At 37.7% G+C, this 144179-nt stretch overlaps 3 protein-coding genes, 2 long non-coding RNA genes and 1 other non-coding gene across 26 annotated transcripts; all 6 read right to left on the reverse strand.

The window, feature by feature from the left end:
• Window positions 1-15761: 15761 nt before the first annotated feature.
• LOC107826393 (uncharacterized) lies at window positions 15762-31776 on the reverse strand. Of its 5 annotated transcripts, none has more exons than XR_012696532.1 (13): window positions 31560-31776; window positions 31317-31448; window positions 30913-30985; window positions 28991-29109; window positions 28774-28886; window positions 28396-28453; window positions 27408-27585; window positions 27081-27330; window positions 26863-26946; window positions 26385-26734; window positions 26179-26305; window positions 16323-16509; window positions 15762-16221 (listed from the first exon to the last, which is right to left on the reverse strand). It is a non-coding gene; the product is annotated as an uncharacterized LOC107826393 (long non-coding RNA). The 5 variants fall into 5 exon arrangements; XR_012696534.1 differs by lacking the exon at window positions 27408-27585 and adding an exon at window positions 29333-29479; XR_012696536.1 differs by lacking the exon at window positions 27408-27585 and adding an exon at window positions 29333-29479 and having other exon boundaries at window positions 31317-31445; window positions 31560-31718.
• Window positions 31777-47839: 16063 nt separating this feature from the next.
• LOC142166641 (small nucleolar RNA R71) lies at window positions 47840-47946 on the reverse strand. The gene has a single exon (XR_012697044.1). It is a non-coding gene; the product is annotated as a small nucleolar RNA R71 (small nucleolar RNA).
• Window positions 47947-64407: 16461 nt separating this feature from the next.
• On the reverse strand, window positions 64408-68137 carry LOC107796136 (uncharacterized). 11 transcript variants are annotated; one of them, XM_075225039.1, is made up of 6 exons: window positions 67953-68137; window positions 67590-67640; window positions 66148-66288; window positions 65429-65662; window positions 64678-65106; window positions 64408-64594 (listed from the first exon to the last, which is right to left on the reverse strand). In XM_075225039.1, exons 5-6 carry the CDS (start codon window positions 64912-64914, stop codon window positions 64511-64513), a joined length of 321 nt encoding a protein of 106 aa, XP_075081140.1. In that variant the 5' UTR covers window positions 64915-65106; window positions 65429-65662; window positions 66148-66288; window positions 67590-67640; window positions 67953-68137; the 3' UTR covers window positions 64408-64510. The 11 variants fall into 11 exon arrangements, with proteins under 11 accessions (XP_075081140.1, XP_075081134.1, XP_075081133.1 ...); XM_075225033.1 differs by having other exon boundaries at window positions 66148-66514; XM_075225032.1 differs by having other exon boundaries at window positions 66148-66514; window positions 67866-68137.
• Window positions 68138-75724: 7587 nt separating this feature from the next.
• On the reverse strand, window positions 75725-77340 carry LOC142166514 (uncharacterized). The gene is made up of 2 exons (XR_012696918.1): window positions 76585-77340; window positions 75725-76013 (listed from the first exon to the last, which is right to left on the reverse strand). It is a non-coding gene; the product is annotated as an uncharacterized LOC142166514 (long non-coding RNA).
• A 3936-nt stretch (window positions 77341-81276) lies between these two features.
• LOC107780476 (protein MIZU-KUSSEI 1-like) lies at window positions 81277-82406 on the reverse strand. The gene has a single exon (XM_016601026.2). The coding sequence runs from the start codon at window positions 82241-82243 to the stop codon at window positions 81518-81520; it is 726 nt and encodes a 241-aa protein (XP_016456512.1). The 5' UTR covers window positions 82244-82406; the 3' UTR covers window positions 81277-81517.
• Window positions 82407-84395: 1989 nt separating this feature from the next.
• On the reverse strand, window positions 84396-108596 carry LOC107830339 (uncharacterized). 7 transcript variants are annotated; one of them, XR_012696537.1, is made up of 3 exons: window positions 96452-108539; window positions 94979-95115; window positions 84396-89670 (listed from the first exon to the last, which is right to left on the reverse strand). XR_012696537.1 is itself a non-coding variant. In XM_075225047.1 (3 exons), the coding sequence occupies exon 3, from the start codon at window positions 89768-89770 to the stop codon at window positions 88760-88762; it is 1011 nt and encodes a 336-aa protein (XP_075081148.1). In that variant the 5' UTR covers window positions 89771-95115; window positions 96452-98877; window positions 107780-108596; the 3' UTR covers window positions 84396-88759. The 7 variants fall into 7 exon arrangements, 6 of the variants coding, with proteins under 6 accessions (XP_075081148.1, XP_075081147.1, XP_075081144.1 ...); XM_075225047.1 differs by having other exon boundaries at window positions 84396-95115; window positions 96452-98877; window positions 107780-108596; XM_075225046.1 differs by having other exon boundaries at window positions 84396-95115; window positions 96452-104375; window positions 107780-108596.
• Between the last annotated feature and the right edge of the window lie 35583 nt (window positions 108597-144179).

The raw sequence follows: 144179 nt of genomic DNA on the forward strand, positions 1-144179 counted from the left end.
ATCCACATGGGTCTCCAGACCCCCAATAGTCACCACACACGACCAGTACACACGGTCTACAACAACAGTATCGCCCATCGAGGTAGATACATGAACATGTGAAGCAAGAAACTCACGGGGAATACCCAAATAACGAGCAAAGTATGATGACACATAAGAAAAGGTGGATCAAAAAATACAAAGGCATCTCTGTAGCAGACTGAAACAATACCTGTAATAATAGCATCTGAAGCAATAACATTGGGTCTTCCTGGAAGTGCGTAGAAACGGGCCTGACCGCCACCTGATCGACCTCCCCCTCTGGGGCGACCCCTAGCTGGCTGGGCGGGTAGTGGTAAAGTAACTAGTGCTAAAGCCGATGACTGACCCCTTTGCTGAGATGAACTTGCAAGATAATGAGTGCACTGCCTCCACATATGACCCATCTCACCATACTCATAATAACTCCCAGGTACTGGAGAAGGGGATTGAAGGGAACCCCTCGCACCGGAGTGATTAGTAGATGCACCTAGCATAGAAGAGCCCTGAACTGATGGAGCACAAGAAGAACTCTAAGCTGGAAGGGCACTAAGTGATGACTGGCCCTGATGAGAACTATGAGAACCATGACCTGATGACACCCCACGATAACTTGGGCGAGCTGGCTGAGCATGCCTGAATGGACGGCCTCTGCCATGCTGAAACTGACCTCTCGAAGGAATACCACTGTAACTACCAGATCCTCGAGGCCTCTTGGCCTCCCTCTCCTCATGCTCCTGGCAATGAACAAACTCAATCTCCCGGGCAATGTCTACAACCTCCTTAAAGGTAGCACCAATCACCCTCTCCCTAGTCATGAGAATATGAAGCTGATAAGTGAGGCCACTAACAAACCTCATAATCCTCTCTCTATCTGTCGGAACCAACCAAATAGCATGACGATCTAACTCGGAGAACCTCATCTCATACTGCGTCACAATCATCTCTCCTTGACGTAACCGCTCAAACTCTCTACACAGCTCCTCTCTACAGGACTATGGCACATACTTCTCTAGAAAGAGAATGGAGAACTGCTGCCAGGTAAGGGGTGCTGCACCAACAGGACTACGCCTCTCAAAAGCCTCCTACTAAGTGAAGGAATCTCCAGAAAACTGATAAGTAGTGAAAGCGACCCCGCTAGTCTCCAGAATACCCACTGTACGATGCATCCTCTGACACTTATCCAAGAAGTCTTGGGCATCCTCGCCCTCTTCACCACTGAAGGTCGGAGGCTGAAGTCTACCAAACCTCTCCAACCTACGATGCTCGTCCTCTAGCATGGAAGGAACTACATAGTCCTAAGCAGCTACAACCGGCTGGGCTGGATGTGCTCCCAGCATCTGAAGTCCCTGCACGACCTACTCAGGTGTGCGAGCGGCGGGAGTCTGATTGCCTCCCCCGGCCTGAGAAGTAGCTGCGACTATAGTGGCTAAAACCGCTTGATCTAGGCCAGTGCAAACTGATAGGATATGAGCCAAGGCCTCCTGAAGACCCGGAATCACAATGGGCATAGCTGGTGCCTGAGCTGGTGCTGCTGGAGCATCCACAACTGGGACCCAATCCTTACTAGGGCGGTTGGTAGATCTGCAGGTGCTGCCCTAGCTACTGTGTGCGCCACACCTCTACCCCTACCGCGACCATGAATGCGTCCTCGGCCTCTAGTGGCCACAGCTGGTGGTACTGGTGGTCGTCCATCCTAATCGGTAGCGCGTGTCCTCACCATCTGTGAGAGAATAGAATAATAGAAGTTTAGTACTCAGATCCACAAATTCGCACGACAAGAATTTCCAGAATATAAAGTTTTTCCTAAAGGTTCTACAGCCTATCGAGGATAAATACAGACGTCTCCGTACTGATCTGTGAGACTCTACTAAACCTGCTCATAACTCGTGAAACCTATGTAACCTAGGCTCTAATACCAACTTGTCACAACCCCAAACCTGGACCCGGTCGTGATGGTGCCTTTCGTGAAGACAAGGCCAGCCAACACATTTCTGATTCAGTTTTAAGCAATTAAACAATAAGCATTTAGTCTTAAACATGATATAAATCCAAAAGTAAGCAGTGACAATACAAAATAATTTGCGGAATACAACCCAACACAGCCCGATACCGGGGTGTCACTAGTCATGAGCAACTACCAAATCCAGATAAATACAAGAAAGGTCTATAAAGCTACTACAGAGTCACTAATCAGAGAAAGGAAATGAGATAAAGGGGGAGAAACACGGGACTGCGGATGCCAAGCAGCTACCTCGTGGACTCCAAAGTCTGCTGGGAGCTCTCAACTCACGCTAGCAGGATCAGCAATGCCTGAATCTGCACACGGGGTGCACGGAGTAAAGTGAGTACTCCAACTCAGTGAGTAATAACCATAAATAAACGACGGAGAGATATGAAAATACGTAAGGCAATTACAGGCTATAATGAAGCAGTAAAACTAGTAAAAACAGTGAATCGGTAAAGATATGTAAAATCATTTAAGTTCAGTCTAAACTTCATGAAATGCTTATTCAACAATTAAACAGGTAAATGATAGAAAAATAAGAAAGATAAACACATAAAGGTTCGCCCCTTAGGCACAATATCAACAAATCTACCCCTCGGGTAACATCTCAGAACAAAACCAGCCCCTCGGGCTATATCTCACATCATAATGGATATCCGTGCTCACTAGGGGTGTGCAGACTCCTAGAGAGGCCCCTTACGGCCCAAGCACAATATCAAGCCATCTCGTGGCATCATCACTAGGCTCTCGGCCTCATATCAATCAAGCCACCTCATGGCGTACATACCTCAAGCTCTCGGCCTCATAATCAATATCAAATGTTTCCTCACAACATAGGCCCTCGACCTGTTATACCCTATGTTTTTGTACGTAAGAGTACATCATAAGTCAATTAATGTAAGCTCGGAAATGGAATCATCTTTGAAAAGTTTACAAAGTTAGTTCATTATGATAACGTGGAGGTTACAAATATTTAAGATCATTGATACCAAGTAGCAAGAGGGTTTGAAGGCTTAGAATCTAAACGAATTGAAGAAAATAAGTTTCATCGAAAGTTGACAAGTTGGAATGTTTTACCATGTACTTTTGGGGTGAAACTAGGGTTATTAACATTATAAGGAGATTATAATATGAGTTATTTTAGTCGTATGATAGTTGGTGTTATGTTTTGAAGTCAAGCGAGTTATGGAACAAAAGTTGGAAAAGGTCATCACAAGTTCCATTCATAATTGTGCTGAAAATTAGGCCAAATGTAACTGAGCTTTTCTTCCAATATACTTAGAATTAGGGGATGATCTACCTACAAAATTAAAGATCTATGAGTCTAGTTTCTAAACCATTAAATCATTTTTCAATAGGATATCGTAGTATAGAGATATTCTCAGTTTTGCGAGACTATGCAGATTGGTAGTGACAAGTAGGTGCATCACCTACTTGCCGAAATGAGAGGACAAAATTAAAAGCCCCAAAGTCGGCCAAGAGGAGACCTTTAAGGGACTATCAACTAAGTTATTTCACCTATCTTTCAGACCAAGAAAACCTAATTGAACCCCTGCAACTACTCCCCAAAAATCCCACACAAACCCTAGGGTATTTCGGGTGTTACGACGCGATTCTAGTGCTGAAAAGTCCGGACAGCTTGCTAGTTTCTCTTTCTCCTTCTTGTAACCATGTTGAGGAACTTATTTTTGATGAAAAAGGACCAGGTTTTGTGGGTTATACTCAGTACAAGGTAAGTTTATGCTTCTCCTTCCATTATCTATGCGTTTGCGAGTTGTAACTCGATCGTAAAGAATAGACCTAGCTAATTTCGAAAGAATGGTATGTTGTTTGTTCTTGTGTAATGGTTGGATGGTTGTGAACTTATTTCTAAGTTGAATTCATGGCTGGTTTATTGGATAAGAGTTATAATGATGTACTTTTGTTTGTATTTCTCAATTTGAAAGAAAAGATAAGTCGAAACGTGTTTAAGTAAACTGAAAAATTATTTTAGGTTGATGAACTTGTGGGATATTTTTGGGATGTTTTGTGTTGGTATTGGGTTGTCTCTTTTACTAATGTTTTAATGGAGTTGAGAGGAGGAAGGTTGTGTAGAAACACCACATAATGGCAAGGTTGTTTGTTGGTCGTTCGTCGTAATATTTTCGGATTGTTTGACACTATTATGGCTGTCGTGTTGTGTATGAAGTGACAGGGGTATGTTGGGCTGTTTATAATTGTTTTGACTAGTGTGAAGTCGTATATATAGGGGAGGTACTGTCCGTTTCATTATAAAATAGGTTGTGGTCGATACATAATAGTTACGACGCTTAAACAATAACGAGAGTGTCATTTCTTTTATTGTAAACTAAGGAGCCGTGAAATTGCATAGCTTGAGGTTGGGAAGAATATACAAGGTATGTTAAGGCACTTATTTCTTTCTTTTGGCATGATCTAAAGTGACATGAACATAAACGGTACGCTAATTCATAACAGATCTACTCCTAGAAACTAAGGTTGTCCATGTTGTTCTTTCCTTATAAAGTTATTCTAAACAAGTGTGTATGATCCTTAAATCCTACTAAGGTTTATATTGATGGTAGGGATGTCCATAATGTTCTTAAGTCACTCCAAAAGGTTTAGAACGTGATTCCATGAGTCGAGCATGCATTATATATATGTATCTATTTTAGTCTATCGAGCCGCGCTATACTCGGCCGGGTACGGCACCTATTGTGCAACCACTGATCAGTTGGGTTTACCGAGCTCCACGTGGCCGGGTACGATTCTACCGAGCCTTATAATGGTCGGGTACGTTTTTACCGAGTCCTCTTTGAGGCTAGGTACGATATGATGATGATGATGCCCACAGAGGCATATGCTTTTTAAAAGTTTATATATATATATGTATTATGCATTTCATGTCAGTAGCTCCTAGAGGCACTCAGATGTTACAAGTTGTATCTTCTCTATCTTTCTTTACATTACTGTTCTTGTTTATACTTTCCTACCTTACATACTCGATACTTCATTCATACTGACGTCCCTTTTGCTAGGGGACGCTGTGTTTCATGCCTGCATGTGCTGATAGACAGGTTGACATTCCTCAAAGTAGGCTATCAGCTCACCGGAAGATGCTGGTGCACTCCACTTGCTCCGAAGTTGCCTATTTGGTCAGTATGCTTTGGATATGTATTGATTGGTATGGCGGGGACCTGTCCCGACCTTTATGATATTATGTACTCTTATAGGCTTGTAGACATATGTCAGGTGTATGGATACTTGTATGGCCTTGTCGGCTTATGTTTTGAGTTTACAAATGGTCATGTCGGCCTTATAGGCCCATATGTCACATGTATAAGTTTGCATATCATGTTGGGTCGTCATATGTTAAGTATTCCCTTATGTTTCATTCTTGTTATCTCATGACGAGTTTTCTGGATCATTTACCCATGATAGTATGATAAGAAAGATATGTTACATTGGTACTCGATCGAGTAAGGCACCTGGTCCGTCGCGGCCCTTCGGTTTGCGCCGTGACACGACCTTACTTAGTCAAAATCCTCACAAGCCACTCGAGCAATAGTAAAATATGATTCTCAGCCCAAAATATCATTTAAAAGATTATTTAAGTGTTAAAACAGAGTAAACATGGCTGAGTACGAAACAGTGAAATATAACATGATTGAATTCAAGTATAAAGTCAAAACAGTGAGGAAATATCAATAAAAGTCCCCTAAGGGTTCAAATAGTTGGCACAAAGCCCAAATATGACATTCAACCCAAATAATGATGATAAAAAATAGATTTTAGTCACATACGCGGTAAAATAGTCATTCAGGACGGACTAAGTCACAATCCCCAACAGTGCACGACCCCACGCTCATCATCTAGCGTGTGCGTCACTTCAATATAGCTCAACGATGTGCAATCCGGGGTTTCATACCCTCAGAACATCATTTACAATTATTACTTACCTCAATCGGTCAAATCTCTAGCTCGCGACACCTTTTCCCCTCGAATCGGCCTCCACTCGCGTCGAATCTATCCAAAATTAGAACGAGAACGTCAAAATATGCTAAGGGAATGAAGCCCGAGCGAAAATAATCAATTTACAACATAAATTCCGAAATTACCAAAACCTGACCCCCGGGCCCACATCTCGGATTCCAATAAAATTCACATCAATGGATTCCTTATCACTCCCCGAGTTCATTCATACCAAAAGCATCAAAATCCAACCACAAATGACCCCTCAAATCCCAAATTCTAGGTCTCCAATTTCAAGCCCTAGTTCTTCAATTTTAGGCTTAAATTCCATGATTAATTAGCTAGATTTCACATTAGAATCAAGTTTTAAGTCCATGAATCTTACCTCCAAGTGATTCCCCTTGAATCCCTCTTCAATCCTCTTCAAAAAGCTCCAAAAATGCTCAACTATGGTGAAAATAAACCCCAAAATCGCAGACAAGACAACTATTTAAACATTCTGCCCAGGTCTGAAATTCTTCTTCGCGAACGCAGTCAACGCCTCCTGTTCGCGAAGCACAAAATAACATTGACCAAAAATTCCTCTTCGTGATCGCGACCTGCCCATCGCGAACGCGATGTTCCTCAGACAACTCTTCGCGAACGCATCCCTTTACGAACGCGATGAACAACTTGACCTCGAACCCAGCTGACCACTTTCCTCTACGCGATCGCGAAGCTTCACTCGCGAACGCGATGCTCAATCCCTCAGCCCTTCGCGAATGTGTAGCCTTCCTCGCGAACACGAAGGCTAAAATTCCATCCTTCACCAGCTAACCCTTCGCGAACGCAAGGGCCTACTCGCAAACACGAAGGCCATTTTCTCTTCAACACTGACCAGCAATTTCTGCAATTCCAAACATCATGGAATGGTCCGATTGACTACCCAAAACTCACCCGAGGCCCCCGGGGACCTCAACCAAACATGGCAACATATCCCATAACCTCATTCAAACTTGTTCCAACCTTCGGAATGCTCAAAACAACATCAAAACACCAAATTCGCATCGGATTCAAGCCTAAGAATTCCAAAATCTTCTAAATTACGCTTTTGATCAAAAACCCAACCAAACCACGTCCGAATGACCTGTAATTTTGCACACAAATCCCAAATGACATACTAGGACTACTGTAACTCTCGGAATTCCATTCCGACCCCTATATCAAAATCTCACCTATCAACCGGAAATCGCTAAAAAATTCAATTTCGCCAATTCAAGCCTAAATCTACTCCGGACCTCCAAAATTCATTCTGATCACGCTCCTAAGTCCCAAATCACCTCCCGAAGCTAAACAAACCATCGGAACTCACATCCGATCCCTTTAACACATAAGTCAGTATCCAGTTGACTTTCCAACTTAAGCTTCCTCAAAAGAGACTAAGTGTCTCAAACCTTAGCAAATCCTATTCGAACCCCAGCCAACCAACCCGATCGCATATAGAACCGATAGACAAAGCAATAAGAAGTAAAAATGGGGAAAATAGAGCGGTAACTCATGAGACGACTGGTCGGGTCGTCACAAATAATGAGTATGTAAGGCATGAAAATTAGTACGTAAAAGACATAGATGAAACATGGAATATAGAAACACGTCTTTAAATCTGAATAACTTTATAAATTCTAAAACATTTATAATGTCATGCACGTGCGTATAAATGTCATGCCATGCATAGGTATGGGTGTATATTATATCATCAAGCCACTGAGGGCATCCTATCATATCATCTCGGTCACTGTGGGCAACATCATCAACATATACCAGCTGATCAGGTGGTGGTGCGTATATAACGCCGTAACCTTTTCTCATATCCCATATACATATATTTACATATAAATATGTGTATATAACATCATCTGGTCATGAGTCAATGTACATGTATAAATGAATGGCATGCATGAAAATATGTAAAAATCTCAATATTCTTTCCAGATAACCTTTTTCAACTGTGTATTATTCTGAAACCCATGAACAGGAGATATAATAATATATTACATGGGGAATCAAGAACAAAGAGACTCCTAGTATTTCTATGAATAGAGTCGTTTATGAAAACCGTGCGTTTGCTCGTTTCTTTTGTATAACTTGGACCATGCCAAAAAGAAAGAAGGACTATGCCAAAAAGAAAGAAGGGATGGCCTTAACATACCTGGAGTAAGGAAAACTCCATATAATATTTTTGAAGATTGCACCGTACTCTTTTGAAACCGCAAAATTTTGATGGAATTATGCTTGTTCCTTAAATTATTTGAACGAAATGAAGTTTTGCTTCTGTGAAATATGTTGAACATAAAGAATGAAGCTTCTACTTCTTTGAATGTTGAACGAAATTTTGCTTGGATTTTTTTGAAATTTGAAACGAATTTTAAAAGATGCTAACGTTTCCCTTGAACTAGAATGGATGTATCCAGAATGAGTTATCAATCTCTTATCATAATTACAAGTCTTATTTGGTTATATATTCAATGAGCTCTTACATAGCCACATGGCATAATGACTAATGAGTCATTTTTTGTCATGGTGGCTTTTTGCCATATTTTATATGGGTATATTTTATAAATTTTTATCCACTTATTAATTAACTGGGTAATGTCTTGTTACCCGGTAATTAATTAATTACCCGCATAATTTAAAAATTATCTCGAATTACTTAAAATTCTATTTATTTTTAATATACTTTATAAATCGTACTACCGCGGTCATATATTACCTTGCATGGTGTTAGTCCATAATTATCGGGTATTATCGATCGACTCGTATTTTACCCCAAATTGGCCACTTTCAACGAAACTCATTTTCTTTAATTTGTGTACCTTTTATCCTTCGTGACACTTATTTATTGCTTGTTATAAATACCTTAGATACGTTAATCTCAATATAATCTCATCCCCGATTCTATGTCAATTAACTGAAGACAAAACTTTTAACGTACAAAAACGTGAGGTGTAACATATACGTCGGGTTCCGTAGCATCAGGAGTATAGCAAGTCGAGAGTTCCAGGTTTTATTCGTGGGAATTGGTACCTCCCGCCTCCTGCTTCTCTGTCTCCTATATTAATTACTTTGTTGCCGTAGTTTTTCGTACTAGTCTAGTCAGGCTAGTGGGCTTGTAGCTACTATTTGCTCCATTTGTTGTTCTGTGTGGTATTGTTTTCTCCTTTTCATTTTTAGACCTTCGTAGGTATAGAGATTGTGGTTTGTAATGGCAGAGTAGGGTCATGTCCTCGGGGAGGGGTGGTGGGGGGTAGGGCAAGGGTCAGGGGGTGGGACGGGGCCCAAAGGGGGTAAAGGGAACAAGGTAGCATGTAGGTTGAGAATTGGATCGTGGAATCATTGACGGGTAAGTCTATAGAGCTGGCGAAGATTCTCTAGAAGAGGAGGGTCAATATAGCGTGTGTGCAGGAGACTAGGTGGGTAGGATCGAAGGCGAGACATGTATAAATTGTGGTTCTCCGGAGTCGTGAAGGTTAACGGAGTGGGCATTTTGGTGGATAGAGAGCTTAGAGAGTCGGTGGTAGAGGTTAGATGGGTGAATGACAGGTTGATGATGATTAAGGTAGTAGTTGGAAGGAGCACTTTGAATGTCATTAGCGCTTACGCGGCGCAAACGGTCTTGGACGAGGAGGTTAAAAGGCATTTCTGGGAGGCACTGGATGAGGTGGTGCGGGGTATTCTGCCAGAGAAGCTATTCATAGGAGGGGATTTCAATGGTCATATTGGGTCATCTGCTGGTGACTATGGTGAGGTGCACGGTGGCTTCGGCTTTGGTGATAGTAACAGGGGTGATTCCTCACTGTTGGATTTTACTAGAGCTTTTGAGTTGGTGATCGTTAACTCGATGTTTCCGAAGAGGGAGGAACATTTGGTTACTTTTCGGAGTATGGTGGCGAAGACTCAGATTGACTATCTCTACCTCAGGAGGTGTGATAGGGGATTGTGCAAGAATTGCAAGGTGGCCCCGAGTGAGAACCTCGCAACTCAACATAGGCTCCTAATGATGGATGCCGGTATCTTGATGAAGAGGAAGAAGAGGTTTGTACTGGGTCAGTCGAGGATCGGGTAGGGAGCTTTGTCTAAGGATGATGCGCAGGAGTTGGTGGGGTGGCTGACAAATATAGGTGCCTGAATGAGTGGTGGGGACGCTAGCGCTATGTAGACGGCGACGACGGACTGTATAAGGGAGGCAGCAAGAGATGTGTTGGGAGTTTTGAAAGGTTACTCTGGAAGGCACCAAGGCGAATGGTGGTGGAATGATGTTGTCCAAGGTAAAGTGGAAGCCAATAAAGCGGCTTACATTAAGTTAGTAGAGAGCACCAACGAGGATCAGAGGAGAGCGATAGAGAAAGATATAAGGAGGCTAGGAAGGAGGCGAAATTAGCGGTCACAAAGGCTAAGACTACTACTTTTGGTCGGCTTTATGAGGAACTTAGGGGCAAAGCTGGGGACAAGAAGTTATTTTGGTTGGCCAAAGCGAGAGAGAAGAAGGATCGCGACCTGGATCAAGTGAGGTGCATCAAAGATGAGGATGGTCGAGATTGATGGAAGAGGACCAGATTAGGCAAAGATAACAGTCGTACTTTCATAAACTTCTGAATGAAGATGGGGATGGAAACATCATGTTTGGGCAATTGGATCACTCTGAGAGTCACCGAGACTTTAGGTATTGTAGGCGCATTAAGGTTGAGGAGGTCATGGGTGGGATGGGTAAGATGAGTCGGGGCAAAGTTATCGGACCAGACGAGATTCCAGTAGAGTTTTGGAGATATGCAGGTAGGGCAGGCTTGGAGTGGTTGACTGGGTTGTTTAATGTTATCTTTAGGACAAAGAGGATGCCTGATGAGTGGCGGTGGAGTACAATGGTTCCGGTGTACAAGAACAAAGGTGATATCCAGAATTATAATAACTATAGGGGTATCAAATTACTAAGTCATACCATGAAAGTTTGGGAGAGGGTGGTGGAAGTGAAGATAAAGAGGACGATGTCTATATCAAAAAACCAATTCGAGTTCATGTAGGGTCGTTCTACTACGGAAGCTATCCACCTTATCAGGAGGTTGGTGGAACTATACAGGGATAGGAAGAGGGATTTGCATATGGTGTTTATTGACCTAGAGAAGGCGTATGACAAGGTCCCTAGGGACATCCTTTGAAGGTGTCTGGAAGTGAAAGGTGTGTCGGTGGCTTACATTAGGGCAATAAAGGATATGTATGATGGAGCTATGACTCGGGTTAGGACTGTGGGAGGTGACTCAGAGCCTTTTTCGGTAGTTATGGGGTTACACCAAGGATCTGTGCTCAGCCCGTTCTTATTTGCTCTGGCGATGGTCGCACTGACGTACCATATCCAAGGAGAGGTGCCATGGTGTATGTTGTTTGCTGATGATATAGTTTTGATCGATGAGTCGCGAGGCAGCGTTAATGGGAGACTGGAGGTATGGAGGCAGGCCTTAGAGTCTAAAGGTTTCAAGTTGAGTAGGACTAAGACGGAATATGTGGAATGTAAGTTCAGCGACGTGACGGGGGAAGCGGATGTGGAAGTCAGGCTTGACTCACAGGTCATCCTCAAGAGAGAAAGTTTTAAGTACTTAGGGTCAATTATCCAAGAAGATGTGGAGATCGACGGGGATGTTACGCACCGTATTGGGGTGAGGTGGATGAAATGGAGGTTAGCGTCTGGAGTCCTGTGTGACAAGAATGTGCCACCGAAACTCAAAGGTAAGTTCTATAGAGCGGTGGTTAGACCGACCATGTTATATGGAGCTGAGTGTCGGCCAGTCAAGAATTCACATACCCAGAAGATGAAAGTAACAGAAATGAGGATATTGAGATGGATGTGTGGGAACACTAGGCTGGATAAGATTAGAAATGAACATATACGGGAGAGGGTGGGCGTGGCTCCCATGGATGATAAGATGTGGGAAGTGCGGATTAGATAGCTCGGTCACGTACGAAGGAGAATCCTAGAGGCACCGGTTAGGAGGTGTGAGCAGTTGACTTTGGCAGGTACAAGAAGAGGCAGAGGGTGGCCTAAGAAGTATTGAGGCAAAGTGATCATGCAGGACATGGCGCAGCTTCAGTTTCGGAGGACATGGCTCTTGATAGGAACAAGTGGAGGTCGAGAATTAGGATGGTATGCTAGGGGATAGTCGAGAGTTCTTTCCCTCTTTGTACCGGATAGTCTGATAGAGTTTTGGTTAGGTTTGCTAGCGGTCTATGTTGTGTTCACATTGTTATTTTACATAGTTTTGTGTTATTGTCCTTTCACTTATTCGTTATTGTTATTTTCTTTCTGGCATCTTTTGTTGTTATATGCCTTTTCTGTTGTTTCTTTTATGATATTATTATCTCTACTGTTGAGCCGAGAGTCTGCCGAAAATAGCCTCCCTACCTTTTTCGGGGTAGGGGTAAGGTCTGCGTACACTCTACTCTCCCCAGATCCCATTAGTAGAATTTTACTGGGTATGTTGTTGTAAACGGAGCTGCATAAAATCTAAATAAAATAGATTAAATCGGTATTCTACTACATCTGATGAACAAAATTAGTCTGGAGAAGAAAAGCTCTGTCACTGTGATACAATTTTGAAGTTTGACATCGAGTCTAATTCAAAGCCTGATAGAGATTCAAATGGTGACTATGTCAATCATGCTTCAACACTCAGGCTGATGGGATATTACTGGCTGATATGTATATTTCAATGTTAATGGAGTTGTAATCAACATAGGGTCAAGCTATGATGAGTTAATTTCAATCATTGCTCGGCAATTATCTATAGATACCTCTGTTAAAATAATAGAGATCAAATATATAGTCAGTGACAGGTACCCTCCCATGAAAATTCACAATGACATGGGGCTATGAGTGTATATAGAGATGAAAAGGAACTGCAAGGAGTTCGGAATATATCCATTATGTATAACATTGAAGGAATTCGCGTTGGACTGGAATACGACAGACAATAATATCATTGCAGAGTCCTTCGAAAATGCACAAAATAGCCTGATACAATTACCATACAATGGTGATACGTTCAGCAGTGTTTCTGACAAAGTAAATTTTCTTGAGGTGGATCCATGCGATGACAATGGTGGTTGTGAGTGTTAAATAATAGTAGACACACTACCTAAAAGTATTGAGGTTGGTCAGATTTACCTAGACAAATATACGATTGTCAGTGCGATGAAGCATTATGCAGTTGTGAACAAATTCCAACTCAGGGTAAAAAGGTCATGTGAAAACAGGTAATTACTTTTGACAAATATACAAATATAATATTAACATTCAAAGAAATGTATGTATTCCTGGTTATTGTATTTAATTTTTGTATTGTTAGTGGATTAATTTCGCTTGATGCTTAAGTAAGTGGGTTTGTGTCAATTATTCAGTGCGACAAAAGGCTTTACTTTTGTATTACAATTGTATAACTTTTGTATGGTCATATTTCATCGTTTTTGACTTCCCAGCTACTGCCTCGAGTGCCTTAGCAAGCATTGTGCATGAAAATTTAGGTCTACAAGCCTTAACAAATCAACCATATTTAAGGTAAGGGAATTCAACAGTGTACACACATACTCATTGATGGATAATACTTATACACGTCGGCAAGCAACTGCCAAGGTCATTGGGAGTATTATCAAACCAAATATGCAAATCCTAAAACTATATACACACTGAAGGACATACAATTCGACATGCTGAAGGAATATGGTGTGAACTTAACATACATGCAGGTCTGGAGAGCACAACAAAATACTTTTCAAATATTGAGAGGTGATCCAAGTGAATCCTACAACCGACTACCTAGCTATTTATATATTTTGGAGAAGACTTACCTCGGATCAGTTATGAGGCTAGAAAAAACAGATGAGGGGTGCTTTTTGTATGCATTTGTAGCTTTATACACATCAATAAGGGGTTGGAAGTATTGTAGGCCAATTATAGTTGTGGATGGTAGCTTTCTCAAATCCGCATACAGGGGGACCATACTAACTGCAAGTACATTGGATGCAGCAGGTAACTTTTGTACATTTAGTTGATTTTTTAAAGAGTATTTTAACTATATGAACATATTGTGATATCATAATTCCATTTAGTTTTATTTATTGTGATATGTATTGTATTGTATGTTTTATGTAAATTATGTGTGAGTAGAAACAAAACATATAATTATATATCATAAAAATATGTTGTTAGTAGGTACATTGTATAAACATACGAAGAATGTTTAAGTTATTAGTTGTAGCTATCTATATTATTAGTATTTTCTGTGTATATAATAGATATTTTATTCAAATATTGGGTGGTCAATTTATATATTTCATATAGTGAAATGAATTTTGTCTATGGACAGGAAGTATATTACCACTTGCATACGCAATTGTTGATGGGAAAAATGACGCCTCGTGGAGGTGGTTCTTCGAGAGGTTCAGAGAGGCTTTTAGTGAAAAGACCACAAATGTGTTTCGTGTCGGACAGGCATAAGGGTATCATTAAGGCTACGTCCATAGTGTATGACAACGTCCCGCATTTTGCGTGAATATGGCATATATGGAACAACGTAAAGACAAAATTCAAAAAGGCTCACGAACAACTGAGTTCGTTGTACTTTGCGTTGGCAAGAGCGTACACTATAGACGAGTTTAATGAACTAATGTCAAAGGTTGACGAGATAGACCCACGAGTAAAAAGTTACTTGTATCAAATTGGCTACGAAAAGTGGTCTTGTGTGTATGCAACGGTGAATAGAACTTGGACGATGACATTAAATATTGCAGAATTGGTGAATGCAGCTAATAAAGACGCAAGAGAACTGCTAGTAATTGCTTTGTTAGAATTCATGAGGGCACTTATTGAAAGGTGGAATAGCACCAACATGGAAAATGCTACGGGGTCCCTCACATTCCTCGGGAAAAAATACCACAAGATGCTGGAGGATAACAAAGTTTTATCATAGTGCACGCGAGTAAGTATCGTCTTAACTATATGTATTTATATTGTATGGGTAATATATTGTACTCTGTATTTTTTCCTTATTGTTTTGATAATTAGGTAAATTGTTATTTCAATCTAGCTACAATAAATATTGAAAGTAGGCAGTATTAATTTTATTTTTTGTTTTGTCATGCATTTTTGTATGATAAATGTATGTTTATTGTATAACTAGGTGTACTGATTACATCTTATTCATTAAACGTGTGCTTTTGTTAATCTTTATATGTGCGGAGTTCCACAGAGTATGTGCATACAGTCACAGATGGTTGTAAGAATTCATAGTTTGCCTACGGAAAAGGAATTGCACCTGTGGACGTTTTCAATTGGATCAACTGCCATGTGGACATGCATTGGCTGTTTTGCGATAAAAAAAAACCTAAGTGACGAGTATTGCTCCGTCTACTACACAAGGGCAAACCTTCTTAAGACATATGTAATTCCGGTGGACCCTCTACCAAATGAAAGCAAATGGGATATTCCTTTGACATTGCGGAGGAGGAGGTATTACCTCCTACTGTGAAAAGGGCTCCGGGAAAGCCTCATAAAACAAGATACAAAACTTTTAACGAAGTGAAAGCTAAAAAGTATAATGTCGTGCAACAATTGTGGAGGGTTAGGACAGAATAAGAAGACATGTCGCAATGTTCCTAAGAGAAAATAGAATAGTTAATTCTTCCAATAAAGTACTTTTTATGTGATGCAGAATTTTATAGAATAATAACAACCCAGTCAAAATGATTCATGTGCATTCTGCATTCATCATTGAAATCCAGTATTAACTGGATAGCTCTACTATACCAAGTGTATATTAAATGTATTAAACCACTACCATGAGTAATTAAAATTAAAACGCTTAAATTGTAACGTAAGAATCATTATAAAAACATCAAGTACGTAGCATCCAAAATATGGCGCACAATCCAAATTCCCAAAAGACATCTTCTCCAAATTTCTTATAACCTATTTGTTGCGAACTCTTAATCTTTGTTTCTTTGGTGGACCACCTCTCCTCCTTGCAGTCCTGCATGTGACCTTACTATCACTAATAGCCCCCAATTCTTGTTTTCTTCCTGCGTAATCCCAAAGGAGAGCTCCAAAGCGTCTACGGTGCTCTTCTACATTAAAGTTGACATTTGGAATTGAAAACTCCCCGATACTGACATACTCTGCAAATATTGCAACATAAAACCCACAGTCCCTGCAAGCATTAAAGTAACAGATAAACACATGCTAAAATGTACACAATTGTATGGCAGAGAATACCATTAGTATTGAAACTAATGGTTTAAATATACATACAATGAGCCAAACTTCTGCTGTGGAACCTCGGTAACTAACCACTGAACTTTCAAAGGTTCTGAAATACTTTTTCCAATATAGGAGTTTATGCCATTCTGCTTCCCGTAGAAGTCTAAGCATTGGAGGAAAAGAGGTATAACAACTGAAAACTTGTTAATAAGCTGATGAACTGCATTATTATTCCCAGCTGCAATAAATGAGTCATACACTATTAGGATCCTTTTGCATATGTCGAATACACCCAACACCCAATGGAATTTATCCTTGACATTAATGGGTATTATCACATAATCAACTTCTGACCAAGCAATATTGACAAGTAACCAATAGACTAGAATGTAATAAGCTACAGTGTCGTTCACCTTTACCACCCTACTGTGACGATCCGGCCAGTCGTCTCATGAGTTACCACTCTGTTTTCTCTATTTCTGCTTTTTTATGCCTTGTTTATCCACGTTTTGTGGTATTGGGTTGGTCAGATCGAGTTCGGAAATGATTTGGTATGGTTTGAGACACTTAGTCTCTTTAGAGTGAGCTTAAGTTGGAAGAGTCAACTGGATGTTGACTTATGTGTTAGAAGGCTCGGATATGAGTTCTGATGGTTCGGTTAGCTTCGGGAGGTGGTTTGTAACTTAGGAGTGTGATCAGAATGAGTCTTGGAGGTTCGGAGTAGATTTAGGCTTGAATTGGTGAAGTTGATATTTTGGCAATTTCGGGTTGGTAGGCGAGATTTTGATATAAGGGTCGGAATGGAATTCCGAGAGATGCAGTAGTTTCGTTGTGTCATTTGGGATGTGCGTGCAAAATTTTAGGTCATTCGGACGTGGTTTGGTTGGATTTTTGATCAAAAGTGAAATTTAGAAGATTTTAGAAAATTTGGCTTGAATCCGATGTGTTTTGATTGATTTGATGTTGTTTGAGGTGTTTTGAAGATTGGTACAAGTTTGAATAAGGTATTAGGATATGTTTGTGCTTTTGGTTGAGGTCCCGGGGGCCTCGGGTGATTTCGGATGGTTAACGGAGAAGTTTGGACTTTATTGCAGCTGCTGAAGTTGTTGCTTCTGGTATTTCCGCACCTGCGGATTGGGGACCGCAGGTGCGGCGCCGCATAAGCGCAGGAACTGATCGCAGAAGCGAAAATGGCCTGATGAGCAGCGACCGCAGAAGCGGATAGGGCGACCGCAGATGTTGCAGATGCAAAAGTGTGATCGCAGATGCGATATTTGACCGGATAAGTGATTTCCGCAGAAGCGGATGATGAACCACAAATGCGGTACCGCAGAAGCGGTTAAAGGGCCGGAAATGCGAAAATGACTGGGCAGAAGGTATAAATTGTGGCCTTCGCGAATTTTGAGCTATTTCACCATTTTTATCTTGGCTTCTGAGCTTTTTAGACGATTTGAAAGAGGGATTTCAAGGGAACTTTATTGAGGTAAGGAATTTGGACTTAAAACTCGTTCCTATGCTATTATTTCACGTATTAGAGCTAGAAATTATGGAAATTTAGGGTGAAAATTGGGAAAACTAGGGCTTGGAAACTTAGACCTTTGCTTGAGGATTTGAAGGACCATTTGAGGTCGGAATTCAGAACTTTTGATATGTATGAACTCGTGGGGAGATAAGGAACCTATTGATGTAAAAATTATTGAATTCCGAGACGTGGGCCCCGGGTTCGGGTTGTGGTAAATTCGGGATTTGTGTCGTATTTTGATTGTTTTCGGTTGGGCTTCGTTCCCTTAGCATATTTTGACTTCCTCATTCTGATTTTGGATAGATTTGACACGAGTGGAGGCCGATTCAAGGGGCAAAGGCATCACGAGCTAGAGATTTGACCGGTTCGAGGTGAGTAATGATTGTAAATGATGTTCTGAGGGTTCGAAACCCCAGATTGCACATCGTAGTGCTATATTGAGGTGAGGCACACACTTGATGACGAGCGTGGGGTCGTGCACTATTGGGGATTGTGACTTAGTCCGTCCCGGATGACTATTTTACCGCGTATTTGACTGAAATCTATTTGCTATCATCATGATCTGGGCTGAACGTTATATTTGGGCCTTGTGCCAACTATTTGGACCCTTCGGGGATTTTTACTAGTATTTCCTCATTATTTTTGACTTTATACTTGAACTCAGTCATGTTATATTTCACTGTTTTTCGTACTTAGCCATATTTACTCTGTTTTAATACTTATGTGATCTTTTAAATGATTTCTTGGGCTGAGAGACATGTTTTACTACTGCCCGAGTGGCTTGTGAGGATTTTGACTGAGTAAGGCCGAGGGCTTATGTTGTGAGGAAACATTTGATACTGATTATGAGGCCGAGAGCCTGAGATATGTACGCCACGAGGTGGCTTGATTGATATGAGGCCGAGGGCCTAGTGATGATGCCACGAGGTGGCTTGATATTGCGCTTTGGCCGTAAGGGGCCCCTCCAGGAGTTTGTACACCCTCAGTGAGCGCGGGTACCCATTGTGATGTGAGATTGAGCCCAAAGGGCTGGTATTGTTCTATGTGATTGCCCGAGGGGCTGGTACTGTTCTGAGATATTGCCCGAGGGGCGGATTTATTGATACTATGCCCGAGGGGCGAACCTTTATGTGTTTACTTTTCATAATTGACTGTCAATTACCTACTTAATTATTGAAAAAGGCTTTTCATGAAACTACATTTGAGATAAAGGATTTTACTTATCTTTCACCGATTTATTGATTTTAAATGGTTTTATTGCTTCATTATAGAATGATTTGTGCCTTACGTGATTTCTTGCTTTCAGTTTTTATTTACATTTGTTACTCACTAAGGTGGAGCACTCACTTTACTCCCTGCACCCCTGTGTGCAGATTCAAGCATTGCGGATCCTGCCAGTGCGAGTTGAGAGCTCCCGGCAGATATCGGAGTCCACGAGGTAGCTGTTTGTCGTCCACATTCCTGTGTTTCTCCCTCTTTGTCATTTCTATCTCTTTTCAGATATTTGTAATAGTTATAGACTTATCGGACTTGTAATAGGATTTATAGATGCTCATGACTAGTGACACCCCGGCTTCGAGCTGTGTTGGGTTGTCCTTCCGCATATTTATGATATTATCTGCTACTTAGTATTATTAAATCATGTTTTAGACTGTTTTCTTGTTGTTTAACTATTTAACATCGAATTGGGAATAGTTGGCTGGCCTTGTCTTCACGAGAGGCGTCATCACGACTGGGCTTGGGTTTAGGGTCGTGACAAGTTGGTATCAGAGCCTAGGTTACATAGGTCTCACGAGTCATGAGCACGTTTAGTAGAGCCCCGCGGATCGGTACGGAGACGTCTGTATTTATCCTCGATAGGCTGCAGAACCTTTACGAAAAACTTCATATTCTTGAAATTTTTGTCGTGCGAACTTGTTGATCCGAATACTAAACTTCTGTTATTTCACTCTCACTGATGGTGAGGACACGTGCTACCGGGCAGGGTGGACGACCACCAGTTCCACCAGCTGTGGCCACCAGAGGTCGAGGACGCAGCCGTGGTTGTGGTAGGGGCAGAGCAGCTAGGGCAGCACCTGCAGATCCATCAGCTGCCCCAGTTCAGGATCAGGTCCCAGTTATGGACGCTCCTACAGCACCAGCTCAGGCACCAGCTGTGCCCATTGTGATTCCGGGTCTTCAGGAAGCCTTGGCTCAGATCTTATCAGTTTGTACTGGCCTAGCTCAGGTAGTTTCAGCCACTACAGCCGCAGATACTTCTCAGGCTGGAGGAGGCAATCAGAAGTCCCAGTATTGATTCGGTTCCAGTTGTGAGGGATTTTCCCGATGTGTTTCTTGCAGACCTGCCGGGCATGCCACCGGACATGGATATTGATTTTGGTATTGACCTGGTGTCGGGCACTCAGCCCATTTCTATTCCGCCGTATTGTATGGCACCAGCGGAGTTGAAGGAATTAAAGGAGCAGCTTCAGGAACTCCTTGATAAGGGGTTCATTCTGCCTAGTGTGTCACCTTGGGGTGCGCCGGTTCTATTTCTGAAGAAGAAGGATGGCATTATGAGGATGTGCATTGATTATAGGCAATTGAACAAGGAGACAATTAAGAACAAGTATCCTTTGCCTCGCATTGATGATTTATTCGATCAACTTCAGGGAGCGAGAGTGTTCTCCAAGATTGATCTCCGTTCAGGTTATCACCAGTTGAAGATCAAGGACTCGGATATTCTTAAGACAGCTTTCAGGACCCGATATGGTCATTATGAGTTCTTGGTGATGTCTTTGGGGCTGACCAATGCCCCAGTAGCGTTCATGCATTTGATGAACAGTGTGTTTCGGCCTTATCACTCGTTTGTTATAGTCTTCATTGATGATATTATGGTATATTCGTGTAGTCAGGAGGAGCACGCAGAGCATTTGAGAGTTGTGTTGCAGAGATTGAGGGAGGAGAAGCTTTATGCAAAATTCTCCAAGTGTGAGTTTTGGCTCAGTTCAGTGGCTTTCTTGGGGCACGTGGTGTCCAACAAGGGTATTCAGGTTGATCCGAAGAAGATAGAGGCGGTTCAGAGTTGGCCCAGACTGTCCTCAGCCACAGAGATTCACAACTCTTTTGGTTTGGCAAGCTATTATCGCCGGTTTGTTCAGGGATTCTCATCTATCGCATCACCCTTGACCAAGTTGACTCAGAAGGGTGCTTTATTTGTATGGTCGGACGAGTGCGAGGAGAGCTTCTAGAAGCTCAAGACAGCTTTGACCACAGCTCCAGTGTTAGTTTTGCCATCAGCTTCAGGTTCATATACCGTGTATTGTGATGCTTCGAGAGTTGGTATTGATTGTGTTTTGATGCAGGAGGGTAGAGTTATTGCTTATGCTTCTCATCAGTTGAAGCCTCATGAGAAGAACTACCCCGTTCATGATTTGGAGTTGGCTGCCATAGTTCACGCGTTAAAGATTTGGAGACATTACTTATATGGTGTCTTGTGAGGTGTTTACTGATCATCGTAGCCTCCAGCACTTGTTCAAACAAAAGGATCTTAATTTGAGGCAGCGGAGATGATTGGAGTTGCTTAAGGATTATGATATCACTATATTGTACCATCGGGGAAAGGCCAATGTGGTGGCCGATGCCTTGAGCCGAAAGGCGGTGAGTATGGGCAGTTTGGTATATATTCCAGTTGGGGAGAGACCTCTTGCAGTTAATGTTCAGGCCTTGGCCAATCGATTCGTGAGGTTGGATATTTCGGAGCCCAGTCGGGTATTGGCTTGTGTGGTTTCTCGGTCTTCCTTATACGATCACATTAGAGAGCGCCAGTATGATGATCCGCATTTGCTTGTCCTTAAGGACAGAGTTCAGCACGATGATGCCAGAGATGTGACCATTGGTGATGATGGGGTGTTGATGATGCAGGGCCGGATTTGTGTGCCCAATGTAGATGGGCTTCGGGAGTTGATTCTGGATGAGGCCCATAGCTCGCGGTATTTCATTCATCCGGGTGCCGTGAAGATGTATCAGGATTTGAGGTACCATTATTGGTGGAGAAGAATGAAGAATGATATTGTGGGATTTGTAGCTCGGTGTCTCAATTGTCAGCAGGTAAAATATGAGCATCAAACCGGGCGGCTTGCTTCAGCGGATAGATATTCCCGAGTGAAAGTGGGAGAGGATCACTATGGACTTTGTTGTTGGACTTCCATTGACTTTGAGAAAGTTCAATGCTATTTGGGTGATTGTGGATCGGCTGACCAAGTCCGCGCACTTCATTCCTGTGTGTACTACCTATTCTTCAAGCGGTTGGCAGAGATCTATATCCGGGAGATTGTTCGTTTGCATGGTGTCCCAGTTTCCATCATTTCAGATAGGGGCACTCAGTTTACTTCGCAGTTTTGGAGATTTGTGCAGCGAGAGTTGGGTACTCAGGTTGAGTTGAGCATAACTTTTCACCCTCAGACGGACGGGCAGTCCGAGCGCACTATTCAGATATTGGAGGACATGTTGCGTGTTTGTGTCATTGATTTTGGAGGGTCATGGGATCAGCTTCTATCGCTTGCGGAGTTTGCTTATAACAACAACTACCATTCGAGCATTCAGATGGCTCTATATGAGGCTTTGTATGAGAGGCGGTGTAGATCTCCAGTTAGTTGGTTTGAGCCCGGTGAGGCTAGGCTATTGGGGACAGACTTGGTGCAGGATGCCTTAGAAAAGGTGAAGGTGATTCAGGAGAGGCTTTGTACAGCGTAGTCAAGGCAAAAGAGCTATGCTGATAGGAAGGTTCGAGATGTGTCCTACATGGTTGGTGAAAAGGTTCTGTTAAAGGTTTCGCCCATGAAGGGTGTTATGAGATTTGGAAAGAAAGGGAAATTGAGTCTGCGGTTCATTGGGTCTTTTGTGAGGTGCTTCGGAGGATTGGGGAGGTGGCGTATGAGCTTGCTTTGCCACCCAGCTTGTCAAGTGTGCATCCGGTATTCCATGTTTCTATGCTCCGAAAGTATATTGGGGATCCGTCTCATGTTTTGGATTATTCCATGTTTCTATGCTCCGAAAGTATATTGGGGATCCGTCTCATGTTTTGGATTTTAGCACGGTTCAGTTGGATGATGATTTGACTTATGATGTGGAGCTAGTAGCTATTTTGGGTCGTCAGGTTCGGAAGTTGAGGTCAAAGGATATAGCTTCAGTGAAAGTGCAGTGGGGAGGTCAGCCCATGGAGGAGGCTACCTAGGAGACCGAGCAGGGGTTGCAGAGTAGATATCCTCACCTGTTTGAGGCTTCAGGTATGCTTCTTGACTCGTTCACGGACGAACGTTTGTTTAAGTTGGGGAGGATGTGACGACCCGGCCAGTCGTCTCATGAGTTACTGCTCAATTTTCCCTATTTTTGCTTCTTTATGCCTTGTTTATCCGTGTTATGTGGTATCAGGTTGGTCAAATCGAATTCGGAAAGGATTTGGTAAGGTTTGAGACACTTAGTCTCTTTAGAGTGAGTTTAAGTTGGAAGAGTCAACCGGATGTTGACTTATGTGTTAGAGGGCTCGGATGTGAGTTCCGATTGTTCGGTTAGCTTCGGGAGGTGGTTTTTGACTTAGGAGTGTGATCAGAATAAGTTTTGGAGAATCGGAGTAGATTTAGGCTTGAATTGACGAAGTTGATATTTTGGTTATTTCCGATTGGTAGGCGAGATTTTGATATAAGGGTCGGAATGGAATTCCGAGAGATGCAGTAGTTTTGTTGTGTCATTTGGGATGTGCGTGCAAAATTTCAGGTCACTCGGACGTGGTTTGGTTGGGTTTTGATCAAAAGCGAAATTTGGAAGATTTTAGAAAATTTGGTTTGAATCCGATGTGTTTTGGCTGATTTGAAGTTGTTTGAGGTGTTTTTGAAGATTGGTACAAGTTTGAATAAGGTATTAGGATATGTTTGTGCTTTTGGTTGATGTCCCGGGGGCCTCGGGGTGATTTCGGATGGTTAACGGAGAAGTTTGGACTTTGTTGCAGCTGCTGAAGTTGCTGCTTCTGGTATTTCCGCAGTTGCGGTGCCGCATAAGCGGAGGAATGAAGCAAAAATGGCCTGATGAGCAGCGACCGCAGAAGCGGCTTGGGTGACCGCATCTGCGATGTCGCAGATGCGAAAGTGTGATCGCAGATGCGGTATTTGACCGGATAAGTGATTTTCGCAGAAGCGGATGATGAACCGCAGAAGCGGTTAAAGGGCCGCAGATGCGAAAATGACTGGGCAGAAGGTATAAATTGTCGCCTTCACGAATTTTGCGCCATTTCGCCATTTTTATCTCGGCTTTGGAGCTTTTTGGACGATTTGAAAGAGGAATTTCAAGGGAACTTCATTGAGGTAAGGAATTTGGACCTAAAACTTGTTCCTATGCTATTACTTCACGGATTAAATTTAGGGTGAAAATTGGGGAAAACTAGGGCTTGGAAACTTAGACCTTTGCTTGAGGATTTGAAGGACCATTTGAGGTCGAATTTCAGAACATTTGATATGTATGAACTCGTGGGGAGATAAGGAACCTATTGATATAAAAGTTATTGAATTCCGAGACGTGGGCCCGGAGTTCGGGTTTTGGTAAATTCGGGATTTGTGTCGTATTTTGATTGTTTTCGCTCGGGCTTCGTTCCCTTAGCATATTTTGACGTCCTCGTTCTGATTTTGGATAGATTCGACGTGAGTGGAGGGCGATTCGAGGGGCAAAGGCATCGCGAGCTAAAGATTTGACCGATTCGAGGTGAGTAATAATTGTAAATGATGTTCTAAGGGTTTGAAACCCCGGATTGTACATCGTAGTGCTATATTGAGGTGAGGCACATGCTTGATGACGAGCGTGGGGTCGTGCACTGTTGGAGATTGTGACTTAGTCCATTCCGAATGATTATTTTACCGCGTATTTGACTGAAATCTATTTGTTATCATCATGATCTAGGCTGAACACCATATTTGGGTCTTGTGCCAACTATTTGAACCCTTTGGGAATTTTTAATAGTATTTTCTCACTATTTTTGACTTTATACTTGAACTCAGTCATGTTATATTTCACTGTTTTTCGTACTCAGCCATGTTTACTCTGTTTTAATACTTATGTGATCTTTTAAATGATTTTTTGGGCTGAGAAACATGTTTTACTACTACCCGAGTGGCTTGTGAGGATTTTGACTGAGTAAGGCCGAGGACCTATGTTGTGAGGAAACATTTGATACTGATTATGAGGCCGAAGGCCTGAGATATGTACGCCACGAGGTAGCTTGATTGATATGAGGCCAAGGGCCTAGTGATGATTCCATGAGGTGGTTTGATATTGCGCTTGGGCCGTAAGGGGCCCCTTCAGGAGTTTGTACACCCCTAGTGATCGCGGGTACCCATTGTGATGTGAGATTGAGCCCGAGGGGCTAGTATTGTTCTATGTGATTGCCCAAGGGGCTGGTACTGTTCTGGATGTTGCCCGAGGGACAAATTTATTGATACTGTGCCCGAGGGGCGAACCTTTATGTGTTTACTTTTCATAATTGACCGTCAATTACCTGCTTAATTATTGAAAAAGGCTTTTCATGAAACTACATTTGAGATAAAGGATTTTACCTATCTTTCACCGATTTACTGATTTTAAATGGTTTTACTGCTTCATTATAGAATGTTTTGTGTCTTACGTGAGCTTTCAGTCTTTATTTACATTTGTTACTCACTGAGTTGGAGTACTCACTTTACTCCCTATACCCCTGTGTGCAAATTCGGGCGTTGCGAATCCTGCCAGTGCGAGTTGAGAGCTCCCAGCAGATATCGGAGTCCACGAGGTAGCTGCTTGCCGTCCGCAGTCCCGTGTTTCTCCCTCTTTGCCATTTCTATCTCTTTTCAGACATCTGTAATAGTTATAGACTTATCGGACTTGTAGTAGGATTTATATCTGCTCATGACTACTGACACCCCGGTTTCGGGCTATGTTGGCTTGTCTTTTCGCATATTTATGATATTATCTACTGCTTAGTATTATTAAATTATGTTTTAGACTGTTTTTTTGTTGTTTAACTGTTTAACATCGAATTGGGAATAGTTGGCTGGCCTTGTCTTCACGAGAGGCATCATCACGACCGGGTTCGGGTTTAGGATCGTGGCACCTACTATCCTGTTGAGTAGTCACATACAAATCATATACTTGTTCGACCCTTGTCTTGAAACAACAATCAATAGTTGTGAACCTGACGTTATTGGATGGGCCATACTTATATCTCTTCCTTAGATAGTAAAGAATAACATCGATAGGCTGAACATAAGATAAAATTTTAAAAAACAAGAATGGTTTAGTTATTTACTAAGCAAATAAACTGAAATTATAGTTGCATACATTTATTATATAAAAGCTAAGAGTGATCGATAAATATCAACGCACCGTGTCATTCAATACTTGCCCTGCGTGTGCCAAATTGTAAAACCATTCTTTCTTGTCTACCCTTGCAACACCCAAATCAAATGGCCTCTCAAGCTTGTTAACTTCCACCGGATAAGGAGATTTTCGCCTATACAAGTTATAAAAAAAAGCTTGTGAAACTTGTAATATAGTTGGGTATGAATAAGCAATCATATATGAATTGGAACCTGGATGATCTCTTATGTGTCCCATTGTATAACCATTCTCTAAATTCTTCTATCAAATTGGGGTCAACAACTATTCCAATAACATGTGCGAATGGATGTTTGATTGGAAAAATAGGAGGACCTACGGAGCTGCTACAACCGGAGTCGAAATCTTGTGTATGTGGGGACTTTGCATTCTTTCTAGGAATCTTCAATCTTCCCTTTTTCTCAGGGGTTAAATGCTCTTCAAATTGTAAGAATAATTTGAGAAGGGGTCGCAGGCAACTCAAAATCATCAAGAATAACAACTATTTTTTCAATTTGGGCATCAAAGCCCGAAGTATCCACATCCACGACAGAGTCACCAGCATCTGGATATTGGAAAAACAGATAGAGTAAAAGCTAAAACAAAGACACTTGTATGAATATTGTATGACATTTGTATTTATAATATATTAAAAATATAAATTAGTGTAATGAATAATCATTCTACGATTACCTGTATTTTCTACATTTCCAACCTCTGGGGGTGGAGCAATGTCTCCGCTTGGCTTATTTACTTGTGCAACATTGACATCAACATCTTTATATACGCAAATAAAAGTTATAAAACTAAAAAGTGTATTATAGTTGATAAGGAATTATATGGTACTTGTATGATGCTTTATGTTTATTGTACTGAAAGAGGGTGCTTAGTTAATGAAATAGTATAATAACCTTATTATTTTATAATGTCATTGACTGTTACGTACTCAACCTACTCTTCATTGTGGTCTGGAAAACAAGCATTGTTGTATCGGTTGTGGTGGCGGCGATCATTACTCGATGGTCTAATAACTGTATACATTGGTGAAATAGAAACATCAACTTTTTTGGATTGACGGGATTCAAATGTCCTAATTTCATCCAAGACTTTGTTGATTGATTGTGTGAAAAATTCCTTAATCGATACAAAGTCGCCTGCAACCTGAGAAACAAGCACAATACTACAAAATATTAAACATCAATAAAAGTTACTGTAATACATTTCTAGAGAATTACTACCTTTGTCTTGAATGCATCTAAATCACTTTAAACATTTGCAATTGCAGTTCTCAACCGTTGTACTTCCCACAATATAGCTTGGTCCGGCTTATTCTTCACTACTCCAGAATTTTCAGGTATAAACGGGAGATTACGACGATGCAATGCACTGTCTCCTCGTTCTTCCATTTCATAATCCCTTTTTTCCGGTAATTTTATGAGTTCCAACTCTTCAGATGTTGCAGCAATATTTTTGAAAACTCCAACAAAAGGTACAATAACATAATCCACTTTGTATAATAACGGTATGACAATCGTATAAGTTTTATATGTCATACTAGAGGGATGATGCCCGTGCAAGTTGCACGGGCCTGACACCGACGCGACCAACATTAACATTTAAGTATCTATTGTTGATAATAAACACAACGCTTTGTATTATAATCAAAATAAATATTTATAATCAAAATACTTTTTTATGCAGCATGGGCATAATGTTGTTGTTTTCTTTACAATATATGTGCCAACAAGGCAAATAAGGAATTAAGGACGGTGCCTCTCGAACAACCAGAGACTCAAGTTACTTCATCTTTTTTACAATACTTCTGGTTATTACAAGCTTGTCCCACTATCTACATTATGTTATTAAGTAGGCATGATTAACCTACTGTCCATTAAAACAATAAATGATTTGATATGGACACCGAGAAGATGTAAATGGATCGATCTACAAGGGCCATTAACCCCTGTTCAAATTTCTCTTCAGGATTTAGGATGATTAGAAGAAAAGACGGAAGCTCAACCCTCTGCCTTTGAGATGGTTCCACCATATTGAATCAACATCAAACCAGAGACAGCTAGAGTATTCCTAGAAACACAGAATTCCCATTGATCTTTTTATTTATTGAAAACCAACCATGCATACAATATCCTGGAGACCTAGGTACTAATAGTTCTTTCCATAATATAACATGAACAAAGGAACAAGATAAGCAAGAGGCATTCTTACACTGAATGAACACCTGATTATCCTCCGCCGTCTTCGATGAAAATCGCTTTCCATCAAGCTGTAAAACCATTGATATAAAGAATGCAATTAAAAGCAAGCATACTTCAAAGCTCACTACATAGAAGACATACTATTCTTCTGAGGTTCATACTAAAGCCTAGAATCATGTAAGGAACAACTTCAGTAATATGGCACTATAAATTTATATTTATGGGGTAAATGTAGTTCCCAGGTCAATTTAAAAAGGAAAATTGTCAAATACTTGGATAAGGAATGTTGTTACTGCAACCAAGAAATTAAAGACATCATGTTTTACCAAAACATAATAGATTCCAGAATACAACCAATAGCAAATAATTACTCAAAGGAGATGCTTACCGTAACTCCAAGAATTATAAATGGTCATGTCATTGTCAACAGAATCCTTGAGCGAAGAGTAAACTCCATGCGAAGAGAACGTGTAGCTCTCATAAACTGTGCAGACAAAAGTTCTGCCAGTAAACAAAAACAGTTACAAATCTGTAATGGAACTTGGTTGAAAGGAACAAAGATAGAAAAATTTAATACCAAGAGGCAGGCACAAAGAGATTCTTACAGATTCAACCAGAATCATCTCTAGGAAACATCACTTAGCAGATTTGCAGCTTTTACAAAAGATTACTAAATTTAGTATCAGAACCATATGGTGTAGGATGAAAGTGTAGTTCTTGCATCCTACAAAGCATATGAAAATGTTAATATAACATCTTGAAAGATGTTTAACAAACTACAGATATCAATATTGCATTGTGAAATACATTGAACATGCCTTTATTCCTGGCATATGTAAATCACAGTAGCTAAGAAATTCCCATTCTGCTTGCATTAAATTTGGAACTGAGAATTTTGCTTTTCATAAAGTCAATATGAAGCTAAGTCTGATTTAGCTTTATTTTACCTTTCAGGATGATCAAAAGTAAGAATTTAAAATGATGTGAGTGCGCCAAAAATCACAGACTTGAATTTATATCGGCAGATGCACCACTTCAATCACTATCATCCAAGAATAAGATGTCACGGATGGAACAGATAAATGTTCCGGACGCTGTAAGTATTAGAAATCATTCCATTAAAGTAATCTTGTGGGAAATATCTTTAATGTATTGCAATCTCATTGTTCCAAAACATTGAAAGACGTGCACATACTCAACGTGGTTAGATGTCCACAAAAGACGTGGATATAATTTTTTCTTGATTTTCAATAACAAATGAACTTCAGCCACAAAAGTAAAATATTGGAAGCAGATGGAAAGGTGCATGCAAGGGAGCAGGTGGATACTCCACTTAGAATAGATAATTGTCAGTAGAATAGAATAGTATTTACTCGGCTCCTAACGATTTAAGAAATTAGCATGCCCCTCAAAATCACAAATTGCAAATAGTGAAGAACATCTATGGCTCCCAATGGAGATAAGAATTCTCTTGGCTAAAGCATTTTTGAAGAAAATTACTTATAAGATATGAACTGTTAAAAAGTTCCAATATATCGCATTATCAGACTAATCAAAGAGTAGAAGGATGACAATTCACCTAATCTTTGTACTGATGGTTTCCTCTTTCTTTCTTTCTTTCTTTCAAAACCCAAAGAATGGAATAACTAGTCTGACCACAAAAACCTTCCTCAGAAGTTATTTTAGCAATTTCGGAGTATGAAGTGAAGAACATAGCACTCAGAGTAAATGTGCTCTCTTATATAGCAATTGTCTTTTTCTTTTATTTCTAAGTAATATAAGCTAATATATCCCTCAAGTGTTGCATAATTTTCTCCAAACATATTCTAATATTCATAGACTTAAATCATATAGGAGGTGAAATATATCCCAGCCTATGTAGCAGAGTGCATTGTGCAGAATTTGATACACTTTTTAACACTTTTTGGTATAGAAGACAATACTGGGCATCGATTACAGGTAACATTTGAGGGATGATTCGGAGCTTATGCACATTCAAATAGCATGTGTGAAAACTTAAAATGGAGTTCATATCATTGAACTATCTAACTTTTGTCCATTTGTCCCTTTACAAGATTATGAGATGGGCATGCTCTAAAGGAATACATGATGACGTAGGCGATAAGTTCTTCCTCAACATAAAGCACCAGTTCTACTAAGTTGATGGCGTGATACAAATATATGTAGAATATATGTTACTTGTACTTGTACTAAAGGAAGAAAATAATATTTTGATCAGAAAAGAAAGATGATTTTTCTTTATCTACTTTATGAACATAACTTATTTTTCACTACAACAATGAAAACTATTTTTAAAACATAGAAAGAGAACTAACAACTGCGACGACTTGTTAAATGACAAACTCATTGTCATACTCCTGAATTAGCAAAGTGAGAATCCAAAGAAACCTTAAATACATCTTTGATATAATCAAGAGATAAATTTATGATCAAGATCACACACATGAGTGTGAAGAAAAGGCAATTAAGAGAACTTACCAAGCGAATGGGCTCTAAAAGGTCATACCTTATATAGTCGCGAGCAAGGTCATCAGAGCTTCTTTCTATGCTAGTATCACCTTGTCCAGAAGTCCTTTCCCCTTACATGAATACAAACCAAGTGTCAAATGTGATAGCATGGAAGAAGCAAAACCAGAGCAACCAAACCGTATGACTTGTAGATGGAAGGACCTTTAGACACAGAAATGTTTTTTTTTATAAAAAAAAAAGTAACATCGCTAGCAATAGACCACTTTAGATAAATAGAAGCAGAAATATTTTTCTCAAACAAAGTATAATGCTAATGTCTATTCAAAGAAAAAGCAGAAGAGCAAGATAAACACTCAAAGCAAAAACGAGATAGCAATAAACAATACCCAAGGTTACATTGTTGACCAAAATAAAGCAAAAGAAAGTAATTCATAATCATACCTTGCATCCTTAGTGTGTGGATGACAATAATACCCAACATAATTATCCAAGTCTTGAACAGTGGCCTCAAAATCACCAAAGTAAAGACTTTCTTCTCGAAAAGCCTTTGCTCAGCCGATACAAATTTTTCTGCTGCAGCCCAAAAAGGTAAATGGCAACATAAAACTTCAAATAAGTTGAGTGAGGAAATTCAACAAACAATTTGGGTGCACAATCCACTTTAAGTTTCAGTCATTTCGATACCTTAAATTTTCCATAAAAGGGTTTAATTCTGCACTAATTAGCCATGATACATGTGCAAATCTGAGGAGTATATTGATACTGAAGATAGGAATGTAAGTGAGAGGAAGGCAGAGAAACTGAAAGAACCATAGACTAAGAACGGTGAAGGAGAATGGAATTAGAAGTGAAGTAAAAGCCAGATGTCTTACATAATTAAAAAGGCAGACAGGTGTCACTATAAAAAAGAAAATTCCTGATGCTGCAATTGAAGTAAATACACGTGTAGGTAATAGATCCAATAACTAAAGTCCATTGTCCGTTACAATTGAAGTAACTTTTTGTACAATGGTTTAGTGTTGTGTTCGTCCACTCTCTTCTCGCTTATATATAGTAGAAATTAATGTGCTATCAAAAATTCTATTTTACATATATGCATATAGTGTACTCAATATGAATTAGTATAATTGTATCATAATTGTGTTATTTTTGCATGCTATAATATTGTATTATACAATTTTGACTTGACAGATATATATATATTGTATATATTAAAAATTTAACTATTGCATTAAAAAAACAAACAGTTTTTTACCTTGATCCAAGTTGGAGTGAATATAAGATTCTCTATGATTTTTTGCCAAAGTTGGGATTTGACCTTTGTCCATCTCAGAATACGAGGTATTTTATTGCTGGGGAGACGGACGACAATTTGTTTATCAATCATAGAATAACACTCGTATATCCAAACTTGAAGCGCAAGAGGCAGTCCACCAAGTCTATAGTAATGCACATTTGTACTAAGCACATGCCGTACCAAAAGAAGCAATGCCTTGTAAACATCTATTCCCCAATTGGTAATAGTTGAACTGTCCACTGTCTACTATATGAAACCTGTAGATGTCAACTGCAATATTGTCTCTCAGTGGAAAACAAGAACTCTATAAAGTACAAGATCGCAAGCTTGAATGCATGTTCATCACATTTTCAGGACTTGGTCAAGAAGCAATTTCGAAGAAGCTTCTTCTCTATTTTGTCCTTGTTTGGGAAGTAACTGTCCATTAAGTTTGGTCTTACCTGTGGATCAAACCCAAGATCTCCCTCCAATGCAACACATTTTAGAACAGTAACTATACCAAATTCACACAAACCAAAATTCAATCTCTGACTGTTGATCTCTACAGAGAAAATGTCAGCATAGTAGTCATTCAACTCCCTTCTCTTCAATACATTAATCACTTTATGTTGTGTACATATATTAGGGGGCAAATCGAGGAAGTATCCAAAAAATGACTCCCTAAAGAAATTTAATTGTTCACTTGACAAATTTTCCTTTGTGTGTTCTAGTACTTCAAGATCTGTATATGATTGCCAATGAGTCACACCAAATTTCGCACCCTCCTTGACAAAGAACTTTTATCTCTGAATTAGCAAACAAAAAAGTTTTTTTTAATCGATAGTATTATTTTCTAAAATTGCGTAAACATATGAAATTTATGAAACTAATTCATTTGTAATACATCAAACATACAAAAAACATACAATACTGATAATAAAAAAATTGTGAAGTTAATTTTTTCGGAGGACTCATACAATCAGTATACAAACAATATACGAGAATAAACAAATTATCTCATATAAACATATAAAATACAATACAAAACATATAATCTAATGTACAAATAATATATAAATAAATAATTATCAAACGAACAATAGCACTATGCTACAAAGGCGGATATATTCAAAAAATAGCGTACATACAAAAAATATACAGAAAAATACAAAAAAGAAATATAATTTTTGGAAAACTCAAACAATCAGTACACAAAAAACATACAAAAAAGAAACAAATTACCTAAAAAACCCACATAAAACATAAAGGAAATACTTTTAAAGTTGTACAGTACCTTGTGATCAGATTCATCTTTACGAGAGCCGTAATCCGGATCAACCTTATTGTTCTTTTTTGTTTTAGTATCGTGATTAACTTTACTCCTCTTTCTTGCTTTTAATACTACTTCTTCCTCTTCAAAATCATCATCTCTAATTGCCTTACCATTCCTCTTAGAAACCGAACCTTCATCAATCACTACAGGTATTGCATGCCTAGAATTTGATTTTTTCTTCTTGTGAAAATACACCTAAGTCAAAACTAGGTGTTTCACCCACAACTTTTTCCCAATGTTTCCGGGATGATCTTCGAACTGTTGTGTTAGCTGTTAGTGTATCAATAGCAGATTTTCCAGAATATTTTCTCACAGATTCATGCAAAATTGTCTTACCCATTGTTAGTTTTGAAATGGTGGAATAAAAAAGAATATTAAAGAGACATTTTTAAAATGGATAAAAAATTAATAAGAACAAAATACAGAGAAATTAGAAAATAGACATTGTTAATGTAGAGTGAAGCTTGCCCACAACTTGATTGAAGAGCAAATCTTCGAATTTCTTCTGTATTGTATAAATAAGAAAGAGATTTTGGACGATTAAACAGAGAAATCGTATATCAACAGCTTAGGAAGAGGAAAGATAATCTGCAATTTTGGGGGGATAACAGTGCAAGAAGAGCGAGTAAGCGAGATTTTTGGGTTAGAAAGATTATGGGTATCAATGGGTTTCTTACTGTGGGTAAGTACAAAGAGAGGTGATGATTTTGGGCTTCAGTGGGTTTCTTACGGTGATGATTTTGGGTAAGTACAAAGAGAGGTGATGATTTTGGGTAGTACAAAGACATATATGTTTTACTTGGAAAAAGGAAGAGTATCTTAAATGTAGGTGATTATGTGTAATTGATACCCAATATTTAAGGTATGTTTTATTTTCTCCTTTTTATGGTTTTGTATAAAACTAGTAAATATAGGTATGTAGAGTAATTAATAAGGAACCTAAATAAAGATAGTAAATAGATTTTTATTATAGTATAACTAGGTAAAAATCCCTTAAAATTCCTTACAGGGGAAAAGCCCAGAACTGCCAAGACCCTTTTTTTCGGAAGACTATGCAACTCTTGTGATGGGGAGATTTATTTCTTCGTGGCGGTCAAGTCATGTAAATTCATCTGTTTGTGTTATGATGTCATGAAAAAAAAAGTTGGAGATATTTTGTAATTCAAGGGCTTTCAAAAAAGAGTTTGATCAACGGGATTTACTATTATGGTGAAAGCCTCTTCCCAGGGGGAAAACATTTGCAATAGTTAAACTGCACGACTTGCAATACTTGTTATTACATTTTGGCAATTGTGCTCTTTACACTTTTCTCAGTTAAGGAACATTCTTCTTTTTTTAATTTTGTCGCCCCATCACAAGAATTATATGCTGGTTTGTTTCTGTATGATGTTTCCATATATCTGAAATATTTGGCATGCAGTCTGTCAATCTCGTTTTCTGTTAGTAGTAGGTTCTTTTATGATTAACTATTGTTTTCTTTCATGGTTGATTACCTTACTTGTTATTTGTGACTTGAATTATTTCCTTGTATTTTTAGGAAACCCATAGTCCGTATAGGTTTAGGAAAACCCATTGTCCTAATAGATTTGGGAAAGGAAAACCTATAGTTCTTGTCAAATTGGGAAACCTTTCTCATATATGTTTGGGATCTTTTGGGATCTATATATAGGGGTTGTATTTGGGGATTCTATAGATTGTATTGTGTTTTTCTTCTCATTCATAGTGGAAAACTCTCTCTTCTTTTGCCACGAGGATTAGGCTTAGCCGAACCTCGTTAAATCCTTGTGTTGATTTTTCTTCTCTATTTGCTTTGTGTGAGATTGTGTGCTAGTTAACCCACGATATTCCGCAACAATTGGTATCAGAGCAAGGTTCGGGTTTCTACACATAATTTAGGGTTAAGATGTCTTCATCATCTTCAAGAAAGTACGAAGTAGAGAAATTTGACGGAGGTTCTAGTTTCAGTCTATGGAAGATTAGGATGAAATCGTCCCTGATGTTACAAGGTTTATGGAAAGCAATTGATGAGGATTTTCCTGAAAATATGAAAGAGACAAAAAAGGAAGACCTGAAGGAGAGGGTTTTGAGTGCGATCTTGATGAGCTTACAGATAGCGTTCTTCGGGAAATTGCTGAAGAAACTTCTGCAGCAACGGCATGGAAGAAGTTGGAAGATCTGTATTCTAAGAAATCGTTGACAAACCGCCTCTACCTGAAAAAGAGATTATACAATCTCCGTATGAATGAAGGTACACTTGTTAAAACTCACCTTGATGAGTTTAACTCAATTATAATGGACCTGAAGAATGTGGATATCAAAATTGAGAGTGAGGATCAGGCCTTCATTGTGTTATGTTCTTTACCACAATTTTATGATACTTTTGCTGATACATTGCTATATGGGAAAGATAGCATTTCACTAGAAGATGTTAGTAGTGCACTAAAATCTAAAGAGTTGAAAAAGAGCTTTCCAGACTACAGAATTGAGGGCGAGGGTCTTGTGATTAGAGGAAGAACACAACAAAAGGACTTTAATAGGAAAAAGTCAACCGCAAGATCAAAGTCTAGAGCAAGGAAGCAAAACTGTTATGAGTGCGGGGAGCAAGGTCACTACAAGAGAGATTGTCCTAAGCTGAAGGAGAAAAGAGGGAAGCAGAAAATAGATAATTCGGCAAATATTGTTGACACTGGCAATAATTCTGATGATAGTGATTATGTAGGGGAAGCTTGTGCTGTGAGTTTTAGTCATGGGCAAAATTCTTGGGTTCTTGATTCTGGTGCTACTTTCCACATGTGTCCACACAAGAATTGGTTTGCAACTTACAAACAAATGAGTGGGACTGTCTATATGGGAGATGATAATCCATTACCAGTAGAGGGGGTTGGTAATATTAAATTGAGAATGTTCGACGGAACTATCAGAAACATTAAGTGTTGGCATGTTCCTCGGATAAAGAGAAATTTGACTTCTCTTTCGACTTTGGATGATCAAGGGTATAAATTTCACTTCGAGAATGGAATACTTAAAGTGTGTAAAGGCTCCATGGTACTTATGAAGGGTAAACTACATTCTAAATTGTATCATCTTTAGGCCAGTGTAGTTGAAGGGGAAGCTACTGTAGCTTCTGGGAAAAGTGATCTAAATCAGTCTCAGTTGTGGCACTTGCGACTTGGCCATATGAGTGATAATGGATTGTCTTTGTTGAGTAAGCAGAATTTGCTGAATGGTTACAAAAATCAAGTTTTGAATTTTTGTGAGCATTGTGTGTTTGGTAACAGACAAGGGTAAAGTTCATCAAGAAGTCCGAGCACAAGACCAACGACAAGTTAGATTATATACACTCTGACTTGTGAGGTCCAAATAGAATTCCCTCCAAGAGTGGTGCCAGGTATTTTATGACTTTGATTGATGATTACTCATGGATGGTGTGGGTGTATTTTCTGAAAACAAAAGATGAGGCATTTTCGACATTTGTTAAATGGAAGACGATGGTTGAGAGGCAGATGGAAAGAAAAGTTAAGCGTCTTCGAACTGACAATGGGTTGGAATTTTGCAATTCTGAGTTCGATAATTTCTGCAGCAAGGAGGGCATAGTGAGTGAGACACCGCACTTGTGTCGGAACACCACAACAAAAATGGTGTTGCAGAACGTATGAATAGAACGCTTTGTGATAGGGCACGAAGCATGCTTTCACACTCATGTGTTAGCAAAGATTTTTGGGCTGAAGCAATCAATACAGCTTGTTATTTGGTCAATAGATCTTCATCCATAGCTATTGAGTTCAAAACTCTTTTTGAGGTATGGTCCGATTCGCCTGCTGATTATTCAAATTTAAGGATATTTGGTTGTCCTGCTTATGCTCATGTGAGGGATGGAAAACTTGAGCCGAGGGCAAAGAAGTGAATATTTCTAGGGTATGCAACTGGAGTGAAAGGTTATAAGTGTGGTGCACAGATCAAAAGACTCCAGGGCTAATTATCAGTAGGGATGTAACATTTAATGAATTTGTCTCACTGGACAGTCAGGGAGAAGGCAATAGCAGAAACAAATCGTGGTGTCAGTGACCACATAGAGCTAGAAATTGAATCTCCACTAACTCAGCCCAATAGTTCTAAAGTAGAGGAAGTAGAGGAGGTGCAAAATATTGATCAAGACGATAATGTTGATGCACCTGCGCAACAACAACCATATAGCATTGCAACAGGCAGAGAAAAGAGAGTGATCAACCGACCGCAAAGGTTTGCAAACGTAGTTGATGGGAATCTTCTTGGATATACGAATCCAGTGGAATTTGCTTTGGCAGTTGCAGAGACCGTTGATGCGTTTGAGTGTTATAGCTATCTAGAAGCTATTCCAAGTATAGAACCAAATCAACAGATTAGTGCTATGAGTAAAGAGATTGAGTCTCTTAACAAGTTTAGGTGTTTCCTAGACTTGGTTGATGCGTGCGAAAATGGATAGAGCCCTTGCAAGGGCTGATGGCAAGGTAGAGAGACGTTGTTCCTATTGATGAAGAGAATTCAAGCCAAGGGGAAGGTTTGTTATTTGTGGCTTGAATTATTTCCTTGTATTTTTAGGAAACCCATAGTCCCTATAGGTTTAGGAAAACTCATTGTCCTAATAGATTTGGGAAAGGAAAACCTATAGTCCTTGTCAAATTGGGAAACCTTTCTCATATATGTTTGGGACCTTTTGGGATCTATATATAGGGGTTGTAGTTGGAGATTCTATAGATTGTATTGTGCTTTTCTTCTCATTCATAGTGGAAAACTCTCTCTTCTTTTGCCCCGAGGAATAGGCTTAGCCGAACCTCGTTAAATCCTTGTATTGATTTTTCTTCTCTATTTGCTTTATGTGAGATTGTGTGCTAGTTAACCCATGATATTCCGCAATATTACTGTCTTGGTGTTTCTATTCTACTTTTATATGGCTTTTTGGTATTGTCCCTTCTTGTCTATATTTTCATTAATGCGGTGCTTATGCTTTCCTGAGTCGATGGTCTATTGGAAACAACCACTCTATCCTCACAAGGTAGGGGTAAGGTCTGCGTACGCACTACTCTCCCCAGACCCCACGGTGTGGGATAATACTGGGCATGTTGTTGTTGTTATATGATTCTCTCATGAAATTAATGTATTGTGTATATTACTCGAAGTCTCCTTTAGTCATGCCGTAATTAGCTAGAGATATCTACTTCTCTTATTTGTAAATAGCATTGGGTTGTGCTACCTGAACACTGAACAAAGCTGAACCGTTGATTGTTAATTAAATTCATGGGTCTTCCTTCACGCAGCAAGTAAAATTTGTGTAGAATCAAGATATAGAGCTGAACCGTGAAAGAGAGAGATAATTGCATTCATAGAATTAAGTGTATTGAAAATAAAGAACAAAATAAACATACATACACACACATATTTCAGGTATTCATTCATATTCTGACGCCAAAGATGTAGTGAACAGGAATCATTATATATTCATGTTCAGTACTAAATCTTATAGGCAGCTATCTCCAAACTAATCCCTCAAACTCTAGTAGCTTCAATTGGATTTGGAGACAAAATGTTCCAAACAAGATCAAATTTATAATAGGAGGAGTTATCAGAAATTACAGTGGATGCATGCTCGGTTTTTATGGCACAGACAAACCACATCCAATCCATACTGAGCTCATTGCACTTTATCATGGACTCAAAGCTGCCACGCTACAAGATTATATCCTCTCAAGATTGAAACATACGCGACAAAGATATTACGCCATCGTTTGGCCATAGATTCCTAAATTTGTTTTGAAAAATCAGATTTGGGTGAAGTTGGTTTGAAGATGAAAATGTGTTTGGACATAAGTTTTCGAAACATGTTTCACTTTTTTTTTTAAAAAAACATGAAATATGACTTATACGCACAAGTTCTAAAAATTATCACAATTACTCAACAGTACATTCATCAATAACATTCATTATCATTATCACAAACCATAGTCCTGAACATAATTAAATTTGGTACAAAATTATCATTTTTATAATGAACTACATAATACATTATCAGATGACCGAGAAGACGAAGCAGCATTGTTACAAAATAATAAATGGTGAGCTCTTTTATAAAGTACAAAAGTTTGGGGCAATTTTTAAAATTTTTAAAAAATGTAATAGTAAAATTTTGGGCCACTGGTTTTGGGATTTGGGAATTTGCCAAAATATGGATAAAATTTATGAACAAATATGTATTTGTCAAAAAGAATTTGGTAAAATTTATGACCAAACGGGTCCTACAAGTCGTATTATCACTACTACTTGTAATGACTTTATTTAGTTTTTAATATTAGGCTTTATTGAAACCAAAAAAAAAAACTTATTTAACCATAGGTGTTTAATCGGAAATCATTAAAAAATAAACTCGTATATTCAAAGTATTTCCTTCTTTTTTTAACTCAAACAAAGACTTTTATTTAGGGGCGTGCATACTTTGGGCAAATCCGAAATCCAAACCGAAATCCGTTTTTTTTTGGATTTTTGGTTTGGATTTTCGAATTACGGATTTAATTATTAAAATTTTTGGATTTTGGATTGAAAATTGGATTTGGTGCTTCGGATTTTTTAGATATCCGTAAATCCGAAATTTTTATACTTTATATTTAGTTCATTATCCATATGCTAATAGTTATGGGATCCATTAGATATTATCTCATATATTCAATATTAATTAATAAGTTACTGTCAGAATATTTTCTATTTGGACATGATTTTACTATTGCTACTTCTTATCGGCCGTATTAATGTCTCTGTTGTATTTTTTTAAAAATAATAATTTCATTACTTGAATACTTTATTTGGATAATTGCGGCAAGAATGAGGAATTTTTAGGCAATTTAACTTGAATACTTCATTTGGATATTCATTTTTTGTAAAAGTAGAAACATCTCAACTAGGGGTGGGTAGATTTGGCCATGGTTTGGGCAAACCCGAAATACGAATTTTTTGGATTTTTGGTTTGGATTTTCGGATTATGAATTGGATTTAAGATTTAATTTTTAAAATTTTTGGGTTTATTTGGATTGGATTTGGATTGTCATTTCTTCGATCCAAAAACCTAAAATTCAGAATATCTAAACCAATTAATCTGAAACTGAACTTAAAAGATCCAATTCAATCCAAACTTATTTGGATTGGATTTGAATTGTCATTTCTTCGGTCTGAAAACCGAAATTCTCAAATTCAATATCCAATTCAAATTGCCTGAACGTCCACCCCTACTTTTATTTGACTGTATCAGCAACTAACAAGTTTACAATAAAACTAGGAGAAGTTTTCAAAGCAAATTAATTACTTATTGATTCCGAAAGTTCAATAGGAAAATTAGACATGACTAATTTAGTTTTCCCCGAAAGTTCAATAGGAAAATTAATTTTATCCTTTTCTGATTTTTCCTTTTCAGATAGTTTCACGTCAAGTCGTAATAGCTCTAGTCCACCTTTCATAGGAAAGCGAACAAAACAGGAAAAAAGCAGTTTTAGAAGAAAACGAAAATTTAATAGGCAAAAAACAAAATAGGCAAAAGAGTTGCGCTACTCTTTTATATTTTCATCAGTAGAGTTTGCCCTACTTGCTTTACCGTATTTTTTTCAATTTCCAGCACGGAGGAGAAGATGAAGCCTGGCACAAGAAAATCATCAATTCCCCAAGATATAATATTTCAAGTATTTTGGTGGCTTCCTGTCAAGTCTCTAATGCGTTTCAGGTGCGTTTCCAGATTTTGTAATTTCCTTGTATCAGAATCAGTTTTCGTGGATATACATCACTGTCGCTCTATGATTCGTACTGGTGGAACCAAATTCGATGTGTGCCGAAATTACCGATATGCACATTTATACACTATAGAGCAAAAGGAAGAAGGAAAAGCCTCCCATCTTCATATTGAATATAGTGGTATCGAATATCGATCTCTTCCGCGACCGTATAATGTGCGTTAATGGTTTGTTTTGCTGCTTCACGAGATTTACGGAGCCTGTTGCAATTTGTAATCCTAGTACAAGAGTAGCAAGATCTCTTCCGTCTGTTGAAATAAATTACCGTGCTAAGTATTTCTATTCATTAGGTTTTGATCCAGAAGATAAGACGTATAAAGTATTGATGATACTTAATAATGATGAATTAAGAAGAATGTCCACAAGAACCTGGGTTTTTACATTACGCATAGACAAATCATGCATGGAGAGAGATTAAAAGTGTCGCTAGTTATCTTTGGATTGATAATGGAATACACATTAATGGAGTATCTATATGTTGAATGCCGTCAGAACAGAGATATTCATAGTAGCATTTGATGTTAAAACCGAAAATTTAAGAATTATCACGTTGTGGGATAACTTATATCATTCACAGGTTGAATATTATTATAAACTAACAGAAATAAAAGGCAAATTAGCAATCCTTGATTGCGAGAAGAAATTGTATTATGGAGAAAAAGTGAATCTGTGGATTTTAGGGAAGACCGGAAAAGAAGAATGGGAGAAGCATATCATTAAAATACGTTTACAATGGAAAGGTCTAGAATCTGAACTGTCAAAATCATTTATTTTCGAAAAAATTCGCAGTTGTTGTGATGGGGAGATCTTCTCTTATGATGGGAAGAATATTTTATTTCCCATGGCGATCAAGTCAGGTAAAGTCATCTGTTTGTGTTATGATGTAACGAAAAAGAAGTGGCGACATTTTGAAATCCAAGGGCTTCCAACAAATAGTTTGATCCGTGGCATTATTAGTTGGGATGAAAGCCTCTTCCCAGTGGAAAAAAATTGCACTACTACTTGTCACCAAGAATAAACTGTGCGGATTTTTTTTTTTTTTTTTTTTTATACTTTTCTCAGTTGAAAACATACCATTTATCTTGTAAAGTTTCATGAACTTATGGAGTAATTTATATTCTTCTCTCATGTAATGTGTTGTATTATTATATAAATATTCGAATCCTTTTCCATCCCTTAGCTAGATATCTACTTGAGACTCTGATCTTCTTTTGTGATAATATTAGGCTATATATTTCCTGAACAAAGTAATTGATGATTCAATTCATGGATCTTCCAACTACAAGTTACTGTACAGAAAATTGAAGAACACAATTGTTGGGTTTTGTTCAGCTTGAAAAAAATTGTTGAAGAAGATAAAATGTGTATGTTAGTTTTTGAAGGACTTGCGGTTGAATCTGATAATTGTAAATTATTGGGAGTAATATTTAAACGTTGGATATCAAATTCAAAGTTATTTGGAGTTGATTTGCACCTGTTGAAGCAAAACCTGTTGGTAAAATTTTTGCACAGTACATTATGGTGATCTATCAGGATATGTGACAAAATTCTGGTGTTCTGTCAGGATTTAGCCACAAATCCTTTGTCACAAGGCAAGTTTTGCCGATTAACTTGAAACCCGACAAGATTTGTGGACAAATTCTGGCGATCCATCCTGTGATTCTTCGGACAAGCCATGTTTTGCCCTTTGATTTAAAATCCTGGTGATTCATTGAGATTTCACTACCTAATGCTGGCCGTGGATTTATTTTGCAACTTTCCTTAACGTGGTCAAAGATTAAACGGTGGTCCTCAAAATCCTAATAGTGCAAATTACCCATAAAATATATAGACGATAGAGAACTGTACCAAAAAGAACATATACACATTTTAATTTAACTGAAACTTGAAGACCCATTTAATTTGCATTATTGAGGTATTGATATTCTGAAGCCAAAAAATGTAACAGAACTCATTATTAAGAAATTTCTTTTCTTTCTCTAAATTATGAGAAGTCAATATCAACAAATCTTTAGATAAGCTATTCCGACATCTCGTACACAATTCTGAATATTCGAAGAAAATTAGTTCAAGGTTCCTACAAGAAGAAGAATTGTATCTCAGCTATATGGAGTTTATGATTGAAGGAACTAGAATATTTATCAAAAAGAAAAAAATACTTTTGACCAAACAAATTCTTTTGGTTAAAAAGAAGCTTGGCCAAACAAGCTATAAGCGTGAGCGCTATTGTTAATTAAAAGGGCATGATGTACTTATTTTACGTTTGTTTTAGCTTTTCTCATGGTATTTATATAAGAAATATTGACGGATTTTTGCTTGTTTTTTTCTTTTTTTGCTAAGAAGGCTTTATATTAAAAAACATAACTAGTGCAGTACAAGGCTGGAACTGAACTAGAGTTACAGTACCTATTACATCATTAGCTAAGAGCGGTAAAGCAAAAGAAAGTGGATTGTCAAAAAGGAGAACATCAGTAGTTTGAAAATTCTTGATTTTCTTCCCATGCTTGGCTAGTGCATCTGCCACAGTATTGCCTTCCGTAAATGTGTGTTGTAGCTGAATCACTTGGAGATTCTGGAGCATCGACCTGCATTCAAAAATGGTATGTGAGTGTTTTAGTGGAGTGGTAGATAGGATGTGAATGAGTACCTGAGAGCCCGTTTCCACTTGTAAGGGTCGTAAATTGAGATCATGTGCTAGTTGTAGTCCATGGTATAAGACAAGTAGTTCAGCTTGAATAATATCTGTGTGGCTCAGTGGTTTAGTGAAACCATACACCCAAGCACCAGAGGCATTACGAAAAACTCCAGCCCCCCCCCCCCCCCATGTGGTTATGTTTATTAAAAGCCCTATCAATATTTAACTTATAGAAGCCTTGGGGTGGGGGTTGCCATTTTATTGGACTAATAGTATTTACCTTTTGTTTTGGATTCACTAAAGTAGTTAGGTAATAATATTGGGCTGCCTGGTTGTATACATTAAGGGGATTAACGTTTGTAGTTGAGTGATTGAAGATATTATTATTACGATTGGTCCAAATATGCCAAAAAGTAATGGGAACTAGAATATAGGATGGAATTGTATTGGTAGGAGTGGTGGTTTGAAGGCACATTTGTTTGATCCAATTGAGAGTGATTTGTGGAGCCAGATGGAGATTTAGATAATGTCATATGTCGTATACTGTGGTGCAGTTGAAAAATATATGAAGAATATCTTCAGGCACTTGTCGGCATACTAGACAGGTGGGATCATTAGTAAAATTTCGATTAAAAAGAAATGTAAGGTTTGGTAATTTGTGTTGTAGCATGAGCCATAGAAAATGTTTAATTTTGTTGGTAGTATGTATTTTTCATATCCAAGTTAGGGTTTTGAGGATGTTCCTTAGGTGGAGTAAGAGTTATGAAAGCATAAGCAGTGGAAGTGGAGAAATCCCCGGTGGATGTTGGGTTCAAGTTATAGGGTTTTGAGGGGTGCCAAAAGTATTGGTCATGGCTGTTGGGTTCAGTGAAATATGATGAATGAGTGAGAGTAGATGGTGTGGCAGTTCAAAGGATAATGTTTGGGGATTCCACAAGCCATTTTGAATAATTGAGCTTAGTGAAAGGTTTTCCTCATTGTGATTAAGTGGACCATGTATGAGATGGCGTTAAGTTTGGTGCGTAGGTAACCAATAGTCAAGACCATATTTCAATTTGGTTACCAGCGACGATATTCCATCTTAGTCCTTGTTTGAAGTAAGGGCAAGTTTTGACTATGCTTTTCCAAATGTAGGAAACAGAGTTTATTTTAGGGTGAGGGAAATGAGGGTGAGGTTGATTGAGATAAGATTGCTATTTATAATGTAGAGTAGTTGTCGAAGGAGTGTTAGCATTTTGGTAATAACGCAAAAGGAGGGCCATTATTAAAGAGAGGTTTTTGGGATACAGTTTTTGGATTCCTAACACCCCCATAAGATTTTGGTGTAGTAATTTTGTCCCAATTAAGAAGGTGAATCTATCATTTAGCAGGAGAAGAGCCCCTGAGAAAGTTTCTTTGAATGCGATCTAAATCTTTTATTGTCTTAATGGGGAGAATATTTATTTGCATAGCATACGTAGGGATAATATTTAGAACTGATTTGATGAGGGTGGTTCTGCCAACAAATGTGAGGAAATTTTGTTTCCATCCTGTTAGTTTCCTAGTTAACCGATCTATTAAATATTGATAATCAGTGGAAGTTGGTGTTGTGTTGGTTATAGGCAGGCCTAGATATTTTCCAAAGTTAGTGGTGAGTTGGATATTTAGTAGTGTTGAAATTTTATTTTGAGTGTAGGTAGGAACATTATTAGAAAAAAGAATTTTTGATTTTGCGAAGTCAATACGTTGTCCTGAATGAAGGTGTAATTGGTTGAAAATGTTGTTGATTGTGTGTACATTTTTCAGTAGCTTTGGCAAATAATACAAGGTCGCCTGCAAAGAGTAGATGTGAAAGGGGTGCTGATTTTTGTGATAGTTTAACAGGTGACCATTGTAATAAATCAACAACGTGGTCAATCAGACGGGAGAGTGATTCCATGCAAATGATAAAAAGATAGAGGCTTAATGGATCTTGATATTAGGCTATATAGATGATATTTACACCTTAATATTATCATGCTTTATTGTTGTTTTATAGGCAAATTGCCAACAAAATACTCTAAATGGTGTTCTTTTGTTTCGCAGGGAATATTCTAAGTGAGGAAGCACCACGGAGTATTTTGGAGGCAATAATGTGAAGAAAACGCTCACTCAAGAAGTACCCGAGCACAAAGAAGCAAGAAAATGGACTGAGCAAATTCCACCGTGACCGTGGTGGAACCGCGACGGATCAAGCGTTAAGGCAGAATGCTCAGCGTTCACCGCGGTCTTTCCGCGACCGCAGTGCACTGTTCACTCGCCAGGAATTTGGGGACCAAAGTGTAAATTTGGGAAAACTTGTTCCAAACACTTATAAGCTATAGAAACTCGGCCAAGATTGTGTTAAGCTTGTTTTTAGACTACTTTGGAGGCAAGAACAAGTGTGACAAGAGTAACAAAACATTAGAATTCTTCTGTCTTCTTTTGATTATTTCAATTACCCATTATGAATAATTTCATAGTTTTATCGTGTTTTGTCATGAGTAGTTAATTTCCTAGTCTAGGGTTTTGATGGAACCTATTGAAGGATGAACTTCTTGTTATGTTAATATAGTTTGCCCAGTTTAATCTCTATTTGTTCTACTATGTGCTTGTTGTAGTTAATTGACAGGATCCTCAATTAGCTGTGCCTATTTAGTGTATATAACTCGGGAGAGTGCATATTTAGGTAATTGTTTAACAACACCACTCCCAAAGTATATGAAAGATCAATAACTGAGGATTTAAAGGCGAGATTAGGGATAACGAAGCCTTGGGTGCAATCTAAAGTGAGCTGTAATAAACAAAGCTAGCTAGCGTAGCTCGGGAGAGTGCGTCTAGTAAATTATCATGATTAATCGGGAGAGATTTACGGTAATAATAGTGCTCATGATTGATAGAGACAATTATTGGATGAATCTATGTGAAACATAACCGGAAGGGATTCCATCAATAGGGGAAATCATAACCTTAGATCCTTCTCTTAATTGTTTATAACTTAATTATAGTTAGTTTTCAGATGCTTATTTACATTTGTTCTTAGTTAGTAGAAATACCTCCAATTGTTATTTACAACGTTTGGGAAGTTGATTCCGTGGAATTTAGTAAGTCTAACGAAAGTAATTGATAGGCTAATTCCTTGTGGGTTCGACTCTGGGCTAAATACTCAGATTATATTTGCAACGTCCGCGTGTCCTTTTAATAAGGCATAGTTGGGCGTGATCAAATTATGGTGTCATTGCCGGGTAATTAACGGTGTTATCAATTATAATTGAAAGAAGTACAAAAATTCTTAGTGTAGTCAGTTTCTCTATATCCAATCTTTACATTGAAATTTTAACGTTTGTTGACTTGGTTGTACAGGTGCATGCCTAGAAACTCATTGAGAACTGGTGAAGTATTTGAAGCATTATCAGATCCCGAGAGAGTTTTCAAGGCCTTGAATCGGGCCAACGAGAAAAACAAACAACTGAACAATTCGAAATAGACATGGGAGATCACGAAGAAGACCTAGTTGTACCAATAGCGCCAGTGGCACCTCTTGTGCCAGAGGCTGCTCTCTATTACTGGGCATAACCCACAACTAAAAATTTGGCCACAACGATTGTAGTCCCGCAGATACAGGCTGAATCATTCCAAATCACGAATAACATGTTGCACTTGTTGCAAAACAAGGGACTATTTTTGGGGTCACAAGTCGAAGATCCTCAACGACACTTCAAGAATTTCCTATCAATCTATAAAACCCAAAGGCAGCCCAACGTAACTCCGGAAGCAATCAAACTGTTATTGTTTCCATTCTCAGTGACAGGAGCTGCCCAGACCTGGCTAAACTCACTCCCCATAAATTCCATAACAACTTGGGAGGAGTTAGTCAAGCAATTCCATAACAAGTTCCACCCACCCAACAAGACTGCTTAACAAATTGATGAAATTTTGAGTTTTAAACAGAGACCAATGGAGACACTGCATGAAACATGGGAACGTTTCAAAGGGATACTGGTTATATGTCCGCACCATGGTATTCCAAATCTGATATTGGGGCAGCGCTTTTACATGGGATTGTTAGATATCATGAAGAACATTGTTGATGCTTCAACTGGTGGAGCATTTTTTAGCAAAACATGGAGAGAAGGCCAGAGTTTGCTTGACAAGATGGCGCAGAATTCAGGATGGACAACCGGGAATGCACTTATCACTCTAGTGGTTCACTCAGTGCCCTTAGATCCATCCAACTCTATGGCTGAAAATATGACCACCTTATTGACACAGATGAGTATACTCACCAAAAAGGTGGAAGAGTCAGGGCAGAAGCAGCAGGTACACATCGTAGATACTACCAATGGGGGCTTGTGCACATCTTGCATTAGTCAGCCAATTGGTAACCAGTGGAATGCAGAACATGATCATCATCACTACCCTGAAGACATGAACTATGTGTCTAATTATGGAGGCCAGAGACAGGGTGGTCAGAATTGGGGCCAGCAAAATCAGCCGTACAGGCCAGTCCAGCCATAGTTCAACAATGGGAACATGGGAGGTATGAGACCTCCTAACAATATGGCACTTTACCCAAAGCCACAGGGATATAACAATCAGAATCAGCAGCAGGGGTATCACCCTCCTCAGTAGCAGCATGGTGGACGGCAGGAAGATGGGCTTGCTAGACTTGAGGCAATGATGCAGCATGTTGTTGGGTCTAATGCAAAAATTAGTGAGAGAGTAGATGCACATGATTAAGCTATCAAGAATATTGAAGTGCAGATGGGCCAAATTTTGATGGCTCTAAACAATCGTCCTCATGGGACATTACTTGCAGACACTCAAATAAACCCCAAAGATCAAGGTCCGAAGCAGCTAATGGCAGTGAGTCTATGGAATGGCAGATATTTAGACGTAGAGCAAGAAAGGGCTCGATAGAGTAGACAAGTTGAGACTCTCATACCAGTGCCTATTGTGCTAGATGAGTCAACGAAACTGACAGAGGGGACAGTCCAGCCTGCTCAGGAAGAACACAACATTCAAATTGAGACTGAGAAAGAAGCTGAGACAACCCAGGGACAAGTAGTTGAGGTGGTAGCTGATAAAGAGCAATCCCAAATCATTGGGAAGAAAAGACCTCCTGCACCATTCCCTCATAGGCTGGCTAAGCACTAAAAAGAGGAGCAGTACAAGAAATTCTTGGAGATGCTGAAACAAATCCAGGTAAATATTCCATTGATAGATGCTTTGAAAGAGATGATGGGGTATGCAAAAATAATGAAGGACTTAATGTCCCGAAAATTCGATTTCCAAGACTTGGCTACGGTGACTCTTACTCAGTGTAGTGGTGACTAGACCAATTGCGGAGAAGCTATCTGACCCAGGGAGCTTTACAATTCCCTGCACTATTGGTAATTTTGCTTTTGCTAAGGCACTTTGTGATTTAGGGGCCAGCATTAATCTTATGCCCCTGGCGATTTATAAGAGGCTGGGGATTAGAAGAGCTAGACCAACCTCTATGTTGTTGTAGCTGGATGACAGGACTGTAAAAAGACCCTCTGGTATCCTGGATGATGTGTTGATTCGGGTGGGGAAATTTGTGTTCCCTGCAGATTTTGTGATCTTAGACTGCAAGGTGGATGAGGAAATTCCTATAATTTTGGGAAGGTTATTCTTGGTCACTGGGAGAGCTCTCATTGATTGTGAGACTAGGGAGCTTAAGATGAGATTGAACGACGAAGAGATAACATTCAATGTGCAGAAATCTATGAGGCGACCAAGTGAATTCGCCAATTGCTCTCTTATTGATGCCATGTATGTAATCATAGAAACTGATGATAAGATGCTGACTATTGAGGACCCTCTTGCTGCATGTTTGATGAATTTAGATGAGGTGAATGGAGAAGAACTGGCAGAATGGGTGTTGGCGTTAGAGGGCAGAGGGTTCTGGAATAGAACTCTTGAATTTGAGCCCTTGCACTTAGAAAATAGAGAGACCCCTCCAGCCAAGCCATCCATCGAAGAACCACCAAAGCTAGAGTTGAAGCCACTGCCCGCCCATCTCGGGTATGAGTTCCTTGGACCTGACTCCACATTACCTGTTATTATCTCATCTAGTTTGTTAGATGTGCAGGCACAATAACTCTTGCAGGTACTCAAGGAGTGTAAGACTGCCATTGGGTGGACCATGACAAACATTAACGGGATCAGCCCCACCTATTGTATGCATAAAATTCTGCTGGAAGAGGGACACAAACCTTCTAGGGAACACCAAAGAAGGCTGAACCCAAACATGAAGAAAGTGGTGAAGAAAGAAGTGATAAAGTGGTTAGATGCGGGAATCATTTTCCCAATCTCTGACAGCAGCTGGGTTAGCCTAGTGCAATGTGTGCCTAAGAAGGGTGGCATGATGGTGATCAAAAACGATAACAATGAACTGATTTCAACAAGAACCGTCACGGGCTGGAGAATTTGCATGGACTATAGAAAGTTAAATCTAGCAACCCGAAAGACCACTTCCCACTTCCCTTCATTGATCAGACACTAGATAGATTTGCAGGGAGGTCACACTTCTATTTTCTGGATGGGTACTCAGGGTACAATCAGATCTCCATTGCACCGGAGGACAGAGAAAAACCTCATTCACTTGCCCATATGGCATTTATGCCTTTCGAAGGATGCCCTTTGGCCTATGCAATGCACCCGCCACATTCTAAAGGTGCATGATGGCCATATTCACTGACATGCTAGAGGACATAATGGAGGTATTCATGGATGATTTCTCAGTGGTGGGGAACTCATTTGATGAGTGCCTTAGAAATCTGACTCGTGTGCTGAAATGGTGCCTGGTTCTTAATTGGGAGAAGTGCCATTTCATGGTACAAAAAGGCATAGTCTTGGGGCACCAGGTGTCAAGTAAAGGAATTGAGGGGGATCGTGCTAAAGTTGACGTGATAGCAAAGCTGCCACCTCCCACTTCAGTCAAGGAAATCAGAAGCTTACTTGGGCATGCCGGTTTCTACCGGAGATTCATAAGAGATTTTTCAAAAATTGCCAACCCTATGTGTAAGTTGTTAGAAAAAGATCACCCTTTCTTGTTTTCTGATGATTGCAGGGTAGCATTCAAGGAGCTTAAAAAGAGGCTGGTCACAACACCTATCATTGTTGCCCCCGACTGGGAGCAACCATTCGAACTCATGTGTGATGCCAGTGACTACGCAGTAGGGGCAGTGTTGGGACAACGGAAAGACAAGCTAATGCATCCAATCTACTATGCCAGTAGAACGCTGAGTGGAGCCCAGTTGAACTACACTGTGACTGAGAAGAATATGTTGGCTATGGTGTTTGCTTTCGACAAATTCAGATCATACCTGATTGGCTCTAAGGTAATTGTATACACTGATCATGCAGCTCTCAGGTATTTGATTGAGAAGAATGAGTCTAAGCCGCGCCTGATTCGTTGGATGTTGCTACTGCAAGAATTCGACCTCGAAATTCGTGACTATAAGGGCACAGAAAACCAAGTCGCTGATCATCTATCACGACTTGAGGGAGATGAAAACTCAGTTGAGGTTGAGGACATTCTGGAAACCTTTCTAGACGAGCAGCTGCTCGCTACTAGTCTTGAGGAAGTTTCATGGTATGCAGACTTTGCAAATTACCTGGCTAGCAGTATAGTTCCCTATGACCTTTCCTCTGTACAAAAGAAAAAGTTTTATCGTGACTGCCGCATGTATTATTGGGATGAACCTTACCTATTTCGAATATGTGTTGATAATATGATTCGGAGGTGCATCCCCGAGATAGACCAATCTTCTGTGTTGCAGGCATGTCATGCATCAGCGTATGGAGGGCATTTTGGAGGAGTCAGGACAGATGCGAAAGTGCTAGAGGACGGTTTTTTTTGGCCAACAGTGTTTAAAGATGCGCACCAATGGGTGAAGGGCTGCAACAAATGTCAGCTAACAGGGAACATTTCCCGTCGCCATAAGATGCCCATGAACCTGATTCAAGAAGTGGAAGTGTTTAATGTCCGGGGGATTGACTTCATGGGACCCTTCGTCAGCTCCTTTGGCAATAAGTACATACTTGTTGTTTTGGATTACGTGTCCAAATGTGTAGAAGCTGCAGCGTTGCCCACTAATGATGCAAGAGTGGTGGTGGCTTTTTTGAAGAAGAACATATTCACCCGTTTTGGGACCCCGAGAGCGATTATCAGTGATGGAGGCACCCACTTCTGTAATAGAGCCTTCGAGAAGTTGCTAGAAAAGTGTGATGTATGCCACAAAGTGGCAATCCCTTATCACCCGTAGACTAGTGGACAAGTGGAAGTGTCTAATAGAGAGATAAAAAGTGTATTTACTAAGACTGTAAACGCCACTAGAACTGATTGGGCGAAAAAGCTAGATGATGCACTCTGGGCTTATAGAACTGCTTTTAAAACACCAATTGGTATGTCACCATATAAGTTGGTGTTCGGGAAGGCCTGCCACTTGCTAGTGGAACTTGAACATAAAGCTTGGTGGGCACTGAAACAGCTGAACCTAGACATTGAGGCTACGGTCAACACTAGAATCACTGAATTGCATGAGCTTGACGAGTTTCGATATCTGGATTTTTAGAGCACAAGGTTGTACAAGGAAAGAATGAAGAGGTTGCACGACCAGAACATTGTTGAGCGATATTTCAAACCTGGGGACATGGTATTACTCTATAACTCAAGGTTATAGCTGTTCCCTAGTAAGCTTAAGTTAAGATGGTCTGGTCCATTTCGAGTGGTCGAAGTATTCCCTTCAGGGGCTGTAAAGATTGCCTCAGAGAAAGACTCTCTCATATTTAGAGCCAATGAGCAGAGAATGAAGCTATACATAGGCATGAAAGAACCAAAGGAAGTGTCAGAGATCCACCTGACGGAACCTAAGAGATCGAGCGAGCCTTAAATGCGCTTGTCTGTGTCGTGCTGTGACGTTAAATTAGGCACTGCGTGGGAGGCAACCCACGAACGTTGTTGTTAGTGTTTTTCTTATGTACCTTCCTATAAAAAAAAGAAGAAAATTTCTGGGTAGTACCGCGACCGCGGTAAGACCGCAGTGAGAGGCGAGTATTCTGTCTACCTCCGACTTTTAAACCCATCGCGGTGGGCACCATGTACGTTTTTGTTATTTTTTTTGTCTTTTTCCTTCTTTTCTTCCTCTTTTATTTTATACTTATTAAAACTCCCCCCTTAATAAAACTACCAAAAACATCCGAACCCCCCTTCTTTATCTCTTAATCTCTCTCTCTCTAAACCCTAACTCCCAAAAATCCCCCTTTCTTCTTCTTCTTCTTCTTCTTCACTCATACTACTCCCCCATCTCCATTCCTCTCACTCCTTCTTCCATTAAGGTATGCTACTCACCTCCCCCCCTCTCTTTTCTTTTTGTATTGTATGTAGTTATATGCTAGCCTAGTATTTGTAATTGTGTAGTAATTTTTATTTGATTTTTGTTAGTTTTCTTCTTGTTTTTCTTTTGAATTTCGTTTTTGGGACTGATTGGTGAAGGGACTGTGTGTATAATGTGGTGGAAGGGGGTTTATGTTTGTGGGTGTTGAATGAAGTGTTGTGGGGTGTGATGGTGTAGTAGAATCTTTGATTTGGAGCGAGCTTTGATGTATCCATATGGGCTGAAGAAATTGTCTTGCCCATAAGGTGTTTGGGAAATTGCTCCAATGGAGTTATAAGGGGCTAATGTGACAGGGTTGTGGTGAAGCCTGAGTAACCACCCATAGTCACACATTTCACACACTCACTGATAGGCGTTTCTCTATTTGACAGGTAAAATGAGTTCAAGTTCATCTAGGAAGAGACGCAACACTGGGTCCTCCGCTAGTGGACCGGGGAGCTCCTCGAGAGCTAGGAGTCAGGCCAGTGCACCACAGTTTGACAGCACTAGGTTTGTCTCCAAACCGGCGGAGGACAGGTACAATGTAAAAGCAGCTAAGAAATTGCTACATGAGGTGCATATTGACCGACAAGCCTTAAAGGTGGAATGCCCGAATATCTTCAATGAGTTGAGAAGGTGTCAGCTGGACATCTTCTTCGAGGTACCGGAGGTGGCCAATGTTTAGATGGTTAGGGAGTTCTATGCGAACTACCCGGAGCATGAGAATGGGGTTGTTACTGTGCGCAATACTCCGGTAAATGCATCCATCGAGGCAATCCGTAGGGTATATCGGCTGCCAGTGTTCAGGGGAGAAGCTGATGATTATCGTACTTTTAGCTGGATAAGTGCCTTGTGGGGAACTCTTCTTGAAACTATCTGTGTGCCAGACAGAGAATACATATAGACAAAGCCCAGGATCACACTTAACTCCCAGTCTCTCAATTGGGAAGCTAAGTGTTGGCTAACTATTATCAACAGTCGACTGTTGCCTTCCAGCAACACGACTGATGCCAATATACCACGGGCGTCAGCAATCTATTGTTTCATGGCTCACAGGGATTTTGATGTGGCCCGGCTCCTCCATGACGAGATGCTCGTTAGATCTCCTGAGTTGCTCAAAGGTTTCTACTTCCCTTCTCTAGTCACCAGGTTGTGCCTTCTTGCTAGAGTTCCTGAAGACCTTAGAGTTGATTGGAAACTACCACTGAAAGCCTTATTCTTGGCAAGAAAAATTAGAATTGGGATGGAGCCGGCGGTGAATGTTGATGAATCAGATGATGAATCTGATGATGATGTTGATGTTGAGGTAGCTGATGTCCCACCACCTCCGAGAGTTGAAGAGGCAGGCCCATCACAGCCCCACCGGAGTACCTGCATGACAGCTTTGGAGTAGGAGATGGTTGGGTTATGTACCTTAGTCACTGATTTGGGTGCTCGCATAGACGCGGTGGCTGACCGACAGTGAAGTCGGAGAAGAAATTCTTAGGCTGGCTGAGAGCTCTGGGTCGTGCTTGCAATTGAACCCAGACACTGTCTCCGATCAGGAGTGATCTTACAGGGAAGTTCCCTTACCTCACTGCTCTTTAAATTTTTATGCCATGAGGACATGTCTACATTTTAAGTGTGGGGTGGGGGATACTTCAATGTATGTATGTATTTGTAACAATTTGGTTGTTTGATTTCTTTTTGTTGTTTTGCTTTGATTGTTTTTGGTGTTTGGAGTAATAGTCTCATTAGGTTAGCTAAAGTAGGTAAGTGACTTGTCCCGACGACCGATCTCTTTCGACTGGGTTCTTGAGGGACTAAGTCGAGAGAAAAAAAAATGAAGAATATAAGGACTCTTCCTGATGACAGATATTTGAAACAGTTCTTGAGGGAAGTTAGTCTAGAGAAAATACCAAAAAGATTTTATTTATTTATTTATTTATTTATTTATTTATTTTTAGGTAGTGTAGTAACTCCCCCTTGGTTTTTCTTTGGGCCACGGTTCTTTTCCAAGGGTTTAGCTTGAACCAGGTGTAGGTAGTTTTGTTTATTTTGTTGTTTTGTTTTAGTTAGTATCGATGGGCTAAGAGCTGAAATAGAAAGAGAATCCCTTGGTGTTAGTACACCTGAACACAATCGACACTAGAGTGTAACACCTAGTCTCAATGGTTGGATCTTGCTAAAGTGCCTTAAAATTGTATGTTTGTATCTAACTTGAACACTCAAAAGAGAGTGTCTTGATAAATCAATCCGGAGTGAGTCATGTGCCATGTGTGTGTGAGTTTTACTGTATTCCATGATTCACATTTGATGCCTAGAACTTGCCCCGTGTGTTTGCAAAGCGAAATAGTAGTTTCATTCAATCTTAGAAGTGATATAGGCCTTTCTTTGTTGAGCCAGACATATAAAGTAAACCCACCTAAATGTAATACATCTTAGTTAACCCCGTTGAGCCTATAAGCCTGTTTCTTTGGCAACCACATTGCGAACCTTACCTAATTGCTTGAATAGCCTTCTGTTTGAACCCTTTTACCTCCCATAAGCACTTGAATGGTATTGAAATTATGCAAAAGCAAAAGTGTGAGGTGGTGGTTTGGTTTTTGAGTGAAACCATTGAAATAGAGAAAAGGTGCAGAGTTTTGAAGAGTAAAAAAATAAGAACCACAGAAAAAAATGAATGAGTAAATGTAGTAATTGATAAGTGGTGGTTGTTACAATGGCACATAATGGATGGGGATGTTGTAAATAAAAAAGTGGTGGAGTGTTTGGTTGACAAGTATGGTTTTAAAGGTTTATGTAATTGTATTAAAAGTGCTTAGGGAGGTTAGTCACTATTCCGAAATATATCCTACCCGTCTTTTAGCCTACATTACAGCCATGTAAAGTCCTATTGATCTTAGACTGAGTGGGATCGATTAGTAGAGTAGTACACTACGGGCAAGCTTATGGTGCATCTCTGTGGCATGTGAATGTTCTTTTTGAGAGTGAGCGAATTTTGTCTATCTAAGTTCTTAATTGTTCTAAATATCATTATATGTGGAACTACTCTCTTGTGTGATGTGAGGGCATATGATTCACCAAGGAAAGGTAAGTCTTGACTCTTGTATAGAGTAGTTTGAGTAAGTGCGAATGTTGCATGGTACGAGAGATTCGACTTTTGAGGTAAAGATTGTTCACTACTAGGTGCAACTTTGGTAAATTATTCAATGTATGAGTCGTTAAGGGAAGAGCTTAGGGAAGGAACTTTGATAGAGTGTAGAGGATTGCTAGAGGACTAGCAATGATTTAAGTGTGGGGTGTTGATATTAGACTATATAGATGATATTTACACCTTAATATTACCATACTTTATTGTTGTTTTATAGGAAAATTTCCAACAAAATGCTCTAAATGGTGTTCTTTTGTTTTGCGGGGAATATTCTAAGTGAGGAAGCACCACGGAGTGTTTTGGAGGCAATAATGTGAAGAAAACGCCCACTTAAGAAGTACCTGAGCACAAAGAAGCAAGAAAATGGACTGAGCAAATTCCACTGTGACCGCGGTGGAACCGCGGAAGATCAAGCGTCAAGGCAGAATGCTCAGCGTTCACTGCGGTCGAGCCACGGTCTTTCCGCGACCGCAGTGCACTGTTCACTCGCCAGGAATTTGGGGACCAAAGTGTAAATTCGGGAAAACTTGTTCCAAACCCTTATAAGCTGTAGAAACTCGCCCAAGATTGTGTTAAGATTGTTTTTAGACTACTTTGGAGGCAAGAATAAGTGTGACAAGAGTAACAAAACATTAGAATTCTTCTGTCTTTTTTTGATTATTTCAATTACCCATTATGAATAATTTCGTAGTTTTATCGTGTTTTGTCATGAGTAGCTAATTTCCTAGTCTAGGGTTTTGATAGAACCTATTGAAGGATGAACTTCTTGTTATGTTAATATAGTTTGCCCAGTTTAATCTCTATTTGTTCTACTATGTGCTTGTTGTAGCTAATTGACATGATCCTCAATTAGCTGTGCCTATTTAGTGTGCATAACTCGGGAGAGAGTGCATATTTAGGTAATTTTGAACAACACCACTCCCAAAGTATATGAGGGATCAATAACTGAGGGTTTAAAGGTGGGATTAGGGATAACGAAGCCTTGGGTGCAATCTAAAGTGAGCTATAATAAACAAAGTCATCTAGCATAGCTCGGGAGAGTGCGTCTAGTAAATTATCGTGATTACTTGGGAGAGATTTACGGTAATAAGAGTGCTCATGATTGATAGAGACAATTATTGGGTGAATCTATGTGAAACATAACTAGAAAGGATTCCATCAATAGGGAAAATCATAACTTTAGATCCTTCTCTTAATTGTTTACAACTTAATTATAGTTAGTTTTTAGCTGCTTATTTACATTTGTTCTTAGTTAGTAGAAATACCTCAAACTGTTATTTACAACATTTGAGAAGTTGATTATGTGGAATTTAGTAAGTCTAACGAAAGTAATTGATAGGCTAATTCCTTGTGAATTCGACTCTGGATTAAATACTCAGATTATATTTGCAACGTCCGCGTGTCCTTTTAATAAGGCATAGTTGGGCGTGATCAGGTCTCCCTGTCTGATGCCCCGTATTGGTTGGAAGAAATTAGTAGGTTTTCCATTAACTAGTATGGATATAGTAGAGGTTGAGACACATAACATGATTAGTTTGATTAAAAGCGATGGAAAATTTAGTTGATGTAGTGAATAGTGAATAAATGACCATTCTAATCGATCAAAAGCTTTTTCAAGGTCAATTTTTATTATCATGTTACAAATTTTTCCTTTTTGTTTTTTGAAGGAGTGTACTGCTTCCTGAACTATGGTAGCATTATCGATGACACGTCTCCTTGGTACAAAACTACTATGTGCAAGACTAATAATAGTAGGTAGATATGGTCTAATATGATTAAAAATAATTTTAGTAATTGTCTTGTAAATTGTATTGCATAGTCCTATGGGACGATATTGAGCAATAGTTTCAGGATGATGAACCTTAGGAATCAAGGTTAGAAAAGTTTGGTTAAGGTCATCTGATATAGTAGCTGAAGAGAAAACATCAGTACAAATATTGGTTACAGCTATTTTTGTATCTTCCCAGAATTTTTGGAAGAAATAAGAATGTAGGCCATCTGGCCCAGGTGCCTTGAATGGTTGGAAAGAAGATATTGCTTTATAAATTTAATTAGGGCTAAGAGGTTTAATTAGTTGTTGGTGTATATCATTGGGTAATACATTATAATGATAATGAGGATAGGAATATGGAGTTAATATGAGTTGAGTAGTGTATAATAGTTGAAAGTGATCGATAATTGTATTATGAATGATATTAAGATCAAAAGTCCAATTCCTACCCTATCAAGTAGTCCAAGGATACGGTTGCATCTACGTCTTTGGATAGTTGTAAGGTGAAAAAATTTGGTATTTGCATCTCCTTCATTTAGTCATTGAACCCTAGATTTTAGTTTCCAAAAATCCTCTTCAGCTTTTAGAATGATATTTAATTCTGTGATTAAACGATTTTCTAAGTTGTAGTGGAATGAGTTTGTTTGGTTGGGGTTTATTCGTTGGATGCCTCCGATTATGGAGAGCAGTATTTTATTTTTGTAGAAGATATTTCCAAAAGTGTTGAGGTTCCATTCTTTAATGTGATTAGTAAAGCTGTTAAGAGAATTGAAATACAAAGGACTAGAGTGCCAATGGGACGACACTATGTGCTGAAAATCTGGGTGGCTAAGCCACATTTTTTCAAACTTAAAATTAAAGGTTGGTTTGGAAAAAGGTTTTTATAAGTTGAGTATTGGTGGGCAGTGATCGAAGTGAGTACGTGGTAGGTGTAACACTGAAGCATCTTCGTATAAATTGATCCAAGGTTCATTAGCAAATTTTTTTTCCAATCTTTCCAAAATTAATTTTGTTTTTTTGTTTGTATTAGATAGATGGACATTAGGAATTATTTTAGGTTTGTTGGTCCATGTAAAACGGGACCCAGTAAAACCAAGGTTTACCATATTAATAAAGTTAAGACAATTATTAAAAGTAGTCGTAGTATTTGGTCTAATAGGGTTGCCCCCAAATTTATCTGATGTTGAACATAATTCATTAAAATCCCCACATAAGAACCAAGCTAAATTTTTAATATGATTATTAAATTCTATAAGGTTTTGCCATAAAATTTTCCTATTAACATATTGGTTACTAGCATAAATAACTGATAAATACCATTTGGGTGAAGAATGACTAACCTGAACAGATGCATGGATTTCTTGACTTGTAACGGCCACCGGATCCACAGTTAGCTCATGGCACGCCAGAGAATAACTATTCCTCCTGCGTGTCCATGCGCAACAACTTGTATAAGATCAGTAAAATCAAATTGTTGAAGTAGTGATGTATGGTTTTACATCTTCGTCTCTGTGAGGCACAATGTAGATGGGTTATTTCATTGTAGTATAAATCGTAGGTTCCTACGAAATTTCAAGCCATTTGCTCCCTTATAGTTCCATAGCATGATCTTCATAAGATGACCCTTGTGTTGTGTTCCTCCTGTGGTAATGAGAGATCTAGGTGCATGAGAAGATGTGGAGGTTGATGTAGAGCCTAGGGCAACATCGTGTCTCTCAGGGTGGGTATCATGAGGACCACATATTTTTCCTCCAAGGAGTAAGGGTCGAGGCGGATATTCAGTGATGTCTTTTCCAAACGTGGTGGAATGTAGATCAAATTTTTTTTTCTTCTATATTTTCTGGCATGGAGATCGTGAAGGATTCGTTCAGTGGCAATGATTCTATGAAGGTCTCTGGAGCATCTACCTCTTATTCTTGTGCTTGTTGATGATGATATTCCTCTAATGGTGGCGATGTTGGTGGGTACATCACTGGTAACTTGCTCCTGGCGTGGGGGCAGTTGATGTAGTGGTTCTTCCACTTAGTTTTGGTGAGGCACAAACCATGGCAAGTAGTTGTGAGGTTGGTGTGTAGTCCAACACTGGTAGTGTTGTTGGATATGAGCATTCCATTGATGAATGTTGAGGAGTTGTGTTTGGAACTCTAGAGTAGTGATCTCTTATTGTTGTAGTATTTGCATGGCAACTTCGTAGTTCATGGGCATGAAGATGCCTTGCTGAATGATATTGGTAAGTGCTTTTGTGTTGTCCAGGAGGATCGCTGCCTGTTGTTGCATCAAGGGTATGTCTGGCAGAGGTGGAGGGAGAGTGATATGTGGTTGAGGGATGAAACTTGGTTGAGCAAGAAGGTAGTTGTAGGGTTGTTGAAAGATGTTTGGTAGGGGAGACATGGAACTGGTGGTATTGATACAAGTTATGGAAGAAGAAGTGGAGGTGGTAGGATGTATTGAACAATATGCATGTAGTGGTGATAGTGGCGCTGATACCTGTGTGAGCGGCGACGAGGATGTGGGTGTTGACGGGGATACATTGGTGTTTGTGGGGAGATCAGCTTGTGAAAGTGTGGTGTGTATTGTAGAGTTAATATTAGTAGTTGATGTAATGATATTTGAGGGGGAGGGTTGAGTAAATGTATGTTGTGGGTAATCAATGGTTGTTGGTTGAAGGGGCGGTGAGCTCAGTGGTGGTGTAATGGTTGAAATAACTAGGGCACTGTTATTGTAATTGATGGAAATGCCGACTATGGGGCTTGTAGAGTTATCATGGGGTTGATGGAGTGGAAGGTGTAGGTTTGAGGATTCATCAATTGAATGAAGAGGTGGCATGTAGTGATTCGGATTAGAAGTGGTGGTAGTTGCTTGTGGCAGTGGAGAAGGGGCGTGATTATTGTCTTTACCATCGGAAGTGTATAGTAGTGGAAGAGTTGAAGTAGTAGGCGTAGGGGAAGGTATTATAGGTTCATGATATTTTCCAGTGTTTGGGGTAATTGGAGTGTGGGTAGTGTCGTTTATGTTTAGCAAAGGAAGAAAGGTGCCATTGGAAATAGTGGTTTGCATGTCGGGATGTGGTGTAGTATTGGTAAGAATGGCAGGTGGCGGTGCAGTGTGTTGTTGTTGCATGCATGGGCTTTGCATGTGGTGTGAGTATGGGGTGAGGGGTAGTATAGGTGCTATGGGGTTTGATGATGATGATTGAGTGCAATTGGTAAGTGAAATAGGCAGTGTAATTGGAGGATCAATTGTGAGGGCCTTCTTGGTTAATTTATTTTTGTGTCATGGAGAGTTGTTAAGGACAACATTATTTTTTTGTTTTTGACGGCGTATTAGAGGGTGCGTGATTTGGGTATTAGGTAGTAATGCATGTGAATGGAAAATGGTAGTATTTAGAGAAGCATTTGATGATGGGGTAGGATCATTAGGAATAGTAGACGATGTGTGCATGTGAGGTTGATGATTGGGATGTTTGATTTCGGCGGGTGGTATGGCAGGGGTTGTATTAGGTAATGATATTTTAATTGGAAGGGGTGTGTCTATAATAGTAGGTTATTTATAGAGTTTAGGGTTTTCAGTGGGAGTGGTATATGCAAATCTATTGAATAGGGAAATGGTATTTGCTGGGCTAGTTTTAGTGGTCTATTTTGGAAGAGAGGTTTTATTTTGAGAAATGTAATTGTTATTAGATGGATTACGTGAAGGTTTGGTATAGGAAACTGTTTTCCATTCATCATTTGTAGGTGATGGTGTTGTAGGGTTAGAAGACTTTAGTAATGTATTTTGATTAGTAGGTGTTGTGGTAGTTGTGATATTGGGACAGTGGCAATTAGTATGCCTTAAGCATCCACAAGCAGTGCAAATGGAAGAAGCATCTTCATAGTAAATGTGCTGAAGGTGTGATCCTAATAACACATTTTTTTGGTAATGGCGTATCTAGTGGTGCTAGGATGCAAAGACATGCGTAACGACCTCTAGTGGTATGAACTGTGCATGTGTCTATTTTTAACAGGATACCAATGTGAGTTGCTTTTTTTTTGAGAATTTTCAAATCATAATATATTCAGTGGGTAATTCTTGTAAACGAATCCATATAGTTGATAAGTTAAGATTAGCAGTAGCCGGATTAAACTTTGGCTCCCATTGTCGAATAGTAAGGTATTGAGATCCAATAAACCATGGTCCATTGTGGACGATGTTGTTGTAGTTAATAGGGTTTGCTATTTTTAATAAGTAATAATCATAACCTAAATCAATGAGGATAAAAGGTTCATTGAGTTTCCAAAGTTGTTCTATTTTGTGTTTTAGAAGAAGGTATGTAGTTTTTTTGCCAAGTAATTTTATAATAAAGGCTTGGTTCCACGGGCGATAGAGTCGTGATTTATCACTTTGGGTTATAGGAATAAAACGGGGGTGGTTTGTTTGGTTTTCAGTTTCATCCTCTAATGAAAGTTTGCTAAGGAATTCCGTGTTAAAATCAGTAGGCATAGGAGATGGTTGTGGAAAGAACTTATCACGAATACTTACTTGTTCAACTGAGGACTGGTTGGTTATTGGCTGTGTAGACTTTGGTTTACGAGTGCTGCGATCCAACTGGTCCATTTCCTCTTCCGTCATTTGCTGGTCGTCCTTTGCTTGTATGTTATTCATTGGTAAGGGGACTGTGATGAGTGTGGTTGGAAAATGGAGTTTTCTCAGTCTAGAAGTCTAGTGAGAAGGAAGAGCATTTACAAGGGAAAGGTTCGGATTTTTGCTTGTTATATTCCCGTCGGTCTCAAAATTTTAAAAGTGCATACAAAAGAATGACTAACCAAGACTGCTTCTCATTAACATTATTACTACCATTATAATTGTTATTTAATTATTTTATATTACTATTATGAAAGCACTTTTGAATTATTAACTAATTTACTTAAGTTAAGGTGTTTAATTGCAAATTGTTAAGAAATCGTAGAACTATTATAAAATATAGTGTTAATGGTATTTGGAGTTCTTATTATGACGAAATTGTTAAAGCAAACACTTGGTGGTCCCTAAAGTTCAATAAGACATCACTAATTTTCCCCTTTATTATCTCCAATTAGATATCGAAAAGCTCCTAAATAAAATTAAGGGTGAAAATTATTTACATCCCTAAGTTTTAAAAATCAAACTCATCCTCCAACTATGAACAATAGTCATTATCATCCTTTGATCCTATTGCTATGTCTATTTTACCCTTGTTATTTTTTATTTTCCATATATGTCATTTTTTATTATATATGATATTATAAATAGAATAATCATATTATAAAATATATTACTACTTTTATGATTATTATTTCAATATCATGTGTATTAAGTATGCATATAAGGTATGTCTATGTGTGTCCGTAAGGCTTTAAGTTCTATTTTTCTCTTATTCTTCACTGTGTATATCACTACAAAAAGATGAGCTACGACGATATTTAATTAATGATATTTATAATAAATGTCGGAAAAAAGTTTACTTCTTGACATTTGTTAAAAAATGTGGCAAAAAATTGACATTTGATAAAAAATGACGGAAAATATAGTGACATTTGATCTAAATGTCACATGATTAAGAATAAGACGACATTCATTTATTGACATGTATGGCAAATGTCAAATATTTGTAGTAATTTAAAAAAGAAAGAGGGAAATTTTTTCGGTAACCTTCCCTCTCAAATTTCCATCTCAAATATCTAAAAGAAACCCTACTCTGCGACCCTCTTTTAGAACAATTCAAGTTCATTCTCCTTCCCTTCCTTCCCCCCCCCCCCCCCCCCCAAACTCCATTTCTCTATCCCGTCCAATTCCTCCACCCCAACCGTGAATATCGAGAATCTTTAGTAATAGCAATATAAAAATGTACTCTCTTCTTTGCTTCATTCTCTATTTCCTTCTCTTCATCTATTGTGTATTAGAATAACTCCAGGTTAGGATTTTTTTTTTCTTGATTGATCGATCAGATTTGACACTACAAAAAAATAGCCTATTTGCGGGAGGTAAAAAATAATCATCTTGTGGCGGTTTTAACCTCCGCAATATATTTTCGAAATATGAGAAATTCTATTTTCGCGGCAGCTTTAACCCCCTCAATTTGTTTATTTAATGGCAGTTGTAACCTTCCCTATTCCATGAAGACCTTTTTTTTGGGAGGGGGGGGGGGGAGCAATTATGGGGATACCTATTTTAAGAGGCATTAACATAACTTAAACACAAAATATCTAGTTCAACCATTCAAGTAAAGTATGATACTTAATCATCTATTACATTTGCAAAGAAATTCAATGATTTTCATTAAGATTACGATCAATAGATGATCCTCTTACGCCCATAGGTGAAATGGATCCGCTAGCTGCATCACTTGGCTGCAAAGAAATAAAAAGCATTTAAAGTTTTTTCCTTTTAGTTTTTCAAATTAAAAAACTACATATAGCTAGATTTTATTTACCGCTACCGGAGGAGAAACGAAAATCCCAGCAAACTGTTCAGGTATTGTCCCTTCTTTCATAATCATATATGTCTTGAAAGCATTCATCATTTGGAGGTGTGCAGTCATCATTTGAGCATAGTTCTCTTGGCTTTGATTGTGAGCATTTACAATCTGATTGTACTTCTCTTGGCTTTGATTGTGAGCATTTACAATCTGATTTGTACTTCTCTTCGCATTTGGACGAACATGAACCATTATCACAACTAGAAGAATTTATACCTCCAAAATGACGTCTTATTTGTCTAAAACCTTTACTCGGGATAGCTCCTAACCCCAAGCACCTTACCCTTCCAGAATGCTCTTTTCCTAGCACCTTACCAACGACATCATTTGGTGAAACTTCAGACTCATCTGTGGCGCTTTGACTTACAACTAGCTCAATTTTTCCTGAATATAAGATACACAACAGCTAATGAGTTCTTTTATGTTTCAACACACAAAAGAATGCAGCAAGCATAATCTAAGAAACAATAATTAGATTTTAATGATTGTATTTGGCAACAATTTCTGAAAATTCCATTTCTTTTACATAATAATTCCTGCAAAATTCTGGTGCCTTTCCAATACCAGTAACCATGATAAAGAAATCAGTGCAGATAAATTTAATGACTGCATTTGGAAACAAGAAGCAGACATAGAAGTACAGTAGAACAGAGTACATACAGACTCTCATCATCACTATAATCATGTCAAGCAAACTAACAATTACCTTATTCTTCTTGTTTCTGAACATATCTTTATTCCCTACTGGCATTTCTGGTTTAAATCAAGAAGGACTTTATTTAATGTCATGGCTTTCCACTTTTAACTCTTCCTCTTCTGTTGCATCCTTCTCTTCATGGAATCCAAGTCATGAAAATCCATGCAAATGGGCTCATGTTACTATACTCAGGTTAGTATGCCACCAGTAAGGACTCTTCTAATCAAGAGAGTTTGATATAACCTACAAGATTTTCACGAGAAAAAATAATTTAGTAACTTGTCAATTTTATAAGATCAGAGACATACTTTACAATTTTATAAGCTAAATAAAAGGGAATGTAAAGTTAGCTAGTTATCTAGCATGAACAACCATGAGAACATATTCAAATGAATATATACTACTAAACTAAGAGTACTATAGAAAATATCAATGTGTTTCTTGGCTTTCTCCATTATTATCATTCAACAGATGGACCAATACTAAGGGACTTTATAGAGAGGGGTTGCAATGGTCTGAATGAGTTTATAACTAAATTCATTTCTATGTAAAATATTGATCTTCATGCTGGTTGAGAAGACAGGGATCGTAATAGAAGAAGCTTCAAAAATCTCCCAAAATCAAAAATCTTTAATGTAAAACCAAGAGCAGTTAGGAAGCAAATTCAGTTCAACCCTTGCAGCAATTGTACTCAGTCAATCTGCTTGATGACACTAGCAGATATTTACCAATATTTTTAGTGATCTGCCACAATCAAAGACAGAATGCACCACGATCTCATTCTAAAGAGTTTCTTTCCGAGGATGAAACACCTAGCTTTGCGGCCTCAAGCGGGGCGGCACAGGCCTATGATACTGCTATGTATAATGCTGACATGATGAAATTCAGGAAAATGGTTATGACAATCCAAGAATTCAACAATGGTGAACATGGAAATACTCCAAGTGAGTAAAGACTCAACCCTTACTCTCCTCCTCGGGCAGTGACTGCAGAGATTTTGGTGCCTCGGGGAGACAAGAGTTATTAAAAGGAATGAACTGCTGCTTTGCTAAAAGTTCACCTGAAGCTTGAGATTTTTTTCCAAATAGTTCTTGACTGGAATCGGTAACAGAGATTTGAGAATATAACAATATCTATGATGTACATTTACTCATATCTTGATTTGAATAACAAAGTTTATAGGATCAGAATATATTTATACTTTTTTGTTTAATTCAATTTGTACAACAGTTCACATACAATTTCTATTGAAATGCTGAAAACCTTTCAGTTTACAATATAGTGATATATGTCTGCTAGTATACTAAGTATATTATATTTTATGTTTTAAAGTTTTTTCCTCTATAACTACGAAATAATTTATGTACCAAAAGCTTGTCTATTGTGAATGATTTATTTTTTACTTTGTCGGAGGTTTAGTGAGGAAGATTTCATTGTTCTCACAAAGATGTACAACAGTTTCTACCTATCAAAACAAAAAATAAAACTGTTGTCGACGATTTCTGTTACTACTGTTATTATATTTTGCTAAACAATTGCAGTCTACATGAAAATACCAATGCAATCAACATGATATAAAGTAGCACACTCACAAAATTACACCTAGACATGGTAAGTTTCTGCATTCCCTTTAAAGCACGTCTGTAGTTGATGCCTTTTGAACTCACTTTAATCGTTTACATTTTGGAGTAGTCTACGGAGATAAATGGATCAAATTGAGGAATTAAATAGTCACAAGCCAGAAGACTACCATATATATCAAAGAGATATATTCTTTTGCTAACATTTTACAAAATTTCTTGAACAAAAAGTAGTAATACGACAGTATGAGAAATAAACTACCATGTCTAGGGAAAATCTAAACTCGTACGAAAAGTTAGCAGAAAATTCCATATACAAGTAATACATTTACTCATTGACTTTGAAGAGATTGCTCGAGCACCAACCTCAAACGACGCGCTAATAAAATCATAAAAAGGAGCAAAGAGAACCTAAATCAAATCACATGCAAAAATTATTGAAATTGGAGCAGAGAAACCTAAATCAAATAACATGCAGAAACTACTTAAATTCAGATATTAGGAAAACATACTCAAAACCCTAGAGGAATTAAAATCGGATATAAACAAATTAGGAAGGAGAGGGCAGAGAGCTGCAATTCGAGTTGTACCTTTTGTCAGGAGATTCAACGACAAACACGCTTTAATTCGAGTTGTAATTGCTGAAATTCACATTAAAATCGCACAAATATCAAACTTAGAGGAATTAAAATCGGATATCAACTATTTTTGCAATGCAGAGACTGATTTCGCACAACTATTTTCGCAATGCACAAATATTTCGCACAAAAATTTTCGCAATCGGATATCACATTAAATCGCAACTTAGAGTGAACCCTAAATCGTTACAGTGAAAGACAATGAGAGATTAAAGAGAGAAAGAGAACTTGTCATTTCAGGAGGAGAAAGTCAACCCTAAATCGTTAGAATGAAGAGCAGGCACTGTGATGTGGGCGGTGGGTGGAAATTTTTACCTTTCAATTTTTATGTGGGCGAAAATTTCTGGAAAAAAAGAGGGAAAGATTTCGTTCAGGGCTTGTGTGTGCCAAAAAAGTAAAAAGAAAGAACGGAAATTGAATTTTAGTGCAGAAAAGCAAAAAGAAAGAACTGTGCGTCTGATTGCTTGACAGCAATTGTTTTGAGATTTGCACCACCAAAATTTTAATTTAAGTTTAAGGGAGGTTTCAAACGCCGCAAATTGAATTTTAGTGCAGAGGTCAATAAGACCCCCTAAATTAGATACAATTTGTGGAGGTTAATTATAACCCCGTAATAAAACCGCCACAAATAGACTGTTTTTTTGTAGTGTGAATTCCTTCTTTCTGGTGAGTGTTTTGATTTCTCGGAGGAATTCAACCATGTTTAGTTTAAATTTTTGAAGCTTAATCTATGTTGTGATTTTGTTTTGTGGTGGTGATATGGAGATATGTTTGTTTGAATGGAAGCTGTGTGAGGGTGTTATTACAAAATAAAGTAATGTTGATATCACATTCACAAATTATGCCCTACGAATGTTTGACAAAATGCCTGATAAGCATCTTAAACACTATGACCTTCCATATTGTTTATTCATTTCCAAATATGAACAAAATTAATTAAATTTTCTCAATTCTTGTCTGATTCAATTGTCTGTAGGTTAGCAACTTAGATGTGTGCGGGTTTTCAGTCACCAGGTATTTGTTTCTTGTACACTTAATAAAATACTTAGTTGCATGATCCTAGTAAGCGATCATTAGATGTGAATGAAGATATTATCCTGTGTGGCAGGAGAATGCTTGTAAGTAATTTTCACATCCATATGTATCATTAGCCTTATATAGGCCTGTTTAGTTAGTATTGTATGGTAGTTAACTCTTGGCTTTCAAAGGAGAAATGTCATAATAATAAATGTGCTATTAACTTGTCTAAATATAGGGTTCTATTTACCCTGCTAATTATTTCGTCCCTACGAAAATTGTGCAATTAGTCGAACGTGTTTAGAATTTACTAGGTTGAAATATACTGATGGCTATGCTGGTTGATTAGGTGAAGAATGAGGTTGTGCAAATCTACTGGACTCTGTGTGAGTGATATGGAGTTGCTGTGAGAGAAAGTCCACAGTATGGCAATTTATGGTAAGGTCCTTGTAAATTTGATGGCCAAACAGCATCTTTCTTTATTAAAGTAATGTGTTTTTTACTAAGGCATTTTTTTCATTGATGGCAGATATATAACTATACTTCAACTGGTTGTCTTATAAGGATAAGGATACTCGTAAAAATAGCTGCACTATATAAATTTATTTTATTAAATTATTCTTGCATATAGATTATGCAATCTTATTTTGACTTTCAATGATCTGCTAGTTATTTTCCGTTTTATGAAAATATAGATTAACTACCTCAGAGAACCTTGTTGTCTCAATTCAATAGAGTATCAAATGGGCGGATGCGCAAGGGAATTGGAGCAGACGGGATGTAGCAGAAAAAGAGAAAGAAAGAATTGAAGAAGTGAAGAAATCTGTTGTTGCAGAATTTGTTATAGAGCTATTCATAAATACATTCTTGTAATTAATTATAGAGAACTTCTATTTATTATAGTTCAAATTGTCTATGTTGAATGACACTTGTAGGTATTTAATTAGAAATTTGAAGGTTATACTTTCATTATAGCAAAATATAATTTCAGCTTTATATCTATATTATATTAAAAGGAGAGTAGTGAAACATGAGGTTAAGCCAAGTGGCAAGCTAAAAAAAACCAACTTGACAATTTTAAGACAACATTAAAAATTTGAATTATAAATGGAAACATAATTAATGGAAGTAGTAGTTCAATAAGAATTATTTTTTAATTATGATACAAATCTCTATTAGTAGTATAATTTAGTTAATATTTTTTTGTATAATTATGGTAGAGACGAATTTTAAATAATTGATCAAGCTTTGTAACTGACCTTATTTTGGTACAATATACATTACTGTATGTATCTTTAATTAAAATTTTATGTATAATTCAGTTATGGTAGATATCCTTTTCTGAGAAAGAATCAATTAAATTTTCGTTTTGTATCTTACACATCAATTTTAAATTGAAATAATAATTCTTTATTTAGTACAAGCTTTGTATCTAACCTTATTTGGATGCAATATACATTACTATAGATATCTTTAATTAAAATTTTGTGTATAATTCAGTTATGGTCGGTATCCTTTTTTGAGAAAAAATCAATTAAGTTTTTATTTTGTATCTTACACATTAATTTTAAGTTGAAAGAATAATTTTTTATTTAGTACAAGCTTTGTATCTGACCTTATTTGTAAACAATATACATTACTATAGGTATCTTTAATTAAATTTTGTGTATAATTCAGTTATGGTAGGAAAAATAATTAAATAGTTATATATATATATATATATATATATATATATATATATATATATAATTTAGTTATGGTAGGAAAAATGAGGTTATATTAATGTTGACAATTCGGACAAATAAATATTTCTTAAAATAATAGTGAAAATATTGTTGCAACAATTAGAGTTTTTACGATTAATATTTGAATTGAGTATTGCTAGGTTAAGTTTGAAAGTATAAGATGATTTATGAAAATGTGGTCCAATGGATAAAATAAAAGAATAAGATATATTTGAATTTGAGATGGGACTTTTTTTTTAATATGATAAGAAAAATCATATTTAAGAATATGAGCAATAGAGTTAAAGTTACTATTGAAATAATTTTTATTTATTATTTGTATTATATTAAAATAAATGTGATAAAAGTGGATATTAAATTCAAATAAACTAATAAAAAGCACATGACAATGCTAATAATATTAAGTATTGAATATACAATAGCAAAATAAGAAACAAACAGAAAAAATCAAAATTTCGATCATAAAGAACAAAGAAGGATAAATTTATTTAAATTTGATATAAAACGTTTTTTTAAAGTATGATAAAAAAAGGTCATGATGTGGATAAGGCCACATAATTGAAGTTTAATAGATTAAAAAAATAAAAAAAATTAAAATATTAATAAAGTAGAGATAATGTGAGGTTATTTATACTAAGAATTAGTTTAAAAAATAAAATAAAGTAAATATATAATGCTTAAAAATATTATTAATAAATTTAAATAATTTAATAATTTTGAGTATTAATTTTAAATAAAATAAATATTTATTTCAAGATTAAAAAATCATACATCAATTTATATAATAATATTAAAGGATATAAATAGATTATGATATTAAATAAAGAGGCATGTTAATGAAAGCCACATAAGAAAATAAAATACTATATATTAGGTAACTTAATAGCAATAATCAAAATTTTAAAAATATTTAATATTAGAAATAGAAGGGAAAGACGATTTGAACTTGAGATTAGATTAAAATTATAGTGAAAATGCTCAAACTATGGATAGGACTACAAAATTAAAGTTTTGCTAGATAAAAAACTAAAAATTAGGTAACAAATTAAAAATAAGGAATTACAAAATAAATATCTCATATGGGTAATTTTATGAATGAAAATTAAAGTCTAATTTGTATCCTAACTTTAAAAGAGAAAGAAAATTTAATTTCACGTGATACAAAAAATAATTATAAGAAAATTCAATAGATTTAAAATATAATAATAAAAAACTTATCTATTAATATTTTAAACTAATTCAAAGTTATAACTTAAAATAAAATGTGATATTATATATTTTGTTTATTGGTAAAATATTAATGTAAAAAAACTAATTAAAAATTCATAGTAGGAAGATAATGTATAAAGAGGAAAATAGAAATAGTGTGAGAATATTTATACTTGGAATTAATTAAGTTTAAGTATATTAAATAATTAAACAATACTCAAATATATTATTGGAAGATTTAAATGAAAAAAGAGTCCAAGTAAGAGGATAAAAGTACAAAAATAAATTAAATTAGGAATAATTTTTTTTGTATTTATTTATGTTTATCAAAAGAGTAATAAACAAGATATCAAGTCAATTAGCAAGCTAATAAAAGATCACATGAATATAACATTATTAAGTAATAGATAATGTAATAACTATAAGCAAAGATTAAAGAGAGAGTTGTTTTGGGTGAAAATGTAGAAGGATAAAACTTATTCGAATTTGTGGTGAAACATAAAAAGGTAGTAAGAATTTTGTTAAGTAATATGCTCAACGTGATATGTTTAGTATTATTTAATATTGACTACAAAATAAAATACAAGTACTAAATTAAGGAGTTGCATTTTTATAGATATAAAATAAAAATATAAATAAAAAGAAATATGTTATCTGGAAGTTTTAAATTTTAAGGTAATTCCAATAACTCAAATTATATTTTGCTATTTGTGTCCGCGCATCGCACGGGTACTAATACTAGTTTATTGTAATTGTCCTCTCAGAGTATGTGCAAATGTGAATTATTAATTATTATATTAGCAGGATGTGCTGTACAAGTGTCTAACTCAAGAATTTTCCGATACTTCTAAATGTCGTAAACGAAATAAGTTGAAAACCCTTATTTAACTTGCCGACATTATGTGAAATGTCACAAGTTTTAATGCGACCTTTTTATAAGAGTCGTAAACTAAATGTCGTAAATATTTTACCGACATTAAAATAAACGTCGGAAAATTTTCGACATTGAAATTTACAACACTTGAACTAAGTGTAAAATAAATGTCAGAAAATGATTTTGTGACATTTGTGTAGCTTAATACGATATTTATTTTTAAACTATTGCTCTAAATTATTAAATTGTTTCAATTAGTCAATATTTTTTTAAGTATCGCATATTTATTTTATTTTAATTTCAAAACTAATTATTAGTATAAGTATCCTTACATTATTTCTAATTTATTTTTATTCTTCAGTTTTTTTTTTGTTTTATCTATTAGACATCAGTTATATCGCCTTATCTATAATTTGACATTTCTTAGCAATTTACCAATATAAAGTTCATTATTACGATTATTTATTTTAACTTTTTTAAATCTGGTATGTAATAGCCTATCATAAGACATAAAAGCTGAAAATGAAAAACAAAACAAACCAGAAAAAGAAGAAGAGGGATATAGAAGATTTACGTTTAATTTAGGATAGAGTTGATATTAATTACTTCCATTAATAATTTTTTCTAAGTATTAATTATTAATTTTATCTTAAAATTGCCAAATGACTTCTTATTAGCTTGCTACTTGGTTTCACCACATTACAAACCATCCTCTTACTTTATGTATTAAAAATTATTGATATAGATATGAATATTGCTATGGATATAGATATATAAATATAATTTATTAATTCAAAAAAAATTATTGCAATTTTTATTAGCTTTGTCCTTATTTTGCTATGTGTCTTACTCTTAATATGTTACCCGACTTAACTACATTGTAAATTACCGTCCCTTATAAAAATAAAGTTTTATAATATAAATATAGATAAATAATGACGTTGCATATATCATATAAGTTAAACCAAATATTTTGTTAAGCACCTAAATTAAAGGGATAATATCACATAAACTAAACCTTGAGTTGGAAATATATAATGAAGGAAAATCAGTTAAATTCACTCCTTTTGTTTATCACTTGGACCAAAATTAAAGGGAGAATATTCCTTAAATAGAACTTTAATTATAGAAACATTTCTTGAATAATTTAGATTAGATTTTGTCATAATCCTCTTAATCTATATTAGATTTTGTCATAAAATATATTTAAATTTTGTTTTAAAAGTGTCAAGTGGCTTTTTCTCATTAAGCCACTTGGCTTAACCCCATGCTTCACTACTGTCCTTTTAATATAATATAGATGAATAAGTTTGTTGATACGGGCAAATTCCTGTTAAATTAATAAATTTCTAATGCGTTGCAAGTGTGTTTCTAAATTTTGTAATTCCCTTATATTAGAATCAGTTTTTGTAGATATACATCAATGCCGCTCTATGATTTGTACGGATGGAAACAAAGTCGTGTGCCAAAATAAACATTTATACACTATAGAGCAAAAGGAAAGAGGAAAAACCTCCCGTCTTCATATTGAGTATTTTGAACAAAATCTCTTTTGCAAGCGTATAATGTGTGCTAATGGTTTGTTTTGCTATTCGACGAGATTTAATTTGGAGCCTGTTGTAATTTGCAATCCTAATACAAGGGTAGTAAAATCTCTTCCCCGCCTGAAAGAGTATGCTAAAAAAGGGGTATTATCACTTTTAGCCCGCGCCAGAAATTATTTATATTCGATAATCGAAAAAGTGTATAGAATTTGTATAATTTTTTGTATATAACATATAGAATATATAAATATACAAAAAATATATAAAATATATACATTTTTCTGCTATTATTTTGAGAGCAATTATACAGTATCATTTTCCCAAAAAAATTACCCAGCTTACATCTGTTCAATAGGTTTTGAACCAGAAGAGAAAGACGTATCCAAGAGGAAGGTCCACAAGAAAATGGGTTTTTACTTTAGGTATAGACAAATCGTGGAGAGAGATTAAAAGCATCATTGATATCTGTATTATAAATAGAGTTTGCATTAGCGTAGTTATCTATATGTTGACTTTTGTCGGAAGAAACGCATTCTTAATAGCATTTGATGTTAAAACTGAAAATTTAAAAATTATCACATTGTGGAATACCTCATATCACAGAGTGGTAACTTATTATCTAACTGAAGTGGAAGGCAAATTAGCAATCCTGAACTACAGGAATTGGTACTTATATGGAGACAAAATGGATCTGTGGATTTTAGTGAAGGCCCCGAAAGAAGAATGGGAAAAGCATATCATTCAAATTCCTTCACATCTAGATTTTAAACTGCATAGATTATTTAATTCCAAAAGAATTTTATTTGCGGCTCTTGTGATGAGGAGGTTTTATTCGCCATGGCGAGCGAGTCAGGTAAATTCATTTATTTGTGTTATGATGTCATGAAAAAGAGTTGGAGAGATTTTGAAATCCAAGGGCTTTCATAAAAGAGTTTGATCCATGGGATTTATTGTTACAATGAAAGCCTCTTACCAATGGAAAAAAATTTGAAATATCATAAATATTTATAATCTTAAAAATAGTCTTGTCCTTGAACTTATATCAAACGATGACAAATCTAATATAGAAAAGTACGAGATATAACATCCTTCCCCCCTTTAGAAACACTCGTCCTCGAATGTTAACTCTTAGAGACTAACAAAATTTTCGCTATGGTCTCCTCTGTAAACTAAACTAAAACTCAACCTCTGTCTGAAGTCTGGACTATTGATCATAATCTTTTGTACTTGAGTATCTCGTATCTTTCTCACCTTTACCTTACTTACCATTCAATCTCACATCGTATCTTCTGTCGCTTTCATAACCTCCCTTCCACATAGGTGGAAATTACATCCACACCTTAGAGCTGTACTATGATACCTGCACCTGGTGCATACAAAATATGGTGAAAACTTCATACTAACTTCTTACGGCTCGGCTCTATGGCATGATATGGAAACAAAAGAAGGCTAACATTTCTTAAATGCCCTATAGCCTCTAAATTATAAGTGTGACACGCAACACACCCATAAGTGAGACTCTACTAGGCACGACTTTGTAGACTCCCTAGGACACAGCCTGCTCTGATACTACTTTGTCACACCCCAAACCTGGGGAGACGTGGCTGGCACCCGGTGTCGTACTGGCCCGAGCGAATCACTCTGTAACTCTTTTTTTTTTGTAACTATCATGGGCCAATATGGTCACAACTTGTAATGTATAACTATAAGTTGGCAAACGCTGTATCAATGAACTATCGTTCTTAAAACATGAATACATATGGGCTGTCAAGGCCTCTGATGTACTATACAAAATGAACCTCTGTATACAATGCCTTTAAGATTATTTGACATCAAATGAGATAGGGCCTCGCCTAACCATAAGTCTGTAGCAAAACTCTGACACGATGACTTATAGACTCGGCTGCACTCCGAATGAAGTGGAGTCTTACTGATCCTTCGCTGAATGCTAACCTCGTCTACTATGAGGGCTCGTCAAACTGATTACCTATACATGCAGGCATGAATGCAATATCCACAACAAAAAGGATGTCAGTGCGAATAATATACCGAGTATATAAGGTGGAACTGAAACATAACAATAAGTCAACATTTATTAAAGACATATAAGAATCAACCTGAATCTCTAAAGTGCCACCATATATGCATACTTATTATACTTATATATATAATGCTTCTCTTTGAGACTATTATCTATATCGTATGATGTATGACTGCCCAACTGATCAGTGGTAACTGCCTGATCGGTGTCGCACGGTGATAAATGTATGACTGGACAACCGGCCATAGCACGGTGGTAATGCATGACTGCCTGACCGAACGTAGCACGTTGGTAAATGAAGATGCATGTGTCATTATATTGTGAACATTAACATCTTTATCATATACCTTAATAGAGACTTAGGAACATACTTAGACATGCTTGAATATCATTTTACAGGAATGAATAACATAGACATCCTTAACTGCTAAGAGTAGAACCACTTATGGAATAACATTACGTTTACGTATCGTTACTTGGATCATGCCAAAAGAAGGAAGGATTAGGCTTAACATACCTGACTTTAACCCAGTAGTTCAAGAGCTCAACTCGTATTCGTTTCACGATCTATGCGATAACAAGAATAATATTATTGTCAACTATACGAACAATTCTCTTAACCACATAACGGAAGATAACATATACTACAATAGGCAAGGTACTACAACAACACAACTAGCAACTCCTATAACCAATTTTACAACCCAAACAATGGTACAACGAATGAAAAGCTCGGCTACGATTATCAACCATAATTCTCCAATCTTTTCTTTCTTTCAAAACACATATCAATGACTACAACAACTATATACTCAATTTAATCCAAAAATTTACAGCCACAACACAATTTAGAAAATTACCAAATAGTCGATACAATAACAACGTCAAAATACGATTTCCAGCTATTAACTCCATAATTCTCATCCCACAATTTAGCTATGACATAGACGAATTTAAATATACCAAGGAGAAGAAAATTCTTACTTTATTTTTTAAGAAATACTCTTATCCACTTACTTCACATCGAAGAACAACGAGATCGAGGCGGTGCACAAAATTCATATATTGTCTTTGAGAAAGATTACACTCTTCTTCCATAAATTATCAACTCACGTTGATAATATATCCATTTGATGTTGTATTGGTGATATGCATAAATTCCAAAGATAAAAGGTTGCTTGAAATTTTTCTACATCTCGTGAAAATGAAGGAACCAAAATTCTTGCTGCCTAGTTTTATTTAGGAAACACAACATTTAACTAAAGTGCCAAGGGTTCATATTTGGTGCAATTACTCCTAATAAGAAGATCAAAGAAAGTATTTTATCCATCATGGTATGTGGGGTCCACCCACCTCTTTATTATATTACTATATTGTCAATTTATTCCAAGTGTCCACTCATAGAACCTATAAAAGATAGGAGATTAGTCATGAGCCTCCCTTATCCTCATGATTTCATGTGGATTCATACAAATGATACTTATCCACTTATAATTAGTTTTATATTTCATAATTTTATACCAACATGATAATTTGTACTAGTCACTTGATGCTCCTTGGTAGGTAGCCACGTGGACATCCTTGTCACCCTGTGATGGTCCACAAATCCTTATCCTAAAGTACTAGTATTAAAATAATAAATCATGGCATCATATAAAATTAATACATACACTAATACTTCATTAAAATATTCATATAAAAATACATATATATTTTATCAACTCCTAATTTTTCTAATCTCATATTAAGAGTACAAATTATTTTGCGCTTAATTCTCAAAACGTACAAAGATAACCTTCTTTCCTTATGAGAAAATAATTTCTATTTTTACAATAAAGAAAATCTAATTTATAAACTTTCTCATATTATTTATATAATTTAAAGCATATCTGAAAGTAGTAATATTAATAACTATATAAAATTATATTTTTTAAACTTTTTACAAAAATGTTCCACTGAAAATAAATACCTTATCAAAATGTATCTAACGATATCAAGGTTGTTAACTTACGGGGTCTTACAATAACATTGTTATAAATTCTCTATAACCTCATGAATGACCTTAATCCCTTCAAGCTCATATGGATTATTACGATTCATCCTAACACTAAAGTACAGAATGTTACACTACTAACATTAGAGACCCCCTTTTCATTCTACACGTGTAATCCTCTAGGTGCACACCTAATGACTCATCACCAAAATTTACACCTTATGAATATAAGTATCACTTTTATATGCACACTTAATGCCACCATTGGCCAAATTAATGCCATGTGGCAGCCCACTAAAGTTCCTCTTTACATGTGTCATCCCTTGGTTAACCTTTATTTATATGATGACACTACATATTTGCATGCATGAATATATAACACTTGCTTCCACTTGTCCACATCCCACATGGCTTATGTCCACGTACTACTTATTCAATAGTTCTAATAAATTTCTAGTCTTACACTACAATCCTCCATTTAACCAACTACACATATAATTAGTTCTAGCGCTCAATTTACTTAAATACTAATATACTTCATATACCTTACTATCATGATCATGTGGTATAACACTAGTCCATAAATACAGGGCATTATAGTTTGGACCGTATTTCTTTCCAAAATGTCAAACTTCGGCGATACTTATTTTCTTCAATTCGTTTCCCCTCTAAACTTCATAACATTTGCTTATCACTTGTTTGAAATATCATAAATATAGAAAAACCATTTTGTCCTTGAACTTATATCAATGATGACAAATCCAATATAGAAAAGTATGGGATGTAACATTTGATCAAGTCAACTTCCTTGGATTCTTTGTTCCTATTAACTTCACCAAAAAAAGTAGAACCATCATAGTAAAGGGTTGGAGGATGATAAGAAATATAAGCACAACTATGAAAGTGATCATCTTGACCACCACACATATCACACACATTCCACACATAAGATTGAGTGGATGCGCATAACTCACTCTCAAAAATATTTTGATAATTTTGCCATGGGTGGTTTCCTCCACAAACATGCGCAAGGAGGATTAAAAGTAAAATTACCAACATCAAAACTCTCATAATTCCAAGATGCCATATTTTTAAAATCAACAAGTAAACCAAAAATAAAAAAACAAAATACAAGAAAACAAAAATAAAATTTAAACATGCAACCTAGCAATATGTACACCTACACCTAAAAGCAGTAAAATTATTAACTAAGGAGACTAAGAGTTGGAGACAAGATTAAGGAGGTCTAGACTTATGATTTTTCCAATTGTCGGAATTCTTCCCGCTAAGTCTTCTATAATTTCGCCTATATATTCTCTACCGATTGTGAGTACTTCGGGTGTGTATCTCTCTCGAGCAACTGCCACAATTTACTAGACGTATTCTCTCAAACTACACTAACTGGCACTAATTCACGGCTCACTATGATTGCACCAGGGTTTCGTTATCTCTAATCCCGCGTTAGACCCTCCGTATTGATCTCTCACATACATTAGGAGTGTATTGTTCAACAACTACCTAAATATGTACTCTCTCTCGAGCAGTACACACTAAATAGGAACAGTCAATTGATGGCCATTCAATCAACAACAACAAACACGTAGTTGAACAAGTAGAGAAAATAATATAAAAATATAACAAGAATTCATTCTACAAAAGGTTCCATCAAAACCCTAGATAACAAATTAGCTATTTATTATAATAGTATGCAAAACTACAATACTAGCATTCATAACCAATAATAGAAATAGAAGAAGAAAGAGAGAAAAACGTGAAGTTGAATCTTTCTCCTTCTTGCTCTTAGCGTGTTCTTGCCTCCCCAAAGCCTTCTCTCCTTCCAAAGTAGTGTATTTCCCTTTAAAATCATGTTTTTTGATATATTTATAGTGACTAAGGTATGAATGGGCCGGATTTTCTTTCTCCTACTTCGGATTGGAGAAGCTGGTTTTTTCTGCTCCGGTCACGGTCTGGCGAAGTGAACCTCGCTTCGCTGTCCGTGATTTTTTCTGGTTTCTTATGCTCCGGTCCCAGTCTGGTGAAGTAAACCTCGCTTCGCTGTCCGGGACTTTTCTCTTTAGCTTTTTCTTCACCAATTTTTCTCCCATTTGATCCTTTTCTGTGCAAGTTTATTCCTACACATAAGAAACACGTAATGAATATATTTTCACTTCAAAAGCGGTGTGAGCTTCTACAACTCATACAAGAAATAATACATAAACACACTCGAAACATGCACTTTTCACCATTTATCAAGCATCCTTGTGTTTGTATTATAAGCAGTGTTTACATTAGTGGAGTTATCTATATGTTGAATTATGTTGAAAGAGATGCATTCATTGTAGCATTTGATGGTAAAACTGAAAATTTAAGAATTATCACGTTGAATACCTCATATCACATAGTGGAAATTTATTACCTAACAGAAGTGGAAGGCAAATTAGCAATCCTGAATTACAGGAATTGGTACTTATATGGAGAAAATATGGATATTTATATTTTACGGAAGCAAGAAAAGAAGAATGGGAGAAGCATATCATTTAAATTCCTTCACATTTAGATTTTAAACAGCAAAAAATATTTGATTCCAAAAGAATTTGCAGCTCTTGTGATTGGGAGATTTTATTCTCCATGGCGAGTGAGTCAGGTAAATTTATTTGTTTGTTTATGATGTCATGAAAAAGAGTTAGGGATATTTTGAAATCCAAGGGCTTTCAGAAAAGAGCTTGATCCATGGGATTTATTGTTACAATGAAAGCCTCTTCCCAGTGGAAAAAGTTTGAAATATTTATCACCAAGTTTAACTGCACGGCCATTTTGATGACTTGTGCTCTTTATATTTTTTTTCAGTAAGAAATATTCTTCTTTTTAAAAAAAGTTATTGGCATTAACTTCTTGAGTAATTTATATGCTTCTCTCATGAGATGTGTTGTATATTAATTACTCGAATCCTTATTCATGCATTACATAGATATCTTTAGACTCTGGACTTTTTTCTTACTATCCTTTTCTTGCTCTGAAATATGAAGAGTCAATGTTAACAAAATCTTAAAATCTGCTATTTCAGGTAATCACAACCTTAGGAAGAAAAAATTCAATTCAGGAAAATCATCCAAGAATTCCTAAAATTATAAGGAGAATGATGACAGCCCTTTAGAGTTAAAAATTAACTGGAAAAAATGATGAAAGTAAAAGGAAGAACAATTTGGAGGTAATAAATTAACAAACAAAAAAAGCATCAAACTTTGAATGAATAAGTAATCAACAATCAAAACAGGAAAATCAAAAATCTAAATTGGATAATCCTAAGAACCTTTCCATGCTTTAACCCTGTACACCAAATTCTTAAATTCCCACACCTACAAAGATACAAATATATCTACAACCCTAACAAATCATTTTTACAAAATAATATAATTAAATTTAAATAACCCCTTGATCTTCATGTAATTAATTTAATTCATATCCTCAAAAAGAAAATACTTAATTCAGGTTCACTATTCCCATCTGGGCTCAACATGTATAGGGTTTCCGAATCTTTTGATCTCACTACTCGTTCAAAATGTGCTCTTATGTACGCCATCTCATCGTCCACGTGTCCTTCCACGTCGGATTTCGTCGGCGGCAACACGCCGGCGCCCATGGACACCGCCTTAAGAACCTCCATGAGATGGAGATCTTCCTCCGTGGCATCTCTCTTTGTACAATAGCCACTTTTTTTTCCATTTACAAACATAGTCCATAATGGCTCATCAAGAAGCTTTGTTTTCTCCTTATGATTATTATTATTATTGTTATTATCGGGTCTTTTCTCGCATTCCAATGCGATTCGCACCATCCCGAGGCTCATTTCCTTTTGCAACACGTTGGTTTGCATGGCCAGGTCAATGACCAGATTAGGCAGAGTTCCTGGGTTTTCTTGAATTGAGAGGCTGACACGACTTTTTCTATATCCAAATAATGTGCCCGTGACGCCGGTTTTATTTTCGGGTAAACGGCCGCCGGGGAGAGAAGGGAGTTTACATACCGGTGTGATTATAGGGAAGGACCGGAACACATTGCGAAAAGCTCTGAAGACTTTTATGGGCCTTTTTTTATTATTTTTCGAAGAAGGCTTGACGAGGGATAATGGAGTTGTAGGTGGAGTAGGTGGTGGTGGTGGTAATTTTGATTGTGGCTCTTCCATTGCTGGTTAATTATTCCACTTTTTAATTAAGGTTGGAAATTTAGAACCAGCAATGGAAGAATTGCCATTACAGAAAGATTATTAGGGTTGTTTGAATATTCTAGGATTAGGTTTGTATGGAGGATTAAAAATGAGGTTGATGTAATTTGTATTTTTGGATCGATTTGATGTTTGAAAATAATTTTTTTTTGTAAGTTTTGGTTTCTTTGGCTTGAGTTTACTTTCACGATCCACTGTATTCGGGACCTGAATTTGTGGAGTTGGATAGAATTATGATTACCCATTTTTCTTTTGATAAAAAACGTAGAGATTTTACGTTATCATATTGGCTATGATGAAAATTCAAAAATTGGTTCGAACCAAACATTATCGTGGAATTTACCTCATCTAAAAGGGCATGGGGGTAATGTGGTATTTACCTTTGGTAGCTCAATTATAGGAATTGCTAAGTTTACTCCTCATAATGCCCAACTAAAAATAAATGCGTGTAAAAGTTTTATACAAAACCGACGAATTTCTAACTATTAAGCCACATGTTATACTCCATCTACTTCAATTTAGATAACACACTTTGCTTATTGAGAGTCAAACATGTATAAATTTTAACCAACATTTTAAAATATTTATTTTCATCATATTAACATGAGAAAAATTACAATTTATTGTAAAACTTTTCATATAGTTTTTGAATATTCAAAATTTCAATTTTAAAATATTGAATTGCATTAATCCAATTTAACTTCAAGATTTAGTCGAACTGACTCTTGATAAGCAAAATGTGTTATAGAAAATATTTTTTTTTCACGGAGAAAAAATACATTAAAAAAATAAGAGAAGAGTAGTAAACATGCCAAATACGGTACAATCAGAGGCGGACCCAAAGTTTTAGCACAACAGGGACACCACTGTATACTAATTACTAGCAGTAAAATTTGATGTGCAACTCTATGAAATCTTAATAAGTATGATGACTAATTATTCAAGTATAAACAAAAAGAAGTTCTAAAGAAAGAGAAAGCACCGAAAGAGAGAAATTGTTTTTCGCAAAATGGGTGCTACGGGAAGGGAAAGTGTTTGATTTAAACATGTTTCAAAATTTAAATTTTTAATTTTTTTCTCAAATAAAAAAAGTGTTAGTGATCAAAAGGGTGTTCAATCTTCAAAAATTAACAAAAACTTACGAAAGAAATCAAGATTAAGGGCATATTAATAGTCAAAGAACTAAAAAAGAGTCTCAAACTCTTAGTTTCCTTGCCGAGTCGGAGTTGACGGATATCTGCTACCTTGTCAAAGTGATAGTTGAAGAAGGTTGTGGCAGAATGATCTATATATTTTTATTTGTGGACCGATAAATTGTAATTTGGAGCTTTTAATTTTAAGGGAGGGATTTAAAAAAGAATAAAATTAATTAATTTGACTATTATGCATGAATACTAAACTACATTTGAATTGAATAAAATATAAAAGTAATAAATAAAGCAGTGATTGTTGAAGAAGGTTGTGGCAAAATTATTTGAATTTTTTTATTTATGGAGCAATAAGTTGCAATTTGAAGCTTTTAATTTTAAGGGAGGAATTTGAAGAGAATAAAATTAATTAAGTAATACTAAACTATAATTGACTTTAACAAAATATAAAAGTAATAAATAAAGCTCTCTAGTACACTAAAACAAAGAATTACGATATAAAATAGGAATAGGAAAGCGGAGAAAAGGCTGAAGATAGTCTCGAACCCGCGTCATTCAGCAAAAAAAGGACACCAAAGCACGACCCCATAACCATTCCTTCTGTCTTCCTTTTTGTACCTAGGGGCACAAGTAAAATATTTAAGAGGTCCCAACTGTATGTACAAATATATGTAAGATACATATACATAATTTTTGCCGAGGTTAACGAGGTCCCGTAACCCCTCAACCTTGCGAACCGCTTGCATACATAGCACATAAAATTATGGTGACAGAGTTTAGTAGCTATGATTTGTTAAATTATTGGATATCATTTGTTGCAGGGACCAAAAGCAAATATGTGAGTAAATTGATTTATGAACAAAAAAGGGACCAAAATTCCTCCTCCTCCACTTCCAACCCCTCCCCTCCCCTCCCCCCCCCCCCAAAAAAAAAGCACACAAGGAGAGTAATAGTAAAGTACGAGATACAAACATCCAGTACTAATTTTATAGGAAGGGCACCTGTTTCTCAAAGTGTACAAGGGAAACTTTACCATGAAGGAAAGAAAAATAAAAAGGTAAAAAGAAAAACTCGTTTAAAAGTGTTATGAAATATAGACCATAAAGTAAAGACAAGTATAGAGAGAAACTGATATATTATTCGAATTCAAATTGATGTACATAATGAACTGAAATATCTTCTATTTATAGAAGAAAAGAAGCTGCTGTGTAAGCTGCTACGCAAGCTGCTGTGTAAGCTGCTACTTCAAACTGCTGTGTAAGCTGCTATTACAAGCTGCTGTGTAAGCTGCTACGCAAACTGCTGTGTAAGCTGCTACTGCAAGCTGCTGTGTAAGCTGCTACTATACCAGATATGAATAATCTTCTACCTACGATAATGTTTATCCATAACCGGGTACCAAAGTGATAAGCTTCTTCAGGAAGCTTATTTCCAATAGAGTACTAAATAGATAAACATATTTACGGTGGAGTCCGATATGAATAAGCTTCTTCAGGAAGATTATTTACAACGGAGTACTAAATGAACATCCATAATATAATATATTTATAACACTCCCCCTTGGATGTCCATTAAAAGATAATATGTCTCATTAAAACCTTACTAGGAAAAACCACGTGGGAAAAAATCCTAGTGAAGGAAAAAGAGTACATATATTTAGTAATACGCATTGCTAGGTGCCTCATTAAAAACCTTATAAGGAAAACCCCATGGGAAAAAACCTTAGTAAGAGAAAAAGAGTGCATCACGTATTTTACTCCCCCTGATGAAAACCTTGTTTCAAATATTTGAGTCTCCGCATTCCAATCTTGTATACCATCTTCTCAAAAGTTGAAGTTGGCAAAGATTTAGTGAATAAATCTGCTGGATTATCACTTGAACGGATTTGTTGCACATCAATGTCACCACTTTTCTGAAGATCGTGTGTGTAGAATAATTTTGGTGAAATGTGCTTCGTTCTATCTCCTTTTATAAATCCTCCCTTCAATTGGGCTATGCATGCAGCATTGTCTTCGTATAAAATTGTGGGGTTTTTTTCACATTCCAAACCATATTTTTCTCGAATAAAATGAATTATTGATCTCAACCATACGCATTCCCTACTTGCTTCATGAATAGCTATTATCTCAGCGTGATTTGAAGAAGTAGCAACAATAGATTGCTTTGTGGAGCGCCATGATATGATAGTACCTCCATATGTAAATACGTAGCCGGTTTGAGATCGAGCTTTATGGGGATCAGATAAATAACCTGCATCTGCATAACCAACAAGGTCTACACTATCTTTGTTAGCATAAAACAAACCCATATCAAGAGTTCCCTTTAAATATCGCAATATATGCTTAATCCCGTTCCAATGTCTCCGTGTAGGAGAAGAACTATATCTTGCTAGTAAATTAACAGAAAATGCTATGTCAGGCCTTGTAGCATTAGCAAGATACATTAGTGCACCAATTGCACTGAGATAGGGTACTTCGGGACCAAGGAGTTCCTCGTCCTCTTCTAGAGGTCGGAACAAATCCTTATTCACTTCAAGTGATCGAACAACCATTGGTGTACTCAATGGGTGCGCTTTGTCCATGTAAAAGCATTTTAAGACCCTTTCTGTATAGGCAGATTGATGGATAAAGATCCCGTCTGCTAAATATTCAATTTGCAGACCAAGACAAAGTTTTGTCTTTCCAAGATCAACAAAATTCAAATTCTTTCTTAAGATATTTAATTGCCTTTTGGAGCTCTTCTGGAGTTCCAACAAGATTTATGTCATCAACATAAACAGCAAGTATAACAAATTCTGATGCCATTTTCTTTATAAAAATACATGGACAAATAACATAATTTATGTAACTTTCTTTCAGCAAATATTTACTGAGACGATTATACCACACGCGCACAGATTGCTTTAAACCGTACAAAGATCTTTATAATTTGATCGAGTACATTTCTTAAGACTTTGAATTATATGCTTCGGGCATTTTCAATCCTTCAAGGATCTTCATATAGATTTAGCCAAATAAGTCATATAGGTTAAGACTTGTATCTAAATGGTATGACATCTTCAAGTGTCTGGACTGCTAGTCCGATCCTCACAATCGTTTACAATATTGTGCACTATATTGTATTAAATATATCGTCGACGATCATTTTGTGTCAGTTCCGAAGCGACATAACTTGTGGAGATCTCATCACTTTCTTTATTTTCAGGTACCTGAACTTTTTCGGGAGTTTCATGAAATCTTATGTCATGGGCTCTTCTAGAGCTTATTTCCTCCTCATTTTGATCATTAACTCCTACTATTTTTCAAGGATTGTTACCTTTGGAACCGATTGGTCTACCATGCTTCATGCGTACAGTAAACTCTATCCTTCAGGGACTTTAATTTTAATAGGAGCATTTGCAGCTGAAATATGATATTTAATTTTGGATCAGCAAATGCTTCTGGCATTCGACTTGAATTATCTTCTAAGTGAGGATCATGATAATTCAATTCATATAGCATATTTTTCAACTGTTTATTCCATCCCCCAAATGTTAGAAAAACTAACATATATCCCCAATCATATTTGGGAAACATATCTTTGTGTATTATGGTAGAGAAATTAATCATATACCACGCAACAAAAGATAGTAAAAATATTTGGTTTCTGATCCTAAACCAATTGTGAAGGGAGGACTTATCATATATTGTTGATCTGATGCATACAAGTGCTGCTATACGCAATTTAGAAAATCTTAGACCAACACATGAAGCTTTGTTCGAATAAGCAATGGTTTAGCCATTAATAGGAGGTATTCAATGCTAAACCAGCTTGGATATAAACCAACATTATCAAGATGAACTGTCTTGATTTCATAATCTGAAAATTATGCTCTTAATCGAGAAAAGCAATTCCAAATGCCAAACTGCAGGTTGACAATAATTACACATGTAACCATCTCATATATGCACCTATAAGCGGTTCACATGATAGGTGAACAAGGCCATATTCACCTTTTATATATTTCAGAATCAGGGGTCTTAGTCCCAACTTTAGCTGGTATAATCAATTCATTATGAGAACAAGCAACACATGAGAATTCCTGAAGAATCTTCTAGTTCTTTAGTAATGGCAAATGACAAATAGCTCATTTAAAATGGCAAATGAAAACTTTAAGTTTATCACGTCATGTGCTATCTCTTAGTAAACTTCTGGTTTACTATGACATAAACTTTTTCTTTAGTAAACTTCTGGTTTACTGTGATACATGATATAGTACAAATTAAAGAATAAGGCACGTAACTTCTCACATACATATTATTTTACCCCCTATGATTGTGGAAATATGAAGATTATCAATCTTCCAATCATTTGTAGTCTCAATATGATAGCCATTTGTATTAGTAAACTTCAGGTTTACTACAACATATGTTTTGACCATAATCATATAATATGAATGACATATTTGTATATAAGCTCTTCAAGAGCCTTCATTTATTATCTGCAATCTAATATTTATTTGGCACTACTGGTGTCATGTATTCTTTAGGCAAACATTTAGCTCTTCAGGAGTTGTTGATATATTTTGTACTATCAAATATTGCTCAGACACTGCTGGTGTCATGAGAGAAAATCACAATCAAATAAACAATGTAAAACAATTGTTTAAGCACACGAAAACTCCTCTTCATAATATTTTTCCACTTCAGGAGGCAATTTCAATTGTGTTACTTCTTCAGGAGAAAATTTAAAATACGAAATATTGAGTATATATTCTCTCAATTATATTAACTCTTCTGGAGGTGAATTGTAATGTATTCACATCAAGAGCGCGTTCATATTTACCCGACTTATTAGTATTGTCACATTCACTTCAGGGAATGGATTAATATTATCAAAAGTTCTCATCCTTCAGGAAATCGAACATAATTATCTGAATGCGCATTAATCACATCAAATTGTGATGCCTCAACCTCTTTTAAAATATTTACTACTTCAGGAGCAAATCGAGGCGTGCATTTAATAAAGAGAATATTTATGTAGCTTATCTTCAATTGTAACCATAGAAAGCCTAAATTATCACTTCTGGTGATCATAGGCATATACCACTTCTGGTAGTTAACAAAATATAATTACAATGAGATATACGAAATATAACCACTTCTTGTGGTTGTATATTTCTTGCAAACTCTGCTAGAGTTTAAGTTGATCTAATAATGTTATCCATATTCTTCAAAATGACATAAACAAGATATATTATAGTAAACATCATTATCAAATCATAATTTTCCTTTATGTACAACAATTACATAACCATACTATCTATTACAAACAACAAAAATTAAAATATTTACATTTCTATAGATTCACCACCGATTACATGACTTGTTTCTCCTTCTGGGAGTGCAAGGTAATCAGTTACATCCAAATGCATGAAGTCTAAATTATCTTCAGAAATAAAATTTGCTTCAGCATTTTTCTCTGTCTTATTTAGGGAGGCTTGATAAAGCTCAACCAGGTGCTTTGGCGTACGACAGGTACGTGACCAATGCCCTTTTTCTCCACATCTATAGCATGCATTTTCTGCATTTGGTGCTTGCACCGCTTCATGCTTTTGTTCTTTCCTTTTCCACTGCTGGTGGTAAGGAGTGTTCTTTGGTGCATTATTATTACTATGATTAGAGTTTCTTTCCCGACCACGACCACGACCACGACTGGGGCCACGACCTTTTCTACGTTTAGCCTGGTGGAAGTTCGTCTCATTCACTTCAGGGAATGGACTAGAACCAGTAGGTCGGCTTTCATGATTTTTCATTAATAGCCCATTATGTTGCTCGGCTATAAGAAGATGTGAGATAAGTTCAGAATACTTTTTAAATCCCATCTCTTGATATTGCTGCTGCAGGAGCATATTCGAGGCATGAAAAGTGGTGAAAGTTTTCTCCAACTTATCATGATCAGTAATATTATCACCACATAACTTCAATTGGGAAATAATTCTGAACATAGCAGAATTATACTCACTGATATATTTAAAATCTTGTAGCCTTAGATGAGTCCAATCATATCGTGCCTGTGGAAGAACAACCATCTTCAGGTGGTCATATCTATCTTTCAAATTATTCCACAGTATGACTGGATCTTTAACAGTAAGATATTCCATTTTCAGGCCCTCATCAAGGTGATGGCGTAGGAATATCATTGCTTTGGCACGGTCTTGGTTTGATGCCTGATTTTTGTCTTTGATGGTGTCTGTCAGACCTATCGCATCAAGATGAATTTCAGCATCAAGTACCCAAGACATGTAGCTTTTGCCCGATATATCCAGGGCTACAAATTCAAGTTTAGAAAGATTTGACATTATTTAGGAAAAGAAAGTTCTTACCTCAGATACTTTCAAAATATTTGCTCGAGATGGCAGAGTCTCGTGCTGATAACGTGTTATGAAATAAAGACTATAAAGTAAAGACAAGTATAGAGAGAAACTGATATATTATTCGAATTCAAACTGATGTACATAATGAACTAAAATCTCTTCTATTTATAGAAGAAAGGAAGCTGCTGTGTAAGCTGCTACTATACCAGATATGGATAATCTTCTACTGAGAGCAATGTTTATCCATAACGGAGTACTGCTGTGTAAGCTGCTACTGCAAGCTGCTGTGTAAGCTGCTACTATATCAGATATGGATAATCTTCTACCTAGGGTAATGTTTATCCATAACCGGGTACCGAAGTGATAAGCTTCTTCAGGAAGCTTATTTCCAATAGAGTACTAAATAGATAAACATATTTACGGTGGAGTCCGATATGGATAAGCTTCTTCAGGAAGATTATATACAACGGAGTACTAAATGAACATCCATAATATAATATATTTATAACAAAAAGAAATTATTGAAACGTCCCCACGACACTTTTAGCCTAGACAAGGCTTTATTTTTCACGGCTTTCGCATACTTAATTGGGGAAAAAACAACAACATCTTTTGATATTTTCATTTTGACTTTTAATTACATACACTAACAAACAATGAATTTTTGTATTATTTGTGTAACTTAACTATTGTAGCTTGTTATTTATATTTTTCTCTGTATACGGTCAAAATCAGACTTGCTTTTTTATGACTAATCGAGACTGGAACACAGCAGGTCGAGACTCGACCTCATTTTATATCGAACCATGATAGATTGCTGAGCTTGCGGACCAGAGACCAATCGAGATCGGGATCAACCAAGATCGAGACCAAGAAGGATAGAGATCAAGCAAGATCGAGGGAAGCTTACCGAGCCAAATAACGGAAAACCAAAATATCCGCAATCGGAGGAGGATCACGGTGGAAATTTTGGCACGTATCAAGGAGAGGCCGATTAATTGGCTAATCATGAGATTTCTTACTGTATTTAGAATTGTATGAAGGGTAGAACTCCCCTACTATATAAAGGGGATCTGATCATTTGTAAAAGGCATCATATTCACGCAATACAAAGCAATACACTACCTTTCTCTTAAGCTTTCAATACTCTTTTATTGTGTTCATATTTTCCAGTGAAATATTCGTTTGTTTCGGGGGTGACCTAGCTCGAGAGTCAAAGCTATACATTCACTTCGGTTTGCTTTTATTTCTATTTACAGTCAATTTCAATATCAATTTATGTATTTTCTCAGTTTGTGACAAGTAAAATCACGTGTCCTTAAAATCACCTATAAATTCAATTGTTATCCGTTTGTAAGGTAAACAGTTTGGCGCCCACCGTGGGGCTAAGGATAATAGTGATTGCCTGGTACTAACTTTTGTGACACACACTATTTTATACTTGTTCTTGTGAGTATCTTTAATTCCAGGATCAAAATGTCAAACTCTCAAGAAACACCCACACACAGAGACAATGGCCTTGGTCTCTATGACGAAAACGACAACATAGCCGCCCCAGGGAATGAAGTTCCTCTAGTTGTCCTCGATGGAGTCCTGGCCGTAGACCTAATTGACGTTAGTTCCCATGTTTTCATTAATGCAAATTTGGCCGTCGATCCTGAGAGTTGTGTCCGCAGAGACGTCCGATCAGCCGGTCAGAATGCACAGGGCGGTGAAGAAGGCAGGATCAACCTTCGAGTGATATTTGAAATGTTGCAGGCTCAACAAGCTGCAATAGCACAGCTCCAAAACCAGAATCATGCACCGGGCAGGTTCGAGCCTGAGCCATCACAGGAAGTTGTTTGTAGGGCCAAATCAGTGCCAAAGAGATCGAACGGAGATGAATTAGAGAACGATCCCGCAATCATGAAGATGCTCGCGGAACTAACAAAGCAAGTTGAATCGGGGGAGAAGAAAATTGAAGCAAATAACAAAAAGGTGGAAACCCATAATTGCAGGGTTGATTAAATTCCGAGGGCACCACCGATTTTGAAGGGTTTGGATTCAAAGAAGTTCGTGCAAAAACCTTTCCCCCAAGTGCGGCTCCTAAACCAATTCCTAAGAAGCTCCACATGCCAAAAATTCCCAAGTATAATGGAACGACCAACCCCAACGAGCATGTCACTTCTTACACATGTGCGATTAAAGGGAATGATCTGGAGGACGATGAGATCGAGTCCGTATTGTTGAAGAAATTCAAGGAGACCCCGTCGAAGGGAGCGATGATATGGTACCATAACTTGCCACCCAACTCCATTGATTCTTTTGCTATGCTTGCAAATTCCTTCGTTAAAGCACACTCCGGAGCTATAAAGGTCGAGACTAGTAAGTCGGACCTCTTCAAGGTAAGTCAGAAAGATAACGAGATGCTCAGAGAGTTTGTATCTCGGTTCTAAATGGAACGTATGGATCTATTACCGGTCGCCGATGATTAGGCCGTTCAGGCCTTCACCCAAGGATTAAACGTACGAAGCTCGGTGGCTTCACAACAACAAAAACAGAACTTGATCGAATACCCAGCTGTTACTTGGGCCGATGTGCATAATCGGTAGCAATCAAAGATTAAGGTTGAAGACAATCAGCTGGGGACTCCTTCCGAGTCCGTTTATCCTATCAGGCCCGTCGACTTAGTCAAAAGGGACATCGATTGAGAGTCACGATTGAGCAGGGATCGCTACTAGCCATACAATGGAGATTAGAGAGGCAATAGGCCTGGGCACAACCCTATTCGAGGTGAAAGGAGAAACGATCGAGGTCAGAGCTCTCACTAGCTGATAACTATGGATTTTAGCCTATCTTATGCTCTCTTTTGCTTAGGTTTTGGATCAAATATGTGTAAAAGTATTCCCAAAAACTAACTTAAGGTGCTTACTTGCAGGTTTTGGTCAAAATAAGGCAAAGAAGCCAAAATGAACTAATAAAGGAGTCGAACTTGCACAAGCCCAAAGAATGGAACTGGAGCGCTGTCAGCATTATTATTACGCGGATGCATATGACCCTCCACTGAGGTGATTAAAAATATGCTGCAGCGAAAGTGATGTTCAGAGAAGCTACAGCCAAGTGCTAACACTTCCACTGACCGCGTCTAAATTACGCGGGCGCAAAGTTAAACAGGAGCGGGTGCGGTGCAAATTTTGCTAAGGGCAAGATAGAGAATAAGAGACTTGAAATATGAGCTCAAATGAGGAACGCGGTCCGCAAACATTTTACGTGGCCGCAAACATTTTACGCGGTTCGCAAACATTTTACTAGTCCCATCCCAGTCCAAAATTGAAGAAACGTGGTCAGCGCTTTTTTTTGCGCGGCCGCAAAAGTTCCATGTGCTGAGGCACCCAGTATTTCGGTGACAACGGAACCCCCGTAGGGGTATTTTTGTCCAGTAATTTTAGCTGTGTATAAATAGATCTTTTTCATATTCTTAGGTTATCTTTTGTATCAGTGAGCTCGTGAACAACCGTACTTTACCATTTAGAGTAATTTTAGAGTAGCTTTAGCTTCTATTCTTAGATTTTGTTCTTGTAACCAACTTTTATGGCTTATATTTCATCTCCATATTTGATTTCTACCTTGATTATGAGTAGCTAAACCCATTATCTAGGGTTGTGACCCAACCCTAGTGTGGGTATTAATGGGTCTTGAATTTTAGGGCTTAATTATTTATGGGTTAGTGATATTTAACTTGATTCATGCTTTAATTGTAGAATTGGTGGTTGCAAACACTGATTCGTGCCTTTATAACTTAGACTCTTCTTGAGAAAGAGAGACTAAGTCTAGGAAAATTAGGCTAACAAGGAATTGGGGTGCATTCAAGAGATTGATAGCCCCAATTAAAGGGGTAAACCTAGAGATAGTAATACCTGACTTGAGCCAATGTCATTTGTATTGCATAAACACCCATTTGGACTTGAGAAAGCCAAATTGGGCAAAATCACTCAAGCTACCGAGAGGTATAGAGTGAGTAATTATGTATGATGGTTATATCACGACCCCAATCACAACAAGCTTGCCCTGAATTCTCGATACTTGTTAGATATCCACCTAGATGTAAGTCACTACCCTAATGCTTTTTATCAATTGAGAAAACTCTTACAAAATTATTGTACTTAGATTATTTTTAGCAATCAATAGCATTAAACGTAGAATAGAAACACATCCAAGCATGGTTAGAAGTGCAATTAAAAGCAACACGCATAGCTAGATTTGATAGAAATCCAACTCCCAATCAATATTAACTCCATGTGGATATTGATCCCGACCTTTCGGGTAAAAAATGCATCGACCACTCCTCCCCATTATATAGTAGTGTAGGGTTGGAGCCAATCACTTTTTGGCGCCGTTTTCAGGGAGTTTGGTTTTGGCTATCTATCTGACTAGTTGTGTTTCTTGTTTTTGTTTCCTTCTGTTTTACTAACTTGTGTGAGTAAATTGATTCAGGTACAAAATGGCAAATAATGATCCACTCGGAAATGTTCTCCCAGGGGAGGAGGTAGATGATAATGCTGAAGATGAGGTGCATCTAGTACCTCAAGCTCAAAGAAAAGGCCGCCAAGCCAATGAAAACATTCCAGACCCTCCCCTAGCTCCTCCGCGAGCAGCTCCTCGGGTGCTTCCAAATGAAGGTTACGCAAGTGCAATTGTCCCACCTTGGATTCAGGCGGGTAATTTCCAGATTACAAATGTTATGTTGACCTTATTGGAGCAAAGAGGGTACTTCACAGGCACTCCCCATCAGAATGCATATAAACATCTAAAGGGCTTTGTGGATACATGTTGGGGAAGCAAACAGACAAATATGTCAGAGGATGCATTAAGACTGCGATTGTTCCCTTTTTTCACTTAGAGGGAAAGCTTTGGACTGGCTTGAAAGACTCCCCAACCATTCCATCACCACGTGGGATGGGTTGACCGACAAGTTTATAGCCAAGTTTTTCTCACCGGGACATATGACTGCATTAAGAGATGAGATCTTAGCTTTTAAACAGGAACCAAATGAACCCCTTCATGAAATCTGGGAGAGATATAGAACTATGGTCAAAGAATGCCCTAACAATGATATGACTGAAGCAGTGATCCAACAGATATTTTATCGGGGTATAAACATGACCATTCAATTTGTGGTAAACCAGGTAGCAGGGGGTAATTTTATGAAGATACCTTATGCCAAGGCCTGTGACATTCTTGATGAGATGGCTGGCACTTCCTCAGCCTGGCAAGTCGGGCAAATGTTCCTCAGGGGGACCCTCATGTCATAAATCTTCACAAGGAACTTCACGACCACGGACAAGTCATAGCTGAGTTGACAACAACCATGAACCAGTTAGCCAAAGCACAACTTCAGCAAATTTAGGGACCAAAGCAAGTAAACACAATAGAAGAGGTTAATCTATTAGTAAATAAGAGGAGACAGTGTAGTCAACAAATGCAAAGCAATCAAGATTAATACGAGCACAGTGGAAGTGGCTACAACCAAGATGACTTGTATGGTGGTCAAAGTGAGGAAGTTTTGTATGACAACAACTATCAAGGACAATGGGGCAATGCTCCAAATCAACAATGTAGATCGCAAGGGAATAATCAGAATTGGGCAACCAAGACCAAGGAAATTGGAACAATAACAACAAAAACCCGAACAATTAAGGGAACAACAACCAGAATTGGGGTGGCAATAACAATTGGAATGGCAACAACAACAATAACAATTAGGGTAGAAATGGAAATTGGGGGTTGGGCTTTCAAAGGCCCCCGATGTATCAACAACCAAATAATCCGCCTCCATTTCCGTCTCAAGGTCTTAGCTCGTCAAACAATGAGATGGGATGGATTGAGTCAATGTTTGAGCAAATGATGAAGAAAAAATGCCGACTCTAATTCCCATTTGGCGTCCCGTAATACTTCTATCCACAATTTGGAGCTCCAACTGTCACACCTTCTTTTTACCTACATCCCCGGAAAGGGGCATATAAGAGAGTTTTTTCTAATTTTAAGTGACAATCGAAATGGGATTATTTTATTAAAAATTCAGAGTCGCCACTTGAGATAATTTTATGGTGTCCCAAGCCACCGGTTCAAATCCCGAATTGAGGAAAAGATTGATTCTGTATTACAGTCCGCGAACACAAAAATCTAGGTAAGGAATTCTGTTAACCCGGGAGAAGGTGTTAGGCATTCCCGAGTTTCGTGGTTCTAGCACGGTCGCTCAACTGTTATGTTCAGCTTAATCATTTGATTTTAAACAATTATGAAATAAAGCAAAAGTATGCTACTATCGATTTAATTAAATAAAGCAAAATAAAGGAATAACAACAAAACTACCCAAAATTCAAATCATATTAATATTCGGTATTTTCCATGGTCAATTTGTCCTAAGAAATCCAAGTCCCTTTTTCTTTAAAATTTAAAAAAAAAAGAAGAAAAATCCCGCAACCTCTCTGCTTGTCATTCTCATTATCTTAACAACCGCACATGTAATAATCAAAATCATATAATTCAAAATCATCACCAGGAAAACAAAATCATCAACCACACATGTAATAATCAAAACCCACATCTAATTCAAACTCAATCATGATCTAACACAACCCATATATAAAAATAAAGATCTGGAGCTTAAGAGAAAGAGAAATGAACCTCTAAATATATGAAGTTTGATTGTTTCACGGAGAACTCGAAAATGTAATGGGCCGCGGATGAAAACTGGAATCGGCACCGGAAAACTCGAAACCCAAATCGACCTCAATAAAACTTGATAATCTTCGGCCCCGTTTATTTTTCTCATCAATTAGAATCAGCATAAGTACAAGCAATATTCCTATCACTGCAGGAGCTTTAGAGAAAAGAAGAAAGACAAAGGAAGCAAGAATAATTATGAAGTTGAAATGGATTGAGCCAAGCAATAGGACTAGCGCTACCACTATGTGAAGCGATGAACCAGAATTCGTCCCTTTAAACTCCACCGGCGTTGGAGGAGACGGCGCCGAGGGGTTTTCAATTTACACCACCCTCCTCTATAGCCATGGCTTAAATCCAAATCCAAATAACTATAAAGATAAACCCAACCAAATATAAAACCAAAAAAGGAATGTCATTTAAAGAAGTGGTTGAAAGGTATATAAATTTATATGAAGTTGGTGGGAATTGGCTAAGTTTTAAGATAAGGACAAGGCTTTTTTGTTGTTCCAGTCACTTCCCTTCGAAATCATCATCTTCTTATAATTTTAACTTTATGACTTGTGATTTTGTGTGTAGAATCAGAGAATTGCGGCTGAAGATTAGGTGTTCTTCTAGGTTTTTTGGTCTACCTCTAGGAATTGAAAAACTTGGGGTAGGGTTTCTATAATTGGGTATTTTATAGGGAGGTGGAAAGGGATGATGACCATTGGATTAGAAGGAAAATAGATGGCTAGGATTAAATTTTGCACTTAAATGTGCTAATGTGTTGAGAAGAATGGGCTAAGGGTAATTGGGTTGGACCATGTCTTTTATTTCAATTTTGGGCTAAGAAGACTCCAAAAATTATTATTTAAAACCATAGCTAAATTCCCTTAATATAAGATAACTATACTACATGATGCAAAATAAATTCCAATTAATTACACTAAACTATATTAAAACATGAAACTATTACATATTTTTTGTATTTTTCAAGATTACAACTAATTTTTATTTTCTTGTAATAAAATAAAGTAAAAGAGTAAGAATGAGTTGAAATAGCTATATTGAGCCTAAATTAAATATTTACGTGATAAAATATGGAAAATCTTGGGGAGGGTCAAAAATCACATGTCTACAGCTGCCTCTCTTTGACTGGAAAGATGAAGTATTTTCAGACAAAGAACGACTAGACAAGTTTTTTGACCTGACCCTTATTTGGAGAGACTAAAACTAAGAGAGAGGGGAATGTGACCGAGCTCTGGTATCTGAGCTGCCTACATATCCTTGGCTATAAAGGAATCAAGCCACATGTAGTTCAGAGGTGAGTGAGATGATGGAGTATGCCGAGGTGGAGAGCCGGTCGAGGTGCCGTTCCGCCGAGGTTCCGGTCCGCAGCCCTGTTATTACATCAAAATCAAAAGAAATGAAAAAGACTAACTAAGCCTGTCAATTACGAGTTACAAGATTCCTATCTATAAGTCTTCTGAAGCTTGATCTTGAGCCTTGAATGGTTCTTCATGCAGACTTTGGATTTGAACCTTGACGCTTGCTAGTTGCAGGTGCCAGTTCATTCTTCTTCAGCTTTTCGGATCAAAACCGGACATACCATGCTTGTGACTTCAGTCATATCTTGAGCAGCTCACCTCTTTCATCAACTTTTGCATTTGGATTCACTTCTTGCCTTTTTTTTTTAAATTTTTTATTCTGGATTGTGACTAACTTCCGTTGATCATCTCGGACTGTTGACTCACATTCTCGCTGTGAGCTTCTTTTGTTGCTGACTTGAATTGCATCCTGAAGTGAATTCTCTTATTCTCCAGGTAGGCTCCTGATTGCTGAACACTTGCACCGCTTTTCCCTGAAACTGCTTTCCCTTGAAACTTGAACGGTCTTCCTTTGTTCTCCAGGTGGGTGCTCGACTGCTGAAACTTGAATGTATTCCCTTGTTCTCCAGGTGGGCGCCTGATTTCAACAAAAATAGACAAAAAAAAGAAAATTTTTTGCCCCAGTTTGGTGGCTGGGCACATATGATTGTAAACTAAATCATGTTACCAAGTATCAGTAAGAACTTGAAAGCTAAAACTTGAATTGTACTCCTTTGTTCTCCAGGTGGGCGCCTGATTGCTAAACTTGAAATGTATTCCCTCGTTCTCCAGGTGGGCGCCTGATTGCTGAAACTTGAATGTATTCCCTTGTTCTTCAGGTGAGCGCCTGATTACCAAAACTTGAAATGTATTCCCTTGTTCTTCAGGTGGGCGCCTGATTACCAAAACTTGAAATGTATTCCCTTGTTCTCCAGGTGGGCGCCTGATTGCTGAATTGTAAATGTATTCCCTTGTTCTTCAGGTGGGATCCTGATTGCTGAAACTTGAAATGTATTCCCTTGTTCTCCCGGTGGGTGCCTGATTGTTGAACTTGAAAATTATTCCCTTGTTCTCCAGGTGGGCGCCTGATTTCCACAAAATAGACAAAAACAAAGAAAACTTCTGCCCCAGTTTGGTGTTGGGCGCATCTGTGAGTGTTAATTGAATCATGTTACCAGAAAATCTCAAAGAATTTTAAAAGCTATATCCCATTATCCAGGAGGGTTATGAAAACTCTTAGTTATATGACAGTTTTAAATCTAAGTTATATTTCCTAAAGGTACGACTTCCACTAAATCTTGTTATCCATGAAGACCTTAAAACTAAATCCCATTATCCAGGAGGGTCTTGAAATTTAAAATCAAATCTCATCTTAAGGGTGAAAATTTCAGAGCTAAATTCAACTTCCTAACGGTAAAACTTATGCTAAATCTTAGCATCTAAGGGAGGTATTAAACTAAGTCCCATTATTTAGGAGGGTCCTTAAAATTTCAAATTGAATCTTATCCTAAGAATGAAAACTTCAAAGCCAAACTTATATTTCCTCAAGATAGAGCCTAGCTAGATCTTGTTACTCATGAATGTTTTGAATTTTAACTAAGTCCCATTGTCCAGGAGGGTCCTGAGAATTTTTAATATTAAATCCCATTATCCAGGAGGGCCATGAAATTTTAAAATTAAATCCCATTATCCAGGAGGGTCCTGAAAATTTAAAACTAAATCCCATTATCCAGGAGGGTCCTGAAAACTAAATCCCATTATCCAAGAGGGTCCTGAAAACTTAAAAACTAAATCCCATTATCCAGGAGGGTCCTGAGAATTTTAAATTAAATCCCATTATCTAGGAGGGTCCTGAGAATTTAAAAACTAAATCCCATTATCCAGGAGGGTCCTGAAAACTTAAAAACTAAATCCCATTATCCAGGAGAGTCCTGAAAACTTAAGCACTAAATCCCATTATCCAGGCGGGTCCTGAACACTTAAAACTAAATCCCATTATCCAGGCGGGTCCTGAAAACTCCTAATTGGATTCTATCTCAAACATGCAAACTTTTAAGTCAACTTATATTCCTTTGGGGTACATTTATGCCAGATTATGCTACCCACGTTGTTTTGAATTTTAAACTAAGTCCCATTTTCCAGGAGGGTCCTGTGAATTTCAAATTAAATCCCATTATCCAGGTGGGTCCTGAAAATCACAAGTCAACCTGTCTGGTGCTTGCCTTTCCCCGACGGAGGATTTCTCCGGAACAAACAAAATTTTCTGCCCCTGTTTCAAATCAAAGAAAAATTTTATCAGTTTAAAATATGGTGGTTAGTTCGTGGCCTTGACTTTGAGGGCAGTTGCTCTTTTACCTCTCATGATAACTGATTTCCACCCGAAGACCTTGCTTGTTCCTTGACTAATCACTTTCTCTGCCATCCTTATCACAGAAAATACCTCTTCTCCGTTCAGACCCAATACCCTCTATCTGTTGCATTACTCATGAACTGACATTTACCAACCTTTATGTCTCACATGAATCCCAAAGCACGTCAATTACCATACACTCAATGTGCATGATGTTCTTTCCTGACTTAACCCACCGGCATTGGCCTTGAGGTCTATTGCTTCTTCACTTGCCCTGATAACTTTGATTTCTGCCTGGAAGACCTTGCTTGTCACTGGTTAAACACTTTCTTTGTTAATCTTATCACAGAAAATACCTTTGATCCGTTCACCCTACACCCTCCATCTGTTGCATTGTTCATGAATTGATATATACCAAACCTTTGTATTTTACATGAATCTCAAAACATGTTGATTTTTACCAACTCAGTGCGCACATTGTTCTTTCCTAACTTATACCACTTTGATGTGCTGGCCAGATCCCGTTTTGTGCAATTAGAAAGTTGGTGGCAAATTTTGAAGTCATTTCTCACTTATTTTGACCAAACAGACTCAGGAAAAGGAAGTAAACAAGACAAAAGGAACAGAATAAAGGACAAAGGAAAGAGATGATTCCCAACAAGAAAACTACAAAGTAGAAACCTATCAGATGTGGATACCAACTCTAATGACCATGACATGCACCTTTGGATTAAATGGCCTAATCTGCCAAGCAAGTCCGATGTTCAACTCTTATTGTACCTCTTTGCCGTGAAACTGGGTTTCAATGCTCCGATTTTCCAATCTGATTCATGATCCTTACTCGACTTGTAGTGCCCGAAGGGTTTTCACCATCAAGCCTCTCTCATTTTGTTCTTTCTCTCAACTTACTGTCGCCTTATGGTGCCTGTGGAGGTTTTCACCGATAAGACTCTCTCATTTTTGTTTTCCTTGTGTAGAACGGAGTGTTGCCCCTGATGTGAATCATACCTCTAACTCGCTTGCCTTGGAACTACACAAAGATTGATCGGAAGGTCTTTCTTTGGACCGTAATGTGGGCTTTTGGATGGGGTTAGAAAGAAAGGGTATCATAAAGGCTCAAAAACAGCTTAAAAGGGCTCAAATTTACAACTTTTGGAATCAGATCTCTTACAACAACCACAACTTCTACCCCAGTTTCTTTTCTTGGGGACTTTTGAATTTTTATTTTGATGGGACCGAACCGTGAGGCTGCCTACGTATCCTTAAAAGGAATCAGGTCGAACGTAGTTCGTGAAAACATTTGTTTTTGTTTTTCCTATTTGCTTTGTTTTCTCTTCCTTTTTCCTTTTCTTTTTCCTCTCTTTTCTTTCTTTTCTTTTCTTTTCTTTACTCTTTTTCCATTTTTCCTTCTCTTTTTCTCTTTTTTTTTCTTTTTTCTCTCCCTTTTTCTGTATCACATTTCTAAACTCTGGTTCTGATTCCAAAAGAGGGATATGAAAGAAAATAAATAAGGCTCAAAGGGGTGACAAAGGATAAAGTGTTTAGATAGCAGAATAAAATGCCTTCGTCATTCCAATCTTCAAAGCATGCTAAACACAAACAACACAATTAAACAAACCAAAGAAATCATACATAATATCTTTTGACTTCATCAGAATTGATAGCCATATCTACACATTTGCCTTCTATATCTGTTAAATACGAAGCACCATTGGACAACACTCTCATTACGATAAACGACCCCTGCCAATTTGGGGCAAACTTGCCTTTAGCTTTAACCTGATGTGGCAGGATGCGTTTCAATAGTATTTCTTTTTATTCTATCTGCCCCAGTTTCACAGTTCGAGCTTGAAGTGATCTCAAAGTGCCTTTACTTATTTCCCTCAAATGTCCCTATCATCTTCAAAATTGTTTCATTGCTTCATGACTAAACTAACATTTTAAGACCAGGCTGAGAATTACGTGTGCATGTCATGTCACTAGAGTCAACAGGAAAAGGACTATAAAAGGAAACGAGAACTAAACAAAAATGACTAAAAGTAACAAAAAACAGAAAATTGCATTAGACAGATGGTGAAAGGGTTTGAACAATAAAACAGGCAAACTAAACTGGGTTACAACCCTGGAACAAACCTAGACAACACTAAACGAGTTACTACGAAAAATAAATTAGGCAAAATAAAAGGATAGAAGGGTTTTAATCACAAGACAATATCCGGATTACAACCTTGAAAATAACTCGGACAACAGAAATGACAACAAAATAAACCACCAAGACTCCTCTCCAGCTTGCCAAGAGATGAAGCGTCTTTCCAATTACCAAGAACGGCATCTTAGACACTGGGTTCCACATTAATATTGCCAAAACCATTAACAACTTCAATATCATTAACTTCAGTCCGCAAGTTCCTAAGAGGATTCACATGCTCCCTGTCACTGTCATTGATCACAATTACCCCTTCTTGAATCATTCTTTCTATTTCTCTTTTCAAAGAAGGACAATCTTCAATGCTATGCCCTTGGACATTAGAGTGGTACATGCATCGTACAGTAGGATCAAAGCCTTTTGCATATGGGTCTGGAGTATAGCCGAGGAGCGGCTCAATTAGGCCAGAATGCTTTAACTTTTCAAACAAGCTTGTGTAGGACTCCCCAATTGGCGTGAAACTATTTCTTTTCCTTTGTCCCCTTCCCTGCCCCTGTTTTCTAGGGTTGTTGGGTGCTCGAAAATGTTGTGAAGGCAAGAATGCTTTATGCGGCGCTGGCGCTCGCCGTAGGGAGTGACCTGGTGGTTGGACATATGACTGGACATTGTTCGGAGGATAATACTGAGGTGGATTATGTGGAGCTCGGGGACAGGTTTGGGGTTGGAGTTGAGGCTGTGTATATTGGTGAGGCGGACCTTTTAGTCCACGTCGTGACTCTGAAACAACCATGGCAAAATCATCATGTTCTTTCTGACCCAGCAAGCTTCATGTGTCGTTCTGAATTGCTTGTGTTGTGGCTTTTAAAGCAGAATAACTCATGATCTTGCTGGACTTCAACCCATCTTCTACCATTTCTCCCATTTTTACCACATCATTAAAAGACCTACCCACAGCCGTGATCAAATGCCCAAAATAAGTTGGTTCTTGAGATTGAAGAAAGTACTCGACCATCTCTTTTTCTTCCATGGGAGGATTGATTCTGGCAGCTTGCTCTCTCCATCTGAGCCCGTATTCCCTAAAGCTTTCATTAGGATTCTTTTCCATCTTGGCGAGGGACATGCGATTTGGGACAATTTCTATATTGTACTAAAAGTGCCTGGCAAAGGCCTGAGCCATATCATCCCATATGTACCACCTGCTAGCATCTTGGCGGGTGTGCCGCTCCAAAGTTGCCCCACTCAGACTTTGACTGAAATACGCCATCAATAATTTGTCTTTCCCACAGATGCCTCTCATCTTACTGCAGTAGCCTCTCAAATGGGCCACGGGATCTCCATATCCATCATATAAATCGAACTTTGGCATCTTAAACCCATCGGGCAGTTGGATGTCAGGAAACAAGCACAAGTCTTTGTAAGCCATGCTCATCTGGCTCCCTATCCCTTGCATGTTTCTTAAAGACTACTCTAAGATTTTTACCTTCCTGGATATCTCATCTTGTTCCACTATCTTAGCAGGCTTTTCAGTTTCACCAGGAGGCTCAAAATGAGGAATGTGAGAATATGGATCCGAGACTTTGAAAGTTAGTTCTGGAGCACAGTGTTGGGCATCGGGGACTTTGAACACAGTCTCATTAGAGGATCGAGGAAAAATAGCTGGAGGAGGAGCTACAAGAGCATGAATGGCCAAAGGAGCGGGATATAATGTGCTTTTGAGGAGTGGAGTGTGAAAAGGTAGTGGGGAGATATCAATAGTAGTGGGAACCATGACTTGTGATAGTGATGGGATAGTTGCAGGGTTTTCAATGTAGTTAGTGGGGAATGAAGATGGAGGATGCCCCCTGATCCAAGACTGATACATTTCTGCCATCTGTTGTTTCACCCTTTGGACCTCCTCTTTCAATTCAGACTCCGACTCCACAAACTCCCTCGACGGGTCAACAACTCTTGTGCCCCAGTCTTTGCTATCCATGGCTACCTTGCTCTTTGACCTTGTGTTGCATGTATGAGTTACTTAAGAACCACAAACCAACCACCCTTCTGCTTAATGAAGATAACAAGGAGGAACAAAATGAAGTCATCATGTTAGCGTTAGGGCATTTAACAGCTGCAAATATCACATTGTGTGCAATGCACCTAGCAAAAATTAACGGTTCAAGAATGACTTCGAGGGTCACAAGGTCATTTGGCATCATCCCAATTCGTCCATTTGAATCTTCTATTTTCTTTTCTAACACTTCTTGGCTTGCTCATTTTATTTCCTCTTCTTTTTTTTTAATCATCACTCTTTTCTTTCTCTCATTTCTCACATCCCATAATTTCATCTCTTTTTATTTTTTTTCTCTTTTTCCCTTTTTTTTCATATTCTTTTAATAACAAAAAAAAAAAAAGATTCGATCGAACCCTATGTAGGTTGCCTACGTATCATGACCCCACATGAATCAGATCTTTGCGTAGTTCTGGCAGATCGAGAATAAAGCAAACAAAGTAACGTTCTCTTTTTCATTTTCTTTTTACCTTAGTGACTAATCTGATGAGAAAAGAGAAATAAAAGAAACAAATCCCCTTTTTTTTTGAATTTTCTAGACTTAATGTTCTATAACCTATTTTAAACTCAAGCTTAACGGATTTTTTTTTGAAACAAATACTCTATTAAAGAAAAATCCTAGAAGAGAGAAAGATATTTTTTGACTTTTTTTTTTGATTTTTCATTTGATATCCCTGAAGAAAAACTTCGTAATGAGAAATGAAAAAGACAAAAATTGTTTTTTGGATTTCAATTTTTAATTACCTAAATGAGAAATTTTAAAAATAAACAGAAGATAAGGTATCTTATTTCTTCTATGTGCAATGTCCTAAATCTAGTAAGAATAAAAGATTTATTTTTTTATGACCTCAAAAGAAAACCTTTTTTTTTTGGATTTTTGGAATTAATATCTTAGAGAAAACCTTTAAAGAGGTACTAAAAACAAAAATTCTCTTTTTTTTAGTCCTAATATACTAATGGGAATATAAAAACAAATATTTATTTTAAATTCTAGATATTAATTGCCTAAAGGAAAAACCACATCAAACAATTTTTTCAATTTCTAGGAGTAGTATTCCTAAAGAAAATTCTAACGGAAATATAAAAATGCAAAATATTCCTTTTTTTGGATTTTTGATTTATAACACATCTTTTTCCAATACAAAATAGGAAATACCAAAAATAAAAGACCCAACATTACTGTACAAAACTAGAAGGTAAAAGACGACATAAAAAACCACAGACTCAAAACATAATAACTAAAAAATCTCCTTAAGCAAACTCCTGACTGGATGGTCCTAAGACGTTTGTCATGCCCAAACTCCGGTAAGTAGATCCACACATGTATGGGAAAACTGAAACCAACACTATGTGAGACAATAACATTCCTTACTAGACACATGCCAGACATGATTAGAGCTATTTCTGCAAAATTAACCTATGCAGCTAAAAGTGGATAAAATGCAAGATTTGGCTAAGACCCCGCAAAGCCAAAAACCTAAGACTTACTAGGAAGACCGGACCCTACGTGGGTTGCTTACGTATCACGCCCCGAAAGACGAGAATCAGGTATGCGTAGTTCGGGCAGATTGGTTACGGGCAAGAAATAAAAAACAACTAATTTAGAGAAAATATTTTTTTTTCTCTTTTTTTTTTGAAAAGTGATGAAACATGTAAACTCATTTTGGATTTTCTTTTTCCCTCTTTTTTTGATTTTCGAAAAATGATGAAAAAGTGTAAAATCTTTTTTTTTTGAATTTTCAAGCTCTTTTTTTTAACAAAAAATGTGACCGAAAACATAATTAGGCCCCACTCTCTTCACACTTCACCCTCTCTTTTTTATTTTTTTTTCATTTGCCCTCAACTATCATTAGTCCGCCAAATGATCCTTTTACCCTCGAAGAAATGCAACATGTAGCACATAGGATGCATCAAGATGGTCTATTATTTTAGGTACACCTATCCTAGACGGACTCAACCCCTGTGTTGAGTCCCCAAAGTCAAAATGCACATGATGCAAATAAGCGTTCTTACTAGGGATCCGACATGAGGCTTTGTTATACTAGGTTTAAAACCTGGGTTTATTGTTCTAGACCTGGCTTACCCGAGCAGACAACTCGAGCCGAGGAGGGGGCTACGTACCGGGAACCAAAAAGCCATCCGGCTTAGTAACTTGTCCGAGCTTCTTTCTTATTTCAAGGTATGACACTAACAGAATAGGGAGTCATGGCCAGCGTGCACATCCCCGAAGATGAGAAAAGAGGGGTTTCGTAGCAGTTTATATACAGTTCAGATAATATCAAAGCAGTAAAAGCAACATTTAGCACATTAGACCCAAAAATGTAATAAAATCAGATAACAAATAAAACCAAATATAAAAATTCATCTAAGCTCGAATTCTTGAACCATGAACCAGAGATTCTGGGTTCGATCCCCAGCAGAGTCGCCAGAGCTGTCACACCTCTTTTTTACCTACATCCCCGGAAAGGGGGATATAAGGGAGTTTTTTCCAATTTTAAGTGACAATCGAAACAGGATTATTTTATTAAAAATTCAGAGTCGCCACTTGGGATAATTTTATGGTATCCCAAGCCACTGGTTCAAATCCCGAATCGAGGAAAAGATTGACTCTGTATTACAGTCCGCGAACACAGAAGTACGGGTAAGGAATTCTGTTAACCCGGGAGAAGTTGTTAGACATTCCCGAGTTCCGTGGTTCTAGCACGGTCGCTCAACTGTTATGTTCAGCTTAATCATCTGATTTTAAACAATTATGAATCTATGTGCAAATTTTAACTTTATAACCGCTTTTATTTAATTTTAAGAAAAAATTGCAACATCATCTAAAACGCGTCTTGAACCACGCCACATAAATGCACCCGCGGTCCACGACACATTTTATCTAACGCTGTTGAGGTTTGGATTTGGGTCACATGAAATGCACACTCGGATTTGGGAATTAGGTATCATAACTATGTCACGAGAACCATACCCATAGCCACACTAATTTATTATTAATCACACCTAAAACAAAAGTATGCTACTATCAGTTTAATTAAATAAAGCGAAATAAAGGAATAACAACAAAACTACCCAAAATTCAAATCATATTAATATTCGGTATTTGCCATGGTCAATTTGTCCTAAGAAATCCAAGTCCCCTTTTTCTTTAAAATAAAAAAAAAAAAAAAAAAAAAGAAGAAAAATCCCGCAACCCCTCTGCTCGTCATTCTCATTATCTTAACAACCGCATATGTAATAATCAAAATCATATAATTCAAAATCATCACCAGGAAAACAAAATCATCAACCACACATGTAATAATCAAAACCCACATCTAATTCAAACTCAATCATGATATAACACAACCCATATATAAAAATAAAGATCTGGAGCTTAAGAGAAAGAGAAATGAACCTCTAAATATCTGAAGTTTGATTGTTTCACGGAGAACTCGAAAATGTAACGGGCCGCGGATGAAAACTGGAATCGGCACCGAAAAACTCGAAACCCAAATCAACCTCAATCAAACTTGATAATCTTCGGCCCCATTTATTTTTCTCATCAATTGGAATCAGTATAAGTACAAGCAATATTCCTATCACTGCGGAAGCTTTAGAGAAAAGAAGAAAGACAACGGAAGCAAGAATAATTATGAAGTTGAAATGGATTGAGCCAAGCAATAGGACCAGCGCTACCACGATGTGAAGCAGAGAACCAAAATTCGTCCCTTTAAACTCCACCGACGTTGGAGGAGACGGCGCCGAGGGGTTTTCAATTTACACCACCCTCCTCTATAGCCATGGCTTAAATCCAAATCCAAATAACTATAAAGATAAACCCAACCAAATATAAAACCGAAAAAGGAATGTCAATTAAAGAAGTGGTTGAAAGGTATATAAATTTATATGAAGATGGTGGGAATTAGCTATGTTTTAAGATAACGACAAGGCTTTCTTGTTGTTCCAGTCACTTCCCTTCGAAATCATCATCTTCTTATAATTTTAACTTTATGACTTGTGCTTTTATGTGTAGAATCAGAGAATTGCGGCTGAAGATTAGGTGTTCTTCTAGGTTTTTTGGTCTAGGTCTAGGAATTGAAAAACTTGGGGTAGAGTTTCTATAATTGGGTATTTTATAGGGAGGTGGAAAGGGATGATGGCCATTAGATTAGAAGGAAAATAGATGGCTAGGATTAAATCTTGCACTTAAATAGGCTAATGGGTTGGGAAGAATGAGCTAAGGGTAATTGGGTTGGACCATATCTTTTATTTCAATTTTGGGCTAAGAAGACTCCAAAAATTATTATTTAAAACCATAGCTAAATTCCCTTAATATAAGATAACTATACTACATGATGCAAAATAAATTTTAATTAATTACACTAAACTATATTAAAACATGAAACTATTACATATTTTTTTGTATTTTTCAAGATTATATAAAGATAAAATTAAGGTACTATTTTTTGTATTTTTTTTACTTTATGAAAGGTACATAAAATAAAAATATTTTTTGTAGTTTTTATTTTCTTGTAATAAAATAAAGTAAAAGAGTAAGAATGAGTTGAAATAGCTATATTGAGCCTAAATTAAATATTTACGTGATAAAATATGGAAAATCTTGGGGAGGGTCAAAAATCACATGTCTACACCAACTTGGCCATATTTCGCAAGCTTTGAATAGTTGCCCTAAGAGGGCACTACCTAGTGACACGGTGGTAAACCCAAAGGGTGGGAACAGTGCCGGCCATGCAATGGCGGTGACCACAAGGAGCGGTAGAGGTAGTGAAGCAAGTACCTCCAAGCAAAAGGAAGTTGTGAGTGATCATGTTGAAGTACAAAATGAGGATGATCCAATAGTTGATGAGCAAGTGAATGAATAGAATTTGAATGGGGAGGTGAGAATTGATATTCATGACAATGAGAAAGAGACTCAAAATGACGTGAACCCGTCTAAGGAACACGTGATAGACATACCAGAAACGGTAACGCCTAAAGCCAAGGCTCCTTTGCCAATCACAAAGTCAGCTGGCAATATAAATTTGTCCACCCGAACAAGAACATCATCAATAATACCTAATGGTCTCTTCATCGTTCTATCCGCCATTTGCAATCTCATGGAAGTCGGCGTTGGTTTCCGAATACCCAAAGTCTTGAAAACTAAGTAGGACATCAAGTTGATACTAGCCCCCAAATCACATAAAGCCTTAGCAAAGTCCGCACTCCTAATGCTGCAAGGAATGGTGAAAGCACCGGGATCTTCAAGCTTTGGGGACATTGAATGCACTATTGCACTAACTTGGTGAGTTATCTTTATAGTTTCACAATCCATGGACCACTTCTTTGTCACCAAGTCCTTCATGAATTTAGCATAGCCCGACATTTTTTCAAGAGCCTCCACCAAAGGCACATTAATGGACAAGCTCTTCATCATGTCAATGAAATTTTTAAACTGATTGTTATTTTTATGCTTCACGAGCCTTTGAGGATAACGTGGAGGTGGCCTTGGCAAAGGAGCCTTGGATTTAGGCACAACCGGTTCCGGCATGTCTATTACGTGTTCCTCAGATGGGTTCACGTCATTTTGAGTTTCTAACTCAGCATCTTGAATATCAATCCTCACTTCTTCATTAACGTTCTCATCAATCACATTTTCCACCACCAAAGGAACTTCATCTTCTTGCAACTCAACATCATCACTCAAAATTTGCTTTTGTTTGGAGGCATTCACAACACCACCTCGTCCACTCCTTGTAGTTACTGCCATAACATGATTGTTCCCACCCTTCGGGTTCACTACCGTATCATTTGGTAAAGCACTCTTAGGGCGAGTATTCAAGGACTGTGAGATTTAGCCTAACTGAACCTCCAAATTTCTAATGGAAGTGTTATGGGAAGACAACTGAGCATCAGAATCCGCACTCTTTTTCACCATTTGTTCGAACATCATTTCAATTTTCCTCATATCATTGTTAGAAGAACTAAGACCTTGGGATGAAAATGGGGGCGGATTGTTCGGTTGTTGGTACATTGGGGGCCTTTGAAACCCTTGCCCCCAGTTTCCTTGGTTTGCATTATTCCATCCACCTTGATTGTTGTTACTACCCCAATTGTTGTTGTTACCATTCCATTTCCTTGATTGTTTTGATTGTTGTTCTGATTACCCCAGTTGTTGTTCCCCATATTACCATTGCCTTATTGTTGATTGCCCCAATTGCTTTGGGGTCTATTGTTGGTTGGACGAATTGCCCATTTGGCCTTAATAATTATTCACGTATTGCACCTCTTCATTCTGTCCATCATAACCATCATCTTGAAATCCACCACAATCATTGTCAAATTGCTCTGAATTCCCTTGGTTCTGTTGATCTCATTGTCTTTTTTTGTTGACAAGCATGTTAACATCCTCCATGGCATTTACTTGGAGAGGATTTTGAACTTGTTGCAACTGTGCCTTTACTAGTTGGTTCATAGTAGTTGTCAACTCAGCTATAGCCTACCCATGATCATGTAACTCTTTGTGCAAATGAGTAACCGTGGGGTCACCCTGGGGCACATTGGCTCTACTTTGCCAAGCAGAAGAAGTGTAAGCCATCTCGTCAAGAATGTCACAAGCCCCATCATAAGACAACTTTATAAAGTTGCCCCCAGCAAGGTAATTAACTATGCACTAATTTGTTGTGTTAATACCCCGGTAGAAAGTCTGTTGGATCATCGCCTCAGTCATATCATTGTTGGGGCATTTCTTTACCATTATTCTATAGCGCTCCCAAATCTCATGCAAAGTGTTGATACCCAATTTTTTATATAAAAAATACTTTCAAAATAGCATGTACATACATATATAAGCATTCCCAAGAGTTTTGGTATTTTTTCCTAACTTTTAAGATTTTAAAATTAATTTATTGTCTATTTTTAGCTGTACAAAATCCAATAATTATTCCCATGATTATCATTTTGGTGAATAACTTATTTTATTCTCATATTTACACTAAAATATAATTAATGTGATTTTTTTATATTTTTTACAAACCTATTTGGTATTTTTAAGCTAAATTGCATGTAATTGCAATTATAGCCTATTTCACGATTAGTAGCATTTTATAATTATAAAATTATTTTCAGTATTTTTAAATTAATATTTATATAGTATTTGTTAGCTCAATGTTTTTAATTTACTTTTAAAATTACTATTACTATTTTTATAAAATAAAAAAGAAAAATAGGCTATTTAACACTTAGCCCATTTCTATTTCAATTACAGCCCTTTCACCTTTCAATTTTGGCCCTCAATTTGACCCAATTCCGCCCCCAAATTAAACCATCCCAATCCCCAAATTACCCACCCCTGACCCGATTAAAAAAACCTACCCGGCTCCCCTTTGATCTAGGCCGTTGATCATTTTGATCAACGGCCGTAATTCACCCTTTCCTTTTTTAATTCCCAAACCCCCTTGACCTAATTCGTTTCACTTGAGATACCACCTTTGAACCCCTTCGTCTCTCAAATCCTCTCGAGCCTCTCCAAAACCCTAATCGTCTCCCACCTTATCTCACCATGTTTCCACCGGAATCCATGGCGTCTCCGGCCATGGATGGTCTGTACTCATCTTTTCTCACCATCAGACCTAAACTATTCGAGGTTTTGAAGCCCTACTTCAATGGCTCTCTTCAGATCATTCTCAGATTTGCAGATCTATGGCTTCTCCGGCCATTACCCCGGCATGTTCAAGCAATATGAGTCTTTTCGACTCAGGATCTGACTTTCCTCAAGACCTTTCTCATTTCTAGGGTTTTCTCTGCAACTCTAAGACGTCTGAGGTTCTGTACTTGCCTATTTTTTTTAGATCTGTGATATGTCTGGGCTTTACTTGACATTTTAAAAGGTTTTTCCCCAAATTTCTTTTTCAAAATCGCCCAATTTCAATTTTAGTGTTTCTGAAAAAAATTCTTCAAATATCTTTCTGTTTCTTTCTGTTCTTTCTTCATGTGTGTTTACCTATGTTATACTCGTATGTTTTCTTTTCTACTATGCTTGAGTTTGCTCTCTTTTTTCCTTTCTATTATGGAAGATTCTTCTACTTTTGTTGTTATTCATGTACTCACATGTTAATCCATGTTGTTAATCCTTATTCTTTGCTATACGTGTTTATGGTTGATTTCTTTGATTTTGTTCACTTTATTTAGCTCTGTTTGTGTTCTTGTTAAGCATATTTCACCTGCTTTTGTTTAAGCTCGTATCATCTCTTTCTTCTGAACTTGTTTAAACTCCGAGTTTTCTCAAACATGTTCTCATGACCTTGAATCAGTTCTTTCTATCATGTATGTTTGTTTCTCATAAAGTCTTTGGAAGAGACTTCCGAGCCTCTTTAAATGACCTTCTCTCTCAGCTTTATGTCTGACTCAATTCGAAACCCTAGGATTTGGGGGTTTCTTTGGCAAGTGATATTAGGGTTCCATTTTGGGACCCTAGGCTTTCAGACTCACTATGAGTCTGTAACTGAACTCGATTCCCTTTTGTTTGTGACTCTAAGGCTTTCAATGTTAGACTCTTTTTCTGAATAACCTGACGATTCCTTTCGTTTGTTTGGTATGTTTTATATATGTGAAATTTCTCTTTCAAAAGGTTTTTACCAACTGATTGATTGATTCTGAAATCCTTTTAATAAGGCTGATGAATTGTCACTGATTTTTCTTCGATTGAACCTCCTTCACCTTTTTTGACTTGGTTCATTCGAATTGAACCTGTAATTTTGATTTCATGGCTGTTTGATTGATTCCCTTGCCATATTTGGCACAAACCGTGTACCATTGATGGTTTTTCTTAAATAACTTCTATGTATTTACCCCTTTTATGCTACTTTGAAAGGTTTTAATTAAAATTTATTTCCTTAAGTGGCTTTTACCCGTTGGAATTAGAATCCCTTAACCAAAGGGATATTGATTTCAATGATATTTCCTTGCCTTTCTTACTTGTTTCTCTGCACTATAAAAGGGACTACCCTTCTGCACTTTTGACCACTTCGAGTTCAATACCTCAAACTTTTAGATCAATACTTTCAACTTACTTACACACTTTATTGCTTTGAGTTCAATACTCTTACAACATTCTGCTCTTTTCTGGGATCTTTTGGAACTTTTGCTTGTAACTTGGCTTTTTCAAGACTACTTTTACTTGTTTGTTTTCCCTGAAACTGGTATGTTCTAATTTAGCTTTCCTTCCTCACCCCTATGTGTTTATTTACAGTTTTCTGCAATCCTGTTTACTTTGTTGTTCATGATTAATGTTAGCTATGTGTGTTCTTTCTTTGCATCTGTTTTCTGTTATGAATCCCTACCCCTATTACCTTCTATGTGTTTGAGTTAAGGTTAATGGCCTGGTAGTATCCAAATTATTGCCCAGGTCCAAACCTGATCCTCAATGGATCCTAACTCCTAATTTTGGCTGACAGGCTGGTCAGAGGTATGCCAGCACTCTTAAATTGCTGGGCATGACCACCAGCTTGCCATGGCCTTCCCTAATCCCCCTCTATGCACATACACTTACTCTTAGATTCTAAGTTCTATCCCCCTCTTATGAGCCATACTTTGGGACCCTGAGTTCCCTCTAAACTTGGGCATTTGAGGGCTGACTCTTCCACACTGCACTATAATCTAATTCTGCAATGTGTTTGGGGTGTAAGCACTGCCCTGGGTCCCTTTGAGACTCTTGGGAACTTTGACACATCCCAAATAAGAGAAAGGTTTTTGGAAAATGGATCCTGGAAGTTGGTTTAATCTTATATTGCTAGACCTTGAGTCTGAATTAGGCTGTTTGGTTGTAGCTGGAAGTTCTGATGTACTTTTTTTTTGATTCATTCGGGTCTGTAATAATTTGTAATAACTATGGGGTTCTAGTAAAAAAGGGGAGGTTCATTTATGTATGCATATGGGTAGACATCATGCTCATAGGGATTACTATTTACAAATTCTGCATTTATGCATATCATATAGTACTCCTGCCTATAAGTCATCTCATTATTACATTAGAAACCATGCCTATAAATTTCTGCATATAGAAATCATGTATAAGTTGTTGCATTTATGCATTTTGAAATCCTGCCTATAAATTATGTATTACACGTAGAAATCTTGCCTATAAGTTGTTTCATTACTGCATTAGAAACCATGCCTATAAGTTTCTGCATATAGAAATCATGACTATAGTTTTGTTTCTGCATTTCTGCATATTTATCTGTCGTTAGGCAAACAATCATAGGTTTAATAATAATCAACTTTATTCTAGATATCATGCCTATAGGGCTCCTACACTTACATAATCGTTTTAAAATCAATAACGCTTAGAAATCATGCCTATAGGAGCAGCCGTCTGAATTTAATTCGTTTATTTTACCTATAAGTCTAAAATTAGTAGTAATGTTTGTTTAATATCTGCAGAATTTAATTGGTTCTAAAATCAGTAACCCTTCTTTTAAAATCAGTATATTTCCACCTAGGCAAGCAGTAGGTAATTGTTTAACTGTGTCAGTTTTAATAAACTGCAACCGGACAAGGCCTAATTCGGACTCCTCATCTGAGAAATATGTGATGAAGCAGCATGTCCTAATGTTTTAAATTTAATTCAGACTATAACCAATATTTGAAGTCATGCTAAATAATTTGCTCCTTTAAGTGAGGAGGCCCGTTTGAGCCCTTAAATTGCTATTTATTTCCCCCTACTTGCTTATGTGTTTTGTTTGTCGCATTAGAATTTTGTCCTTTTAAAACTCTAAAAAGCCCCAACATCCCTCCCTTTAGGACTAGTAGTCCCAAATGCCTCCGGTAATGATAGGATCAGGACAGGTAATAGTATGCAATAAGTAATGACACTATTCCGCGTTTAATACTTTAACGAGGTGGGAAAGGGTAGATATGGATATGATGACCACTGCGCTAATACCACGTGCGACCCCTCTTCTGAGGAGTAATTGCCGGGTATTGCATTGATGTGATCCATATTGTTTGTAAACCTAGGACCCCTTCCTCTTTACTCGTTATCCTTTTTTAACCGTCCAGACTATTTGCTTAAGATTTCTGTTTTCTTTAACTTTCTTCAAACTTTCAATTCACTTGCAACATTATGTGTAAATCCCCTTCTATTTGAGACCTTTATTTGCTTACTTGTTAGTTAAAGTCACAATTGTAACATGGCCGGGAACCACACTAGTGGATCTTGGGGGTGCCTAACACCTTCCCCTCGAGATAATGCACTTTAATCATTAGGTGGCCACTCTTCAACCCAAAAATCCCAATTTCCAAGAGGGAACGAGTTGTCCTCCCAAATGTCATGAACTCGATTTCGCCTTAGAAAAAGGGGGCGCGACACAAAGGTTCAGTGGGCTCCTGCTTGAAAGCCAAGATCTCATCTCTCAATGCTGCCATATGCCCCGGTGAGAAATTTTTTGCAATGAACTTGTCTACCAACTCATCCCAAGTAGTGATGGAATGGTTTAGAAGTCGCTCAAGCCAATCCAATGCCTTCCCTCTAAGTGAAAATGGGAAAAGTCTCAATCAAAGAGCATCCTCAGACACATTTGTTTGCTTGCTCCCCCAACAGGTATCCACGAACCCCTTGAGATATTTGTAAGCATTTTGATTTATAGCGCCCGTAAAATACCATCACTGCTCTAGCAATGTCAGCATCACATTGGTAATTTGAAAATTGCTCGCCTGAATCCGGGGCGGGACAATTGTACTTGCATAGCCTTGGTTTGGAAGCACTCGAGGATCCACTCTTGGAGGTGGCGGGGGAGGTTCTGGAATATTATCATTGGCCTGCCGACCTCTCTTTTGTCCTTGAGGCACAATAGCGACCTCATCTTCAATATTATCATCTATTTCCTCCCCCGACGGAAGATCTCCAATAGGTGCATTATTTAAGTTTGCTGCCATTTTGTACCTGAAGTTGTGACACAAACAAATTAGTAACACAGAAGGAAAGAAAAACAATATACAAAACTATTTAGATAGATAGCCAAAATCGTTAGCTCCCCGGAAACGGCGCCGAAAAGTGATCGAGGCCAACCCTGCACTACTATTGAGTAGCGAGAGAGGTCGAAGTAGCTTTTACCCGATTAAGGTCGGGATCAATTTTCACAGGGAGCTAGATGTTGGAGTTGAGTTTCTATCAAAAATGGGGTTGCGTATTTGTTCCTAATTGCACATCTATAACTTTTTGGTTTTGATTATAATTCTAATTTTATAATACTACAATGTTGAATTAAGCTAAATAAGATTAAGGTTAAACTATTGCGAGTTGTTCAAATAGGTAAAAGCCACTAGGGTAGTGACTTTCTCCTAGGTGGTTAATTAATAGATTCTTGAGTCTAAGGCTAGATTGTCATATTTGGGGAGTATGATATAACCATTGCACGATTCTACTCACTCTACACCTCTCGGTGGTTCAAGTGATTTTTCCCTAATTGACTTTCTCAAGTCCAATTGGGTATGCAAATTTGTGCAAGCAATTGAGGTTCAAGTCGGGTATTACTATCTCTAGGTTTAACCCCTTTAATTGGGGCTATCAATCTCTTGAGTACGCCCCAATTCCTTGTTGGACCAATTTCAGAGACTTAGGCTCTCTTCCTCAAGAAGAGCCAAAGTCATCTAAACAATAACTGGTGTTTGCAACCACTAATTTAACAATTAAACATGAAATTAGTCCAAATATCAAACACCCATTGTCAATCAAGCCCTAAAACACAAGACCCATCAATTACCCACACTAGGGTTGAGCCGCAATCCTAGCTTATGGGTCTAGCTACTCATAATTAGAGAAGAAAATAAAGAAATAGATGAAGAAAAACTCATAATAATTAATTGCTAAATTAAACTTGAAGAATCAATTTTGAAATTAAGCTAAAATTACTCAAAATAGCAAAAGGAACGAATTCACGAGTGCAACTCTCAGTACAAAACTATCTGATGACCTAAAAATGGGAAAATCTATTTATACTAGGCTGAAAATTCTGGACAAAATACCCCTGCGGGGCTAGTGCGGACCGCACCAAATTGAGTGCGGCCGCACTAAGGCTCTGGGCTTGAATAATCAGCTTTCTGAACTTGGGCAATACGGACCGCACAAAGTCAAGTGCGGTCGCGGTGGCTTCTATTGCGGTCCGCACAAATGGACCGCGGACTGCATTGGGTTTCAACCTTCAAACTGGCAACTCTCTGAACCTTGGCTCTGCGGACCGCACGAAATTGAGTGCGACCGCGGTGAACCCAATCCGGACCGCACAAAACCCTTTGCGGCCGCATTGCCTTATGGCCTGAAAAGCAACCTCTCTGAAATTCACTTTTGCGAACCGCACAAAATGGTGTGTGGCCGCACTGGCCCTGTTTTGACTGAACTTTGTCTTGTCTTGGTACTTGTGCAAGTTTCACTCCTTTTTGAGCTGGTTTTTTGATACCTTGTCACCTTGTTGATCAAGCCTGCAATCAAGCACAACTTGTGAGCCTTTGGGACTATTTTGTGCACATTTCTAATCAAAACTTAAGCAAGAAGGAGTGTAAAATGCATCATATTCCCTAGTTATCAGCATCTACAATTCATCTCATTAGGCAAGAGTAATTTCTACAAGACATCAAACAATATGCTCAAATCATCGCATTGCTTTTTATATTTTTACTTTTCTTTTCTCTTAGTTTTAACTTCCTTTTTTTAATTAGGGTTCAATTATTTCCCATAAGCTAAACATAGATGCTAAAATATTCATGTGAGCACTTGTTGTGCATGCCTAATAGAGGATAGGGTTGTCCATTATGCCTGTTAATTGCTAAAAAAGTGAAACCCTAGGTCTAAGAGAAGTCAAAATTGAAACCCGTCTGGTTTTAAATTTCGCGGACATCGGTCAAAATTATGCTCTCCGCGTTCCTACTTTGTGAGAGCTGAGTGATTTTAAGTTCGCGGATGCGGTGCTTTTTTCGTGGTCCGCGGTTTCCTTTACGCGGCCGCGTCCTTAATTTTGCGGTCAGCGTTAATGTGTTTCAGAGAGTTGGCAAATTGATTCCACAGCCGCGTTCCTTTTTACGCGGACCGCGATGCTCATTCCGCGACCACATCCCTTTTTCCGTTGTCAGTGATGCCTTAACTTCAGAGACTAGGTAGTCTGATCCCCAGTCTTTTACGGCCACACTCCTTTCTCCGCTGTCAGCGGACCCTTGCTTTGAGAAACAATGTTAACATTTGATATGATTTCCTTTGATGATTCATTTAACAACAATACTAATGAGATTGCACTGATTGTGTATGCAGATATAGTCCAATCACGAGGGGGAATCGATAAATCTAAAGGGAGGGATGAATCCTCCTGAGGCAGGGGAAAAAGAGGATAAGGAAGGACAAAGTTACCACTAGCGGTCAAGAAATCTATAGGGAAGATGCAGAAAACCATCAAAGCTGCGGACAAAGCCGCATCCCATTCTGACGATAGTGAATATATCCCTTCCCGAGAAGTTTCGGAAGGACACTCGGCACCAACCCATTTTCCCGAAAACTTTCAAGTTAAATTCCAGTTACGAGATGAGTCTACACCCTCTTCTTCCTCTGAGTCATCTGCTGGATCAGAGGAAAGTAGTGAGGCTTCAGCATCAGCTTCTCCACCTCCTGCCCCAAGTGCTGCAGCTCAAGCCTCCACACCAGCCCCAATGAACATTGATAGTAATGATAATGTCCCTGACGACGGGAGGGGTGGTGACACCAAAACAGGGGAGTTGGTGAGATAAAGAAACCTTGTGGTATGGCAAGACCAGTTTATGAGTGAGAAAGCCTACTACAAGTTCCGAAAGTGGTGGCCTCAAAGGTCACTTATAATCGAGAGGGTGTTCATTGAGCGAGATCTACTACCCCATAACCCTAATGTCAAGAGGCAATTCAACGAGAGCGTGGGATGGAAGTACTTTACCAGCAACTTACCGGAGTTCAATGAATATTTGGTCAAAGAATTCTACGCTAATGTTGCCCACATAAAAAATGGCACATTTTTTACCAAAGTCCGCAACAGGAAGATTAAGTTTGATGGCAAGAATTTAAATGACTATGCTGGGTTCAATGATGAGGATGAGTCCCTTTATCTGGAGAAGGTGGCTATGGATGAGTTAGCCCGCCCTTGGCTTGCATCGGTGATTGTTATTCCTGGAACTAGTCCAGCTTGGCTGACACCTAGGGTCCCAATCTACAGGAACACTCTGAGCTTCGAAGCAAAGGGGTGGTCTACTTTTGTGTGCAGCCGGTTACACCCTACTACGCATGACAGTGATATGCCGGTCTCTCGGGCTATTATTGTGGGGGTTATTATGGCGGGGTACCCGATCAACGTGGGGAATATTATGGCCAAGATGATTTCCAGATCGGTTGGCAAGGATGAGAGCTCATGTCCCTTCCCAAACTTCCTCACCATGTACCTAGAGGACCAAGAAGTAGAAGGAAGGCACTTTGACACCACAGTGAAGCCAAAGAGGCCATTTTCCTGGTAAAGCCTTCAGGGTCCGGGCAACCCCAAGTCCAAGGGCAAAGCCACCACTTCCACTGGCCAGTTTGAAGAGCCAGGGGTGGTGGCCACTGGTTCCGAGCCTTCTACAACTGAAGATTCTTCTGCTGCTATGCCATCTCCATTATTCGGCCCTTCTGTCACAACCCCATTGTCTATGCCCTCCCCCTCAGCTTACCCTCTGACTGCACTGCGAGTTAATCAGGCTTTATCCAGCATCAACAACTGGATACATGTTGCTACATTAAAGCTATATGCCTTATCTAGTGCAGTCACAGCTTAGGCAGCTCCAGCACAACCTCAGGTGCCTGCTTCAGTGGAGGAATTGCTAAAGGAGCTTCTAAACAATCAGAAGAAGCTCCTGGACAACCAGACGCTTATCATGGCCACTTTGGATGCACAGGGAAAATCAATCAACCAACTTTGCAAACAATCGAAGAAGATGAAGAAGACTCGGGCCTCAAAGGAGTCAGTAAAGCTGCTGAGGAAGGAGGTAGAAAGGATTTCATCAGGCAAAGACATCCCACTAGACTTACTCTTAGAGGAGCAAGTTCCAGAAGCTTAGGTAGCACAGGCACCAGAGCAGGAGGCTGACAGAGAGCCCATGAGAAGAGTGATGATCCCCCAGACTGAGGGTTTGGAGATTGAGCTGGAGGAACCCGAGAGAGATGACTCAGGCCAGCCATAGGACCCGACCAGTGACCCCATGTAGACTGAGTCATCATAGGGAGTTTTCTTTACTCTCTACCCTTCCCCTATTCTATTTTTGATGTTATCATTGAGGACAATGCTAATTTTTATTTTGGGGGGCTCTTCCCGATGATAGATGACATGACAACCTTCTTAAGGGTTTGAGTCCGTTTTCTTTATGTTTTTGTGTAAATAGTAGTAATGAATAAAAGTGTCTTAGGCAAACCTCACTTGGGCCTAGCACATTTACCTTTGACCTTATGGTCAGAAACAAGTTGATTGGTAAAGAATAGTTCTAGTTGTGAACTTTAGACTCTTGTGTTGACTAATCAATCACCGAGTGGCTTCTTGGAACCACTTGTGTTGCTCAATCTTTGCTAGGATTGTTGTGGGCCCTCAACTCTATTCTCTTTAGCAATCCAACAACTTGTGAGGTGAGGTATTGATTTGCAAGTCCAAGTCTCGTGCCAATAAGTCTAGAACTTGCCCTAAATGTTTGTCGAGGCGAAATTCTAAGTGTAGCTCAACTTGAGAAAGGAATATAGGCTCTCCTTGATCCAACCTGAAACTTGAAAGCATCCATAGCCCACCAAATATGATATCCCTAGTCAACCCCATTGAGCCGAAGTCCTTGTTCTTTCAATAACCATGATACAAGCCTTTATCCATTCTAAAATGACCCTCTCTTGGAACCCGATCTTTACTTAGCACAATTGGCAAAAGCATAAGTTTGGGGGAAGAGTCGAGGAATGTGAAAGTGATAAAAGGTACAAAATGAAGAAAAGGTAAGGCAAAAGAAAAGAAAGAAAAGCCAAAAAGTCAAAAAGTCAAAAAGAAATTGAATAATATGGAAAAATGAAGGGAATCAATGAAAACAATGATGAAAGGCTTGGAATTATTACAAAAGGAGAAAAATAATTGTCATCAACAAGAAAGAGTGACATTGTGTCTCTCTAGTTCCCCTAAGGAAGAAGAAAATGACTCAAAGAGTCAAGAAAGTGTAAGCCCAAATGAGAAAATGAAGTGTTTAAGGAAAGATGAAACCTTTATCGACCAATTTATCCTACCTTGATCCAAAAGCCTTCATTAAATTCCCCCAAAAGCCCTATAGGATCTCAATTTGAGTGAGCTTACATTAGTGGTGACTCACATAAGGGGCAAGTTTATGGTACTTGAAGCCGGACTTGTGACATTCCCTTGTGAGAGATGAGTGTTCTTTTCACAATCCTAGTTTTGAGTGCTTCAATTCTTAAGTGAGATTTGCTTATAGAGAGTAGAGGAGAAATAGTTTGGATTCCACAACGACCTATGTAATAGAGCGAGCTTCCTTGGTGAATTCAGTCAACTCTTGATGCTTTGTATCGCACTAAAACTATGGTACTAAAAAAGATGTGTGTTGTTGATAATACATTTGTGTTGAGGGTAATTGTTAGTCCCAATTGAAACTTGATGAAGTCACCTTAGGACAGCTGAAGTTTTCCTTTCTTTTGTCTTGTGGAGGTGGGAATTACTTTGTTTGCTTGAGGACAAGCAAAAGCTTAAGTTTGGGGGAGTTGATAACTATGGATTTTAGCCTATCTTATGCTCTCTTTTACTTAGGTTTTGGATAAATAAATGTGTAAAAGTATTCCCGAAAACTAACTTAAGGTGCTTACTTGTAGGTTTTGGTCAAAATGAGGCAAAGAAGCCAAAATAAACTCATAAAGGAGTCGAACTTGCACAAGCCCAAAGAATGGAACTGGAGCGTTGTCAGCATTATTATTACCCGGACATGTATGACCCTCTGCTAAGGCAATTAAAAATATGTTGTAGTGAAAGTGATGTTCAGAGAAGCTACAACCAAGTGCCAACACTACCCTATCCGCGTCTAAATAATGCGGCCACGAAGTTAAACAGGCACAGACGCGGTGCAAATTCCGCTGAGGGCGTGTCACGACCCAAACCGATGGGCCGCGACGGGCACCCGGTACCTTACTCAACCGAATACCAACGTAATGCATCTTTCTTATAACATCATCATATACACGTGACATACGGTCCTAATAGGCCAACATAATCATTTATAAACTCAAAACATAGGCCAACAAGGCCGTACAATCTTTCATGTACACGATATATGTCTACAAGCCTCTAAGAATACACAAATATCATAAAGGTCGAGACAGAGTCCCTCCATACCAAACAATATACGTCTAACTCATACTAACCAAACAAGCAACTCCGAAGTAAATGGAGCACACCAACATCTTTCGCTGAGTGGATAACCTACATGGAGGGCTCTCGACCTGTCTATCGGGACTTGCGGGCATGAAACACAGCGTCCCCAAGCAAAAGGGACGTCAGTACGAATAATGTACTGAGTATGTAAGGCACATAAATAAATACATAAGAGATATTGAAGACATATAGAGTACATGACTCAACCTGTAAATCTGAATAACTTTGTAAATCATAAATTACTTTTAACGTCATGCATATGTGTGTGAATGTCATGTCGTGCATAGGTACATGTTTCATAATATCATCAGCTTCTGAGGGCATCCCATCATATCATATCGGCCACTTTGGGAAAAATCATCATCGTATACCAGCTGATCAGGTGGTGGTGCGTATATAACGCCATATCATATCCCATATACATATATATATACGCGTGTATAATGCCGTTTGAGTGCATACATATATATGCGTATATAACGCCGTTTGAATCATATTTCAGCCACTGTGGGCAACATCATCATCATATACCAGCTGATCAGGTGGTGGTGCGTATATAATGCCGTAACCTTTTCCCATTCCATATACATATATTTACATATATACGCGTATATAATGCCATCTGGTCATGGGTTAATGCACATGAATGCAATGCATGAAAAGTACGTCAATAAAATCATTCGGAAGGTCATAAGACCACTTTGCCTCTTGAGCAATATCATAAAGTAACATCTTTTCAACTTTCGTATTTTTCTGAGACCCATGAACATATGATAAAATATTATAACACATGGAATTTCAAGAACATAGATATCTCTAATATTTCTATGAATAGAGTAACTCATGGAATTTGTGCATTTGCACGTTTCGTTCGTATCGTATGGATCATGCCAAAAGAAAGAAGGGATAACTTTAACATACCTGTTATTGAAAAATATGAACGAAACTACGCTTGAAATTCCTTGAAATTGAAATGAATTTGCCTTCTACTTCTAAAGCTTTGTGAACCAAAGAATGGATTTAAGCAAAAATTTGTTCCAACGTTTTGCTTCAAGCTTCTGTTCCAAAGATTTTGGTTTCCATCCAAGGACATGAAATGATTTTGGTTTCAAATTTTAGATTTCAACGTTTTTTAAGACTTGGAATGAAGACTTCCAAGGATTGACGTTTCTGTTTCTTGCTAACTCACATTTTTTGGTTCCTTCAGATTCTTCCAATGAAATAAGACTTAGAAGTCATTGTTGTATTAAATTATTATTTAAACTTTATCTATTCTTTAGGTATAGACACCTATTTACAAATGTTATGAATCATCCTTTAATTTGTTGGCCTTGTGCCACGTGGTGACTGGTTAATTTATTACATTTTTATCCACTTATTAATTAACTGGGTAATGTCCTGTTGCCCGGTAATTAATCAATTACCCGCATAATTTAAAAATAACCACAAATAAAAATTCTATTTATTTCTAAAAATACTTCATATATACTTTATATATTATACTACCGTGGTCATATGGTACCTTGCATGATACTAGTTCATAATTAACGGGTATTTGAGCTCAGGCCGTATTTTATTCCAATTTGTCCATTTTCAACGAAACTCGTTTTTTTGACTTGCTTCCCCTTTTCACCTTTACGAATTTACTTATTACTTGGTTGAACTAGAAAAATCCTTATAATCTCTAAATAATCTTTTCCTTGGACTGATGTCAGTTACCTTATGAGAAATTCAATGTACAACACTACATGGTGCAACATCGTCGTAATGTAGTACTATGGGACGTGATATTGATGTAATATTGCGGGGTGTAACATCATTCCCCCTTTGGAACATTCGTCCTCGAATGTTGACTGATGCTCTTATCATGCTTATAACTCATAGTTCTCGTTAATACTTTAGTTATCCTCTTGCCATCTAGGCGACTGTTCTGTGAATTAATCTCAAAAGCTAGGGCATTCCCCACTCTAGGCCTCTTGGTCATATCATGACTTGTATTCGAAAATCCTTCCAATCTCGTAACTGCTGCTACCTTCCATTATGCAGTTTCTACGACACTGACCTTGTAAGTGTGCCTATGTGACTCTCTTCTCCTTTTTCCTCCAACTTTTAGTCAATCTTGAAGTTCTTCGCTTGGTATTTTTTTGAACTTACGAATACTGCTATATCTTATTTTATAGACCTGGTTATCCATTTTTATGACTTTACTGCATCTACATAGGTCATATTATACCATAACACTTACCTCGATTTCTCGTTACTAAGGTCTGCTACAAAATCTCAGGTTACTTTCATTGCTCATCTTGTACGTATAAATATATGTCCTCTAATGCCTCCACATTACTGTTCATCTTTAAGAATGACGACTTAATCTCCTCTCATACTTTGTAACTTTTATCCATCCATTGTTGATTCCCTTCAATTTTGATCCATAATCCACCCCTGATAACTTAACCTTTTATGTAATATTGCAGCTAGGATTCATGTTTTATCGGGGTACATCTGAAATGATTAGATTGACCCACTTGGGGAGATACCCTGCTTTCAGAACTGTATCTCACGACATCCCAATGTGATTCACCTTGCGTGAGTATTTTAATCATGCCCAATTCGTGAGATCCCTTTCTTTTATCCGTCAGATCGTTACTTAATTGAAGGACCAAACGTCATTTTTTTGTCTATAATAATTACCCCTCATTCTATTAATATGGTAGCATTCCATTTTTTCTGAATGCTATAAATCTTAGATTCCTTTGAGTTCATTCAGGCTATACTGAACTTTTAATAACTTAGAGAAACCATTATCCCTCTTGTTTTCATGGACTTAATCCTGAGGACTTATCCATTTTCGTCGCCTTTTCACTTGTATTTCCTCATTCTTACTCATATTTTCTTAAAACTTTGTCGCTCTACCATACTTTAGTTTGTGACCTATAAATATCCATTTATAATACTTACAATTTTCCTTCAACTTGCTTACACCATATATTTCCTTATATTATTCTGGAATGTCAAGCGATACATCACACCGTCTCCAACTCTTCTCTATTCTCTTAACTAGATCTCTCAGTACTTAGAAACCATAGGTTGGAAGACATGCTGTTGACGATGCCGTTATCATTCCCGGTTACTGGATCCCCGTGCTGACAGCCTTCAATCCGAAGTAAGGACTATTCACGATCTTCTGCCTTTGAGTATCTCGTACGTTGTGTACCTTTACCTTACTTACCTTAAAATCCCGCATCATATCTTCTATTTCTTTCCTGACCTCCCTTCCACCTAGGTGTAATTCACGTCCATCACTTGAAGCTCTATTATAATACTCGCACCTCTGGAGCATACACAATCCGGTAGGAGCTTCGTACTGACTTCTTATGAGGCTGGTACTTCTTCTAACTGGCTTCCTTGTAGAACCATTATAGATTATGGTTGTTGTGTTATTTCTCTTGAATATTTGATATTAAGAGTGATTCTATCATGTTCTCAAGCAAAACTTCTATAATTTTTCTGGGTCCAATAATCAGACTCCTGATTTACTTGGGTGATGTAATTCTTTAGTTTCCTCTTCCTTCTAATCAGCCTTTATGTAGGCTTAAGCTGTCTTCCCATCTGTGGCTCATGGTATCAGTTATTACCTTAGCTTTTCATGGGCGTTATGGAATATCCATGATACAATCTTTTGTCTATGCCCTGAGCTCAATTCTTTCTTTTAACTTATACCAGAGTCTTCTATGGCTGTATGATTGTCAACAAATATGTTGCCTGGATAATGCTCCAAAATCTTGAGTGTATCCATAACGTACTAACTCTGGATCATTGATCAAATAGTTCTTTCATTCCATCTTAGCTTATCTTAGTGCCCACACTTGCCAGAGTTTTCATACAAGTCATATGATCTTGAATATTACTTTTAGTTCTTACTTTCTGATCACTAGTCACGGTAGATTCCTCTTTCTTATAGAGGATGTACAATATTGTTGTGAAACTTGTTGTTACAAGACCATTTCCTCTCTAGGTCGTTGTGCTTAGATTGAAGACTTTTTCCTTATTTCCTCAGCTAGTCTTTTGTTGTAGTACTTAAGGAGAACCCTTGACTCTCGTAAAGTTGTGGGCTTATTACACACCTTTTTGATATTCTTACTTGCCTATAATCATCCGTAGTTGCTTACTTCCATGCCCTTGTGCTTGTATGGTTGCTTCTGAACTGATATTTTGACTGCCTTCCCAGTGGCACTTTCTTTTATCCCCGTAACACTCATATGGTACTTTTAACTATGCCGACTCTTGTTTGAATATATCTCAAGTATTATAATGATATTCTCCGAGGCTGAATTCTCCATGTTGGGTTCTACTATGTTTATTTTACACGATCTGATGACTCGTCTGTAATCTCCTGTTTAGCCATAACTGAGATCTTCCTGTCCAATTACTAACTACGTTGGCCCATTGTCGTATTAATATTCTTCGTAATCTTTGTTGGATTATTCACTTTGTTTTAACTTACGTCTCGCACTGGCTCCTTATTTATTAATAATAGCTCAGGCAAGAACCTTTACTTCCTCTCCTAGACGTCGTGCTTGCACAATATTATTGAATCGTAATGTATCTGTAAGATTTGGATAAGTGCCATCTCATTCCTCTTTCATTTATCGCATTCTTCCTTTACCATTATATAGTCACTAGAACCACTTAATTCTGACTTAATGCCACATCACTCCATATTCCCCCCTTTAGGGGTGTACTAAGAGCTAAAGCTACGAGGATATACCTATAGATGCTTTACCTCTTCATCTTTGGCGTTGTTACTCAACATAAATGATCCTTACTCGCCTTGACAAATCCCCTTACTCGCGAGGGTGACACTTAATGTAACTGGTACATACAGTCCCTTAAGCTTAACTTTGCTAATATTGCTTGCTTTAGGGAAGCGTTTTCCTGAATGACCATTCTTTGAATTTCTCATGAACCTCCCTCTGTTGTCCGTCCTTTTATTGCCTGAATGCGATATGAAATTCTCATGATGCTGACTATTACCAAATTACTCAGTCCCTAATTCATATTTAGTTTATCTTATTCACCAGCCCATACTGATTTCTATTACTCTGGGTCTAACTTTTCCTCTTGGTAATCGCGCTAGAGTTGCGAACTTATTTCTCGAAATGAGGACATGATTGTATGGCCTATACTCTTTTGTTGTCCTAAGGCCTGCCACCCCTCGTCTCTTCCTTCACTTGACTATAGATTTTGTAATATTGTCATCTTTTGTTATACCGGTGTCATCCATGTACCGCATCTTACTCATAATGCTTCATTAACATTTTTTTTCTTATTTCTCGCTAACATTTATGCCTATCACTTTATTATGAAAACTCGAACAAGACATTCTTTTGCTTTTAGCTTTCCTTTACTCCATCCAGTGGCTCTTCAAGTTGCTTAACGTTTTCTCTTTACTAGGGACGCGAGCAACACTAAGGTAATATGTATCCCTTCAAAGCTTATAGTGCATGTCTTTGTAGTACACATATCTGGCTGCACTATCTTAGAGTGTACTATCTAGGTGTCTCATAAAGAAATCTATTAGCACATTTGCAATATCCTTCGGAAATATCAACTGACGCAATCAATTCATCCATCATATCTTCTTATACTACTTTTGTTAACCCTCATAGGGCATATCTGGAAGGGGTGCGACCAATTGTATATACCTCTGTTACTATTGAATATAACTCAAAAAGCTTATGTCCCTCTGCCTCAATTATAAGCGTTGTTAACCTTCATCAACTGGGCATCTCGTACCCTTTTTTCACCTTGCTCCTTTTACTTGTTGAAACTTGTACTTATCTTCTTAATCTCTCATTGTCCTTTACCATAAAAATGGATAGACATTTTTGTCTTAAGGCTTCTTATCAGGAAGCTTACACCTTTCATTACACCAATGATCTGCTAAAGACCTCATTTACTTATCGTAGGCATCATACAAAAATCCGACTCCTCTTACTCAGCTTTTCCACAACTATCACTCTTTCCAACCTTCTTTCCGGATGTAGGCATCGTCTTATTATGAATAAAATAGATTTTCGGAATTTGAATTCTTATAAGTGAGCTCTACCATACGATCTAGAGTAAGAAGAAAGAGTGACAATCCTAAATGCCCTGTAGCCTCCTGGTTATAAGTGTGGTGCACGACACACCCATAAACAAGACTCTACTAGACACGGCTTGTAGACTTCCTAGGATAGAACTGCTCTGATACCACTTTTGTCACGACCCAAACCGATGGGCCGCGACGGGCACCCAGTACCTTACTTGACCGAGTACCAACGTAATGTACCTTTCTTATTACACCATTATATACATGTGACATATGGGCCTAATAGGCTAACATAATCATTTATAAACTCAAACATAGGCCGACAGGGCCGTACAATCTTTTACGTACACGACATATGTCTACAAGCCTCTAAGAATACAACAACAACAACAACAACAACAACAACAACAACAACCCAGTGTAATCCCACAAGTGGGGTCTGGGGAGGGTAATATATACGCAGACCTTACTTCTACCCGAGAGGCAGACAGGCTGTTTCCAGGAGACCCTAAGGTCGAGACAGAGTCCCACCATACCAAACAATATACGTCTAACTCATACTAACCAAACATGCAACTCCGAAGTAAATGGAGCACACCAACATCTTTTGCTGAGTGGATAGCCTACATGGAGGGCTCTCGACCTGTCTATCGGGAGCTGCGGGCATGAAACGCAGCGTCCCCAAGAAAAAAGGACGTCAGTACGAATAATGTACTGAGTATGTAAGGCACATAAATAAATACATGAGAGATATTGAAGACATATAGAGTACATGACTCAACCTGTAAGTCTGAATAACTTTGTAAATCATAAATTACTTTTAACGTCATGCATATGAGTGTGAATGTCATGTCGTGCATAGGTACATGTTTCATAATATCATCAGCCTCTGAGGGCATCCCATCATATCATATCGGTCACTTTGGGCAAAATCATCATCGTATACCAGCTGATCAGGTGGTGGTGCGTATATAACGCCATAACCTTTCCCATATCCCATATACATATATATACATACATATATACGCGTGTATAACGCCGTTTGAGTGCATACATATATATGTGTATATAATGCAGTTTGAATCATAACATCATCATTATATACCATCTGATTAGGTGGTGGTGCGTATATAATGCCGTAACCTTTTCCTATTCCATATACATATATTTACATATATACGCGTATATAATGCCATCTGGTGATGGGTCAATGCACATGAATGCAATGCATGAAAAGTACGTCAATAAAATCATTCGGAAGGTCATAAGACCACTTTGCCTCTTGAGCAATATCATAAAGTAACATCTTTTCAACTTTCGTATTTTTCTGAGACCCATGAACATATGATAAAATATTATAACACATGGAATTTCAAGAACATAGATATCTCTAATACTTCTATGAATAGAGTAACTTATGGAATTTGTGCATTTGCACGTTTCGTTCGTATCGTATGAATCATGCCAAAAGAAAGAAGGGATAACTTTAACATACCTATTCCTGAAAAATATGAACAAAACTACGCTTGAAATTCCTTGAAATTGAAACGAATTTGCCTTCTGCTTCTAAAGCTTTGTGAACAAAGAATGGATTTAAGAAAAAATTTGTTCCAACGTTTTGCTTCAAGCTTCTGTTCCAAAGATTTTGGTTTCCATCCAAGGACATGAAATGATTTTGGTTTCAAATTTTAGATTTCAACGTTTTTTTTAAGACTTGGAATGAAGACTTCCAAGGATTGACGTTTCTGTTTCTTGCTAACTCACATTTTTTGGTTCCTTGAGATAGGGGACTCGGAGATATCAATCACTCAGAGATTGTCCTTCGGGACACTATCAGCTATTCGAGAAGCCTCGCCTCCGGTTCTGCCCTCGATCATCTCAGCTTGGGACGGAGCGGCCTCGACTTTCTCTGGCTCCGGAACTTCGGCTGAAGCTCCCTCGTTAACTTCCTCCAGTTCGGAGGGATTTTATATCGAAGCACTAGCCCTAGCACGGGCCACCAGTTGGGAGCTGCCTTCTTCCTTATCTTCTTCGAACACATCCCTTAATCGGCAGATTGAGTCCGCGAGACCTCCTCGCCGGTCTTTTCTTCTCCAGGCCCGGGGAACTCGGAGCCTCTTTCCTCTTCTTCTCTTTGGCCTACTTCGGAGCAGGTGGTTGGGGAAGGACTTCTTCATCAAAGAGAAGAATAGGCTATAGCCTTTCCGGGGAAGAAACCTACCATGATTACGGGCCTCCCATTGGCCCTTCGACAACTCCATCCAGGCACGCTCGAATTAGGGTCTCTGTGAACCTAGACTTTCGACCCATTGCTTAAGTTTCAGAATTGGTTCCGGCATCTGAGCCACAACTGCAACACCAAAACATAGATGAGTATAGGAAATAGGAAGCAAAATAGCAAATTAAACATTCAAGGTGAAGTGTACTTATGTTTCATGTCCCACTTCTTAGAGAACGACATATCTTCAGCTGGGATCAGGTCCGAAGTCTTTATTCGGACAAATCTATCCATCCAGCCTCGATCCCGAGACTCGTCTATGTTGGAGAATGGGGATCTATTGGCCCGACGGACAAGCTTAATCAGTCCCCCTCGATAGAGTCGGGGACTGTAGCGGCGCATGAGGTGATCGAGGGTGAATGGACATCCCTCGATTTTTCTTGTGAAGAAACGGATGAGAATGACTATTCTCCAAAATGAAGGGTGGATTTGGCCGAGGGTGACGTCGTACCTCTTGCAAAAGGAGATGATGATGGGGTCTAAGGGACCTATAGTGAAGGGGTAAGTGTGAACACTTAGATACCCCTTCACATGTGTGGTGATCGATTCCTCAGGAGTAGGAACTACTACATCCTTGTCCACCCAGTTACACTCCTCTTTTACCCTTTTGAGGATGTCTTGGGTAATGGTGCATACGTATCTCGAGGCCGGTTCACATCGGCCCGGCACCGTAGGAGTCTTTTCGAGCTTAAAGTCAGCATTGGTTGGGTACCCTAGCAGAACGAATTCCTCAGGGTGGGGTTACGCTGGAGCCTCACCACCGGCGGGTCATGATAAAGAAGCAACCTCCTTTTGTGGTACGATTTTGGAAGTTTTAGCCTTTGATGAACAACAGAAGAAAGAATTGGGATGATACGCGGTTTGATTAGGGTTCAAGGAATTTGGTGTGAAGATTGTAAAACAGAGAGATTTGTTGAAGAAAAGGCAAAGGTAGAGAGGACTTTGAGTGTAAAAGTTTGAATGAGAAAGGGCTAGGGTTTTTATAGGTAGCTAGCGACGATTCAGAACCGGTAATGGCCAACAACAACTGACAGGCATTTAGTGCCTTGATACCTGAACCAACGTGATGTTTCAATATCCACTTGTTGCTGACGTCATAATTGGGATTGTTGCTTACGTCATGGCTCGTCGAGACGGGATTGGAAAAGTTCATATCGTTTCTCGTCATCTTCTCTCCGAGAAACGAGGGGGCTATATGTATACGGTCAAAACCAGGCTTGCTTTTTTATGACTAATCGAGACTGGAACACAGCAGGCCAAGACTCGTCCTCATTTTATATCGGACCATGATAGATTGACGAGCTCGTGAACCAGAGATCGATCGAGATCGGGATCAGCCAAGATCGAGACCAAGCAGGATCGAGATCGAGCAAGATCGAGGGAAGCTTACCGAGCCAAATAACGGAAAAGCAAAATATCCGTGATCGGACGAGGTTCACGGTGGAAATCTCGGCACGTATCAAGGAGAGGGCGATTAATTAGCTAATCATGAGATTTCTTACTGTATTTAGAATTGTATCAAGGGTAGAACTCCCCTATTATATAAAGGGGATCTGATCATTTGTAAAAGGTATCATATTCACGCAATACAAAGCAATACACTATCTTTCTCTTAAGCTTTCAATACATATTTTCCAGTGGAATATTTGTTTGGCTCGAGGGTGACCTAGCTCGAGGGCCAATGCTATACATTCACTTTGGTTTGCTTTTACTTTTATTTACAGTCAATTTCAATATCAATTTACGTATTTTCTCAGTTTGTGACAAGTAAAATCACATGTCCTTAAAACCACCTATAAATTCAATTGTTATCCGTTTTAAGGGTACACATTCTCTAAGTTAAAATTAATGTTTAAGATACTACTGTTTGTTTTTTTTATAAATATTTTTAACTTATTAATACATACAACTTAGAACTCTTCTAAAAAATAAACCTGAAGAATCAACAAAGGTTAAAGTGGAGCAATAAGTATCATTCATAATTAACTATAAGTTTCGGGTTTGAGTCTTGAGTAAGAAGTTATCTTTGTTAGAGAGCGCTTATCCCCCAATGTGAAATTTTTCGATGCAAATTTGAATTTGATCGGGCTCCGATATAAGTATCGAATACCGAATGAGAAATAAAAAAAAAAGACAAACTAAGAGAGAGTGAGAGAGACGACACCGGTGGCAGAGACACATGACTCCAAGGGGTGTCACACTTTTCGCCGAAAATTACAATCTTTTGATAGGTAAACTCTTTTTTGTATATATATAGTATATGTTGAATTCCCTCTTCTTCTTGCGTTTAATTACTAAAATTTTGACATCCCTTAATAATTTTTTTTTAAATCTATAATATGTGCTGAATTTCCTTGACTCTTTGTTTTTGTTTATTTTTTAAAATTTTGATACTCTGTGAAACTTTGGCTTCGCTACTAGACCACGCAAGTAGTGGCTTGGTTAATCAACGAAATTTCTTGTGACAGATCCGTCGATGCAGCCCTATTAGTATGATTTGACGTACGGTCATGGTCCCACCATGAGATTCAATCCTTATTTTTCTTTTTAATTTCTTTAATTTTCGTTATCAAACAGCTTGAATTGTTCCTTGCCCATTGTCTGCACAGACTGCACTACCATTAGTTGTTCATGGCCTACTTACACTAATTACAAGGTAATGAAAATAAAATAATTATAGTCCTTTATATTCCTTAAGGCTCATGTTTTTAGTCCTTAAGCTCCAAAATATCTTTAAATCATACTCAATTTCTGTTTTGATTTATGGTTTTCCATTTCTCTCTCTCAATATTCGTCGAATGGTGGTATTCCAACTATAATTTCTTGCTACCAAAAAAAAAAACTCTAATTTCTTGTTTTGCTATTAGCTCCTCCTTGTCTAGTCCAACTCAAAATTTCTAAAGTATTCAATATCTTATGGCATTATCAATAATTAAATTCCTTGCGAAACTGAAGCTCGGTCTATATTAATAAATAATCCTCGAGTATAAAGGTTGCCCATCCGAGCTTTATGCTTAAATACGAAATATACGACCGACGAAAGAGAGATTGGAAGGTTGGCTTGCTTCCTGCGTCAAGATGTATAGGGTCAAGATATGTGGGGGGGGGGGGGGTTGGAGAAACTCAGGATCATTTTGTTTCCATTATAGCTAGGAAGGTCCAAATTACTCCGTGTTCAAATTTAGAGATCATTTCTTAATGATCACTTATGTATTCAGATTAAGACATTAAAACCAAATGAAGCCTCATTAAAATTGATTTACATATATTGATTAAATTGATAAGAAAAAGGGATTTTAACACAAATAACCGGTCAGATTCACTTAATATTTACTTTTATTTAGCCGATATATACATAGATGATACACTGACTATATACAGTTATACATATATAATACATGAATTATACATATATTATACATTACCTAGCTATTTTTAGTTTAAGCAATTAGATGACGGTTATTTAAGTTAATTCTATCATTGTTCCAGACTCAGTTGACAAGGTATTGTCTGCTCTGGCCAAGCTTCTAGCCTCTCGATTTTGTGTCCCCTTGGGTTTTAACCTAAAATACGCCTCAAAACTTGCTCTTTATGGCCCATAATGTTTCCCATTTATTTCAGCATTAAATTTACCATAGGCAAGCTTCACAATGAATCTCTTTCGAGATAGAAATTTTGATTTATTATATAGAATTTGATGTCAAGTTATTGTGCCATTATGGATGAAGTTCTCGCAGTTTATATGTTGTAAGTGTATTTTTGTCACGATCTGGACTTTTTGCCGTCGGGATCGTGATGGCTTCTAGCATTTCACTTGCTAGGCAAGCCAACGTTAGAAAATTATTAAGCCAAACCTTGTTCAATTCAATAAATAACAGTAAATAAGCTAAAGTGAAATACAGCGAGTGCGGAATAACGTGAAAACTTTATCATTTACTACTACTCGGATCTGGTGTCACAAATTTACGAACATTCTAAGATTTACTACAAGCAAAAGTCTGAAAGAAGTACAACTATTCGAACGAAAGAAACAGTAAAACATAAAAGATAGATAAGGACTTCAAGGTCTGTGAACGCCAACGGATCTACCTTGAGTGTCCAGTGATCCAGTCCGAGCTACTATGCCTCTCGATCAACTGGGACCAATACCAAAATCTGCACAGGAAGTGCAGAGTGCAGTATCAGTACAACCGACCCCATGTATTGGTAAGTGTCGAGCCTAACCTCGGCGAAGTAGTGACGAGGCTAGGAGAAGACACCCACATATAAACCTGTACAATTTAACAATATATATATATATATATATATATATATATATATATATATATATATATATATATATATATATATATATATATATATATATATATGCATACACACACAAAGATAACGTCAAGTAAAAGCTAGACAAGTAATATCGGGAGGGGGGAAATGCTGAGGGGATCACAAGATAAGGAATCACAGCAGTAATAAGAACTTGATCAACCAACATGCCTTGAACCAATAAGAATAAGAAAATGCACGGCATCACCCTTCGTGCTTTTACTCTCAACCTCACCATATAAATCAATAGATACAGCATGACATCACCCTTCGTGCATTAGCTCTCATAACGTGGTACGGCATCACCCTTCGTGCATTAACACTCAAAATATGGCACGACATCACCCTTCATGCATTAACATACTCCCTTACCAAGAACAGTGAACAATGACAACAAGGAGATAGAAATAACAAGAACAAGTCTTACTTCAACATTTGGTTCCACAATACCAACCTTAACTTTGAATCGATACTCAATTATTACTAAATTCCATAAACATGATAAGAACGATCAACATAACGATTAACTAGTCTAAGCATGGATAATATGATCAAGGAAAGCAACAATTGCAAGAATAAGACCCACCCGCTGTCACACCTGCTTTTTCCGGCCCCGCGAGGGGTACATGAGTTTTTCCAATTAAAGGACAGTCGAAACGGGATTTGTTTATTTATTTCAGAGTCGCCACCTGGGAGATTTAGGGTGTCCCAAGTCACCAATTTAATCCCGAATCGAGGAAAAGAATGACTCCATATTACAGTCTGCGCACCAGAAATCCGGATAAGGAATTCTGTTAACCCGGGAGAAGGTGTTAGGCATTCCCGAGTTTCGTGGTTCTAGCACGGTCGCTCAACTGTCATATTTGGCTTATTTATCTGATTTTAATACAATTATGAACCGATGTGCCAATTTTTAACTCTTTACCGCTTTTATTATTATATTTTTAAAAGAATGTGAACATTGTTTAAAAACATATCTTTGGATTGCGTCACATAAAATGCACCCGCGATCCGGAACGTATTTTTATTCAATGTTTTGGGATTTGGATTTGGGTCGCATAAATGCGCACCCGTGTTTAGGAATGTATTATTATTAAAATCGTGCCTAAAGCGATTAGCGTATTATTATTTCTGGGTAAGATCGTGGAATTCACTAAACAGTCCATCCCGAATTCTAAATATTCAATTAAACATTTATTGAGGGCCCCACAATTGGTGCATTTTATTGGGCGAGGCTCATCTCATTTTATTTTTAAAGGACAGTCCTAAAATGCCTACATTTTTCTCTTATTAAATTTGTCTCTACAAAATAAAAGAGAAAATGTCTTAATTTATTTACATGCTTGAGTTGTTATAGATGAGTTTCGAATATGATTCATAAAATCTGAAAATGATGCAAACAGGACAGTCCGTTGCCACTGCGGGCCCAAGCCCAACGTGTATGACATAAAACTAGACCTGAGTCGTCTTATTCACATGTTACTACCTAGTTACATTATACTAGGCATGTTCTCAGTTTGTCAAATTAAAAAAAAAACTTAGCAGTCTAATTTTAATCCTAAACCATTTACATCCTGAAATTAACCAATATTATTTAACTAAACAATATTCCTACAAGTTCCGAAATGGTCTATTCGTTTGATTTTTAACTAGACGGAGTTACTACACCATTTATTTATTTTTAAGCAATATATATAGATAGTTCATCCGTTAAGCTATCGTCAGATGTTCCACTATATATATTAAATAGCTACATGATTCTGATTTTTGTAAGCTAAATAATTTATATATACAAATAAAATTCAGAATATAACTAAAATAAATTTAGAACTTCAACTCTTCATTTTCGTATTCATGCTTCCTGTTTCAGTTTACAATAATCAGCGTGTCAGTTGTGTACCTGATATTGGAAGCAAAAGAAAAGGGAGATCAGCAGAAATTCAGTAGCATACAACAACAGCAACCCCAGCAACCAGTAACAACCAGCAACGAGAAACTTAGTGACAGATTTTAAAATCAAGACAAAAATCCAGAAACACCAACAACAATCAACGGACAGAAGCAAAGGGAATCTTTTCAGATTTTGAAAGACTAGTTAGTGTTTAACCCTTAATTTCTGAATCCGTATATCAGAATATTTGGATTGTAATCAGGTGTATACTATTCTTCTTTTGAATTTCCAGAATGTTTTTCTTTTTATTTTCTGAAATCTTAGTATTTTTCGGAATTTCCTCTCTCTTAAAATTTTCTTCTGTATTCTGTCTTTTTTTTTGTATTCTCTATCTGTCCGTCCTCTTCTCTTTCCTCAAAATCTGATTCCAAACCTCTTATTTATATCCCATCCCAAACCCCTTAATCAATTAATAAAAATCACTTTCTCCTACCTAACCCACTATCTTCTCACTCATCCCCCACTACATTAAACTAATATATCAAACCAACCCATTACATCTTGTCCCCCATGCCTACCATAAACAATTACCATATTCCCCTCCACTACATTTTGTCTTGTCCCCCATTTATATTAAACAACTATATCACCCACACCCCATTACATTTTGTCCCCCATGCTTAACATAAAGAATTATTCAAAAATGTTAATTACCAAACTACCCCTCCGACCTTATTGCAATTACCATTTTACCCCTGCACGTACTGCGATTTACCAAACTACCCCATCAGCTATAACCAATCGATTAATCAACTTAACCAAAATATAGCCAATATGACTAATTTCTAAACAAATTCAACAACAACTCATATGAACACAGATGAACAACATCAAATTAATGTGAATAAATCAACCATATTGGGAACCAATCCTGGTTAACTTAGACCAAAAATGGATGAGCAATGAAACAACAATATTAACAACACAATACATGATTCATCAACGAATCAAAAACCAAAACATAAACTCACATTAAGTTACTGGATTAAAATGAACTTCAAACCAAGATGAACATGAATTAAATCCATTTTAAACAACAAACATGACGGATTCAAACGATTAAACCAACATATTTCCCTATTACAACTAAATTCTTTTAGACAAATAACAAGATCGACGAAGAAACAATTATGAACTTAAATTTGAATTTAACAATATTAACAATTTCTGAAAAGTACATAAAACACATGAAACAAATTGAAGAAATAATTAATTAAACTTCAATTTGTATCTAACCAACATTAAACTAACAACTTTTACCTAAACAATAAATAAGAACAATGAAACAAACATGAAACAAACTGAAAAATTCACAAAATAATGAATAAAACAAACATTTACCGATTTTAGATTTGAGAATATCAAAAACAAAATATGGACAGAAATGGAACTCAAAATCCAACTAACCAGAAATGACCAACGACGAACAGAAATGGAAAACTCGGACAGAAAACTCGACGTACCGGACCTCGACTCAACGAAAAACCCTCGAACTTTGACGAAACGAAGAAGATAAAGCGACAGCAGAAGCAGCGGGTAGAAGTTGGAGAAGAAAGCAGAAGCAGTTGCGTGAGCAGCATCAATAGAACGGAGGGGAACGTTCAGCCTCGCATCAGTGAAGCAGTACCATCCGCTACTGCTGGATATTGGAGCTTGACTGAAGCAGAAGCTCGTAGATGCAGCAGCGACAGCAACCGTGGGAGCTCGACAATGCAGCAGTGACAGCAGCCATGGCGGACTCCTGTTTTTGGAGGAGGAAATGAAGCAGTGACAGCATCAACGATGGAGGAAAAGAAACAGCAGCAGCCGGAGGTGAAGAAAGCTGAAGCAGTAGCAGCGGCAGCCATGGCGGAAAGCTTTAATGAAGGAGTGGCGACCATGGATGTCGAGCTCAAGCTCGAGCTCGACGAAGAAGACGAAGGCAGACGCGGCACAATAGCAGTGACGATGGTGGACCGCTTGGTTTTAATGGCGGACAGGGCTGGAGATAACGATACGAGGGGTCTGTTTGGACGTGAGGATGGAGGGGAAGCCATGGTTGCGTGTTTTAGATTTTTGGAGAAGAAGAAGATAAGGTGGGGGGGCGGATGGGTTTAGTTTAGGGTTTTTTTTTGTTTTGTTTTGTGTTTGGGAGAAAAATGAAAAAATGAAGATAGGGGTTTTGGGTATTTGGGTTAATGGGGCGGACCGGGTCGACCCGGTTTGAAGTGGACCGGGTTATGGGGAAGGTTGGGCAATTATTTGGGCCTGTGGTTTGTAATTGAAGAAGTGGCCCAATCCGATTTTTCTTTGTATTTTTGCCCTCTTTTCTTCTTTTATTTTTCTAAAACTAAATTATAAAAGTACTTAAATTATTATTAAGAACTAAATTAAGTTATAAAAGCGCAAATTAACTCCCAATAACAATTAACACACAATTAAGTAATAATTAAGCATAAAATTGTATATTTGGACATTAAATGCTAAAAATGCAAAAGATGCCTATTTTCGTAATTTTCATTTTTTGTAAACAAACTTAATTACTAACAATTGTAGGATTAAATCCTAAATGCAAAATGCGACATATTTTTGTATTTTTTATTAATTTAACAAATAAACATGCACAGACAAATTATTCAAAAATATCACAAAAATTCTCAAAATTGTACACCAAGGAAAATCATTTTATTTTGATTTTTTTGGGAGTAATTCTCATATAGGGCAAAAATCACGTGCTTACAGCTGCCCCTCTTTGCCCGAATACCCGAAGGGTTTTCGTGCAAAGATAAAGTGAGCGATTTTTGCCCATCCGAGTACTCCGTATGAAGCACTTTTTTGAAAAAGATTTGACCGAACCTTTGCTTCAGAGGTTTCCTACATATCCTGGGCTAAACAGGAATCAGGTCAATGTAGTTCGGGAAGTTTTGGTAGCTGGGACTACCATGGGACTGCAATATTACTGCTGTTGTATGCTATTACCACTGCTTACCGATCTCCTTGTTATACCGTGCTTAAAAGAAAACAAGAAGCTAGGCTAGACTGCAATTTGTTCTTGTTGCCTTGCTTTCTTGTCTGCTTGCGTTTCTTCCGGTGCTTTTCTTCCGATGCTTTTCTTCCGAGACTTCTGGCCCTTTGCTTTTTCTGAATACCAGTTTTCATCATTTTGTTCGGTCCGATGGGGACATGGCTTTCTTCATTAAGCTTTTCGGCGGTTCCTCTGGAGATACGACTTTCTTCATCAGATTTGTTATGTTGGGCATGATTTAATGTTCACAAGCCGCTTCTTTCAAGATGCGTCTTTTCTTCCTTTTGACTCAGGCGCTTGAATTTGTACTGGGACCTCTTGTTGCAACCTTCTGCTTCCCGGTGCTGGAGATTTTTATGGTTTCCTGCTGGGGATTCCTGCTGTAACCTTCTGCCTTCCGGTGGGGTTACTGATTTCAGAATCTGAAGTATAAGACTAAAAAGTATTCCTCTCGTTATACAGGTGAGCTTCTGACTTCAACGCTTGAAATGAAAAGACTGAAATGTATTCCTCTGTTATATGGGCGGGCTCCCAACTTCAACGCTTGAAATGAAAAGACTGAAATGTATTCCTCTGTTCTTATGGGCGGGCTCCCAACTTCTACGCTTGAAATGTAATACTGAAATGTATTCCTCTGTTATATGGGCGGGCTCCCAAACACTCGAAATGAAAAGACTGAATGTATTCCTCTATTCTTATGGGCGGGCTCCCAACTTCAATACTTGAAAAGTAATACTGAAATGTATTCCTCTGTTTTTATGGGCGGGCTCCCAACTTCGACGCTTGAAATGTAATACTGAAATGTATTCCTCTGTTTTATGGGCGGGCTCCCAACTTCAACGCTTGAAATGTAAAGACTGAAATGTATTCCTCTGTTATATGGGCGGGCTCCCAACTTTAATACTTGAAATGTAAAGACTGAAATGTTTTCCTCTGTTATATGGGCGGGCTCCCAACTTCAACGCTTGAAATGTAAAGACTGAAATGTATTCCTCTGTTCTATGGGCGGGCTCCCAACTTCAACGCTTGAAATGTAAAGACTGAAATGTATTCCTCTGTTATATGGGCGGGCTCCCAACTTCAACGCCTGAAATGTAAAGACTGAAATGTATTCCTCTGTTATATGGGCGGGCTCCCAACTTCAACGCTTGAAATGTAAAGACTGAAATGTATTCCTCTGTTCTATGGGCGGACTCCCAACTTCAATACTTGAAAAGTAATAGTGAAATGTATTCCTCTGTTCTATGGGCGGGCTCCCAACTTCAATACTTGAAATGAAAAGACTGAAATGTATTCCTCTGTTCTATGGGCGGGCTCCCAACTTCAACGCTTGAAATGAAAAGGCTGAAATGTATTCCTCTGTTCTTATGGGCGGGCTCCCAACTTCAACGCTTGAAATGTAATACTGAAATGTATTTCTCTATTATATGGGCGGGCTCCCAACTTCAACACTCGAAATGAAAAGACTGAATGTATTCCTCTGTTCTTATGGGCGGGCTCCCAACTTCAATACTTGAAAAGTAATACTGAAATGTATTCCTCTGTTCTATGAGCCTTCTCCCAACTTCAACGCTTGAAATGTAATACTGAATTGTATTCCTCTGTTCTATGGGCGGGCTCCCAACTTCAACGCTTGAAATGTAAAGACTGAAATGTATTCCTCTGTTATATGGGCGGGCTCCCAACTTCAATACTTGAAATGTAAAGACTGAAATGTTTTCCTCTGTTATATGGGCGGGCTCCCAACTTCAACGCTTGAAATGTAAAGACTGAAATGTATTCCTCTGTTCTATGGGCGGGCTCCCAACTTCAACGCTTGAAATGTAAAGACTGAAATATATTCCTCTGTTATATGGGCAGGCTCCCAACTTCAATACTTGAAATGTAAAGACTGAAATGTATTCCTCTGTTATATGGGCGGGCTCCCAACTTCAACGCTTGAAATGTAAAGACTGAAATGTATTCCTCTGTTCTATGGGCGGGCTCCCAACTTCAACGCTTGAAATGTAAAGACTGAAATGTATTCCTCTGTTATATGGGCGGGCTCCCAACTTCAACGCTTGAAATGTAAAGACTGAAATGTATTCCTCTGTTATATGGGCGGGCTCCCAACTTCAACGCTTGAAATGTACTGTTGGCGTTATTATTTCCTTCCTTCTTAGTCATTTTTCCCCTTACTTGAATCATCTCCCTTCAGAACTTCTTTCCTCAAAATTAGTGTTTCATTCCTCCGAAAATTGCTGAGGATATCACTTTATCCAGACCTGCGTTGCCTTCCTTCCTTCCCCAAGTGGGTACCTGATTTTTGAGAAAATTTTCGCAATGAGAAAATTTTTTGCCCCGGTTTGATGATTTTCTTTATGGCCTGTCTTTCCGCCATCTGTAACATTTCTTTTCCCTGCTTCAAATCAAAGAAAGATTTTGTTAGTTTAAAAAAACATGGTGAGTGGTCGTGCCACTCCTGCTGGGGATGGTTTTTTCCTTTCTCCCTTCCCTGCTCGGTGTTCCATTACACTATCAGAACTTGCTGGGGATGATACTATTTATTGGGGATGATATTACTGCTGGGGATCACATTCCTGCTGGTGATCACATTCCCGCTGGGGGTGGTTTTCCCCCTCTTCTTTTCTCGCTCCGCGTTGTCCGACCCTTTTGGAACTTGGTCGATGATCGGCCAAGGATGCTCTTGCATCTCGATGATCTGTTGTGGATTTTCATGGAACTTCATCCTCAGTTTTCTCAATTGTTGCTTTTCAGTTTTTTTTTTATCATTATACCCCCTTGACATTTAGACCAACTCATCATTTGGTCTTGCAACAAACGTCTTTTCCGTTTCATTGCCTTATCTTTGGCATGTCCTGCTCGCCTTTTGCTTTGCACCATTTTGGCAATTAGTAGTAAGCTCTGAAAAAAATCCTTCTAAAAACAAACTACTGGAGAAAAACACTTTAAACCAAGAAATGAAAAGTGATGACTTCAAAAAGATAAAAGAAAAAGTCTTTCTGAACAAATGTTGGGGAAAGAAAAAGAAAAGAACTTATCTGAATGGTATAATCAATCCCAATGATCATGTCATGCATTTCCGGATTAACCAACCCAGTCTATTTATATCAATCAATTTTTCTGACGGCCTTACTTTGCTGGGGATGCGCAGAAACCTAACTCTCGCCGGATGCGGATCATTTTTGCCAATCTTATCTTGCTGGCCCCTTTTATATCCTTGTCGCCTCATAGTGCCCTTCGAGGGGTTTTCACTGATGAGGGTCTCTCATTTCTCTCAACTCCCGTCGCCTTATGGTGCCCGTGAAGGTTTTCACCGATAAGACTCTTCTCACTTTATTTTTCTAAGCTGGAGATTGGAGTGTTACTGATATGACTCTTTGCTTGGGATTCTTTAGGTTATCAATTCGTTGCCGACTTTTCTCTGCTTTCATTTACCCGACTTGGCACTCCTCAGATTCTGATCGGGAGGTCTTTTTTGGACATCAACATGGGTTTTTGTTTATGGCTAAAAGAAAAGGGGGCATCAAAAGGGTTCAAAATAATTCTTATGGGTAAAAACTATTACAACTCTTGGAATCGAACTTCTTTCCCAACATTACAAACATAACTTCTGCCCCAGTTTCTCGCTTGGGGATTCTTATTTTTTGGTTACACTATGACCGATCCGTGAGGCACCTACGTATCCTTCTTTGAGGAATCAGGTCAAACATAGTTCACAGGGTTCCTTT

The sequence above is a fragment of the Nicotiana tabacum genome, chromosome 11, assembly GCF_000715075.1.
Source record: "Nicotiana tabacum cultivar K326 chromosome 11, ASM71507v2, whole genome shotgun sequence".
Taxonomy (NCBI): Eukaryota; Viridiplantae; Streptophyta; class Magnoliopsida; order Solanales; family Solanaceae; genus Nicotiana; species Nicotiana tabacum.

What these genes read in the sequence shown, in the direction of transcription:
- LOC107796136 (XM_075225040.1), bottom strand. Translation starts at nt 64,914, where the DNA reads ATGGTTCATGTTCGTCCAAATGCGAAGAGAAGTACAAATCAGATTGTA. An exon ending in TCGTTTCTCCTCCGGTAGCG is followed by an intron (nt 64,595 to 64,677) that starts GTAAATAAAATC and finishes ATTTCTTTGCAG; the next exon opens with CCAAGTGATGCAGCTAGCGG.
- LOC107830339 (XM_075225047.1), bottom strand. Translation starts at nt 89,770, where the DNA reads ATGTCAAATCTTTCTAAACTTGAATTTGTAGCCCTGGATATATCGGGC.
- LOC107780476 (XM_016601026.2), bottom strand. Translation starts at nt 82,243, where the DNA reads ATGGAAGAGCCACAATCAAAATTACCACCACCACCACCTACTCCACCT.